We start from the raw sequence: 121,896 nt of genomic DNA, 5'->3' as shown, positions 1-121,896 counted from the left end.
GCGTGCTGGGCGCATGTGCGTGGAGCTGCCTCTCCTCCTCCTTCTGCTCCTCCTCCCACATCCCCTTCCTTTGGGAAGCTGCCCCGGCGCTCGCTCGCTCGCTCGCTTCCTTCCCCACCTTCATTTTCCTACCGCTCCAAGATTTCCTCCTCCCGGGGGAGGGGGGTGTCCCGGCGCGCGCGCGCGCGCGCTCTCGCTCGCTCGTTCGCTCTTTTGCACCGCGGGCGCGAGCCTCGGCCAGGCGAGCGAAGAGACAAGCGAGCGAGCGACCGAGCGGGGCGGACGGGAGATCCAGCGATCCAGCGAGCAGGAGCCGAGGCAGCGGGAGCGGCGGCGGCGGCGGCGGCGGCGGCGGCGGCCAAGATGGAGTCGCGGCTGAACCTGCAGAGAGCGAGCCAGCGCCTCTAAAAGGGCTCCCGGCCCGCCGCCGCCTTAACAGGCCCGGGGCCCCATGGCCTGGCCCCTCGCAGGGCCCCCTTGGGTTCTCCCTCGGCCGGTGCCGCGGGGCTCCCGCGACTAAAGCCGCCCTTCCGCCAAGGGGGTAAAGAAAGCGCCGGGACGGCCGCCGGTGTGCGCCCGCCTTCTCCGTTTCAGCGCCCGCCGGGGCTCCCGGCGCTGCCGGCACGATGCTGCCGTCGCAGGAGGCCTCCAAGCTGTACCATGACAACTACATGCGGAACTCGCGGGCCATCGGCGTCCTCTGGGCCATCTTCACCATCTGCTTCGCCATCATCAACGTGGTGGTCTTCATCCAGCCTTACTGGATCGGCGACAGCGTCAGCACGCCCAAGCCGGGCTATTTCGGCCTCTTCCACTACTGTGTGGGCAACGAAGGCAACAACCGGGAACTCACCTGCCAGGGCTCCTTCGCCGACTTCCGCAGCATCCCCTCCGGCGCCTTCAAGGCCGCCTCCTTCTTCGTGCTGCTCTCCATGGTGCTGATCTTGGGCTGCATCACTTGCTTCGCCCTCTTCTTCTTCTGCAACACGGCCACGGTCTACAAGATCTGTGCTTGGATGCAGCTACTGGCAGGTACGGCAACGGGGGGACCGTTTCCTTCCCTCCACCCCACTCCCTCCCCAACTTGGCAAAAAAAGGGGGGAAAGATCTTTCCACCGAACCTTGTACCCACTCTTCCCCCCAATAACAACAGGAACCGAAATAGGAAAGGAGAAAGCAGAGGCTAAAGAGAATGAGTGGGAGGACGTCCCTGCTTAGAAGGGAGAACTGAAAAAAAAAGGGGGGGGGACACAAGAATTGAGCTGAACAGCCAATGTAACGGGATGTAATGATTTTTTTTTAAGGTGGAAGACCTTCAATGAATAACTATTTGGCTGCATTGGGGGCAGAAAGAAAAGCCCATACATTGTATTTTCAAAGTAGGAGGCTTGATAATAGAATAGATACCATAAACTCTTATGCGGTGTCTCTTAACCATTTGTGAAAAATTTGAGAAGGCCCCTTAAAATAAACATAAACTATGAATGAGATTCTGTAGCCAACTGGTAGACAATTTCATTCTCTTTTAGGTAAGTTGCACTTCATTTACCATGAAGCCATCCAACATGATCAATGGCAAGGGGATGTGGGGAACTGAGGTTCAAAACATCTGGGAGGGAATCAAACTCTTCTGAGCCTATAAAATTCCTGTCCTGTTAAATCAAATGAGTGACAGCTCCAGATAGCCTTGGCCTGTTGGAATAGACTTGTTTAGTTTAGTTTGTGTAATGTTTGTGACAGTTCTAGGAGTCACAGAGATGTGTGTTTTAGGGGTGTGTGGGGTTGTGCAGCATATGAATGGTTTGTGTGTGACTCCCATCAAAGTATTTTTTGACGTTGGTGTATCTGGGATTGGTTTGGTGACAAATGAAACTCTGATATATCCAAATCTTTTTTGCAAATAGGTTGCAGAAACAGTTTTTAGCTCAAATAGTAAATAAATTGTACTTATTTATTCAATTAAAAGTTAACATAAATAAAAAGTATCATCATCATTAGTTTTAACCAGATTAAAAATGAGATTTTTAAAAAGTTAAAAGACCAAAGTCTTTTGGGAGGGAGTCAGGTACAGGAACTGATAGATTGGTCAAGCTTCTTAGCTTCTGTCCATGGTACTGAAAGCCCAAGAGATTGACATGTGCTTAAGCAGAACACTTAAAGACCCAGTACCTTCATTTATACAAGATACTAAACTTGGTTAACTTTAACCTTGGTCAGTTGTCTGTGGCATAGTGTGTTATGCAAGTCCAGTAAATTTCTTTATATTTCAACCTATTGTGCAAACCCAGGTAATAGAAGAATTATATTGCCAAATTAAGTACATTGTGTGAACTCTCCTGAAGAATGTGAATGCTCAGGAAAACTATGGAAGGTAGAAAAATAATAAAAGACAAGGATTCAGTTTTTCAACTTTAAAGGAAGTAAGACAGACAAAAGTTACGGTATAAAGATGCATACAGTATTGGAATAAAGCTGTTGTCTGAAACTGTGGGAGATTTTAGCAAATATATGATGAAAATAAGGACTAACAAGATATATCTCCAATAAAATGAACATGGAAAGTTTACCTTCTCGTTATAAAGGCATTTTTAAATCTATGCAGTGGGCTCAAATCCAACCGCTGGATTTGCTTAAGGAAGAAAGACTTGAATCCCAAATGAGCTAAGCTGCCAAGCTCAGCATAGAGGCATAAAGTGGTGAATTAATGTCCGATCAGCAGAAAGCAGACGATCTAAAAAGAACTAATGGATCAATAAAAAGGCTTTCTGGGGTCTGAATTAAACTTCATTAAGTCTGGGAAAAGGGCCATGATGACTAGGACTTCTCTTCGGACTGGCTATTTTGTAAGTGATGGAAAAATGCAGGTACTAATGCTAGTTTGCAGTTCTTCCAAGCTGATTTTCTCTGATTTGATGTCTTCCAGATGCTAGCTAAGATTCTAGGCATTGAGGTCTACCACATTTGAAGAGCATCAAGTTGAGAAAGACTGCTAGGTGCTAGGAAAAAAACCTAATGACAGATATTATGTAAAGCCAGAGAATTAAATGGGGCCATAGGGGCATCACAGGGATACTGTGGTAGAATGTAGTCTGGATTCCCAGGAGGGAGGGAGGGGCTGCACTCCAAAGGACCAAGAGATAATGAAGTGAAGATAGTTTAGTTAAACGAAAGAAAGTTAAGATGGCTCCCCATAGTAGTTCTCAGAGTATCTCTCCATTGATGCAAGTAGTTGCTTTAATTTGGCAATGTTTCTGTCTATAGGTGAGGAACAATAAAGAAAAATGGAAATAACTCTATTTGTCAGGCTCTTGGGGGACTCGTGGAGCCTGACAAATATAGAAATTATAGTCCTCTAAATGTTACTGACTTGCAATTTCAGAAATTCTTGTTGTTTGTTTGTTGTTAGTTGCAAGGTCATGTCTGACCCATCGCGCTCCCATGGACAACGTTCCTCCAGGCCTTCCTGTCCTCTACCATCCTCTGGAGTCCATTTAAGCTCACACCTACTGCTTCAGTGACTCCATCCAGCCACCTCATTCTGTTGTCCCCATCTTCTTTTGCCCACAGTCTTCCCCAGCATTAGGCTCTTCTCCAGTGAGTCCTTCCTTCTCATTAGGTGACCAAAGTACTTGAGTTTCCTCTTCAGGATCTGGCCTTCTAAAGAGCAATCAGGGCTGATCTCCTCTAGGACTGACTGGTTTGATCGCCTTGCAGTCCAAGGGACTCACAGGAGTCTTCTCCAGCACCATAGTTCAAAGGTCTCAATTTTTTGGCGCTCAGCCTTTCTTATAGTCCAACTTTCACAGAATACATTGCAACTGGGAAAACCATAGCCTTGACTGTACTCACTTTTGTTGGCAGGGTGATATCTCTGTTTTTTAGTATGCTGTCTAGATTTGCCATGTCTGGATGTCAGAATTTCTTAACCCCTGGCTATTGTGGCTGATCATAATTCAGCAAAATTTTGAGTGGAACAGATTCCTTGCTCCTGGCAAAACCACATTTAGATGCTAGTGCTTGAGCTTTTGAGGAATTTGCATAACTATGACTAAACTTGCTGATGTGAACAAGCAATACTTCCCTTCCACGACAGATATAATTTAATAGAAGCGCAAATAATTGTTTACACAAAAGGAGGGAATGTAGCACAGCCTTCCCGAAACTTGATGCTTTCCAGATGTGAGAACTTCAATTTCCAGAATTCTACAATTAGCACGGCTGTTGTTGAGAATCCCAAAAGTTGAAGTCTTTATAGCTGGAGGAAATACCATAAAATAATACAATGGCCCTTTCTATCTATATTCCACTCAGAATTATAAATTGTATTGCTACATGTGGCAGAAATTCCATACTACAAATTTCTTGTTCAATTAAAAAAAATGATCTGAGGATTTTGTAGTCCTAAGAAGATAGCCTGTATTAGTACTTTTTTTACATTGTACTGCTGTTCTCATTATCTGGAAGTTGATATGGCTAGAATTTGAACATGGAAGCTTTCCAGAGTATTAATTCTATTTAGAATTTCACCTAACATGTTAGATGGCATATGATGTCTTTATGATTTTTTGCCAGATTTTTCCAATATTTTTTTTTCTGCAATCCAGCAGCATTCTGTCAATTCCAGAGTAAAACACCACAATGAAAACTATTGATTTTAGTTGCCAAAGACATAGAGGAGCAAAACATTAGAATGTGGCAAAGAAAGAGATTGTAGAACCATTAAAAGCATAATGATGGCACACCAAACAGTATAAAGGCTTTTTTAGCTTATCAACTCTATAGTTAATGAATAGTTATTGAACTAAAGAGGGTTGATAAAATAGTTTGCCAAAGAGATGACATTTTCAAAATATTTACTGAAGGCAGAATTTTCTCTTGGCTAAATAAATGGACAAGATTTTTTTTTAAAAAAAGAAGGAAGATCTTATATTGAACCCATGATTCTAGGAGACAATTCACCCAAATAAATTGCAATATTATCTCCCTTACCAAATAGCTGATTCACAAAAGTTTGTCTTGGTCAGATAAAGTTACTTATTTAAATGGTTTGCAAGTTAGTTAACCATATAATCAGGCAACATGTTGAATGTTCACTAGCTGACATCCGTTTATTCTTGGTATTATAAACATACAGAATGACATCGTCTGACTAGGCTAAGATGCCAATCAAGATGGCAGCACAAAGTAAACGTTTGGGAACAGGGGTGTCAAACACGATTTCATTGAGGGCCGCATCAGAGTTGTGTTTGATCTCAGGGGACCAGAGTGGGCGTGGCCAGAGTGGGCATGGCCAGCTCGACGTCACTCGTGTCGGGGACTCCTGTGGTGGCCTGAGCACTCTGCCAGTGAAAACGGGCTCCTGAACTCCGTTTTTGGTTGTGACGACCCCCTGCAACCCTCTGCCAGCGAAAATGTGTGGCCCTCCCGAACTCTGTTTTCACTGGCAGAAGCACCATGGGTCAGTCCTTCACAGTTTCCAGGGTAGCCCCTCAGGCCAGATCTAAGCACCCTGTGAGCCGGATCCGGCCCCCGGGCCTTGAGTTTGACACCCCTGGTTTAGATTAAGACTGGAACGATACTTTACCCAGGAGGGCAACGGAAGACAAATGATCTCCTTTTTCATTTGCTGCATCCAACATCCATCTTCCCCAAACTTTTCAAATGCCCTCAAAGCTCAAGATAAAAATACAGGAAAGGAAGGAAATAGTTTCTCCATTTAAAGTGGTGCATCTGTTCTGAAAAGGGACATCCAATTTTCTGCCGCCTTGAGTTATCTAAAGGTATTAATTTAGAATTAATTTAGGAGGACAACACAATTTAAATTCTAAATGTTAGAGGACTCTTAGCTGGCCACTGCGGTTCCACCACAAAAGCGCGTAGGACAAAATGGCGCTCGACAAAAGCGCGCCGTGACGTCATCACAGCGCGACGAAAAAGTTCGAAAAATGTAAAAATAAAGCGAAAACCTTACCCTAAGCCCCCCAAACCTAACCCTAAACCTAACCCTAAACCTAACTCTTAACCTAACCCTAAACCTAACCCTAAACCTAACCGTTAAAGTAACGAAAAACCTAACGCTAACCCTTAACCTAACCCTAACGCTAACGCTAACGCTCTAAAGCTAACCCTAACCCTTAACCTAACCCTAACCCTAACCCTAACCCTAACCCTAACCCTAACCCTTACCTTTATGTGAATCGGCTTGCTTTAATTTAATTTTTATTAATTTTTATTTGAATTTTTCGATCTTTTTCGTCGCGCTGTGATGACGTCAAAGGCGCGATTTTGTCGATCGCGCTTTTGCCGTCTGCGCTTTTGACGGGTCACGGGCCACTGCTCCTCCCCCCCCACTTTTTTCTCAAAAAGTGGCCAATCAAAAGAGCGAATTCATCAGTGATGGGTGCTATTGTTTTCTGAGCTAGGTTTGTGCAGTTGTGCAGAATTTAAAACGATATTTTCCATTCGCATAATGTGAGGACAGAATAAAGGGGGTGTTATGTCATCCTTTGGTCCACCCAGATGCCCATGTGAGTAGTGTAAGTAAGTAGCAGAAGCATAAAGAAGAATGCTTCAAGCTAAAGTAGGATACAAGTTCTCCATCTGTGCAATTCCCAAAGACGAGAAAAGAAAGGGCTCTTGAAGCAACTTTAAAAAGAAATAAAGAGAGCACGAGAGAGCAAAAACAAACTAAACACCATAAACAAACAAAAGTTCACACATAGAAACCTACACGCATAGACACACACAGACAAAGAGAAACATACACACAGAGAGAAACATAGACACAGAAGCACACTTTTTTTTAAAATATGGAGAATACAAACTGTTTAGACATCCATATTCAATATTTTTACCCAAAACATTTAAGCAGACATAACTAAAATATTTTTACTTACATTTACAGTTAATCAGTTCAGGAAAAACATAGCTAATATAACCACATAAACAACAATCCAAATTAAAGAACTGTATTCCAAATTGCTCACTGATGTATTCTGAGAATGAGCTAGCCTTAAGGTCATTTCACATTACTGCCTAGAAAAAGGATTCCAGGCATAAATGCAATTTCAAACCTAGACAATGTCTCTGTTTGAAAACACTTTAAATCTTTGAGATCTAATTAGTGGCTCACAAATCATGGAAGGCTCTAATTAGTGCTTCCTAGGAAACTCTACTTTCAGACAATGCTGTCTCCCCCTCCCCAAAAGGAAGTAGAATCTAATTAAGAGGGGGAAAAAGAAACTCCTGGATTCCAAATGTTAAAAAAACAAAACAAGACCAAAAAAATTCAACCATCTGCCTCTTCAAAACACCAGTCAGTCTGAACTGGAGATCCACACTGTCGGTCTGACTTAATTGGTGATCATAACTGCTTCCAGAAGGAAAGCAGTAGGGAAATCCACAGGTAGAGAAGAGTGTCCAGAACTCATTCCAAAAACCCAAATGAGTAAGATGGGGAAACTCATTTTCAGACAGCGCATTTTCCAGAGATCCTCCTGCCCTTCTGCATACGTTCTCTTCCTCTGCAGATGCTTCTTGTCATCTTTAATTGTGAGGCTTTAGAGAGGACAAGCGTAAGAGATGCAATAGATTATGACAGAGGAAGCCCCAAGAGAATGAGAAAGATTACACTACTGGCATATGTACATACAATTCCTCCTACCTTGGCATGGTTGCGCTAAAGCAAAAAGACAATACATTTGCATTTGTCTCTAGATAGTTGAAAAAGTTACTGTTTAAACACCGAAAGTCTAGCTTGCTTGTAAATTGTGTTGTCTGGTCGTTGTTTGGAAGTTGTGCTCTTTGGTGTTGGCTATTTTCATTAATAATGTGGAAATACAGGGATAGGAACATAAATTACTATATACAATTTATTCTTCCTCTGCTAGTTATGAGAAAGGTAGACTCAAAGTCTACCTACTTCTTCTTTTTTAATATATATCAATATTTTATTTTATTTTAACTCTAACATCATCTTCCATTAAGCAGTGTGACATCTGGGAACATATATATTTGTGCAAATATTTTATACAATAACAATTACAATTTACTAAAATTGTATAATTTCATTTTTTATTAAATAATAAAACACATTTATTATTTTATCTATTCTTAACTTAATACTAATATATACCATACCTAATGCTGTAACAATTATCTTCTTAACTTATTTAACTTTGTTAAAACATTTTCTCTATTTTACACTTCTGCTTTTTTCCACTTTTTATATTTATTCTCTAACCAATGATAAAATAATTTCCATATATTATAATAATCAGATTGTTCCTTCTTTTTAATTTCAAGTGTTAACCTATTCATTTCTGCACATTCTAATATTTTCCTACTCACATTCTCATCCATATACTGCCTACTTTGGATCATCTATATTCCAATCCTTCCACACTGGCTGTTTTGCAGCATATTGCAAAGTTGCACTGTTTACATCGAGAGAAGCTCTTTACACTTTTCCATATTGCAAATTTCTGTTTATATAGGTAGTCCTCATCTTGCCACCACAATTGAACCCAACATTTCCATTGCTAATTAGGCGAGACAGTTGTGAAGTGGGTTTTGCCCCATGTTATGACTTTTCTTGCCACAGTTGTTAAGTGAATCACCACAGTGGTGACATTAGTTGTCAGCATTCCAAGTATCTTGCAGAGTTAAATCAGAGTCCAAGGCAAAACTATCCTTAAAGTTCCAATTTAATAAGTCAGACATCTTGGTACATCTGTGGAATCCCAAATCTGAAAAACTTCCTGGGATTACACCCAGTTGAAAGTTCATGATCTTATCCCCACACCCAAAAATCCATCACATGGTCCAATCTTCTTCTTCCATGCTGGCACCTCCACCCAGCTGGTTCCGGTCAGGTGCAGAGGTGCGGAGACAAAAAATGACCTTGGGCTTCTAGAAAAGAATGACAACAACACATTCCACTATTCTACTCCTTTGTATTCCCCCCTCCCAACTACTACACTAATGAAACAGCATAATGAAATAATAGAGAGTGTGGCAGGCCAAAGATCCTAAAAAGGATATAACTGCAAGCCTGACATTTGTAACATGGTTGTTAAGTGAATCTGGCTTCCCCATTGATTTTGCTTGTCTCAAAAGGTGATTTATCTTATCCCGGGACAATGCAACATCATAAATACATGCCAGCTTTCAAGCATCCAAATTTTAATCACATGACCACCGGGGATGCTGCAACGGTCGTAAGTGTGAAGAATGATCCTAAGTCACTTTTTTCAGTGCCGTTGTAACTTTGGTAACTAAACAAATGGTTGTAAGTCGTGGATTACTTCTATAGTTCACAAACTTCTGTTGGAAGAAATGTCCTTCTGGATTCAGCTCCAAGTGGGGAAAAAGACACTGGAACCATGGAGGCTGCTTGGAAAGATGGTTTAATGGTGGATTGGATGGATCACATGGCTTGAGCTCCTGAACAGAAAAGGGGGATCACATGCCTCCAGATGTTGGGTGAAGAAGAGAAGAGAGAGAAGAAGGGGCTTGCCGGGTTTTTTTATACTCTCTGTTCGGCCCCACCTCTCTGTTTCCTGTTCCTGTGTAAGAAATATATTCTGATTGGTTGTCACACTCCTATAGGGCCATGCAGGGACAAGTCTCTAGGCTGTGTTTTGAGTCCAGGTTTGGTTGTGTTCCCAGATGCTCTGTGGTGAGTTTCTGTAGAAAGCTAATTCGACCTTTGTTATGTAAATTAGCCTAGCTCAAGCTTTAATGGTTCATTTACAAAGGTGGAAGGGGGGGGGCAGGAAGCTGCAGGCAGCTACTTTGTCTTTAAAAACATGTTTCTCCCTTTTCATATCCAGGGAAATATAATATTCTGCCTTCTTAATATTTCCCAAGATATTTCAGTTTTCTAGCAGAGGGGTGGGTTTTAACTTCCTACACTTTGATGGTATTTCCCTTTGCTGTTGTATTGCATCTTTCAAACCTAATCTCTACTACCAAGAAATAACTTGGAAACTTGGACCATTTAAGATTAAGTCATAAATGTCTCCTATTTACTGGTTGAAGGGACTAAAAACCGAATCCACCACAATGTAACCGTAGTGCAGCCTTCTCCAGTTCAGTCCTCCCAAATGTGTTGGAAGCCAGCATGGTTAGTGGTTGACTAGGAAGTCTGACTTACTGCATTACATATACAGGACATCTGATTGAAATAGGTTACACAGTATAACATATTATTGCCAGGACACTAGTTAATTGGTATGGTTAAATCTTGCAACTAAGTTCTCCAAAAAGAAACTGGATAGAAACATACTCTGTGTTAGGGTTCCAAATAGCATCCAAAATTAAATCAGAGTCCAAGGCAGGCTTTCCTCAAAGTTCCAATTTATTAAGAGACCCATGTTGGCACATCTGGAAAAACCCGAATCTGAAAGCTTCCCAGTTTTCCCACCTAGTTCAAAGTTCAAGATCTTGCCCCACCCCCACAAGTCCATCACATGGTCCAATCTTCCACTACCATGCTGGCAGTTCCACCCATCCAGTTCCGGTCAGGTGCAGAGATGCAAAGACAAAGGATGACCTTGGCTTTCTAGAAAGAATTTTGTTATGGCTACATAGCATCTCACTCCTACAATCCTCCCTCCCATTTTCTCACAATATAAAATGCATAGTAGAATAATAGAAACTGTGGCAGGCCAAAGGTCCAAAGGAAAAAATGGCTACGGGCCTGACACCCTGTTTCCCTGAAAATAAGACCTCCCCGGATAATAAGCCCAATCGGGCTTTTGAGCGCATGCGCTAAAATAAGCCCTCTCCCAAAAACAAGCCCTCCCAAAAATATTGCAACACAGCAGCAGCCATGAGGTGACCACGCTCGCTGCCTCCTACACCCCAAAAAGAATAAGACCTCTCTGAAAATAAGGCCAAATGCTTATTTGGAGGGTCAAAAGAAAATAAGACCATGTCTTGTTTTCGGGGAACGGTAGTAAAAATAAGAAAATAAGATCCTGTCTTATTTTCGGGGAAGAGTAGTCAAATGAAACCAGAAGTCTTCTTGAAAAGGAAGTTGGGGACTTCTAGTCTTCATCTACACGTGCTTTCCACAAGGAAACGGGGCAGAAACATATTCTAATAACACTGGCTTTATCCGGGTTAGGCAATGTGTTCTATCTAGGAGCATCTTTGAAAATGGGTTGCAAATCTGAACTGGTATACTGTATAGAACAGTTGAATGTGATCAGTGGGAGATAGATGATTAGGTCATGTGACACTAAGTTTTGGAATTTGCTGGCATATTCCTGGGCCTTATTGAAAATATTGATTCTGACTCGTAGTTCTAAATGCTTAAGGATTGGTTGCGACAGTGGTATCTGTAATGGTGTTCTCCTGCTTGAGGAAGGGGGTTGGACTAGAAGACCTCCAGGGCCCCTTCCATCTCTGTTATTCTATCATTTTTTTCATTTTTCTCGCCATGTACAGGTATACATCCAAACTACACTGTGTTGTTTCTCTGTGTCATATAATATATGTGGGTGTATGCATAATTTTGTATTTATTTATGTATTTATTTATTTGTTTTGTCATGTTTATGTAGTGTGCATTGGAGGTGGTGATCCGTTGAGACCTGCGTGCAACGAAATTTCATTTTAATGCATGCCGATTAGTGTACATTCAAAGCAACAACAAAGTTATTCTCTCTGTCTTTTGCTATAAGCTGTGATGATGCCCCAATGACAACATGCATGTAACAATGTCAACGTGCAATTGGCGTGCTTGCATCAAAATGCCTGATGCTGGTAAGTACATGAAGTCACAACATACAGGTTGTGACATTTCCCCCTTTGTCTCTTTTGTGAATCCCTACAGACTGGCCAATCTTTGAATGAAATGTCCCCAGTGCGAGCTAGACACACTGTGCAGCTCTTCTCCTTTCATCCGTAGTGGGTTTATTTTTTGGAAAGAGAAACAAGATGGCTGCCCACAAATCGGGCCTTTGAAATATTGCGTCTGAGGCAGGTGATTGCTGTTTGGTTGTTCAGTTCCTTTTGATATTTCATCAAGTGATGGACATCATTTCACGACTGCTTCTTACAGTTCCTGTTAATTCACGCTGGTGTCATCATTAATAATATCTGGCCCCCTCATTATCAGCTTTTTAAATTTTGTTTAATTACCCCTTGATTTTACAAGCATCAAGTTATTCTCCACTGACTCTTGCCTTCCCATTATGTGTCCAAAATGTTTAAGCCTTAATTTTTTATTACGGCCTTTCTAGTTTGGCTTTGGTTCAAGTAGTACTGAATTATTATTTTTCTTTTTGCAGTCCATGATATCCCCAAAAGTTTCTCCAGCATCACCGTACAACGGCAGCATATTTCTATTTGTTTGTTTTGCCTTCAGCCTTTCTGATTATCCAGTTTTTTTCAGGGCTATGTTGTCACTTGATAGCAATACCACGTAGACTTATACAGCCCTCTCTAAATGGTTTATAGAGTCAGCATAATTGCCCCCAACAATCTGGGTCCTCATTTTACCCACCTTGGAAGGATGGAAGGCTGAGTCAACCTGGTGAGATTCGAACTGCTGAACTGCAGCTAGCAGTCAGCTGAAGTAGCCTGCCATGCTGCACTCTAACCACTGCGCCACCTCGGCTCTGATAATACACACCTTCATAAATCTACTTTATTATCGAGCTGTTGCAGTGACTCGTGCCCTCATCCCTACTCAACTGGATTACTGCAGTGCATAAATATTGTACCAGCCCATGAGTGGATATTTTTTCCTAGTAAAATTGGGAAATAGGAACTTATCCATATTACCTATGACTTATTGCCAGATTGTTAAGAGCACTGGACAGCTATTGCTCTTCAAATGGTCTAATTATGCCGGAATGCTGGAAAAAGGAAGATGGTGGTAATTTAGGGAGAAAAGAAAAAGGCACCGTTGAAGAACTGGGAAACAAAATATGGAGCAAGTTCTCTCTTACAGATCCTTGGGGCCTCCTTTTTACTGCTCCAGATAACTGGGGATCTCATTAGCAGACCCCAAAATAAAAACGGGGATCACTGGTAGGAATAATAAAGTTTTGGTGCATGAATGGTGGCCAGCAAATTTTCTAATCCTAACTCTCCAAAAACCAAGTGAAATCCCTTACCTTTCCTATACAGTAATGAGGAATTTCTTTCAAAATAGGCTCCTCAGAACAATTTTTGGGGTACCCAATGGTGCTCCCGTTCCTTTTGTCTATGCCAGGGTTAGGCAACTGAACGACAACTGGAGAACATGTAGACTTCAATTCCCAGAAATCCTGAGCTCCCAATTCTGGGAGTTGACGTCCATAGGTCATAAAGTTACCATAGTAGGTCCTTTCCGCAAGAATGAGTGGGGTGGGTTATCTTACATGTGGGATGAGAGCAATTGTTCAGGAATGTGAGGATTCTCTAGCTTCCAGCCTTTTGATGCCACTGTTAACTTTTTCCATAGAGTTGAGACTCTAGAAAGAGTGCATAGAAGAGCAACCAAGATGATTAGGGGACTAGAGGATAAAACATATAAAGAACGGTTGCAGGGACTGGATATGTCTAGTTTAATGAAAAGAAAGACTAAGGGAGACATGATAGCAGTGTTCCAATATCTCAGGGGCTGCCACAAAGAAGAGGGAGTCAAGCTATTCTCCAACTCACCTGAGAGTAGGACAAGAAGCAATGGGTGGAAACTAATCAAGGAGAGAAGCAACCTAGAACGAATTTCCTGACAGTTAGAACAATTAATTAGTGGAAGAACTTGTCTCCAGAAGTTGTGAATGCTCCAACACTGGAAGTCTTAAAGATGTTGGATAATGATTTGTCTGAAGTGGTGTAGGGTTTCTTTCCTAAGAAGCGGGTTGGACTAGAACATCTCCAAGGTCCCTTCCAACTCTGCTATTCTATTCTATTCTATTCTATTCTATTCTATTCTATTCTATTCTATTCTATTCTATTCTATTCTATTCTATTCTATTCCTATTCCTATTCCTATTCCTATTCCTACTCCTACTCCTACTCCTACTCCTACTCCTACTCCTACTCCTACTCTACTCTACTCTACTCTACTCTACTCTACTCTACTCTACTCTACTCTACTCTACTCTACTCTACTCTACTCTACTCAATTCATACCTGGCTACAAACTGCACCTACCACATCTTCAACAATCCTGCTGATGTTTTATCATCTCCTGCAGTTTTAGCAAAATGCTTCACACCCCATTTAACTTTACTTTCCAAGAAACCTGATTCTAATTCAGAATCCAGATTTTCATTAGTGATTATCCATTTTGCGGTCTTCTTGCTACGGTTCTTCTGTATCTTAGGGTCATCTCTTATTCATGTCTTCTTTCTCTGCCTGAACTTTGATCCCCCACAGTTTTTTTTCTGACCACATCCAAATTTACCCCCAAAATTAATAATTTATCTTGATTTCCATAGGCCTCTTGCATGTCTTATCCTTCCTATTCAATTGTCATCTTCAATTTCTTTCTGCTGCTTATTTAAGTCTAATTCTTCTTGCTTTTGGCTGGAACTCAAATTTATTTGAGCAAATATTCCTCTATCTTTGTGGCTTTTTACTTTTTGCTTTCTTTCAGGTATTTTCAGCCATTTCACTTTCTTTGGCTTTCAAGGATATTTTTCTTTGCTTTATTTTGGGTGATGTCACGAATTTCAGTCCCAAGTACTTCTGAGACTATCAGATCTAGTCCTTTATCTTCTAATAGGCTTAAGCCCTATTAGAAAGCATTCAAGTTATTCCTAGATTATAATCAAAACATGTTCTGTGACATCCAGTTCATAGGCTTGCCTTTTCGTCAATCTGGTTGAGGATGATGGACATGGGAAACAATCTTGGTGGTTGCCTTGAAACTGTAGATCTCCCTGGTCTCCAAGCTGCCTCTGCATTCAACTACATTTAGTCCTTGACTTACAATCATTCATTTAGTGAATTGTTGAAGTTGCAGTGTCACTGAAAAAACTTCCTTCCTTCCTTCCTTCCTTCCTTCCTTCCTTCCTTCCTTCCTTCCTTCCTTCCTTCCTTCCTTCCTTCCTTCCTTCCTTCCTTCCTTCCTTCCTTCCTTCCTTCCTTCCTTCCTTCCTTCCTTCCTTCCTTCCTTCCTTCCTTCCTTCCTTCCTTCCTTCCTTCCTTCCTTCCTTCCTTCCTTCCTTCCTTCCTTCCTTCCTTCCTGAGCAGAATATCAGAATAATGGAGTTCTTGTGAAGAGACGAACCAGGGGAGACATGATAGCAGAATTTCAATATTTGAGGGGTTGCCACAGAGAGGAAGGGGTCCAGCTATTTTCCAAAGCACCTGAACTCCAGACAAGGAATAATGGATGAAAACTGACCAAGGAGAGATTCAACCTGGAAATAAGGAGGAATTTCCTCACAGTGAGAACAATCAACCAATGGAACAGCTTTGCCTCTGAAAATTGTGGGAGGTTCATCACTGGAAGCTTTCAAGAAGAGACTGGACTGCCATCTGTCAGGAATGGTGTAGGGTCTCCTGCTTGGGCAGGGGGTTGGACTAGATGACCTACAAGTTCCCTTCCAACTCTTCCTTCCTTCTTTCCTTCCTTCCTCATCCCTCTCATCCCTGCCTGGAATCATTTCTAAAGTTATAAAATGGCCTTTTAAGTTGGAGGCAGGCATGGTTTCTCAGAGGTGTCTTGCTCCTGTGTCACCCACTTCCATCTTTAACTTTCCCAAACAGGAAAAAAAATGATTGGAAAATTTCAGCCTCATCCTTTCATTGAGGTCAGTGGGTGGTCCTAAGCATTTTCTAGAAAATCAGGAAGTTGATAGGCACCAATGGCGCCTGCAGGAGGGCAGCAACAAAGGTAGAATCACTGTTAGGAACAGGTGTCTCTCCCCCCACCTCATTTTTGTGTGTTTGGTAAATCTGTGAATTGCTTTATGCGGCCACGGGTTGTTGAATAAACCGTAATTAGAAGGTTCACACAAAGCCATGCTTTCTAAATTATAGTGCCTGGGCTGTCAGCCCTGTAGCCATCTTTTCTTTTGGATCTTTGGCCTGCCACACTTTCTATTATTCTACTATGCGTTTTTCTATTGTGGGAAAATGGGAGGGGGGATTCTACGGAGTCAGATGGTATGTAGCCATAACAAAATTCTTTCTAGAAAGCCAAGGGCATCCTTTGTCTCTGCACCTGACCGGAACTGGATGGGTGGAACTGCCAGCATGGTAGTGGAAGATTGGACCATGTGATGGACTTGTGGGTGTGGGGGGCAAGACCTTGAACTTTCAACTGGGTGGGGAAGCTTTCAGATTCGGGTTTTCCCAGATGTGCCAACATGGCTCTCTTAATAAATTGGAACTTTGAGGAATCCTTTGCCTTGGACTCTGATTTATTTTTGGGTGCTATTTGGAACCCTGGCATGGCCTTCCACAGCACTTCCACATGAAGACTTCAGCATAATTTTCCGTCAGTGTTTCTGATCCCTTTTTCTTGTTTCCTTGTTTGGAGCCAAGCATGCCCTGAATAAATATTCCTGCAGCATTTTTATATGGAAGGCCGGGCGATCTCCTCCCTGCAGCATTGAATGGGAGCAAGAAAGGAGACAAGACGACAGAGTGTGAAGCTTCAGTGCTCTGGTGGAAATGTCCGTCTGATTTAAGCAAGGAGAGGGAGACAAGGGGAAAGGCTGGGTGGGTGTATTTGCTTGTAAGGCCCACTTCTAATGCTGAGATTTGTGTTCGGATGACAGCGCAGGCCACCGATAGTGAGTGTGCTCTGTGTGTAGTGAAGGGAGGGCACTGTCAAAACCACCACTGCTATTTACACTGCTAGACTAGGCAAAACGTCTCATCTTTTTGCCTTTCAATATCTTCTGCCTGTGACATATTCCTTCCTTCCTTTTCCCCTTTCCCCTTCCTCCCTTCTCCCCTTCCTTCCGTCCTTCCTTCCTGCCCTCTCTCCACTCACACCTCCCTTCCCCCTTCTCCTCCTGCCTGCGTTCTTTCCTTCCCTCCTTCCTCCCTTCCTTCCTTTCCTTTCTCTTCCCCTTTCTCCTTGCTTGCTTGCTTCCTTCCCTTCTTCTTTCTCCTTCCTTCCCCCTTTTCTTCTCCCCTTCCTTCCCTCTCTCCCCTCCTTTCTTCCTTCCCCCTTCTTCCTCCTGCCTGCCTTCTTTTCTTCCTTCCTTCCTTCCCTCTCTCCTCTCGCTTCTTCCCTCCACCCTTCCTCCCTTTCCCCTCCTTCTCTTGCCTGCCTTCTTTCCTTCCCTCCCTCCTTCCCTCCCTTTCTTCCTTTCCTTTCTCTTCCTTTCCTTTCTCCTTCCTCCCTTCCTCCCTCCCTCCCTTCCCCCTCCTCCTGCCTTTTCTTTCTTTCTTTCTTTCTTTCTTTCTTTCTTTCTTTCTTCCTTCCCTCCCTCCCTCCCTCCCTCCCTTCCTCCCTTCCTTCCTTCCTTCCTTCTTTCCTGATAAAATAAAAGCAGCTTCCTGGTCCCAAAACAGATGATTGTTCCGTGTTATCAACCGGGATCTCCAGTAGCTTTTCTAACCAGTGGTCCTCCAAAAGGTGGGTGTTGGCAGGAGAGGAGTTTAGTCCCACCGTCCCAGCAGACATCAGAGTGGGGAACTCTCATCTATATTGAAGAAGTGAAACTCTTTGGAGAGGGGTTTCAATAACAACAGCACTTAGACTTATATACTGCTTCACAGTGCTTTACAGTCTTCTCTAAGCAGTTTACAATCTCATAATATTGCCCCCAACAATCTGGCTCCTCATTTTACCTGCGAGTGGCCAAGATGCTCACACCAGTGAGTCCCGAGCGCCTGTGATGCTTGTGTGAATGCAGTTGTGAGCCCCACGATGCCTGTGTAAGTGGGGCTGTTTGCCTGCATGCAGGTTTGTGCACCAGCCAGCCACTCACACACGGCCCGATTGTGAATAGGCTGGGGACCCCTGAAGTAGAGGGTGATGGCCCAGCCTTGCTCTTCTTCCCAGCATGGAGCGATTGGAGGCACCTGCCGCCTCTAAGGATATTTGGAGCGGTAGATGAAAAAAAAAATTAAGTGGTGTCTTCCCTCTTCTCTTCGCTGGAGTTTCTGCCTTGCAGCCTGTAGGGAGGTCAGGCTGCTTCTTCTGCAGGGGAAGCATAAAAGATTTAGAACGGAGGCAAATGCCAACCAGACCTTAAAGAGGGAAGCAGGAAGGCGGAGGAGAGCCCGAAAGAGTGCTGTTTTCGTGGAAATGTCTAACCAGGCTGGCTTGGCTTCTAACAAGAGTCTTCCATGCTGTGAAAGATGCTGAAGTTGTGTATGTGTGTGTGTGTGTGGGGGAACCTTTGTTCAGGTCGGCCAGAGTTAAGAGTGCATAGACACACAATAGAGAGCAGGGCGGCAGAATTTTAGCAAGGGGTTCTCTGCCCGGTTGCTGGGTGGGTGTGGCCTACTTGGCCTCAGGCACCATGACAGGGGAGGGGTGTTTTTGCCCTCTCCGGGCTCCGGAGGCTTTCTTCGAGCCTCTGGGAGGGCGAAAACAGGCTCCACAGGCCCTCTGGAGGCTGAACTTCCGGTAGGCCCATTTTTCACCCTCCCCGAGCCTCCGCACACGCCCTGCTTTTACCTGCATCCAAAAGGGGCCACTTGGGGACTCCTGAGAGGGGCCAGGTGGGGTGGGCGGGGCCAGCCAGGAGTGGGATTTGGGGGTTCTCCAAACTGCACAAAATCTTAGCTAGAGGTTCTCCCAAACCCCTGCGAAACCCCCAGCAGCCCACTCCTGCACCCAAGCCACTAACGATGGATGGGGGAAAGCTCCCCTTGCTTGCTCTTTTCATGTCTTTGTCTCAGCAAAGAGATGCTGGTAGGGGGGGAGTGTTTATTGTGGGAGGGGGGAAGGCAAAATAGATGCACAAACTCTTTGGGGATCCAGGGAATTGCTGGCAGAGCAAAGGAACTGCAGTCAAAGAAAGAGAAGGAAGAAGGAACTAGTATATTTATGCGAGAGATAACCAATGCCCAGATTTGCTGAACTGTGCATTTCTGTCTCAGATTTCAAAGGGATTATTTATGATCTGTTCTCAAAAATTAATGTCCGGGGGAGAGTAAGGTGAGGGCCTGCCCAAGCTGCCTTTGTCATTCAGAAGGGACTATACAGGTAGTCCTTGACTTACGACCACAATGGAGACCAAAATTACGTGGGACATTTGTTAAGTGAGTTCTGCCCCATTTTATGACATTTCTCGCCCCAGTTGTTAAGTGAATCCCTGCAAATGATAGATTAGTAACCCAATTGTTAAGTGAATCTGGCTTTCCCATTGACTTACCTTCTCAGAAGGTCAGAAAAGGTGGATCCCATGACCTTAGGACACAATCACGGTCATAAGTACGAACTAGTTGCCAAGGGTCTGAATTCTGATCCCATGACCATGGGGATGCTGCAAAGGTCGTAACTGTGAAAAACAGTTGTCTCAGTGCTGTTGTAACTTTGAATGGTCACTAAATGAATTGTTGTAAATCAAGGACTACCTGTATAGTGTGACCTTTTTGGCCACAGCTGTTAAGTGAATCACTATAGTTGTTAAATTAGTAACACGGTTGTTAAGTGAATCTGAATTGGACTTCCAGTTATGAGGCTACTGCTGAACTCCCATAAAAGCTTTTCTTATAATTACCTAGACCGTGTATATATGTTTAGTTTTCTTCTGCCATGTTCTCATCATACGCTAATAAATAATAGCAATAATAATATGAATTGACTTTGCTTGTCAGAAGGTCCAAAAATGTGATCATTTGGACACCGCGAAAGTCTTAAAAATACATGCCAATTGACAAGTGTCCGAAGTCTGATAGTGTGACCACAACAGGAATGCTGCAATGGTCATAAGTGTGAAAAATGGTCATGTCACTTTTTTTCAGTAACTTTGAATGGTCACTAAATGAATGGTTGTAACTGTAAGTCGGGGACTACCTGAATCGATGATGATGTTCTTATATCCGCAGAGGGCAGAGACGAGCAACAAAGAGGATTAGGGGACTGGAGGCTGAAACATATGAAGAACGGTTGCAGGAACTGGCTATGTCTAGTTTAATAGAAAGAAGGACCAGGGAAGACATGATAGCAGTCTTCCAATATCTCAGGGGTTGCCACAAAGAAGAGGGAGTCAAACTAGCCTCCAAGGCACTTGAGAGTAGAACAAAAAGCAACGGGTGGAAACTAATCAAGGAGAGAAGCAACTTAGAACTGAGGAGAAATTTCCTGACAGTTAGAACAGTTAATCAGTGGAACAGCTTGCCTCCAGAAGTTGTGAATGCCCCAACACTGGAAGTCTTTAAGAAGATGTTGGATAGCCATTTGTCTGAAATGGTATAGGATTTCCTGCCTAGGCAGTGGGTTGGACTAGAAGACCTCAAAGGTCCCTTCCAACTCTTCTCTTCTCTTCTATTTTATTCTATTCTTTTCTATCTGTTTAGCATTCTCACAGATGATAGCATTGTGTTTCATGGCTTTCTTTTAGACCATTTATTTCTACAAAAGTGTCTATTTTGCAATGTGTCTCATCCTTGGAATAACCAAGCGCGCATAATGCATCCAGGGCATTGTGAGATTTAAAATGGATGTAAAGGCAATAAAAGGCTGATTTCTTAGTGAAGAAGAAGTGGAATATCTCATGTTTGGGAGTGGCGCATAAATTGTATTGATTTAGAGATGAGCAGTGAGTGGGCCACGTTTACAAGTTTTACCCAATTATTCAAGAGTGGTGCAGTCCAAAGGGATTGTAAAGCATTCCGGAAGGATGTTTTTAAACTGGAGAATTATCCATCGAGTGACATCCTGCTCAATTTGAATAAGTTCAAAGTTATACACAAGGAGGCAAAACAATTCACTTGTATACTGATGAGGTCAATTGGAAAAAGATACAACAAAGCTGGAAAAGGTGTTGAAGAGGGCAGTCAGGATGATTAGAGAAGGAGGGAAGAATGCCCTTTTGATACGTTGGAGGCATTTCTTATGTTTTAATGCTCTACGTTTGTTCTTTTAAAATTCACATCAGGCTCAGATCCGGTGAACTGTATTAATTGGTTGGCATGTTGTTATTTCAAGTCTCCCTCAAGCTTGATTCCTGATTATTTCATGCATATGTTCATTATATTTTCTTGGAAACATTGCAGATGTTCTTCTGAGATGTTTTTTTTTTTAACTTATTAGTTTAATCAAGAGCCCTTGCATTTGTTAGTCGTCTCCCATCCAAGTGCCAACCAGGTCTGATCCTGCTTATCTTCCAAGCCCAGATTAGGGTGGGCAATATGCAGCTGCCTGCTGAACCTGTTGGGATGTATAAGAGTTTATATATACGGTAGGTACTATATCTGTGATGGGGAATCTATGCAGTGGTGGGTTCTGGATCCCGTTGCAACCGGTAAGGGGCCCGGCATCCTCCACATAAATGCGTGCAGTGCGCGCATGCGTCCTACCATTTCCCGGTGCGCACATGCATGCTGGGGAACTTCTTCCAGTTTCTGGCACTCCCGTGCATGCACACCGGGGAGCTGTTCTCCAGGTTTCCAGGCAGTTGGTTGTCGAAAAGTTTTGCCAACACTATACCATATGATTATGATGTTATCCATTCAGTCATGTCCGATTCTTTGCAATTCTGTGTGCCAGATCTCGCCACATCTTCTGATTGTGCATTATTTCTTAGAGTTTTTTTTAATGCTCTGGCTGGTGAGCTTTGAGAGACATTCACACAAGAAAATAAGGCACCTATACATTAGAGATTACTACAATGTAAATATGTTCACAAAATAACTTATACTTTGTAAAGAGCTGGTGGTGGAACAATGGTTAGAATGCAGTTTTGCAGACTACGTCTTCTGGCTGCCAACAGTTTGGCAGTTCGATTCTCACTGCCTCAAGGTTGACTCAGCCTTCCATTCTTCCGAGGTGGGTAAAATGAGGAGCCAGTTTGTTGGGGGCAATATGCTGACTCTGTAAACTTCTTAGAGAGGGCTGTAAAAGCACTATGAAGCGGTATATAAGCCTAAGTGCTATTGCGATTGTCAAGGCAGCCTTAAATGTTTGCATTCCTCAGTTATACTCCTTGATCTGGCTATAGGGATAGTGGATCTGAGCTGGTGACAAAAACAAAAACTTTCTCACGATTTAGGCGTTTTCAGTTAAACAGAGTTATTGATTGAGATCCAGGAAGGGTAACTTCTCTGTCATGGCACCTGCCTCTGGAATGAGGTTTCCTCCAAGATCCATGTGGCTCCCACCATGATGGTATTCTGGAAAGCCGTAAATGCATTCTCAATATGTATGTTGTTGTTGGCTGGATTTGTTATCCTGTTTATCTGCTTTTATTTAGCTGTTGTTTTTGGTTTGGTTTTGCTTTCTATCTTCTTTGTTACACTGTGAGCCGCCCAGTATTGTTTGGAAGAGGGTGGTACATAAACCAGTGGAATGGAATGAAAAGGAACATGGGGCTGCCCTTGAAGAGTGTTTGAAGACTTCAGTTAGTCCAGAACGCAGCCGCGCGAGCGATTGTGGGTGCACCCAGGTACACCCACGTCACACCTATCCTCCGTGAGCTGCACTGGCTACCCATTAGTCTCCGAATCTGCTTCAAGGTGCTGGTCACTACCTATAAAGCCCTACATGGCATCGGACCTGGGTACCTGAGAGACCGCCTCCTGCCGATTACCTCCCATAGACCGATCAGATCTCCGGATTCCATCCGCCAGCCAATGTCAGCTGGCGACCCCCCCCCCCCGGGGGAGAGCCTTCTCTGTTGCAGCTCCAGCCCTCTGGAATGATCTCCCTGTCGAGATCCGGACCCTTACGACCCTCCCGGCTTTCCGCAAAGCCACTAAGTCCTGGCTGCTCCAGCAGGCCGGAGGGCCTGTGAAACATCCAACCCCGCGGAAATTGTGAATGTTGTGGTTTTGTTTTTAAAGTGTTGTCTTCGTCTAGTCTTCCCCCTTCCCTTGTCTATTGTGAGCCGCCCGGAGTCCTTCGGGAGACAAATAAATACAAATAAATAAATACAATACAAGAATATTCTGGAATAGAATGAACAGAATAGAATGAAATGGAATTAAACCTTAAACCAGTGTTGGCAAACTTTTTTGGCACGGAGTGCTGAAATGGGAGCACACGCACACGTGTGTGGAAGCGCCCGAAACCAGAAGAGCAGCTTCCTGGCATGTTGGGAAGCTGAGCTTCCCCTTTCCGGCATGCATATGCACTGGTCTTCCAGTTTCTGGGACACATGTGCACGCAAAGACCAGCTGGCTGGCACACCCCAGGAAGCTGCTCTTCTGGTTTTCGGCACTCTCGTCCAGGTGAAGACCGACTGGCTGGCACGCACATGTCCACACCGGAATCCGGAAGAGCAATGGGCGATGGCTGATGTGCCCAGAGAGATGGCTCTGTGTGCCACTTCCTGCACACGTGCCATAGGTTTGCCACAAAGGTGGGTTCTGGCCGTCACTACCGAATTGAATTGAATTGAATTTATTGCGCTTATATGCCGCCCTTTTCCCCAAGGGGACTCAGGGCGGCTCACAATCCAAGTCAGGGAAGGGGTACAGACAAGGGATAAAAAGACAACAGAACAATACACAATTTAAAAGCACACAACAACCATACCATTCGAGAGGGGGGGGCAAAAGCTCTTTAGCCCCAGGCCTGTCGGAACAGCCAGGTTTTAAGGGCTTTGCGGAAGGCCTGGAGGGTGGTGAGTTTGCTCGTGGGTGCGCTGCACCCATGCGCAGTGCAATAAAATTTGAAGCAAAAAACAAGATGGTGCCACCTAAGGCGCTACCCGGAGAACCGGTTTTTGGGGCATGGCAGGCCTGGGTTGCTGCCAGTTACAGTGACCCAGGCCGCCAAACCACTACCGGTTCATCCAAACCGGTCCGACTCCGAACTGGTAGAAACCCACCACTGGTTCACCATCACGGCCCTAAACCCTGAAGCTAAACTGTAAACAAAATTAAATTACATGCTGTGCATGTTCCATTTAGTTTGTTAGCCATTTTGTGGCCAAGCACGGTATGTGAATGAGATCGATTTGCTTTACTCAATAAACTGTGATTAAACCACACACGGTTCACTTTAATTTTTTTTAAAAAAAGGAATCAGAAAGTCAGATTGCGGTTTGGAATAGTCTGGGAAGATGCAAGCAGATTATTCTTTTTTTCTTTTCTTTTCTGGAAGTGCTATATGGTTGGACAATCCCAAGGGCTCACTGAACCAAATATTATGGATGAGGGAGAAATCCCCTGATTGGCTCCTGCTTCTCCTGTCTTTGTTTCCTTCCATAAAATAAACAGGGAGGCTGTCCAGTGTCTCTTGACGGATCGCATTCGGCACGGTTAGTTTGGAAGGAGTCCTCTCTGAAGTGGTTCCAAGTTGTTACTCATTGCTATTGTCCCTGCTACATGGCATTGAGGGATGGGGTGAATGGAAACGTCAAATTCTTGCAGGCTGGGAAAGCTTAAGGTCTCTGTTTAGAATGCACAAAGAGACAAATGTTTAATTGTTTAATTTGTCCTGCCAGGACTTTGTACTTTTGGTGCCTTCTATTATTCCAAAAGGTTTGAGAATGTATTGAGAGAGATATCAGGCTGGTGTGGTGCCATTTATTAGGACTATCTTATCCTCCAAAAATCTAGTGCTGGGAGAAATATCCATCTGGTGCCAGGGTTCCAAATAGCATCCAAAAGTATTATCAGATCCTGCCCCTTACTTAACCACTGGAGTAAATTGAGGACTATCTATAATGGAATGCAAATGAACAGATCCGCCCAGGTCCTTTCTGGTAATTTGAGAGCTGAGAATGGATATAAAAATTAATCTGTCTACTTACATTTCATCATGTAGCTGTGTATACAAGTAGTTCATTCAGTGACCATTCAAAATTACAAGGGCATTGAATACAGTGACTTATGATCATTTTTCACAGTTACGACCTTTCCAGCATCTCCCTGATCAAAATTCAGACACTCGGCAACGAGTTCATACTTATGACCGTGGCTGTGCCCCAAGGTCATGGGATCCCCCTTTTGTGACTTTCTGACAAGCAAAATCATTATGGGAGTCAGATTCAACAACCCAGGTTACCCACTTATCAACTGCAGGGATTCACTTAACAACTGAGGTAAGAAAGGTCGTAAAAATGGCGCAAAATTCACCTAATAAATGCCTCACTTAACAGTATAAATTTGGGACTCAATTGTGGTCATAAATCAAGGACTACCTCGACATACATCTCAAAGACGTATGACGATCACCATTCCAGGTATCATGGGCAACAATGGCTGTGCAAGTGGATATCTGGGAATTGTATTCCTAGCTCACAGTCTAATATAGTGGCTGTCAGGAGCTTAAAACTGTACTTTTCAAGGATCATCACAACTAGTTCCAGGGGTGGGCTGCTACAGGTTTGCCCGGGTTCAGATTAACAGATTAACATAGTTGGAAGGGACCTTATAGGTCATCTAGTCCAGCCCCCTGCTCAAGCAGGAGACCCTACACTGTTTCTGACAAATGGCAGCCCAATCTCTTCTTCAAAGCCTCCAGTGATGAAGCCCCCATATGGAGGAACCCTTAGCTAACGTTATGGCCAGTTCAGGGAACCTCCAAATCCCACCCCTGGCTGGCCCCTCCCTCCCACACCGCCCCTCTCCTCCTAGCCCACCCTGCCCCTCCCAGGAGTCTCCACATGGCCCATTCATCATGTCACGTAAGTGCAGGGCCCATACAGAGCTTGGGGAGGGGGGGAAACAGGCCTTCCAGAAGTTCCGGAAGGCCAGAAACGGGCCAGGTTTTGGCCTCCAGAGCCTGGGGAAGGTGTAAACCCCCCCACCCCCATGGTGCAGGACGTCGACTAGGCCACGGCCACCATGGCCACACCCACCCAGCCACCGGGCAGAGAATCCGCTGCTGAAATTTTGGAACCCCACCCCTGACTAGTTCTATTCTATGAAAGAAACCAATGTCAGTTCAAGGGTCACTTTTTTGGGCACTTTTGTTTTTCAATTGCCACTGTGAGAGGACCTGATGATGATTATGAGCATGGGCGGAATGACAGCTCAGGGAAAGGAGGATTGGACCGCCTAGAGATCTCCTTCTTCCTAGCGGATTCCCGCAGATGCAAGGTCCACTTTTCAGATCATTGAACGCCACTTTGTGCGGTCGGCTATGTCTCTGGGGTGCAGACCTGCAGCTTTCGGGACTTTGTTGATGGTGTCTCACTATCTCTGTTTTGGATGCCCTCGAGGTCGCCAGCCATTGACTTCTAGTAGGTAGGCTGTCTTGACCACAGTGGAAGGTGCTGTTCCCTGGACATGTCCATACTAGCGGAGCCAGCCTTCTCTGTAGTTGATGCCACCACCAAAATGCTGTCGAATGGTGTCATTTGTGATTTGGTCAAGAAGGGAGATGCCCGATATCCAGTGGTGGGTTTCAAATTTTTTTAGAACCTCTTCTGTAGGTGTGGCCTGCTTTGTGGGAGTGGCTTGCTGGCCATGTGACTGGGTGGGCATGGCCAACTTGTAAAATGTGGTGAAACTCACTTAACAACCCTCTTGCTTAGCAACCAAAATGTTGGCTCAGAAACTCTGGCATTTGAAGCACGCAAGTCTTAAAGCTGTCAAATTACAAGACCCTTGAACCCCTAAACCCTTTAGAAAAAAAAAACCCAGCGGTGTTCAAACTTGACATTTTTAAGACTTGTGGACTTCAACTCCCAGAATTCCTCCTCTCGATCTTCATCTTGATGATGTGCGGACGGGCGGGGGGAGGGAGCTAGAACCGGTTCTAAACGGCTCTGTAGATTTGTGGAACCTCTTCTAAGAGATTAGAACTGGCAGGAACCCATCCCTGCCGATATCCAATGGAGCATTCGCATTTCCATGGCATAGAAATAGCTTTCGGTCCCCGTTGTTGCTGCCTGTTCTGACTCAGACTCCTTTAGAAAGCAAGAAGCAGAGTCTTGTTCCCAGCAAAACCCCTTTTATTTACCCGACTGTGAATTCCTTTCATTCACAGTCAGCAAGGCTTGCCAAACAGTCTTTCAGAGGAATATTTATCAACACGAACCTTATCTCGTTTGGTGAGCTGCCGAATAACTAATTTCTAAATGCAGGACAAGGCAAAACTTGGCACAGAGTCTCTTATAGTCACAAACAGAACTTTCCACTCTTGAAACGACCAAATGAACAAATTGTCCCCTGCAAAAGCCCACTCCCCGTTCACTCCTCTTTTGTTTCCTATGGGAGGGGCCAATCACCTCCAAGGTGTGGCTTTACTCCCAAGTCGACCCTGCTTTCTTAGTTGTTCTTGTCTTCTGGCAGCTCTGCTCATACGCTCACTGGGAACAGGCTCCAGCTGTTCCTCTGCCTCACTGCTATCTAGCTCCCTCTCTGCCTCCGACACAGAGCCCTCATCTGAGCTTTTCTCAGCCCCCAGGACTGGCCCATGTTCCTCCCCAACCTCCTCACTGTCCGACTCTGCTGCCAGCTCTGCTGGCCACTGGTGGGCCACGACACTGCCCAACATTCAGAGCCATACAGTAGTTTTGTTGTAAATCTTAGTTTTAAGATGGGTTGGCATTCGTCTGTCACATAACGCACCAGTGAGTTCTTGCCAACGCATCCAGGATGCATTCATCCTTGTTTGCGTCTCGCCATTGATGTGGCCATTGCCTTGGAGTTGGCATCCCAGATACTGAAAAGTGTCCACCTTCTTTCAGTTTTCTCCATTGATTTGAAGCGTTGCAGGGATGGTAACAACTGGACAGCATATAGATGACGGAGGCAAATTCATGTGTGTCTTACCAAACAGACGTGATATTCAGATGTGTTTTCCTTGGAGGCAACATTGCACAATTGCAGAGGCAAAGAGAGGGGGCCTTCGCTGCTCTTCGGCCCCTTTGCAGAATTCCAGCCGGAGGATGCAGTTCATGCAGAGGTTTTCTCCCTTCCTTCTCTCTCTCTCTCTCTCTCTCTCTCTCTCTCTCTCTCTCTCTCTCTCTCTCTCTCTCTCTCTCTCTCTCTCTCCTCTCTCTCTCTCTCTCTCTCTCTCTCTCTCTCTCTCTCACACACACACACACACACACACACACACACACACACACACACACCAATGCAATTAGATCAGGCTGAAGCTGGGCAGGTTCTGCAGGCTCCTGTTATTTTCTGATTTCTAAGAATCCTGGTCTCCCCTCCCTCATTCTTCAAACAAAGAGGATGCTTGCAGCAGAGCAGCCTAATCTGCACCTTTGAACATGAAATGGATCTTCTGAAGCATTGCGCTTAGCTGGGCAAGGAGCTGGCAAACCCCAAAGGGGGTGGGGGTGGGGAAGAGAGCGGTTTCTGCTCCTATATAGATTTTTCCCTGCACCGCCATGCTGAAGGTGGCCATTGTTACTATCCCTTCTGATGCCTTTGTCACCTTCTGATGGAGAGACTGGCTGGTGGGTTTCCTTCTCCTTACGATGGATTCGTTCTTTGGATTTCTAGCAAGCATAAACATTAGCATACAACCCACCCACCCCTTTCCTCCAAGTTTAAAAGCTGCTGTGGTTGGATAGTGATGCAGGTTGGAGTTTTCCCTGGATTTCAAAAAAGTTGTTCCCAAGATCTGAAGGCAAAAGGACCAAGGAGTATTGGAGGCAGCACCCCTCCCTCGTTCATTAAAGCAACTGTGTCTTTATTTTGGAATGTATGGAAAGGGAATTGAATACTTTATTTGGCCAAGTGTCTCCAGTACAAGAACTCTCAGTGTACACGCAAAGCAATAGAATAGTAATAGTAGTAGGACTACTATTACTACTAGTAGTAGGAGTACTACCTAGAATGCTGGCAGCAAACCGTATCAACCATTAGCACCAGTCAATGGTATTTGTAATGCATTTTTGAATGTTCAGTTGGCTGAATTTCACGTTTAATGAATGAAGTATACAATAATAACAACAACAACAAGAAGAAGATATATCAACAAATTGCAGCTTCCTGCAATAACACCAGTGGAGCTGCAAAAAACTGTGCTACTTGGAACATCGTACATCTTAAGAAGGTACTTGGTTGATATCTAGGACGCTGGCAGCAACCCGTATGAACCATTAGCACCAGTCAATGGTATTTGCGATGCATTTTTTAATGTTCAGTTGGCTGAGTTTAATGTTTAATGAATAAAGTATAAATAATAATAATAATATTGATGATGATGATGATGATGATACCAATAAAAGGGGGAGTTAAGAAAATAATAAGAAGGATAAATAATGATACTATAGCTGTCAGCATTCCAAATATCATCCAAAATTAAATCAGAGTCCAAGGCAAAGGATTCCTCAAAGTTTCAATTTATTAAGAGAGACATGTTGGCACACCTGGGAAAACCCGAATCTGAAAACTTCCCTGGTTTTCCCACCCAGTTGAAAGTTCAAGATCTTGCCCCCACACCCACAAGTCCATCACATGGTCCAATCTTCCACTGCCACTTCCAGTTCCGGTCAGGCTCAGAGGTGTAGAGAACAAAAGATGACCTTGGTCTTCTAGAAAGGAATTTTTTATTTTGACAACAACACATTCTACTCCTTACTATTCCCCCTCCCAATTCCCCACTAATGAAAAAGCATAGTAGAAAAGAATATTAGTGTGGCAGGCCAAAGATCCTAAAAGGAACCGGCTGCAGGCCGGTCAATAGCCACACCACATGGGTAAGTGTACATAGACATTAGGCAGCACTGTGAGAATAAAGTGTTCAGCAGTGTGATGGCACAAGGGAAAAATCTGTCCCTGGCATATACCCTACCTATAGCATCGTCCCGAGGGAAGAAACTGAAACACTTTATGTCTAAGATGTGAGGGGTCTGCAGATACCTTCTCAGCACTCCTTCTAATCCAGGGGTGTCAAACTCAAGGCCCGCAGGCTGGATCCGACCCGCAGGGTGCTTAGATCTGGCCCACAGGGCCATCCTGGAAACAGCAAAGGACGAGCCTGCAGTGCCTATGCCAGAAAAAAACGGGCTCCCAATCTCCATTTTCGCCAGCAGAGAGTTGCAGGAGGCCGTCCCAGCAGAATACGGAGGTTGGGAGCCTGTTTTTGCTGGCAGAGCACTCGGAGCCACTACAGGTGTCCCTGACACAAGTGATGTCCAGCTGGCCATGCCCCACTAGCCACGCCCCCTCCTAAGATCAAACACAAGCCTGATGCAGCCCTCAATGAAATCAAGTTTTGACACCCCTGTTAAGACCTGTGCAATATGCAGATCTTCTAATGGAAGACAGGCTGATTGCAATTGTGTTTTTTTTCCCCCTGCAGTCTTAACTATCTGCTGGAGTCCTGTATGGTTGCTGTACCAAACCAGACAGTTATAGCATGTACCAGGAGTGGATTCCAGCAGTCAGTATTGCTAGTTCGCTTATGAATGTGCCACACGCACATGCGCAGTACAATAAAAAAATTCTGCGCATGCGCAGAAGCAAAAACCAAGATGGCAGCACCTATAGCACTGCCTGGAGAACCAGTTCGGGGGCGTGGCAGGCCTGGGTCGCTGCCAGTTCTAGCGACTGAGGCCACCAAACCACTACCGGTTCAGCTGAACCGGTCCGAACCAGTAGGAACCCACCTCTGGCATGTACATAATATTATAGGTACTACATTTACCCTAGTATGTAGTTCAAGTACAGCAAGTGTAAAAGCAGTGAAACATTTATTTTTCTGATCTTATTGTGTTCACAACCAGCCAGCGAGTGGCCCTTTAACTCAGGTAACTCCTTCCCCGGGCGAATCAGAGGCCCCGTAGTGAGAATTATTCTCAGCCTCTGTTAGATAAAGTCACTCAGATTTATTCAGGGTTTGTGACAATCTTGTCTGATTATCTGGGGGGGGGAGTCCCCTGGGGGGGACTGGAGAAAATGGGCAGGGTCTTTAGGGATTTGAATCCTGCCATGTGTGCTCTGCATCTGTGTCACTGGATTGAGAGGGCGATGAATGCCTCTTTGTGAGAGGAGATGGCGCCATCTGCTTTGAAGGAAGCAGGGAATCTCCTTTCCTTTGAGGGGTTTATTGCTGTCTCCAGAGGAATTGAGCAACTTTGATCTGGTCACCACCAACTTTTTCCTTTTTGGGGAAAGATGTTGAGAAGGTGGTAAGCTCACTGCTTTATCTGGAGGAAAAAGACCAGTCTGGTTTCAGGCCCAGATATAGTTCCAAGAGAGCATCATTACACTTGTAGGTGGCCACTATTAGACGTGGGGTGGATGGGAGTTACTCCATTCTTGTCCCACTCCATCTCTCGGCAGCTTTTTATTCCATCAATGGTGTTATCCATCTGGACTGACTTAGGGATTGGAGATGGGGCACTTTTCTTAGTGAGTTCTCCTCCTTCTTCCAGATCTGGTTCAATGATATGGACTGGAGGCTAAAACATATGAAGAACGGTTGCAGGAACTGGGTATGTCTAGTTTAATGAAAAGAAGAATGATAGCAGTGTTCTAATATCTCAGGGGTTGCCACAAAGAAGAGGGAGTCAAACTATTCTCCAAGGCACCTGAGGGTAGGACAAGAAGCAATGGGTGGAAACTAATCAAGGAGAGAAGCAATTTAGAACTAAGGAGAAATTTCCTGACAGTTCAAACAATTAATCAGTGGAACAGCTTGCCTCCAGAAATCGTGAATGCCCCAACACTGGAAGTCTTTGGATAGCCATTTGTGTGAAACAGTATAGGGTTTCCTGCTTGAAAGCCCAGGGGGTTGGATTAGAACAGGGGTGTCAAACTCAAGTTCTGGGGGCTGGATCCAGCCCGCGGGGTGCTTAAATCTGGTCCCTGGAAACAGCAAAGGACCAGCTTGTGCCTCTGCCAGTGAAAATGGAGCCCCATTTTCATGGAAGAAGGTTGCAGGAGCCCGTCACAGCAGAAAACGGAGCTTGTGATGTTGGTTAACCATTTGTCTGAAATGATATAGGTTTTCCTCCCTAAGCAGGGGGTTGGACTAGAAGACCTCCCTGTTATTCTATTCCATTCAGTTCTGTTCCGTTTCGCTCCACTCTGCTCTGCTCTGCTCTGTCAACATCACACCACTGCAGCATGTTCTGCACCAGCTTTCAGTAGGTTTCTAGGTGCAGTTCAAGATTCTGGCTATCCACGATTAAGCAGTGCCAGGAACTTTGTCTCCAATGGTTCCACTTTTCCTTCCAGATCTAGTAGGATGGACAGAGTCTGGTTCCTTGCCTTAAACGTCTAGCATGAGCCAGGAGATGTGCTTCTCCGCTGTGGCATTTGCCCTATCAAAGAGCTTCCCCCTGTAGATTTGGATGGTCCCGAACCTGCTAGCCTCCCAAAAGGTCTCGGAGACCTGACTCTTTTCTTATGCATTGGGGCCAAAATATTAGCAAAGCCAATTTTGTGTTTAGCTCTGTGCATTGGATCTTCAGGCTTGCCAATAAGGGGAGTTGATTAGTTTTAGCTACTGTCTTTAATTGTTCTTTTTTTACTGTTTTATATGCATGCTCTTACTTTTATGACTTGTTAGTTGTGCAGAGTTACTTGATTTAAGAAGGCTGGCCATATAAATTTGCTAAATAAGTAAGTAAATAAATTTATTTTATTAAACTTCTGTGCCTTCCAAGGCGGCTCTAGATTTCTTATATTCAAAAATAAATGCTAGGGAAACAATGGTTTAAGGCAGGCATCGCCAACCTTGGCAACTTAAAGCCTGGTGGACTTCAACTCCCAGAATTCCCCAGCCAGCTGGCTGGGGAATTCTGGGAGTTGAAGTCTGCCAGTCTTAAAGTTGCCAAGGTTGGAGATGCCTGGTTTAAGGAGTTACAGCCGACGGGCGGGCTCTATTTGCATCCTTGCATACTCAGAGTAGATTTTTTTAAAAAAATTGAATGCAAAGATCTCCTGTCTGCCTTGTTTTCAGGAATCAACTTGATTTGAGGACATTTTTGGCCAAACCCTTGACGTTTAGGCGTGAACATTTCAAAGAGCAGATTCTGTTCCTCTCTCTCTCACCCCCCCTCCCTTCCTTGTCTGATAGCTGGTAGTGTGAGTAAAGTGGCAATCCATGGGCAAAGGGATTTCTAGAGCCTAGGTGTTGCTGGGTGCAGCATAAAAAGTTCTACATAACATGATCTACATTTCCCACATGATGCACATTGAGCTTGTCTTTAATAGAGCATGGATCACATGGCCCGTGTGACAATATGGATAGAAGAAACTGGGGGCTTGGGAGGCAGGGAGCAGAGGAGAGAAATAGACCAATTCTGTAGGAGATGACCAGGCTGAACCAGAGGGTGGGGTCAAATGCATCATCAGCTGAGAGTCTCCATGCCTTCATAAGAGATCTAAGTCCAGCTCCCCTTGAAGTCCATTGACTCTTATCTGGCACCAGTTTGCCTTAACTGTTAGTCGTTCAGATTCTTGCGTATAGATTGCATGAAATAAATTCGTAATTCTGTTTTTGAACTCTATCCTGGTTTCTGACTTCTTGAACCTGACAAATTAACTGTGACTCAGAAGATATATGGAAGGTGGTGGACCTAACCTTCCTTTAGCAATTATCACCACATTTCTTACGACTGAGTGGATCTACCACAGCCACAGAGCATACAATGTCCGTGAATTGTCTCAAAAGTGCTATTTCTAAAAGCAACTGGACTGTTTCCTGCTTGGGCAGAGATTTGGACTAGATGTCCTACAAGGTCCCTTCCGGCTCTGTTAATCTGTTTTTCCTTGAGGAAGAAGAAGAAGATGTTTCACTTCTCATCCAAGAAGCTTCATAAGTTGTGCATAGGTGCCTGTTCTGTCCCTCCTTCTCCGCTCGTTCAAAGACGACAGGCAGACAGACTTAAAAGGAAATAACTTTATCAGTCCTCGGCTCAGACTGGCTGCGAGCCCAAAATGAACATAAATAAAGTCTCTGGCAAGAAGATAACAGAATGCAAAACAAAGATCTCTTACGGCAAAACCAGGTGTACAAAAAGAAAGCAAATCACTTCTCCAAGTGTCTCTCACAAACAAACCACGACCGATGATCAATGAACCATGAACGAACAACGAACGTTGACTTCTGCAACCAGGGCGTGGCGCCATCCGTCATTTTATCTCCAGAAGATGATACTAACGAGCCCCAGCTGCATTGTTAATCCTGCATCCCGACTCAACTCACAGCAAACTTCTGCTGAGTCACAACAGGTGCCTATTCTTCTATCCCCCCCCCCCCCCACCATCCAGTCAGAACTGATGAAGCTTCTTGGATAAGAAGCAAATTATTTTCTTTTCCTCGAGGGAAAAATCCATCCAGTTGCCTTTTGAAAAAGCACCTTTGAGACCACTAGGATCTGGATGACCGAGGACCTCCACAGACAGGGAGTTCTTATGGGTTCTTAGACTACCTGCTGATTTTGTACTCCAGGACAGTTTGTCACGATGGAATTTGAGAACCTCATGCTACTACATGTCGGTTTTTTTAAAGGCACCACTTTAAGACCTAAGGAGTCTATTTTGATGTTCTTTCACCCACTTGAGCTTGGCTAACTGAACATAAAATATACTCCAGCTTAGTGAAAGAGGAGGAATATGGAATCCCATAATTGGAGGGAACCACGGAGCAAAATATCCTTTCCTTGCCTCAGTGAAATGCATTCAGTGAAGTGAAGTGTGTGTGTGTTTGTGTGTGTGTGTGTACACCACCTCTCTGGGGAATTGGTTCTTTTTCTGTTAACTTGCTTATGCTGTTAGGAAGATTCCCCCCCCCTCATTTAAATCCCTTATTTATGTCATGAAAGAAACCCTGCATTTTTCTTGTTGCATCATCGCGAGCAAACTGGAAACGCGGTTTATCATCTTTTACTGCACTTTCCTGGGGAATGACTACTTCTAAGGGTTTGCCACCACAGGGGGCCATCAAAGCTTTGCAGATGGGGAGCTTTTGATGCAACCTCCCTTCCACCTCCTCCTTCAGAACAGCCAGCTTAACTCGTGGCCCTAAGCGATAAGAAAGTTGATTTGGTTTTGGCTTGGAGGAGTGCAGTGTCTCAACCTGTTCAGTGTAAATTAGAATTATGTACAAACCTGGCCACTCTCGCTTCTTCTCGCAGTTAAAATCTTGTCTTAAGAGAACGAAGCCTCTATAATTCCCACAAGCGCCTGATTTTTCAGATTCCACCCCCTCCATCACCAGTGTCTGATTAGTGAATGTGGAAAATAACCTCAGTGAAAACCACCTCATCTAAGCAGCGATGAACATTCTCCACAGTCTCAGTTGGCCTGTTTATTTGTACCAAGGAAAGTATACGACGTCAAACGCTAATCTTCATTTGTCAACAGCATATTGAACATATTGAAGAACATTAGAAATAGGATATCTGGAGATTTCTTGTCCCATCCCTCTGGAGGACTCCCCAGGTATCCCTGGAGAGTGAGGTGTTTATAAAAATACAGGTATTTTTATTTGATTCACGATCACAGGTGAGCTCAAACTTTTGTTGCTAAGTGAAACATTTGAGTTTTGCCCAATTTTACAATCTTTCTTGCCACAATTGCTAAGTGACTCATTGTAGTTGTTCAGTTAGTAATACAGTTGTTAAGTGAATCATTGCAGTTGTTAAGTTAGTAATACAGTTGTTAAGTGACTCATTGTAGTTGTTCAGTTAGTAATACAGTTGTTAAGTGAATCATTGCAGTTGTTAAGTTAGTAATACAGTTGTTAAGTGACTCATTGTAGTTGTTCAGTTAGTAATACAGTTGTTAAGTGAATCATTGCAATTGTTAAGTTAGTAATACAGTTGTTAAGTCAGTGTTTTTCAACCACTGTGCCGCGGCACACTAGTGTGCCGTGACATAGTGTAAGGTGTGCCGTGGGAAAAACACTTTATATATAGTCAATATAGGCACAGAGTTAATTTTTTTTAACATTTTCTAATGGTGGTGTGCCTCGTGATTTTTTTCATGAAAAAAGTGTGCCTTTGCACAAAAAAGGTTGAAAAACACTGTGTTAAGTGACTCATTGTAGTTGTTCAGTTAGTAATACAGTTGTTAAGTGAATCATTGCAGTTGTTAAGTTAGTAATACAGTTGTTAAGTGACTCATTGTAGTTGTTCAGTTAGTAATACAGTTGTTAAGTGAAACATTGCAGTTGTTAAGTTAGTAATACAGTTGTTAAGTGGCTTCTCCATTGGCTTTGTTTGTGAAAAGGTTGTAAAAGGTGATGCTGTTACCCCAGGACACTGCAACCGTCATAAATATGAGATAATTGCCCATCATCTGCATTTTGATCACAAGGGATGCTGCAGCTTTTGTAAGTGTGAACGGCCATAAGTCCCTTTTTTCAATGTCGTTGTAACTTTGAACGGTCATTAAATGAACCTTTGTAAGTTGAGGACTACCTGTATAGCAAATTGTTTAAACTCCCCCCCACCCAAAAAAGCATACAAGTATACTTCTTTCCCCTCTCCTCCTTGTTAGCATGGTGTCAACCTGCAAAACGACTTCAACTGAAGCCATACTTTCTGCTTCATTTCTTGGTTGCCATTCAAGGGGAGAGGGGAGCATGGGGTGGGGTGGGGGGCGGAATTTAGGAATGTGGTGTCTTGGCTGGCTAGCCATAACACCGATAACATCTATAACCGTGATGGTGAACCTATGGCACACATGTCAGAGATGGCACGCAGAGCCCTCTCTGTGGGTGGCCACGCTGGTCCCAGCTGCTCTTACAGGTTCTGTACATGTGCGCCATGTGCGCCATCCAGTTGGTCTGCCATTCATGCACACTGGCCAGCTGCTCTCTTCCAGGTTCTGGCACATGCATGCATGCATGCATGCATGCTAGCCAACTGATCTTTGCGCATGCATGTGCTGGAACCCAAAAGAGAGCAAATGTGTGGTGGCATGCCTGCAACGGAACTCGGAAGAGCAGCTGGCCGCTGCACGCATGCACACCGCCCAGATGCTATCTTCTGGGTTCTGGCGCTCCAGCGCGCGCACTCCACTTTTGCCACTCAGTGCCAAAAAGGTTAACCATCACTGATCTATAACATCATAACAACTCCCATAAGAACCAAGGTCATGTCAACAGACACCTATTGAAGTTGAGTGGGAGTCTACATCTGGACCAGTGGTGGGATTCAAAGTTTTTTACTACAGGTTCTGTGGGCGAGGCTTGGTGAGCATGGCAGGGGAAGGATACTGTACAATCCCTATTTCCTCCCGATCAGCTGGGACTCGGGAGGCAGAGAATAGATGGGGGTGGGGCCAGTCAAAGATGGTATTTACCAGTTCTCCACACTACTCAAGATGTCCGCTACCGGTTCTCCAGAACTGGTCAGAACTTGCTGAATACCACCGCTGATCTGGACTGATTGGCCCATGTGACCTAAGAGACAATATGGGGTGGGGAGGTCTTATTTTTTTAACTATCCCTAATTTAGAGCTAGCTTTGCCTTTCTAAATGCCGATATGATGCACTCAGTAAAGGACCTCTTGAACCTGAAGAAAGTATCAAGAGTCCTGAGTTCATTATTCGGAATCTTGTAGAAAAAACAGGACATGCAAGCTAGCTCTTTAGGGAAGGAATAGTTTATTTGTGCAGGTTCATAGCAAAGAATAAATGGCCTGAACATTGAATGAAATTCAGGAACTTCCTTATATAGTTTATCACTTTCAGCTAAAGCTATCTGTTAGTTTTGGAAACACCCCTCAAGATTTGCCCTTGAGTTACAGGAAGTTACAGGAAGTATACATGGGTCAGCTAGCTCGTATTTTGAGGAACTGACAATATATGTCTACCAAACAGATTTACAGTCAAGCCAGCAGATATATTAAAATAGATACTTTGCTTCAGCAGATTTCATGTGCAGACTTCCTTCTAACCCATGTCAACCGCACCATGTTTTAAAAGCAGACTTTGCATTTTCTATATATGAACAGTTAAGGCTTAATATCATGAAACCCTAGTTTGGTTCAGGCTTGAGGCCTACCTTGGTTCAGCCTGCTACCTCAGGAATGTTGACACATGGGAGGTGAGCCATTTGCTTTTGAAACAATAGGATGGGGTGTGTTTGGGGAAGAGAATTGGATTCCTATCCTTCATCGTCCAGATACAGACAGGCCCACCAGCTGATTCAGCAACGCAAGCAAAATGGGAGTCAGGCAGCCTGCAAGTTGCTTCTCATCCCGTTTAGCCTTACAACACTTTGACCGGAACTGGTGCTTGGCTTTTAAACTGATTTGCATAATAAGAAAGCCCTGAATTGACAAGTGTGGCTTATTTGTGTTGAGTCTCTTGCTTTCTTTTTAGTCAACTCTCTGTCATAAGCACAATGCTGAATGTTCTTAGTATGGTTAATTGCCTTGAAGGATCGGCTGGGAAGAACTCAATTCAATTAATCGCTAGACAGAAACACCTTCTTGTTTTCTTAAGAGCAGGTATTTCGGTCTGGTTCCTGTGTTTGATTCTACGTACGATAGGTTCTTGGTGTGGTTTTTCGGGAGTCATTAAGTGAAGCTTTTGCATGCTGTGAAAGGGTGAAAATGCAACTTCTGAGAAGCAGGAAAACCAGAGAACACACAGTACAAATTGCTGCCATTTTCACACACACACAAAAAAACCCCTTTATAATACTCCTGTTGGCATTCCTTCACTTCAGCTTCCTCCCAAACCATTTTGTAACAGAGTAATAGAGTTGAAAGGAGCCTTGGAGGCCTTCTAGTCCAACCCCCACTGCTTAAGCAGGAAACCCTGTAATATCATTTCAGACAAATGGTTGTCTGGTCTCTTCTTAAAGACTTCCAGTGTTGGGGCATTCACAACTTCTGGAGGCAAGCTGTTCCACTGATTAATTGTTCTAACTGTCAGGAAATTTATCCTCAGTTCTAAATTGCCTCTCTCCTTGATTAGTTTCCACCCATTGCTTCTACCCTCAGGTGCTTTGGAGAATAGCTTGACTCCCTCTTCTTTGGGGAAGACCCTCAAATGCTGGAATACTGCTCATCATTTTTTTATTTTTTATTCTGTTCACACTTCTGGACAGTCCCTGTTTAGTCCCTTTTACCTGCTTTCCAAACAACTTTTATTTTCACAGAAAATGTTTATTGCTTGCTTTGACTAGAACAGACATATTTTTAAAAAAATCTCCCTCTCTCTGCCTCTCTCTCTCTTTCACACACACACACACACACACACACACACACACACACACACTCTGTGTGTCTCTTTCTCTCTGTGTATATCTCTGTCTCTCTCTGTCTCTCTCTCTCTCTGTCTGTCTCACTTTCTCTCACACCACACACACCCTCTCTTTCTCTCTTTCTCCTTCTCTCTCTCTCACACACGCACTGCACTTTATCTCTGTTTCTCCCTGTCTCATTCTCTCATTCTCTCATTCTCTCTTTCTCTCTATCACACACACACTCACTTTGTCTCTGCCTTTCTCTCTCTGTGTATGTGTCTCTGTCTCTTTCTCTCACTATATATATGTGTGTTTGTGTACTATTTTTTCTATTTTACTGTAGTCTTTTATCTCATGTCCATCCATTTGTTTTCCTAGGTTGCATCCATTCAGAATGTGGCAGAATTCTTCCCAAGTCACATCCAAGGTTCTTGTATTATCACCATTTACTGGAGTATAACAACCAGCTGACAACTAACTTATACCTTCATATGTACCCATAACTGAGATGACACTAATTCATACCTTATGACATACATTTAAGCTCTCATCATTCATAATTATACCTATCCCTTGAACAACATTTAGGGCGTTCGATATAACCATCTATTTTGCTCAAGCACCCAGCCAAGGCAGACTCATCTTGCATGGAAATATATTTATTACATTATTAAACATATAAGCCGCCCATCTTATGGTCCTTAGAATGACTCTTCCTAGTTTTGAAACTTGAAAGTCTATAGAGATTCTCAGCCATCCAGGTCATGGTTGTCCCAAAGATGCTTTTTCAGGAGGCAAAAGTCCTGTTGTCACTTGAAAAAGCACTTTTGGCAGAAGTGGTATTCAGCAGGTTCTGACCAGTTCTGGAGAACCGGTAACAGAACTTTTGAGTAGTTCGGAGAACCGGTAAATACCACCTCTGGCTGGCCTCGCCCCCATCTATTCTCTGCCTCCCAAGTCCCAGCTGATTGGGAGGAAATGGAGATTTTGCAGTATCCTTCCCCTGGAGTGGGGAGGGAATGGAGATTTTACAGTATCCTTGCCCTGCCACCCCCACCAAGCCATGCCAACCAAGCCACGCCCACAGAACCGGTAGTAAAAACATTTGAATCCCACCACTGACCTTTGGGACTAGTTTTGAAACACATGCACTTGTTTCTAAGCCTTTTTAGTACAGAATCAATAGTAGTTAAGAGTGCTAGAAGTAGAACAGAGAAGGCTACCTGATCTCTGCTCCTTAAATGGCGTGGAGGCCGTGTATATCAAAGTCTATTTGCTCTCATTGACTTGCTTCGGCTTAGTTCTTTCTTGAAGACAATAATCGTCGAAGTGATGGCCCCCTGTGTTTTCCAGAAAAGGAGGATTCTTTGAAACCAACTTGATTATCTTTTCATCACAAGATAAAAAGGCTTTTTATTTGTCTGGATGTGCTATTATACTTCACAGGCTCTATTTGAAGTGATTTTAATGAAAGAGTAAAAATGTCCTTGAGTTGGGTTTGATTCCATGTGTAGAGCCTTCTGTTTTCTTGGAAACAGCACAATAGTGGTTTATACCTAGTTCCCTTGGTTCTGTTTACTTTTTTTTTAAGTCATTGCCTTTATTTCTTTGGTTCTTATGGGAGCTATATAGAACAAGCCAGGATGCCAAAGTTAATGCAAATATTTAGAAAGGGGAGGACAATGAAAATAATCCAAATTTTATCCTTATTGGCTATGGAATGTTGATACAGAGGACATAATGGAACAGAATCGTTGGAATCTTGTACATTTAGTCCTCAACTTTTCACAATTGAGCCCAAATGTTCTGTTGCTAAGCAAGACCTTTGTTAAGTGAATTTTATCCCTTTTTAACCACTTTACTTGTTATAGTTGTTAAGTGAATCCGTGGCACGACAAAACCGCGCTCGACTAAAGCGCGCCCGATTAAACCGCGTCGCTGACGTCATCAACAGGGCGACAACAGCGAGTGCGGAGAAAGAAGGGCGCTTTAAATAGCGCTTTTAAAGCAAGCCGATTCAAGTTAAGGTAAGGGTTAGGTTTAGGGTTAGGGTTAGGTTAAGGGTTAGGTTTAGGGTTAGGTTTAGGATTAGGTTTAGGGGGGTTAGGTTTAGGTTTAGGGGTTAATTTTAGGTTTAGCATTTACAGCGTGCTTTTTTCTCCGCGCTGTTGTCGCGCTGGGATGACGTCAGCTATGCGGTTTCGTCGAGCGCCCTTTAGTCGAACGCGGTTTTGTGGTGGAACCAAGTGAATCTGGCTTCCCCATTGACTTTGCTTGCCAGAAGGTTTCAAATGGGGATCACACGACCCTGGGACAATGCAGCTGTCATAAAATATGAGTCAAGTTGCCAAGCGTCTACACTTTTAATCACGTGATCAGCTTTCGTAAAGCGGTCATAAGTCACTTTGTCAGTGCCATTTTAACTTTAAACAGTCACTAAAGGAACTGTTGTAAGTTGAGTAACTACCTGTTCAGGAGTTCCTTTTTCACCATTTTGTTTGTAGCTTTCATCTCTCTTTGACTATTACAATTTTAATCATACATTTTTATAATTGGAGCTCTGAGAAACAGTGCGTATATTGCCTGTACATGTCTTAGAAGTCCTTTCCTAAAAAGTACACATTTTGGATACAGGTTTAAGAGGGAAAAGATTCTTTATGCCAAGCATGGAAAATGCACTTTGTAACTTTTGAAACCCACAGGAAGGATGGCTGTTATTAAGACCAATCAGAATGTCATACAACAAGAAGCAAACTTTTATGCAAGATGTTGGTGTACTTTTTTGTGGGGGGTGGGGGTGGGGGTGGAAGTTGATCCTAGAGTGGTTGAATAATCCGGAAGTTCTGTCGTTTTCATCCTCACTCACTCTTGCCAAGACTGGAGCTTGGATTACTTTGGATTAACTCAGAGGGAATTATTGTTGTGTCATCTCCCATAGCTCCAGCCAACAGCACCCAATTTTGGGCTGATGCATCAAAGAACCTATAGGAAAAGAAGAGCTCATTAGCGGCTCAGCAGATCTTGGATTATCATCAGAATTTCCTTCCGAGAAAAAGCACCAAGTTGGATTTAATCACTTGGCTAAGATTTTCTTTTGCTGCTTTCTCTCTGAAAAGAGAACGGAAGAGAGTAAGACTGAGATCAGTAACAGTGAGATGACAGAAAGCTCTAAAGAATTTTTTTTTAAAAAAAGCAACAGTAAAACGACTTGACAAGTTGTGGGTGCTCCAACATTTAAAGTTTTTAAGAAGAGATTGAACATTTATTTGAAATGGTTTAGGGTTATACTATAACACTATATATAAAAAGTTGTTGAGACTCTCAAATAGGGGTGTCAAACTCGATTTCACTGAGGGCCGCATCAGGGTTGTGTTTGACCTCAGGGGCAGAGGGATGAGGGGGCGTGGCCAGCTTGACGTCACTCATGTCGTGGGCGCCTGTGGTGGCCCAAGTGCTCTGTCAGAGAAAACAGGCTCCTGAGCTCTGTTTTCAGCCGCGACGGCCTCCTGCAACTCTCTGCCAGCAAAAATGGCGGTCCTCCTGAGCTCCGTTTTCGCTGGCTGAGGCACTGTGGTCTGGTCCTTTGCTGTTTCCAGGGTGGCCCCATGGGCCAGATCTAACACACTGTGGACCAGATGTGGCTCGTGGGCCTTGAGTTTGACACACCAGCTCTAGAAAGAGTGCAGAGTAGAGCAACAAAGAGGATTCGGAGACCGGAGACTAAAACATATGAAGAATGGTTGCAGGAACTTGGTATGTCTAGTTTAATGAAAAGAAGGACTAGGGGCAGTGGTGGATTTTTAAAAAAAATGGAACCTCTTCTGCAGGTGTGACCTGCTTTCCGGGTCCACTGGTGGAACCTCTTCTAACCGGTTTGGTAGATTTTACGAATAGGTGCGAACTGGTAGGAACCCACCTCTGACTAGGGGAGACATGATAGCAGTATTCCAATATCTCGGGGGTTGCCCCAAAGAAGAGGGAGTCAAACTATTCTCCAAGGCACCTGAGGGTAGAACAAGAAGCAATGGATGGAAACTAATCAAGGAGAGAAGCAACCTAGAACTGAGGAGAAATTTCCTGATAGTTAGAACAATTGATCACTGGAACAATTTGCCTCCAGAAGTTGTGAATGCTCCAACACTGGAAGTTTTTAAGAAGAGATTGGATATCCATTTGTCTGGAGTGGCCTGAGCAGTGGATTGGACTAGAACAGGGGTGTCAAACTCGAGGCCTGGTGCCCTGGATCCGCCCCATAGGGTGCTTAAATCTGGCCCATGGGGCCACTCTGAAAACACTGAAGGACTGGCTCGTGATGCCTCTGTCAGTGAAAATTGAGCTCCATTTTTGCTGGGAGAGGTTTGCTGGAGCCCATCGCAGCTGAAAATGGAGCTTGGGAGCCCATTTTCATTGGCAGAGTGCTTGGGCCACCAGAGGCGCCCCCATCATAAGTGACATTATGCTGGCCATGGTCCCCCTGAGGTCAAGCACAACTCTGATGCAGCCCTCAATGAAATTGAGTTTGACTCCCTTGGACTAGAAGATCTCCAAGATCCCTTCCAACTCTGTTAGTCTGTTATTCTCTATTAGAGATGTGTTCTGACCCTCCTTGTTCCACACCAAAGCACACTCCGAGCCAGAGATAAATTACAGCATTTAATTAACAGACAAACAGGTCCTTGGCAGCAACTCAGCACAGACAAGCTTGGGCAGCAATAAACACAGATAAGGCTTGGCAGCAAATCAGCCTGCCAAGCTCATACAAAGTTCTCTGATATTCGATTCTGTGTTGACTTCTGCAAAGAGGGTGTCTGCACAAGTAGCCTTTTAATAGTCTGGAGAGGAGCCTAATGACCATCAGCTGAGTGCAATTACCTCCTGTAATTGCGTAATTGTTCCTGATGCCTAGTAGCTCTTTGATGGCGTGCATCCAGGAACAACTCACTACTGGTCTCCGGCTCACTCTCCCTTGTCTCCTCCCCACTGGTCCAAGGCTCAGGTGCCTCCTGGTGGCCAACCAGCCGCTCTGCGCCCTGCTCAGATCGGAACCCTGTCCAGGGTCCTCCACATCCTCCAGAACCAACTCAGAGGGCCCCTTGCTGTCGGAGTCTGGTGGCAGCTCCAACGGCTCCTGCTGGGCCACAACAGAGATATATGCAGAATCTCAGAAGATCAGCAGGCAAATCTTGACTCCCTCCAAGCTCCCCCACTAAGAGGATTCATACTACTCCTATCATCCTGATGTTTCATCAACCTGGTTGTTAGAATTGGTTGAGTTCCTTTAGTTGGTTAGTTAGTTATTGGCTCTTGGCTTTGGGGGGTTTGCTTCTGGTTAGCTGTCTTTGTCAGCCCTGGAGGCCATCTTTTTCTTTGAATTTTCAGGGCTGCCACCCTTAGTGCTGTAGGAAACTGGGAGTGGGGATTTCAGGGAGTTGCGAGGGATATCTAGCCATAATAACATTCATTTCTCTGAGAGCCAAGGACATTTGGCCTGCACTTGGAGTGGCGTGACTGGGAGGCATCTCTAGTTGGGACGGTGCATTAATTGGACCATGTGATGGACATGTGGGTTCAGGGGAAGGGACTTGTGCTTTCTTTTGGGTGGGGAAAACCTGGAAACTTTCAGATCCGGGATTTCCCAGATGTGCCAATATGACATCACTTGTAAAATGGAACTTTGAAAAACTTCTAGCCTTGGAGTCTTCTTGCGTTGGGGGTGCTACTTGGAACCCCAACAGTCTTTTTTCCTCTCTTGATGTATTTTGTTGTTGTTTTTTAATTTTTATCTGTAAGGTGCCCAGAATTGCTGCAGAATTGGGTGGCTTGAAATCCACATAAAAATATTTTTTTTAAAAAAATGTTCCAAAGGGAATACGGTCTCCTGAAATCCACATGTTTGCAGGCTGTGAAATTTTGCAAGGAATTGGAAAGAAAAGAGAATTTCATGGAAAGAAAAGCGGGGGTGGAAGGGGGGTGTTCCAGAGAAAGAAAAGAGAATTTTTTTCCCCAACAGGTTTGAAAAAAAGTTAGGAGTTGAGCTGCCCCTGAAGAGCTATCAACAGGAGACTTCCAGCGACCTCTCTTCCAAAGGCTTGTTTTGCAATCAGACTATTCAGAGCGGCTCACTTCAAGGTCTGAAATGTTGCACTTTTTTTTCCCCATTAGCAGCGCCACTGCAATTTTTGCTCCTTGTTTTTCTACGTCTCTCTTAAAATGTTCTGTCTTTGCTCTTATGCAAGCAAGGACTAGGTTCACTGTTCTGACCCCCTTCTCCGTCCAGTAACGAATGCCGAGACAAGCTTAAATGAGAATGTCCTTTAATAACAAGTTCAGGCTCTCGGTAGCTGAAAGCCAAGTAAACAAACAGATAAGGGCCTTGGCAGCAAGGCTGACAAACTTCAGCAGCAATTCAGACAAACTCTGGCAGCAATCCAGCCTGCCAAGTTTGTTTCTCTTTAGTCAAAGCGTTGACTTCTGCAAGAAGGGCGTGGCACAAGCAGTCTCTTTTATAGTCTGGAGAGGAGCCTAATGACCATCAGCTGAGTGTAATTACCTCCTGTAATTACGTAGTTGTTCTTGACACCAAGTAGCCCTTCGACGGCGTGCATCCCGGAACAACTCACAGTTGGTTTCTGGATCACTCTCCCTTGTCTCCTCCCCACTGATTCAAGGCTCAGGCACCATCTGGTGGCCAACCAGTCTCTCTGCGCCCTGCTCGGAGTCGGAACCCTGTCCAGGGTCCTCCACATCCTCCAGGGCCAACTCATAGGGCCCCTCGCTGTCAGAGTCTGGGGGCAGCTCCTGTGGCTCCTGCTGGGCCACAACAGTTCACCATGCACCTTCCCTGGGCATTGCAGGAGGAAATGGTAAATAAAATGCAATTATATGCTGCCAAATGATCTCTTTTTTCCAGGGAAGGAGCAGGGTAAAAAAAAAAGGAAAAAAAGGGGGAGGGGAAGAAACATTTTGGAAGCAATTTCAGCTTTGCTTCTTGGGAAAACAGTGAGCAGGATTAACAAATTCAGTGGAGGCTTGGCCTGGCCTTCCTTTATGTTTTCATTTATAAGCAGCTGGCTAACGTCTCCACTGCTGGGGCCATCCATGAATTGGTTTGAGAGCAATGATCTCTTGCCGGGAGAGAGGATGCACCATGTTGCAGTGGTCCTGCAGCCTTCATGCCGTTGCCATGGAGAGAAGGATTAAAAGGCTGCTTGCCTGAGAAGTGTCTCTCTTTCACTGACCCAAACCTTCTTTCCGGTCCATTGGAAGCACCGAAGGAAGAACTGGCTAGTCACCACCATCGTTAGGCCAAGCCAATGTTACGGAAGAGTTGTCTGCTCCTGGATTTCCAAGATCTCTTTCCCCACCAGCATCAACAGTTGCTAGTTAGGGTGGCTTTCTAAAAAGAGATGAGGAGGAGGAAAATGTTTTGCAGGAGCACAGCCAACCGTGCTGATCTGCAGTAATAAAAATAAGGCAACCCAGTCTAGATCAGAATTGCTCTTGGCAGGGAAGGAAGGAAGAGGTAAGGAGAGGAGGGTGGAAGGGAGAGAAAGAAAAGGAGGGTAGGAAGGGGAAGAGTAGGAGTAGGAGTAGGGCAGAGGTAAGGGAAGAAGGAAGAGGAAGGAGAGGAAGATGGAAGGGAGAATGAAAGAAGGAGAGAGGTTAGGAAGGGGAAGAGGAAGAGTAGGAGTAGGGCAGAGGTAAGGGAAGAAGGAAGAGGAAGGAGAGGAAGATGGAAGGGAGAATGAAAGAAGGAGAGAGGTTAGGAAGGGGAAGAGGAAGAGTAGGAGTAGGGCAGAGGTAAGGGAAGAAGGAAGAGGAAGGAGAGGAAGATGGAAGGGAGAATGAAAGAAGGAGAGGGGTTAGGAAGGGGAAGAGGAAGAGGAAGAGTAGGAGTAGGGCAGAGGTAAGGGAAGAAGGAAGAGGTAAGGAGAGGAAGATGGAAGGGAGAATGAAAGAAGGAGAGGGGTTAGGAAGGGGAAGAGGAAGAGTAGGAGTAGGGCAGAGGTAAGGGAAGAAGGAAGAGGTAAGGAGAGGAGGTGGAAGGGAGAGAAAGAGAAGGAGGGAGGATAGGAAGGGGAAGAGGAAGAGTAGGAGTAGGGCAGAGGTAAGGGAAGAAGGAAAAGGAAGGAGAGGAAGATGGAAGGGAAAATGAAAGAAGGAGAGAGGTTAGGAAGGGGAAGAGGAAGAGTAGGAGTAGGGCAGAGGTAAGGGAAGAAGGAAGAGGAAGGAGAGGAGGAAGGAAGAAACTAGAGAAGGGAGGGAGGGAGAAAAGAAAGGGAAAATAAGCTGGTGTTAAAACAGGCAGATGGGATGGTAAATAAAGCAACCCAAATTGTATATTATAATCTTTTAAATGGAATAATAAATGTATAAGAATGACCAATGTAAAGAAGAAGAATGTAATTGTATGTAGGAGAATAAAAAATAAATAAAAACTTTTTCAGAATTGCTCTTGGCAAAATGGCCAATGGGCTGTCTGACACCGGCCATTTTAAGGTCTGTGGACTCCCAGAATTCCCCAGCTGTCCTGTTGAGGAGCTCAGACAAGAATCAGAAGGCTCAGCTGAAGCACCGGTAGTCCTCGAGCTACAACCACAACTGAACCCAAAACTTCTGTGGCTAAGCAAGACAGTGGCTAAGAGAATATTGCCCTGTTTTCTTGCCACAGTTGTTTAGTGAATCACGGCAGTTGTCAAGTTAGTTACACAGTTGTTGTGAAGGGAGTCTAGATTCAGCTTGTCAGATGGTCGCAAAAGGGGATCGCACGGTCGTAACTGTGAAAAATGGTCATTAGTAATTGCTTTCAGTGCCATTGTAACTTCAAACGGTCCCTATAAGAGCGGCTGTAAATCAAGGACTAGTTGTACTTTTCTTTCCCCAATACATTCTGAGAAGTATGTTTTAAAATTTAATCAATAAAAAGAAAATCTTGGAAGGCTGACCTACATTGTACTTAGAACAGTGTTTCTCAACCTTGGCGACTTTAAGTCCTGTGGACTTCAACTCCCAGAATCCCCCAGCCAGCTATGCTGGCTGGGGGATTCTGGGAGTTGAAGTCCGCAGGACTTAAAGTCGCCAAGGTTGAGAAACACTGACTTAGAATGTTTTTTGCTCTCAGATCCCTCCATTGATGATAGACTTATTTTCATTGGTTTAAAACATTTATCTAGCCGCCTGTCAAGGGCAAGGAACCTAGGGGTAGATCAAAACGGTGTGTATCCTAGCAATGTTCCACATTGGTTGTGTTATCCGAGGTGGCTGGAAGTTGTGATCTGGCAACCTCTGGAGAGCTTCCCATCTGTTGTTAGTGGCTGATTCTAACAACAGCAATTGGCCATCATTATGGAATGCAAAGTATCAGAGTTGAAAGGGTCCTTGGAGGTCTTCTAGTTCAACCCACTGCTCAGGCAATATCTGTTCTGACCTCTAGGCTTCCCCAGCAGCACGAAGCAAGCTCCTCCTCCCAATAAACCCCTTTTATTTAAGTTACAGTGAATTCCTCTCCAGCAAAGTCCCGGCCCACAGTCTTTCAAGATAGTTCACAATTACCGACCTTTATCAGGCTTGGAGAGTGGCCAGGCCGACATCCTTCAGATGCTGCAATATTTGGCAAGAATGCAGGAATGAACTAATTGTCTCCTGCAAACTCCCCTCCCCTTTCGCTCCTCTTTTATTCCCTATGGGAGGGGCCATTCACTGTCTACTTAGATGGGTCTGGGTACTTGAGAGACCGCCTACTGCCAATTACCTCCACTAGACCGATCAGATCGCATAGATTAGGCCTCCTCCGAATTCCATCAATGAGCCAATGTCATCTGGCAACTACCCGGAGGAGAGCCTTCTCGGTGGCTGCTCCGACCCTCTGGAACGAACTCCCCGTGGAGATTCGTACCCTCACCACCCTCCAGACCTTCCGCACTGCCCTTAAAATCTGGCTGTCCCAGCAGGCCTGGGGCTAAAGACCCTAACCCCACCCGAATGGTATGATTGTTGTGTTCTCTTTTAACAATGTATTGTTTTATGTTCATAACTTGTTTTGTCCCTAACTTGTGAGCCGCCCTGAGTCCCCTCAGGGAAAAGGGCGGCATACAAATAAATAAACTATAAGTCAACCCTTGTTCCTTAGCTGTTCCCTTCGTCTAGCTCCAGGTGTTCGTCTGCCTCACTGATGTATGCCTCTGAAGGCAGCTGATAACTGGTCCCTTCTCTGGCCTCCTCTCTGCCTCCGACACAGCCATCATTAGAGCCTTCCTCAGACTCCAAGATTAGACCATGTTCCTCCCCAACCTCCTCCCTGACCTCGGGCGGGCCACAACAATATAATACTGGACAAATGGCTGTCCAATCTCTTCTTAAAAACCTCGCGTTGGGCCGCCCACAATTTCTGGAGGCAAGTCTGATTACGGTAATTGTTCTCGCTGTCAGGAAATTTCTCTTTAGTTCTAGGTTGGATTTCCTCTTGATTAGTTTCAGTTCGTTACTTTTGTGGTCCTGTTTTCAGATGCTTTGGGGAATAGGTTGCCCCTCTTTTTTCTGTGACAGCCCTTCAAACATTGGAAGACTGCTATCCAGACGATGACCATTCTAATTACTGTGTTTCCCTGAAAATAAGACGGGGTCTTATTTTCTTTTGTCCCCTGAAATAAGCTCTTGGCCTTATTTTCGGGGAGGTCTTATTATTTTTGAGGTGCAGGAGGGCGGCGAGTGTGGTCACCTCATGGCTGCTGCTGTGTTGCAATATTTTCAGGGAGGGCTTATTTTTGGGGGAGGGTTTATTTTAGCACATGCACTCAAAAGCTCGATTAGGCTTATTATCCAGGGAGGTCTTATTTTTTGGGAAACAGGGTAGGAATTTTACTGTGTTAGTTTTTTTTAAAAAAAAGGTTTTGGCTGCAGGACAATAGTGTGTGTGTGAGTGTGAGTGTGTGTGTATGTGAGAGAGAGAGAGACAGAGAGACAGAAAGAGAGAGAGAGAGACAGACAGAGAGAAAGAGAGAGAGAGAGAGAGAGAAAGAAAGAGAGAGAGACCGACAGAGAGAAAGAGAGAGAGAGAGAGAGAGAAAGAAAGAGAGAGAGACCGACAGAGAGAAAGAGAGAGAGAGAGAGAGAGAGACAGACAGACAGACAGACAGAGAGAAAGAGAAAGAGAGAGAGAGAGAGAGAGAGAGAGAGAAAGAGAGAGAGAGATATGGAAGCACGTTTCTTCACACTATGCCTTCCCTTTTCCCTTCTTCCTATCATTAATCATTCCAAATACTTGCAAAGAGGGAGCTCCGACCTGCATCAGAACACCATCTCGACAGATTAGAAAAAAATTCAATACACATAGCCTGACTCCCCCCACACCCTTTTCATTTTTTGCAGCTTGAGGGAAGATTGAAAGGCATGAAGTGGGGGCTGGGGGGAGGTTTGGAGGCATGGGCCAAAGGCAGAAGGAGCTAAGGGGGACCAGGCAGCCCAGGAGAGAAAGAAGGGATGAAAATCCCCTTCCCCGTTTGCCCTTTTGCCGATGTTTTCTTCTCAGGGAACCAACATCAATAAAAACCCTTTGATGAGAAAAGGGTGTTTTGCCTCAAGCCAGCTGCTCAGAGGAGGGAAGGCTCCTGCAGAGAGCTGCAACCTTTACTTCCTATTTCCTTTTTTTTTTTTGCAGAAGGAGAGCGAGAGAGAGCAGGTCCTTGAAGCTTTTAGTCTCAGATTGATTGGTTTGTTTGTTTAACCGCCCATCTTAAATACATAACTTTGGGTAGCCAACAACCAATTTAAAAAAAAACAATACAAAAAAGAGCCTTCCTAATGAAACAAAAGAAAAGTGATCCAGTACAAAGAATGCTTAACAATTCATAGAGCGTATGAACATCATTATTAGGCTACTTTAAGACCTATCCTTGATGCTATAACCTGGGGAAGGAGCCAACTCTTAATGGCCTACTCAAAAGCCAAAAGGATAAGGGCTCTTTGTACCTCAGATGGGGGAGGTTGTTGCTCAGAGAAGGAGCCACAACAGAAAAAGTAGCTCTCCTCAGTCCCATTAGATGACTCAGTCAAATAAACAGAGTTGGAATGGACTTTGTAGGTCATCTAGTCCAATCCCCTGCTCAAGCGGGAGACCCTACACCATTCCTGTCAGATGTCAGTCCAGTCTCTTCTTGAAAGCTTCCAGTGATGAATCCCCCACAACTTCTCAAAGCAAAGCTGTTCCATTGGTTGATTGTTCTTCTCACTGTCAGAAAGTTCTTTCTTATTTCTAGGTTAAATCTCTCATTGGTCAGTTTCCATCCATTATTTCTAGTCTGGCCTTCAAGTGCTTTGGAAAATAGCTTGATCCCCTCCTCTGTGTGGCAACCCCTGAGATATTGGAAGACTGCTATCATGTCTTCCCTGGTCCTTCTCTTCACTAGACTAGTCATGCCCAGTTCCTGTAACCGTTCTTCATATGTTTTAGTCTCCAGTCCCCTAATCATCTTGGTTGCTCTCCTCTGCACTTTTTCTAGAGTCTCAACATCTTTTTTATAATGTGGTGACCAAAACTGGATGCAGTACTCTAGGTGTGGTCTTACTAAGGCTTTATAGAGTGGTATTAGTACCTCACCTGATCTTGATTGTATCCCTCTGTTTATGCAATTTAGGATTGCATTGGCTTTTTTGGCTGCTGCTGCACACTGCTGACTCATATTTAGCTGGTTGACAAAGTTCAATAGAGAGCAATCCCACCCTGCTGGAAGTGATGGAATGGGCAGAAACCCTGGAAGACAGCTGATCCACCTGGGCCCTTCCTGACCCGTCAAAACCGCGGTCCACTAAAGCGCGCCCGATTAAAGCGCATACGTGACATCAGCAGCAGCGCGACAAATACGACCGCGGAGAAAAAAGGGCGCTTTAAAAAGCGCTTTTAAAGCAAGCCGATTCATGTAAAGGAAAGGGTTAGGTTTAGGGTTAGGGTTAGGTTAAGGGTTAGCGTTAGGTTTAGCGTTAGGTTAAGGGTTAGGTTTAGGGTTAGGGTTAGGGTTAGGTTAAGGGTTAGGTTTAGGGTTAGGTTTAGGGTTAGGTTTGGGGGGGTTAGGGTAAGGTTTTCGCGTTAATTTTAAGTTTACCCCTCACAGCGTGCTGTTTTCGTTGCGCTGTGATGACGTCACGTACGCGCTTTCGTCAAGCACGCTTTAGTCTACCGCGGTTTTGTGGTGGAACCGGGCCCTTAGCATCTTCAAACCTGCATCTTCATTGTACTCAGAAACCTGTTGAGGGTCACGAATGAAGGCAAATATACGTGTTCTAGGATAATGTTACAGGATCCAATCTGGGTCGGTCACTAGGATTAGAGTTTTAGTCTTCTGAGTTTTTGGACTCATGCTGGAGCCCATCTTCCGGGAGAGAAGTTCCCTGAAGATGGGCTCCAGCACGAGTCCAAAAGTGTGGAAGACTAAAACTCTGGTCCTGGTGACTGACCCAGATTGGATCTTGCGCCTATTGAGAGTTGCTGCAACTTGTGATGCAGTGATGCCACTTAGGTGTAATGAGCTGTACCCATTGTCAGGTTTCCAAATAGCATTCAAAACTAAATCAGACTCCGAGGCAAAGGATTTCTCAAAATTCCAATTTCTTAAGAGAGCCATGTTGGCACATCTGGGAAAACACGAATCTGAAAGCTTCCCGGTTTTTCCCACCCAGTTGAAAGTTCATGATCTTTCCCCCACCCACACAAGTCCATCACATGGTCCAATCTTCCACTGCCACGCTGGCAGTTCCACCCATCCAGTTCCGGTCAAGTGCAGAGACAAAGGATGACTTTGGCTTTCCAGAAAGAATTTTGTTATGGCTACGTATCATCTAACTCCATACAATTGAGCCGAGGTGGCACAGTGGTTAAATGCAGCACTGCAGGCTACTTCAGCTGACTGCAGTTCTGCAGTTCAGCTGTTCAAATCTCACCGGCTCAAAGGTTGACTCAGCCTTCCATCCTTCCGAGGTGGGTAAAATGAGGACCCGGATGTTGTTGGGGGCAATATGCTGACTCTGTAAACCGCTTAGAGAGGGCTGAAAGCCCTATGAAGCGGTATATAAGTCTAACTACTAACTGCTATTGCGAATCCCCCCTCCCATTTCCCCACAATAGAAAAGGCATAGAAGAATGATAGAAAGTGTGGCAGGCCAAAGATCCAAACGAAAAGATGGCTGCAGGCCTGACACCCATATTTACTCATTCTGCCGCATTTTGGGTCAATTGAAGATTTTAGGTAGTCTTCAGGAGCAGCCCTATATAGAGAAGTATAACTCCAATTGGTCTTGCTTGCTTTTTATGCCTTTATCTCTTTAGGAAAGACTTTTAACAGAAGAACAAGACTATGCCATTTTATTTCATTATCTTCTTAAAACGCTCCCTTTTCCTAAAATAAAAAGAGGGTTGATAACGAGTGGGGTTTTTTTTTAAAAAAAATAAGCAACAGCAACTAATCTGTGGCACCTAATTTTTTTTCTAGGCACTGTGCAAAAGCAGAGTAGAAGTCAATCCCTTGCTTGCTTGGCACAGGATGGGGTCTCAGAATGGAGGAACGAGAAAGGACAAGAATAACTTGTAATTTTCCCTGCTGGATGTTTTAAATAGCTTTAGCTTTGATTAAAAATAATAACCTGGTAATAATGCACATAAGAACCCAACCACAGATCTCTCTCCCTGGATATTGATTAATGGCCATTGTGCCGGCTTCTATGGTTGATGGTGAATTTTTAATCATCTGTGTGCTTCTTGAAGCTGGAGAGGAAGATGTGGGAAGTGTGTGTGTGGGGGGGGGGGTGTCAGAGAAATTTGAAGTGTACCCCCCCTTCTCTTTTTGCAGAGTTTAGATGCCTTTCTCTGTTTTGGAGAGCTAACCTTTCCACATTTTAAAATTATTATTATTATTATTTTATTTTGTATCACTTCTTTATTATTTGTGGAGACTCTAGAAAGAGTGCAGAGAAGAGCAACCAAGATGATCGGAGGACTGGAGGTTAAAACATATGAAGAACGGTTGCAGGAACAGTTGGGTGTGTCTAGTTTAATTAAAAGAAGGACTAGGGGAGACATGATAGCAGTCTTCCAATATCTCAGGGGTTGCCACAGAGAAGAGGGAGTCAAACTATTCTCCAAGGCACCTGAGGGCAGAACAAGAAGCAATGGGTGGAAACTAATCAAGGAGAGAAGCAACTTAGAACTGAGGAGAAATTTCCTGAGAGTTAGAATAATTACTCAATGGAACTACTTGCTTCCAGAAGTTATGAATGCTCCAACACTGGAAGTCTTTAAGATGTTGGGCAACCATTTGTCTGAAGTGGTGTAGGGTTTCCTGCCTAGGCAGGGAGTTGGACTAGAAGACCTCCAAGGTCCCTTCCAACTCTGCTATTGTATTCTATTTTTACAAATAACTCAAGGCAGGGAACCTACCCAATACACTCTCCTTGTCCTATTTTCCATTCAACAACACTGTGAGGTGTATTGGACTGATAGAGAGTGATTGACCCAAAGTCACTCAGCTGGCTTTCATGGCTAAAGGTGGGACTTGAACTCACAGTCTCTTGGTGAGTAGACTGGTACCTAAACCACTTGACTAAACTGGCTCTCTCATGTCGTAACATTATTTTTTCTCTGTTTTGCATGCTCACTCTCACCTCTTGCTTCAGGGAACTGTGAATGTGCTTTTCAGGCCAGCTTGCTGTCAATAAACTCTCAAGGAATATCACTATTTTCTTTGCACACACAGACACTAACACACCAGCTATTGAGAACCAAGCTTGAGAAGGAACACAAAAAAGCATAAAAATGATGCACATAGGAGGAACAAAGGAGGCATTGAGAGATACTACAGTACTCCAAGTGGAATCATCAAGAAATCAAACTAAAGATGTTAAAAGGAGTTGACAAAGCAAAGTATTACAGCACAAATATAACAGTTCAAAAATCTTTACCCAGAGGTCTTTTGTGACACAGGATGAACCTTTGTTAGATAATTGTAATATCTAATTGTAAAATCTAAAACCTAAAATAATTTGCAACCAACAAAAAGCAAATATCAAATTATAAATATAATTTTTTTTGTTATTATACATCTATTTAGAAACAGGGTAGTCTAAATTAGAAGTATACAGATTCCATATATGTTGTCATGTGAATGGTAAAAAGGGGAAAATAGAAAACAAGGCCTAGGAATTTATATCACAGGTAAAGACAGTCAGAAAACGTGACCAGGTTGCTCAAAAGTCATTTTACCTGTCTATCTTTGGAAAAAAACAGAACACACAACTCCAGAAAACCAAAAACAGAATAAGCACATGTCAAACTCAGCTGTTGCTTAGCAGCACTTGTGGATGATCCATTACTGTAAATCGAATGTGAATTGGTATAATCTCCTGGCTGAGGTTAGTAAAACTATGATGAGGAGTTTAAGCAAATTAACCCCAACTTCAAGTCATCACTGCCTCTTTATCCGCCCTGCCTGCCTTTAAGATGTAGCACTTTCATTAAAGGGCAGCTAAAAATCAAATGATTTTCCCTCTATGGTTCATGGGCTCTTTAAGTTTAGAGAACAGGAGCACCAGAGGGCAAGATAAGAAGCAATAGATGCGAATTTATCAAGGAGAGATCCAACTTCGAGCTACAGAGAAATTTCCTGATAATGAGAGCAATTAATCAGTGGAACGACTTGCCTCCAGGCATTGTAGGTGCTCCAACAATGGACATTTTTAAAGAATAGATTGGACAGCCATTCCTCTGAAATGGTATAGGCTCTTGGTATAGGGCCATGATAGCGAACCTATGGCACATATGCCAGAGGTGGCACGCAGAGCCCTCTATGCTGACACTCACGCCGTTGCCCCAAGTCAGATCTCCATGGAGTTTCTTTCGTGAGCTTCTGTTTCCCTGCAAATGACAAAACAGAAGCTTACGAAAGAGAAAGATCTTACTTCTTGCAGCGCTGCTGGTGTTGGGATGCCCCGCCTCCCACCAGCCAGCTGGTCTTGGGGTCTCTGCTGTGCATGTGTGCATGCCCGTGAATGTGTGCACGTTTGCACATGCATGTACATTTGCACATGCATGTACATTTGCACATGTGTGTACATTTGCACATGTGTGCACATTCACACAAGCGAGTGCACACCTTTCAGTTTGGGCATGCGTGTGCGCGTAGTTTGGGCACTCAGTGTCCAAAAGGTTCGCCATCACTGGTATAGGGTCTCTTGCTTGAGCAGGGAATTGGACCTCAAAAGTCCCTTCCCATCCTTCTTCTGTTAGATAAGCTTCTAAAGGGACCTCTTGGTCAGCTAGCCAGCCAGTTTTGGTTGTCTAAGGGCAGATGCTGAAGAGCAGCAGTTCCTATAGGGAGAACTGAGTCTAGGCCTGTAATTTTGTGGACTGAGCTGTCCAAGGTCCTGAACATTGTTCATTCTAGTCCAGTGGGTCTCAACCTTCCTAATGCCGCAACCCTTTAATACAGTTCCTCATGTTGTGGTGCCCCACAACCATAAAATTATTTTATGTTTTCTGGATTTTTTTGAAAATATGTGTTTTTCTATGGTCTTAGGCGACCCCTGTGAATGGGGTCCGGACCCACAGGTTGAGAACCACTGTTCTAGAGGCAAACCCATCTCTTCCGCTTTGTGCATATAGCATTTTGAAGGCCTGAGCGAGGCAGAATATGAGGTCATCTTTTAAGTGTCTTATACTCAGCATTTTACCTTATCCTATTGTGTGTAGCATTTATAGGTCTAAGTTCTTTTAGAAATTCCAAATCTTAGGCCCATGTTCCTCCCCAACCTCCTCATTGTCCAGTGGAGCTGGCAGTAGATTTGGACGATGAGGAGGTTGGGGAGGAACATGGGCCAGTCCTGGAGTCTGGAGAAGGCCCTGATGAGGGCTTTGTGTTGGAGGCAGAGAGGGGACCAGGGCTGTATGCCAGTTATCAGCTGCCTTCAGAGTCAGACATCAGTGATGCAGACAAAGAGTTGGAACCTGTTCCCAGTGTGCGCATGCGCTGAGTTCCCAGACGAAGGGAACAGCTAAAGAACAGGGGTCGACTTGGGAGTAAGGCCAGATGATGAATGACCCCTCCCAGAGGAAATAAAAGAGGAGCGAAAGGGGAGTGGAGTTTGCAGGGGACAATTATTTCACTTAATTGGTTCGTGACTCTCCGAGACTCCTTGCCAAATTTTGCAGATATGGGCCTGTCAGTTCTCCAAGCCAGATAAGGTTTGAGACTGTAAATCCTCCCTCAAAAGACTTTGCTGGATGTGAATGAACAGAATTCACAGTCAATTAATAAAAGGCATTTTTGTTGGGACAAGGAGTTTGCTTCATGCTCTTGGGAAGCCTCGGTCAGAACAGAGATGAATATTCCCACTGGTACCCCTCAAAGTGAAAATTTCAAGGATCTTTATGGCAGTTCCCTTTCCCCATAGTGCACCATTGATGGGTTTCATTGTGGCATTTCTCTTCTAATGGCATTACAAATCTCTCCCTCCCACCCTCCTTCTCTCTCTTACACACACACATACACACACACACCCTATCCATAGGAAAACCATTACTTGGATTTTCAATTCCCAAGTCAGCATCCAAGAGCTGCAGAGTTCCCAGGGCCATGAAAACAGGAGCTCACGGCCAAGGATCTGCAGAGAGACTCCTGGTAGCTCCACCACTAAATCCACAAGAGCAGTGGAGCCTTGGAGGCCCCGGCAGAAAGAAATATTGACCATACTGACCAGGAGCTGTCAAACTCATTTGTTGGTGACCTGATCTTAGCAGCTTCCGTTTTGTTCCTGACCAAGCAGTTCGTGCTGAGACTGAGATGTCAAAGTCGAAGGAAGGGGAGGGACTCTGTTGTGTTTCCTTTCTACACTAGAACAGGAATGTCAAAGTGGCGGCCTGTGGGCGGGTGCATCACATGTAGGCCACGCCCACCCCAGCTCTGGCGAAGGCAAAAATAGTGTGATTCATCATGTGACATGACATGAGGAGTTTGAAACCTATGCACTAGAACAAACTAGCCTGAGCAAGGAGCTTCAATCAATTGCTCTCCAAACAAATTACCAATCCTCTCTCCACCCTTCCATGGGGCAGGACAGGAGGCCAGTCTTATGGCCAGGCTTCACTAGGAGGGCTGTGGTATGCAAGGGCCCATAAGTAATTGCCAGTTATGTGGGGGAATGGGTAGTGGCACCTCAGCTTCAATGAAGTAAAACAGTGTTTCTCAGCCTTGGTAACTTTAAGATGTACAATTGGCTGGTGGTACTTTTGTCAATGCCAATTAACTACTATGATTGCTTTTCAATGAATTTAAATTTCATTAATTTAAAGGCAAACTTTGAAACGGGAGCGAAGCTTGAGGTAACTCAGTGGCCTACAGATGAGGCACCCTGCAACTCTCCAGACTTCATGCCACTTGGTTAGGCTGGCTGAGAGTGATATCTTTTATGGTCTAGCACAGTGATGGAGAACCTACTTTGGCTCGCGTGCCAAAAGCAGGGGAGTGCAGGGGGGTCGTGCGTGGGTGTGCCATACCCATAATGCTATGCGTATGACTCCAGTGTGCATGTGCTCACGAGCAGCACTCCCCCCCCATTTTTGGAGTGCTTTTTTCGCCCTCCCCAGGTTCCAGAGGCTTTATAGGAGTTTGTGGAGGGTGAAAACAGCACCCCACTGAGCCCCCGGAGGCTTCAGGAGAAGCCTCCAGAGTGTGAAAAACCAGCCCTATGGGCAAACCGGAAGTTCAGGAACAGACTTCCAGTTTGCTCATAGGGGCGGTTTTAGGCCTCCAGAGTCTTCAGCAGGCTTCCCTGAAGGCTCCGGAGGGCAAAAAAGAACCCTACAAGCAAACCAGAAGTCATTTCCGGTTTATCCGTAGAGCCGTTTTTCATCCTCCAGAGCCTTCAGGGAAGCCTCCTGAATGCTCCGGAGGACTAAAACCGGCTCTATGAGCAAACCGGAAGTATGTTCCCAAACTTCAAGGAAACCTCTGGAAGGTGAAAAATGGCCTCAAAAGAAGGCCAAAGTCAGCTGGCCAGCGCGCGCATGCCACTCGTGCCATAGGTTCTCCTTCACGAGTCTAGCATCTTGAAAGCAACAGGTCGAGGGACTCTAGCTTGGGATGAAGGGGAAATGAATATTGTTGTCAGTTGTCCAGTTGGCAAATCCAGAAAAAGACACTCCTGGGACATTATTTTATCAAGAATATAAACTTTACTGAATAAACAATACACACATTGGGACAGAAGATGCAAAACCAGTTCTGGATTTCCCACACAAGCATACATCTAGTTCATTTCCTCTTTCAACAGAGTCCACCCACAGTCCATTACATCCACCAATCACTTCTGTCCATTTTGTTTTGGGAACCAGCCGATCACGCTGTGGCATCTGCTCTGGGTGTCCTTGAGGGGGGAGAGCAATGTCTCATGGGAACCAATGATGCTTGGAGCCATTCCCCCCATCTTTGCATTCTAATCCACCTCCACCCCCCCCATTTTTGTCACTCTGTGAGCAAAAGCGGAATAGAGGTGAAAGTTCAAGTCAGTCTTGACAATTGTGCAATATACACCACCACCACTAAGGCAACATGAATTGAATGTATGTCACATTTGCTTGGAAAATGCATTGAATATTCACAATGGAATCCTTGGGGAATAAAAATCTCTCTCAACAAAAGAGAAATCCGTGTTTCCCCGAAAACAAGACGGGATCTTATTTTCTTTTGACCCCTCCCCAAAATAAGCACTTGGCCTTATTTTCAGGGAGATCTTATTATTTTTGAGGTGCAGGAGACCCCTTAACCTCGGCCCGTGGATCAGCTGCTCCAGAGAAGGCCGAAAGTTCTGTCTCTGGCACACTCTTGCCAACCCTACTGTCGCTGGGCCTGCCCCTCTTTCTGCGGCCGCCACTAAGAGAAGGGGAGTGGTAGCTAGGGTTTGCGGGAGTGGCCTCCGCGAGGCTGTTCCGCGTAGAGGGCAGCTGCATGTGGGGTACGTGGGGCATGTTCCCTTGTCCCCCCAGGAAATGGTGGGGACCGGCTGCACATGCATTTAAATATTTTAGAGGGGGCTTCTTTTTGGGAGAGGGCTTATTTTAGCGCATGCGCTCAAAAGCCCAATTGGGCTTATTATTCTGGGAGGCCTTATTTTCGGGGAAACAGGGTAGTTGGGGCTCAGGTTGAGCTATGGAGTCTTGTAGTTTGTGTCTGTTTTCTGTTGGTGCTCTCTGAGCTTGTTGGTTTGCTTGCAGACGTTTTATTACCTGACTAGGTAATGCCTTCAGGGCTGGAGGGAGAAAGGGGTAGAACTATTTTAAGCACCAACGTTGTTTTTTTTATGTAAGGGTGCCATGCAAGACTCCCTTCCATCTGCAGTCAGCTGATGTGAGCACTGCCTGGTTAACCATCCGCCTTCCTTCCTCTTGTCTTTGTCCAGCTCTCTGCCTGGTGCTGGGCTGCATGATATTCCCAGATGGCTGGGACTCAGAGACCGTCAGGGACATGTGCGGGGAGAAGACAGGGAAGTATTCCCTGGGCGACTGCTCTGTGCGCTGGGCTTATATCTTAGCCATCATTGGCATCTTGAATGCCCTTATCCTCTCCTTCCTGGCCTTCGTCCTCGGCAACCGGCAGAACGACCTGCTTCTCGAGGAGCTCAAAACAGAAAACAAAGGTGAGTGCTCTCTGCTTTGCATACACAAACACACAGAGACATCGCCTCCCACCCACCCCCTCCGGTCCATTCTTCATGCGGCTGAAGCCCTGAAGCAGCAATCGTCCAATATTGGAGTAATTATGATAGGTTAGGGACGCAGTGGCTCAGTGGCTAAGACGCTTGTCCATCAGAAGGTCGGTTCGAATCCCTAGTTGCCTCATAATGGAGTGAGCTCCCGTTACTTGTCCCAGCTTCTGCCAACCTAGCAGTTCGAAAGCACGTAAAAAATGCAAGTAGAAAAATAGGAACCACCTTTGGTGGGAAGAAAACAGCTGTGTGCCTTTGGCGTTTAGTCATGTCAGCCACATGACCATGGAAACATCTTCGGACAGCGCTGGCTCTTCAGCTTTGAAACGGAGACGAGCACCGTCCCCTAGAGTCAGGAACGACTAGCATGCATGTGCAAGGGGAACTTTTACCTTTATCTATGATAGGTTGCCTTCCTATTTAATGCAGAAATGCAGAAATGCCTGTGGAAAGACTTAGGAATTTGCCTCAAATTACAGGCATTGAACTCAATGCTGGGGAACAATGTTAGAATTCTGTACAGGTAGTCCTCAAGTTGCAACAGTTCATTTAGTGGCCGTCCAAAATTACAACATCGGTGAAAAAAGGGACTGATGACCGTTTTTCACACTTACAACCATTGTACCATCCCCGTGATACCGTGATTTACATTCGGATGCTCAACTCACATTTATGACAGCTGCAGTATCCAGGAGTCATACAATCCCCTTTTGCGACTTTCTGACAAGCAAAATCCACGAGGAAGCCAGATTCACCTATGTTCTTAATTTAACAACTGCAGTGATTCGCTTAACAAATGTGGCAAGAAAAGTCGTAAAATGGGGCAAAACTCACTTAACCGATTTCTGACTTAACATAAATATTGGGCTCAATTGTGGTTGTAAGTTGAGGACTACCTGCTTATTCAGAGTTTGGGAAAAACATAAGGCTTCAGCAGGCATTAATAGGAGATGGCACTGATTCAGGACCACTTCCCATTGGTCCCTTAATTCCTGAAGTTGGGGTGGCACTTTTGCCCACCCAATTTTCAGTTTGCAAAAAAGGAGAAAACTAATGGGAAGTTATAGCACTTCCCTTTATTATTGCATACATCCTCCACCTTTCTGTTTGTTTCAAAGCTCTAAGAGAGGGGTCGGCAACCTTACACACTCAAAAAGCCACAAAGGTCCTAACCGGAAGCCCCCAGTTCAATTCTGGAGCCAACCGGAAGTCCAGTTTCCCCACCATAGAGTCTCCTCCTAGCACAGCGTCCTTTTTCTTCTGCTGACCAGAAGTTTGGTTCCTCCACTATAGAGTCTCCTCCTAGCACCGCGTTCTTTTCCCTCTACCTGTCCTAACTTAAAGCCCTATCAATTGTGGAGCCAACCACGACAGGGAGCCACAGCAGAGGGATAAAAGAGCCACATGCGGCTCTAGAGCCGCGGATTGCTGACCCCTGCTCTAAGACAACAACAAATATACAGTTTTTAAAAAAACAGAATGAATATAATTGAAATACACATTCAAGTAAAATCAACTACTAAAAGTTGAGCTATTGTTATTGTTGTTAGTGTATGGCATTGTTATAGTAGCCAGGAGACCACCAAACTATTGCATGGTAGTGGTGGCTCAATGGCTAAGCCACTGAGCTTGTCAATCAGAAAGGTCGGCGGTTCGGCAGTTCGGCAGCTCGAATCTCTAGTGTTGCGTAATGGAGTGAGCTCCCATTACTTGTCCCAGCTTCTACCAACCTAGCAGTTCGAAAGCACATAAAAATGCAAGTAGAAAAACAGGAACCACCTTTGGTGGGAAGGTAACAGCATTCCGTGCACCTTCAGTGTTTAGTCATGCCGGCCACATAACCACTCAGATGTCTTCGGACAGCGCTGGCTCTTTGGCTTTGAAACAGAGATGAGCATCACCCCCTAGAGTTGGGAACAACTAGCACATATGTGTGAAGGGAATCTTTACCTTAGTTTGGCTTGCCAAGGTACCAGCCCTGCTAGAGGACATGCTTGCGTGCTTTCCTACGTTGTGCCACAGGAGGGCAATCTGCCTTCATACCAGAGAGAAAGATGAGCAGCTTTTCCTGCAGTGTCACCCAAGACCCCGCCCCCCCTCCCAAAGCTGCCTCGCAAGTGGATGTTGCCACCAGGAAGGTTCAAAGTGGTTAGGAATCTGACTGCCCACACAGAGTATCAACTCGTCTCCCTGCCAAAGTGATGCCTATCTTTCTACTTGCACAGAACATGCTTTCAAACTCCTAGGTGGACAGAAGCTGAGGTGGGTAACAGGAGTTCACCCTGTTACGCTACTCAGTGCTTGAGCTCGAACTGCCAGAGCCAAGACCATCTCCAGCATCATTAAGTCACTGAGCCACAGCACCACTAAGTAAGCTATTAATTTCATGGCAAAGCTGACCTGCTAAATGCTGGGAGCCAAACAATTCTTCTATGGCTTGGAAGTCAGATAAGAGAGGGCCCTTCTGGCAGGGTCAACCTTCTGCCAACATTAGCTTCTTTGGAAGAGTCCCCCTTGCTGTACTGAATCACTGTGCATCTTCATATGAGGAGCAGCTGTTCAGCAGACAATCAAGTTCCCAGCCATCTAGGGTAGAGATAGCGAACCTTTTTAGCACCAAGTGCCAAAAAGGGAGTGCTCGCACGCTTATCAGGACACGCCCCGGAAGAGAAGCTGCCAAGTGGGCATGCGCACGCTGGGAAATGAACTTCCAGCTTCCGGTGTGCGCATGTACCCCGGCCAGCTTGTCTTCTGGTTAGTGGCACGCATGCCCGTGTGTTGATCAGCTGGCCGGCGCGGATGCGCACAACGGAAACCGGAAGACCAGCTCTTCCGGTTTTCAACACTGCTGCACACGCAAAAACCAGCTGATCGACATGCACGCAGGCATGCCAGAAACCTGGAAGAGGAATGGGCGAAACCACACGTGGCAGCCAACATGGCTCTGGGCGCCACTTGGGGCATACGTGCCATAGGTTCACTATTACGGATCTAGGGCTTTAATCCAATATTTTAAGTATCACAACTGTATCCAGTTCATTGCACAAACTTTGTCTGCCCCTCCTCCCAAATGAATTATCATCATCTTCTTCTTCTTCTTCTTCTTCTTCTTCTTCTTCTTCTTCTTCTTCTTCTTCTTCTTCTTCTTCTTCTTCTTCTTCTCCTCCTCCTCCTCCTCCTCCTCCTTCTCCTTCTCCTCCTTATCATTATCATTATCATTATTACTATTACTATTATTATCCTCCATTTCATGTATTCAAAATCATGTTTATACATATATATCTTATCTAATACATGCTTGGCGAAATAAATAAATAAAATAAAATAAATAAAATCTTGATAATCAAGTTGTATTGGCAAACCCAGCAACTTCTGCCCCACCATCCCTGCTATCACAAAAAGGATTTTATCTTATAGGATATCTAAAAGGATTTTAAAATATTATATTATAGGATATCTAAAACAATATTTTTATCTAAAAGGATTTTATCTTATATCCTATTTTATCTTATCCTATAAGATAAAATCACATCTCCTGTGCATCTTTCCTTTTTTTCCTTTTTTTAGTATAAGTTTTATTAAACGTTAAATTAGTGGCCTCTAGTTTTTGGGCAGCACCAAATCTAACCAATATATTTTGGAGAGAAGAAAATTAATACGGAAATAAATAAAATGAAGAAAGAGAAAGCAAAGTACAGGAACAAACGATAAAAAATAGTAAGGAGAAGCTTCGGATTTCCTTTGAATTAGGATAGTTTCTAAATTATCTCTATCACTATGTTTACAAAAAGATCAAAAGCATTAAATCTTTCATTTTGTTCTAGCCTTAAAAGGGAAAGTAGCATTGGTATTACTCACAGAGAAATTATCTGGAATCTAGAATCTATAAAGAGATCTTGAATCTTTGCTGGAAATATGGACAACATGAAGGGCAGTGGTGAAATTCAATTTTTTTCTACTACTGGTTCTGTGGGCATGGCTTGGTGGGCGTAGCAGGGGAAGGATACTACAAAATCTTCATTCCCTGCCCACTCCTGGGGGAAAGATATTACAAAATCCCCATTCCCACCCCACTCTGGGACGGTTCCACCACAAAACCGCGGTAGACTAAAGCGCGCTCGACGAAAGCATGTACGTGACGTCATCACAGCGTGACGAAAACAGCACGCTGTGAGCGGTAAACTTAAAATTAACGCGTAAATCTAAACCTAACCCCCCCAAACCTAACCCTAAACCTAACCCTAAGCCTAACCCTTAACCTAACCTTAAACCTAACCCTATACCTAACCCTTAACCTAACGCTAAACCTAACGCTAACCCTTAACCTAACCCTAAACCTAACCCTAACGCTTAACGTAACCCTAAACCTAACCCTAACCCTTAACCTAACCCTAACCCTAAACCTAACCCTTACCTTTATGTGAATTGGCTTGCTTTAAAAGCGCTTTTTAAAGCACCCTTTTTTCTCCGTGGTCGTATTTGTCGCGCTGCTGATGACGTCAGGTACGCGCTTTAATCGGGCGCGCTTTAGTGGACCGCGGTTTTGACAGGTCACGCTCTGGGACAAGCCAGCGGTGGTATTGGCTGGTTCTTCGAACTACTCAAAATTTCTGCTACCGGTTCTCCAGAACCTGTCAGAACCTGCTGAATTTCACCTCTGATGAAGGGACATTTTACAGAGGAAATGAGAAAAAGCCAAATCAATTATTTTAAAGACTAATGTACAACTTTTGGGACAAAAGGATAGCTAGGAAAGAACTTAGTTTATATATATATGATGTCAGAATTTGTTGCAGAAAAATCAAATCCAGAAAACACATACAGATATCAGCCAGATTCATTAACTTCTTTATACACATAATGACTGATGAATAAATGTACAATACCAATAGAAGATTCTTTCAAAGTGGTAGAAGTGGTAGAAGTTATAAGCAGAACACAAGCAGGTGAAAACAGTTTCATTTCAGAGTTCAGAGCAGACAGAGTGGTTTTTGTTTCGATTCTCAGCACAGACTCAGATCTGTTTAAGATCCCATTGGCTGACTTAGTTGCTATGCCTATTTATTGGCTGACCTTGTTACCATGTCTCTCCCAGTCATGAATATTGTCACATATGACAATCGCAGCAAGATTACTACATGCTCAAACGAGGAAAAGTTTGACACCACCCACAATAGAGGAATAGTTGGTGAAGTAGATGGAGCTGGTCAGTGACGTGCGGTGAAGTTTATGCCTGGTGAGGCTCAGCTGGGCATTCTTTTGCGAAGCAGCTCAGCAGGGCAGTGGTCGGCCTCGGCGGGGTGGGTGGGATTTGCATCGCGGGAGCAGCCAAGCCCCCGGGTCTGCAGCAAAGGCGCTTGGCAGCTTCCGTGAGGCAAACTGCCCCACCGCCCCCGATGCCGCCGCCCACCCGCTGCCCCGGCCGCTGCTTCTCCAAGTTCCACCGCTGGAAGTCCCGGATCGCCTCTGGGGGAAGGCTGGGTGAGAAGCGGAGCAAAGCTTCTCCGCGGCCTCCTGGCGCTACGCAGAGGCTCTCGCAGGAGCGCGTGCCAGCCCTGGCTGCGAGACAAGGCAGCGCTTAAAGCAGCTGCTGCCACCACCACCGCCCCTCCTTCGCCCGGAACGCCCCGCCTAGTTCTCTCGCCTCCTGCTTTGGTTAACACTAAGCAGACACCAAGCCACTGTGACCTGGAATCTGGTAGCAACTATCTTGGCTTTAATTATTTTTTAAAAAATATTTAAATTTCTTTCTTTTTCCTGAGGAGACTGGTGAGGCTCCGCCTGCCTTGCCTCTAGTGACTGCATGTCCCTGGAGCTGGTAGAGATGGGTAAATTGACTTCTTTGCTTGGGAGGGGGAAAAAAAACCCAATATTGTATCTACATTTATTGGATGGAAACCCTTTCCAGACTTCTTTCATGGAAAGGGGAAAAACGCACTTATGATTTTGATGATTTGAAAAGAATGGATAATAGAAACATCTTTTCTTTTCTTGTGCTGCTCAAAGTTGTATCTCACTTGGAGGAGCAGATAAAAGTGTCAGGTAATGAATAGACAAGTCCAGATTCAGAAGCTCATTAAGCATTTGAAGCTGCCTGTGTGACATGAGGTCAGTCCTATTTCCACCCCCACCCCCTCCTAGTTGAGAGGAAATGTAGATTCCCCCCCCCCCTGCCTTTCTTCCCCTGATCTTGCCAAGTTTCAGATGAAAGCCAGGGAACCAAAGGTGCCTAATTGGAAATTTAATTAATCAGAATAAATCTCCTGGACTCTGGGTTCGCTCCATCTGTTTATATTAAGGAAAGGCAGACTTGCCAGCAAGAACCAAATGCTGAAACAGCAAGAAATAACGATGGGAAGAAATAATTAAAAAAAAACCAAGCAAATCAATCCCCTTTCCATTTATATGTGGAAAGACATCCAGAGAAAATTCTCTATGCAGTTTATCTGGGCCATTACAGGTCAAAGGTCTGTCTATATACCAATATTCATTGTTAAAAATGTAAAGGTTCCCCTCAAACATATGTGCTAGTCGTTCCTGACTCTAGGGGGTGGTGCTCATCTCTGTTTCTAAGCCTAAGAGCCAGCGCTGTCTGAAGACGTCTCCGTGGCCGGCATGACTAAACAGCGAAGGCTCAAGGAACCCTATTACCTTCCCACCAAAGGTGGTTCCTATTTTTTTCTACTTGCATTTTTACATGCTTTCGAACTGCTAGTTGGCAGAAGCTAGGACAAGTAATGGGAGCTCACTCAGTTACGCTCCGCTAGGGATTTGAACCGCCAAACTGCCGACCTTTCTGACCGACAAGTTCAGCATCTTAGCCACTGAGCCACCGAGTCCCTCTATTCATTGTTAGGCAACTGCTAACCAAATGTACTAATCATAATATTCCACTGCATAAGCTCATAATTGTGATATGATTGGGACAACAAGCCAATTCCCGCTTGACACTTCCTGACAGCTGTTATTTAAAGACAACTTCTTTAAATACAGGTAAGTCCTCAACTTGCAACAGTTCATTTAGTGACCGTGCAAAGTTACAATGCCACTGGAAAAAAGTGACTGTGGACTGTTTTTCACACATACAACCATTTCCATATCCCCGTGGTCACGTGATCAAAATTCAGTTGCTTGGCAACTGACTCATATTTATGACGATTTGTAGCATCCTGGGGAGGTCACATGATCCCCCTTTTGTGACCTTCTGATCAGCAAGGTCAATGGGAAAACCAGATTCACTTAACAACCGTGTTCCTACTATAACAACAGCAGTGATTCACTTAACAAACGGGGTGAGAAAAGTCGTAAAATGGGGGCAAACCTCAGTTAACACATTTCTCACTTAACAAGCATAGATTTTGGGCTCCATTGTGGGCGTACGTTGAGGACTACCCGTATAAGGATCTGTTGGGTCACTTTTTTTCAATGCCTTCGTGACTTCCAACGGTTGTTAAAAGAATGGTTGTAAGTCGAAGGCTGCCTGCATGGTTAAAGGAATAATAAGCCGCCAGGGGTCTGATCATCCATGGATTTGTGAGCCACTTCCCTGATTACCCAATACGTTTAAGGAGAAGCTTCCTGACAGTGAGGACAATTAACCAGTGGAACTTGCCTCCAGAAATCGTGGGTGCTCCATCACTGGAGGTTTTTAAGAAGAGTCTAGACCAGGCCTGTCAAACTGGCAGCCCAAGGGCAGGATGCGTCTCTCACACACAGACACACCCACCTCAGCTCCACAAAGGTAAAAAAATTCACAATATGTTATGATACATCACGTGACATGATCAGGTTTGACACTCCTGGTCTAGACAGTCACTTAACTGAAATAGTATAGGACTATTCTAGTCTAGTCTATTCTAGTCTAGTCTAGTCTGTTCCTCTATTCTAATTCTAATTCTATTCTATTCTCTATTTTATTCTATTTCTCTATTCTAATTCTATTCTATTCTCTATTCTGTTCTATTTTATTCTGTTCTCTATTCTGTTCTATTCTATTCTATTTCTCTATTCTAATTCTAATTCTATTCTATATTCTCTATTCTGTTCTATTTTATTCTGTTCTCTATTCTGTTCTATTCTATTCTATTTCTCTATTCTAATTCTAATTCTATTCTATTCTCTATTCTGTTCTATTTTATTCTGTTCTCTATTCTGTTCTATTCTATTTCTCTATTCTAATTCTAATTCTATTCTATTCTCTATTTTATTCTATTTCTCTATTCTAATTCTAATTCTATTCTATTCTCTATTCTGTTCTATTTTATTCTGTTCTCTATTCTGTTCTATTCTATTTCTCTATTCTAATTCTATTCTATTCTCTATTCTGTTCTATTTTATTCTGTTCTCTATTCTGTTCTATTCTATTCTCTATTCTAATTCTATTCTATTCTAATTCTATTCTATTCTAATTCTATTCTAATTCTATTCTAATTCTTATTCTATTCTATTCTCTATTCTCTATTCTCTATTCTCTATTCTCTATTCTCTATTCTCTATTCTCTATTCTCTATTCTCTATTCTCTATTCTCTATTCTCTATTCTCTATTCTCTATTCTCTATTCTCTATTCTCTATTCTAATTCTATTCTATTCTCGTTTAGACTACTCTAGTCTGTTCTTCTATTCTAATTCTATTCTATTCTATTCTCTATTCTATTCTATTTTATTCTGTTCTCTATTCTGTTCTATTCTATTCTATTTCTCTATTCTAATTCTATTCTATTCTCTATTCTGTTCTATTTTATTCTGTTCTCTATTCTGTTCTATTCTATTCTCTATTCTAATTCTATTCTATTCTAATTCTATTCTATTCTAATTCTATTCTAATTCTAATTCTATTCTATTCTATTCTCTATTCTCTATTCTCTATTCTCTATTCTCTATTCTCTATTCTCTATTCTCTATTCTCTATTCTCTATTCTCTATTCTCTATTCTCTATTCTCTATTCTCTATTCTCTATTCTCTATTCTCTATTCTCTATTCTAATTCTATTCTATTCTATTCTTGTTTAGTCTAGTCTAGTCTGTTCCTCTATTCTAATTCTATTCTATTCTCTATTCTATTTCTCTATTCCAATTCTATTCTTTCTCTATTCTGTTCTATTCTATTCTCTATTCTGTTCTATTCTATTCTCTATTCTAATTATATTCTATTCTAATTCTTATTCTATTCTATTCTCTATTCTAATTCTATTCTATTCTAGTTTAGTTTAGTCTAGTCTGTTCCTCTATTCTAATTCTATTCTCTACTCTGTTCTATTCTATTCTCTATTCTAATTCTAATTCTATTCTCTATTCTAATTCTATTCTATTCTAATTATTCTATTCTTTTCTCTATTCTCTATTCTAATTCTAATTCTAATTCTAATTCTAATTCTAATTCTAATTCTAATTCTAATTCTAATTCTAATTCTAATTCTAATTAATTCTATTCTATTCTGGTGATTTTATATACTATATCACCCCACCCACTTTTAATTCTACCTCCAAATACTGCCACCTTTTCAAGTTGGAGCTATTTGTGCTCCCTCTGTTCAAAGCTTATGGATGGAGACTCAGGTGGTTGGTGCCCGAGAGCCCATAAGGCGCTTGAAAGTCCCCATCCAAAGGATAGGTCCTAGCCATGCTGCTGGTCTTTTTTTAGAAACTTCCACAAATGCTTCTTTCCCCCTCACCCCCCCCTCAACTAAAATAGCCTGATGTCGACTGGCAGGTTTTCAACCATTGCCTTCTGCAGTTAGTTGGCAGCCGTGATTATTCCTATGCTTTGCAAAACTTCCCTACTGCAGATTAAATTCCTTCTAAATTCACACCTAAAACAGCCCACTGAAGAGCTGGCAATTCTGTCTGGTCCATCTGTATTGAATTTCAGGCAGCGACGGTGGAGAGGGAGAGCTTGATGGGCTCCTTAACAAAAAGAAAGCATCAGTTTTGGAAGAACAAAATGGCAAAAGGAATAATGAAAGAATGGCGGGTTGCTGCTGGAAACCCTGCCTCGTTTTTAAGGACTAAAAGACAATTTCAGCGTCTCTACAGAAATTCTAGATGAAAAACAGTCCTTGTCTAATAGTGCATTAAGAGAACGCTAAACTAAATGAGACACGGTGGTCTTCAAAGACATTTGTGAGGAAGCGCATCCCCTTAAAACCACTGTCCTTGCTTCTGAATAATTAGCAATAGCAGTAGCACTTAGACTCACATAGACTTAGAATAACTTTATTGTCACTTTAAATGTACACTAATCGGCATACATTAAAATGAAATTCCGTTGCATACAGCTCTCAAAAGGTCTCCACCTCCAATATACACTACATAGGTAAAAGGTAAAGGTTTCCCTCGTACATATATATTAGTCGTTCTGACTTTAGGGGTGGTGCTCATCTCCATTTCAAAGCCGAAGAGTCAGCGCTGTCCGGAGATGTCTCCGTGGTCATGTGGCCGGCATGACTAAAAGCCAAAGGCGCACAGAATACTGTTACCTTCCCACCAAAGGTGGTTCCTATTTTTCTACTTGCATTTTTACATGCTTTTGAATTGCTAGGTTGGCAGAAGCTGGGACAAGTAACGGGAGCTCACTCAGTTATGCGGCGCTAGTGATTCGAGCTGCCGACCTTTCTGATTGACAAGCTCAGCAGCTTAGCCACTGAGCCACTGCGTCCCTATACACTACATAAACATGACTACATAAATAAATGACTAAATAAATAAATACAAAACTATGTCTATACCAGTGGTGGGTTCCAACAGTCACTGTTGCCATTGTGCGGGCTATATGCGCACCTCCGCTTGATGCGCAGTACAATGAAAATTGCTCTGCACATGCACAGAAGCAAAAAACAAAATGGCGGCGCCATAGGCGGGAGAACAGGTTCGGGAGCATGGCAGGCCTGAATCGCTGCTGATTCCAGCAACCCAGGCCACCAAGCTACTACCGGTTTGGCCAAACCAGTCCGAACCGGTAGGAACTCACCACTGGTCTATACCCATGTACCCACATATAGTATATGACACAGAGATACAATACAGTCTAGTCCAGATATACCGTATTTTTCAGAATATAAGACGCACCAGAGTATTAGACACACCAAAGTTTTGAAGAGGCAATTTTTTTTAAAAAAAGTAGGTAGATGGAGGGAGAGAAATATAGTAGGTAGGTAGGGAGAAAGAGAGTAGTTAGGTAGGTAGATAAAGGGATAGAGAGAGAGAGAAATACAGTAGGTAGGTAGGGAGAGAAAGAGGGTAGGTAGGTAGGTAGGTAGGTAGGTAGAGGGATAGAGAGAGAGAAGGATAGAGAGAGAAAAAATACAGTAGATAGGTAGGGAGAGAGAGAGTAGGTAGGTAGGTAGGTAGGTAGACAGGTAGATAGAGGGAGAGAGAGATACGGTAGGTAGGTGGGAGAGAGAGAGATTGTAGGTAAGTAGGGATATAGAGAAAGAAATAGAAAGAAATAGATAGAGGAATACAGTAGATAGGTAGGGAGAGAGAGGGAGTAGGTAGGTAGGAAGAGAGAGAGAGAGAGAGAAATACAGTAGGTAGGGAGAGAGAGAGGGAGAAAGAGAGAGAGAGAGAGAGAGAGAGAGAGAGAGAGAGAGTATGTAGGTAGGTAGATGTTTCCAGGTGTATTTATCCATGTGCTGGAGAAGGAAATTGCTGACAATCTGCAGCATCTAAGACTTTGTTTTTATTGGCACAGCACTTGATCAATTTAATTCTCATCAATCAGTTAAAAACCTTTCCAAAAGGGGGGGGGGAAGTGTTTGCATTCTGCAAACTCCCCAAAAATGGCCTGTTTTTCGCAATAATGGGCCCTTTTTAAAAAAAAAAAAAGGTATGAATAGCCTTGGGAGGGGGCTTGCAGAGTACTCGGGGTGGGGGCAAAGATGAGCAAAAAAGGCTCATTTTTCATGAAAATGGGCCCATTTTGTGTCAAAGAAATTGCATGTATAGCCTTATGGGGCTTATGGAGTGCTGCTGGGGGCTGGGGGGTACAAAATGGCTCATTTTTTTGCTCATTTCTGCCCTCTCCAGTCCTCAGGAGCTCTCTGAAAGCCTCCATAAGGCTATGCATGGCTATTTCGGTGAAGGGGCGGGGCTTCAGGAGGCAAAAAATGCTGTATTCGGTGTATAAGATCCACCCAGATTTTCAGCCTCTTTTTTTGAGGAAAAAAGGTGTGTCTTATACTCCAAAAATACAGTACATACAGCTTCATAGTGCTTTAAGCCCTCTCAAAGTAGTTTACAGAATCAGCTTATTGCCTGCCCCAACAATCTGGATCATCATTTTATCCACCTTGGAAGGATGGAAGGCTGAGAAAACCTTGAGCTGGTCAGGATCGAACTCCTGGCAGTCAGCCGTGAATTAGCCTGCAATAATGTATGTATGTATGTACCAGTAGTGGGTTTTGGCTCCCGTTGCAACCGGTATACTGCAACGGGAGCTGGGCGTGCACCATGGGCACGCGCACTGTGCACGCATGCACACTCACTGCCTGCGATGCTCCAGCTGCTCGACGGAGCGTCACACAAGTGCCGTAAGCTGCGCATGCGTGTGCAAATGGCCCATTTCCTTCAAATACAGGTAAGGAACGAGGGTGGGTGGGCGGGGCCATCAAAACACAGTTCTGGTACAGTGGCTTCTGCTTCCGGCAGGCACCAGTACCCATGTACCAGGACGTACTGCCTGCAACCCACCGCTGGTATGTACTGTATGTATGCATTTTGTCATGTTTATATTGGAGGTGGTGACCCTGAGAGCTGTATGCAATAACATTTCATTTTAATGCCTGCAGATTAGTGTACTTTTAAAGTGACAATAAAGTAATTATTGTATTCTATTCTACTGCATTCTAACCACTGTGCCACCAGGGCTCTTTACTGTTTAGGATTCATTGGCACAACATCATTAGCCCCAAACAATCCAAGATGCCACCCTTTTGGCTACCTTTTCAGGTTACACACAACATTCAATGCACACTTCTAGCCTATTTAGAATCCACATGCCGTCACCCGAATAGGCCCAAGACAGTGGTAGGAAAATTGGGCGACCCGCACCACAATCCTAACTTATTTTCTTTTTTTAATATCTTCAACAGATTTTGTTGGCACTGCGGTAAGTTCTCTGTGTTGGTGTGGCCTGGTGTTCACAGCCTGTGTTCATAGGGGCCTATTTGAGTCTTGTCTTGTCCTTGTTCACCAGTGTGTAATTGTGTTAGGAGAATGTTGTGTTGTAGTTGATCAAATCCTTTTGGGGAGGAAGAGGAAATGTACACTCCCACATTTATGTTATCAAGGGCTCTTGTCTACCTCATTCTTCTTTCTGGAGAAACGTTTTGACATACATACATACATACATACATACATACATACATACATACACACACACATACATGAACATTCATCTCTATTTAACCAATTCTGGGGCTGATATTCCCCAACCTCAATGCTTCTTCCTGAAATACCATATTTTTCAGAGTATAAGATGCACCAAGGTTTTGAAGAGGCAAATTTAAAAAAAAAAGTTTCTGCACTCTGCAAACCTCCCAAAAACGGCCCGTTTTTTTGTCAAAAAAAAGGGGGGCATTAGGAAGCTTATAGAGTGCTCCTGGGCATTTTTTCGCTCATTTCTGCCCTCCCCAGCCCCCAGGAGCTCTCTGAAAGCCTCCTACAAGCAATGCACGGCCATTTTGGTGAAGGGCTGGGTTTCAGGAGGCCAAAAATGCTGTATTCAGTGTATAAGACGCACCTAGATTTTCAGCCTCTTTTTTGAGGGAAAAAGGTGCATCTTATACTCTGAAAAATATGGTAGTTCTCAAAATTATGGCCAGTTTAATGTCTTCAGAATATGGGGGAGGTCATGTTTTGGTCATTGTTTCTTTCCTTGGGCATGTTTACAGAAAAATCTCCTACACCACAGATAGTCCTCAGCTTACAACAGTTCATTTAGTGACTGTTCAAAGTTACAACAGTACTAAACAAAGGGACTTATGACCATTTTTCACAGTTACGACCTTTCCAGCATCCCCCTGATCATGTGATCAGAATTCAGATGCTAAGCAACTGGTTCATGTTTACGACCATTACTGTGTCCCAAGATCATGAATATCCCCTTGTGACAAGCAAAGCCAATGGGGAAGACAGATTCACTTAACAACCGGGTTACTAACTCATCAACTGCAATGATTCACTTAGCAACTGAGGCAAGAAAGGTCGTAAAATGGGGGCAAAACTCACTTAAGAATGTCTCGCAGAACACTTAACATAATCTTCGGGCTCAGTTGTGGTCGTAAGTCGAGGACCACCGTACCTGCACTGGCAACCTGACAATAACAATCCTGAATATTTCATTTATGTCGTCCTCAAGAGCCTTGAGTCTGTGTTCTTCTGTCCTCTTTGGCTAAGAATCTCCGACTCAAAGAACATCTTAGTCACTTCGGTGTCAGATCTGCTCTGCTCCTGGGAGGCCAGGGGAAAACCAGCCAAGGAACAAACAGACTCACCTAGAGTGCTAAGGGATATTTGCTAGCCAAACCACTCCAATATCCTGTTATTATGCTTGGGGGGAAATGAAGAAAGTACAGACATTTTTTTAGATTTCTTAAGGAGGACTTAGGGCTCTTTAATAGCTTTCTGGCCTTATGGTGTACCCATGGAATAAAAACCCATGTTTTCAATATTTAAAGCACCTCCAGCTAACCCAGCCCACAACAGCAATAGCAATAGACTTACATATTGCTTCATAATGCTTTTACAGCCCTTTCTAAGCAGTTTATAGAGTCAGCATAATTGCCCCCAACAATCTGGGTCCTCATTTTACCCACCTCGGAAGGATGGGAGGCTGAGTCAACCTTGAGCCTGGTGAGATTCGATCTGCCAAATTGCAGGCAGCCGGCAGTCAGCAGAAGTAGCCTGCAGTCCTGCACTCTAACCACTGCGCCACCGTGGGTCTTACAATATTCACAGATTCTGTGACGTGTTGCAAAGACCATCCTGTATGTTATATGTATAATTCTAAGTAATTAAGCAGAGCACAAGCAGTCTTTTCCCGATTTTCTGCACAATGCAGCACAGGAAGTCCTCGATTTCCAACAGTTCATTTAGTGACCGTCCAAAGTTACATTACTAAAAAAGCGACTTACGACCACTTCTTATACTTATGCCCCTCGCAGCATCCCCCATGGTCGTGGGATCAAAATTCAGATGCTTGGCGGTTGACTCATATTTATGACAATTGCAGAGTCTCGGGGTCATGTGATTCATCTAACAACCATTTTATTAACAACAACTGGAATGATTCACCTAACAATGGTGGCAAGAAAGGTCGTAAAATGGGGCAAAATTCACAACAAACTTCTTGCTTAGCAACAGGTGTGTGGGGGGTCAGTTGTAGTTGTAGGTCGAGGACTACCTGTATTCTTCTTTCATCTGAGTGGGAGCTGCTCAGAGATTATAATAAAGGACTCCAGATCAGGAGACCTTCCTGATCTGAATGGGTGGGAATGTGACATCAGCCTGCAGTTAAGAATTTAGGAAGGGACCCGTTTTCAAGGCCTGAGAGGCAGTTTCCCCTTTTCCTTGAGATTGGAGCTCCAGTCTCCAAGGCCATGCATAGCCAATGAATCTGATTGCAGGCACAGAATAGGATCATTAATTTCAGCTTCATCCAAGAGAAAAGAAGGAACTCACGCATACAATCAGCTTCTCGAAGTCTTACCAATTCCTTTGGCAGCAGTGGCCGTAGGAGGAGTTTGTATTTTCTTCGGTGTAATGAAGCAATAAATTTTGGGTGTGTGGCTGTGTGTATGAGAGAGAGAGACAGAGAGACAGACAGAGAGAGAGACAGAGACAGAGACAGAGACAGAGAGGAAGAGAGAGAAACAGAGAGAGAAACACACACAAAGAGAAAGAGATGGAGAGGAGGGGGAGGGAGGGAGGGAGAGGGAGAGCTATCCATCCCAATGTCCAATCAGAGAATGTCCATATATGTTGCATGTATGTGCATGATTCAGGAGTGAGGCTTATGGGTTGATTCTGTATTTCTGTTTTCCCCTCATGTTGCAACCATGCATGTACATGTACAGTGAGAAGCATAGAGTGGCTGCATACTCTTTGTTCTGAGTCACTTGACCAGAAACGAAGAGAGCTTACAATGGAGACATCGGGAACAGCCATAAGCCACAGCCCAATTGCCTCTCGCATACGGATACATACACTAAGTTGTTTTTCCCCTCTGGATTATTTTTCCCCAGCATCCAACCCATTTTTAAACTCGTCTTGCTTCTTTTCTCCCATCCCATGTTTGTTTTGAGAGGGTTAGTCTGCTGGTGGGCAGAGAAACCACACAATTTACTTTCCAACATTCAGCTGGGTCACAAAGAGTAACAACCCGAGGCCCCCAAATCAATAAAAACTTGACAGGCCCAATGAAAAGAAAACCTCAAAGCAAGAGAGGACTACAGCTCCAGCTTCCTCTCCCCTTTGTATAATGGCCAGAAGGAAAACCTCACAAATGCGGCATATTTTTTTTTAACTTACACATTGTATGGAAACCAGCAATTCCTGAGTCAATTAGGGTTAGGTGGTTGTAGAGCAGGGGTGTCAAATCGATTTCTTTGAGGGCCGCATTAGGGTTGTGTTTGACTTTGGGGGGGGTGCGTGGGGGCGTGGCCAGCTTGACATCACTCGTGTCGAGGCACCTGTGGTGGTCAAGTCCGAAGACAGGACTTCCCTCAGACCCTCCCTCATTCTCATAATTTTCCTTCCTTCCTTCCTTCCTTCCTTCCTTCCTTCCTTCCTTCCTTCCTTCCTTCCTTCCTTCCTTCCTTCCTTCTTTTTTCCTTCCATCTTCATTCTCCTTTCCTCTTCATTCCCCTCTTTTCTTCTTTTTCCTTCCTTGCTCTCTTCCCACCGTCCCTTCTTTTTCTTTCTCTCTCTTCTTTCCCTTTCTCCTTTCCTGTCCCTTCCTCCATGCTCAAATGCAAAAGGGGAAACATTGCTCCTTTTGTTTTGTTTTCAGTTTCTTTTCTTTGCCCTCTGCCAGCGGCCCTCCCGGGTTCCATTTTCGCTGGCAGAGGCACCGCGGGCCGGTCCTTCGCTGTTTCTAGGGTCAGATCTAAGCACTCTGCAGGCCAGATTTCCCCCACGGGCCTTGACTTTGACACCCTTGTTGTAGAGTTTTTGTGGTCCCTGCATTTCCTCACCTCTGTGCAGTTTATATACACGGAACCCTGTGCAACCGTGCCATTTTGCAGAAAGCATCGATTTATTATTATTATTATTTTTACTGACGCATGTTTTCATCTTCACAGAGGATATAATGTAGAAGAGGCAAGAAGCCCCTTTCACTGGTACCTGGACTGGACTCTCATCCTTCCCTCCTCATCTCCCTCATGGCCTTTCTTTTTGCGGCTGCCAACCAGGGGGGGAACCCCTGCCCTACTCCACGGTCTCCGAATCCGCCGACCTCACCTGCGTGCCGTTTCCAGAGACATGGTCATCCCTCATGAACTGCCAGCTTTGACTCGTATTCCCTTCTGCTGATTGGCTTCCCCAACTTGCCTTTCCTGCTTCTGAGGGGAGGGAAACGCGCCCATTCCAACTGTCATGCTCAAAAAGGAATGACGCCGCCGGGATTTTTAATACTTCCTTTTCAAGATTTCCTCCTTTCTGGGAGAAGCATCCAGCAGGGTCCTCCTTCTCGTGATGCCAGAGCTGGTGCCAAGACGCTGCCGCTGTTGTTGCTGCTACTGCTGCTGTCGTCACAAACTACCAGGGCATCTTCTCTGCCGCATTGGTTCCCGTTTTTAACTCTCTGGCCCCTTTGCTCATCCCTGCGGCCACTCAGTACCATGCCGTGCTCAAGGCTGGCCCGTTTGATACTTTTAGGTGTAAATGAAATTGTCTCTGAACAGGGTAAGGTGAGCCCAGATCCCCTTCTCCCCGGGGGATTCCAGCCGCCAGAACTTTTGAGTTTTCCAATCATTCTGCCCAGGTGATGCAGCCGCACCTTGATGTCTACAAGACGGGGGGGAGGGGGGAGGAACAGGGAGAGGTCCGATCCGCTGATATTTCTCTGCTCACTGCTATGGGGCCCTCTCCGGTCTCAGCCTGCAAGACGAGTCCTTGAACACTGAATGTAATTCATGGCTAGAATCTCCCCTCCATTTCCCCGTGCCGGGCATAAGAAAGGAGCCAAAGATTGGGCTGAGGTGAGGGATGTCACCTGTTGGCTAGGATGGCAGCTCAGGTGTGAGGCTCGTGCCAAATGCTGCTTCTCTCAAACCTGTGGTGCTTCATCCCTCTTGAGTAAAAGCAACGTGGGGGTCTGGGCAACCATGAGGGAAAGGAGGAAATGGGCCATGCTGTGATGCCAGCTATACCTGTGGGATGGGATGAGCATTCAGAGAGACAAAAGTGAGCTAAGAAACTGACTCCCCTGCCCCCAAAAATCCAGCCGCCACCACCCTTTCACAGTCTCAACAGTATCATTGAAGAACTAAGACAGAAGTGTGCTGTCCTAAATGTTTCAACAGTTGTGCCTCTCTCCAGGCAGCAGGGTAGCACCTAATCCCTCACAGTTTGGGCTGAATTCTGAGAGGCTTCCTCAGAAGTAGCCATTTTGTCCCAGATTAGTGGACCTAATTCGTTCCCATACGAATTAGGCCTCAAGCCATTTATCAGAGAGATTTCCAGGCTAGGAATACGATTCAGCTTGGAGTCATAGAGACACATGCAATTTTTGCCTATCAAGCCCCTTTCCTCACACTTCCTGTCAGCATATCGCCTATTGATACTCTAAAGATACTATGACCATGAAACAAGCAATAGTAATCTTGAAAACGGTTCCAAGAACAGCTTTTTGTTTCACAGCCATGACAACTAAGGGCCTAAAGTGTGCCAAAAGGCAGATACTTAGAATTATGGGGCTGGAAAGGACCTCTGAGATCTTCTAGTCCAACCCCCTGCACAAGGCAGGAGACCTTATACCATCCTAGTCAAATGGTTGTCCAGAAGAGAAGAGAGAGGGAGAAGAAAAGAAGTGTGGATCACAAAACAACAACAAAAGCAGATGGGAATGCAGAAATGAGCTAAGAATTTCTGGTGTCTGGGGCACAAAACCCCAGTAACATCCCCCATGGCTGTCAAGTGTCAGGCACATAGCTGAGCATTCGGTCTCCCTTCTGATGTTTTGGAGGGATGCCCAGTACTGTTACTGGCCAAACTGACCCTGAGCAAATGGTATAATGGTCCCAGTGAGAAGCTTGCTTAAAACTGGGTTGTACTAGAATCAAGTGCCAAAGGAACCCGTGAGATGAGGGAGAAAAAGTGTGCGGAAAAGGGGTGTGTGTATCATTACAGATTTTTGAAGACACAAAAAGAAGCCACAGCATATCTCCGGTCACAACCCCTCCCACTATTAATAGCCAGATTAGGTGGGTATTTGAATCAAGATGGTGGCACCTGAAGGGGCTTGGTCTTGATGACTTCGCTCCCAAGCTGCTCCTTTTTTCCTCTCAGAAAGAAAAGTACCCTTTCAGGAGGTAAATAAGTTCAGGAAAGTGGTTTTCATCAGGGAAAAGACACTGGATAAAAAGTTATCCCCCCGCCTTTCTGCCCAGCATTATATTTGTGACCGGATTCACACAAAACATTGCTTTTAAGAACAGCCATTAAGAGCATGTCTAGCTTTACCCTGCAGGTAAAATGGTAAAGTGTGATAAAACCCATAACCAATGGAGGAGATCTACAGCCACGATTTTAGCATGGTCATATTATTGTTTCTGCCAAAGCTATAACACGGTGAGGTTGCCAAGAAGCTGCCCTGTTAATGCGAGTGCCGCTACACGAGAACCAAACTTCAAGTATTGTGATGTTAACTTGAATTGTTCCAAGGGATTTTGTAAGTTCCAAGAGAATTTGAGGTCCTGAAAAGAGGAGGGGGGGAGGAAAGCATTTTTATGGAGTTGACCTTCCTCTCCAAATCCCCGGCCAAATTCTGAGTCGAGAGGAAAGACAAGCAAGAAAAGCCAAAACGTGGGAAGCCGATTCAAAAGTCATTCATTCAAAGTTCACTGGTCAAAGGCCGGGAAATGCAATGAAGTCCATCTTAAGAGTCGAAGCCCATAGCAACATTCAAGATGGATTAATTGGTGGACTTCCACACATACACACACACACACACAAACACACACACACTTGTGCCAGCTTACCATATCTCTAAGTGTAACGTAGTACACATTGCCATTCGACCCAGCCGTTGCCACAAGAACATCAAAATCCATGACCTCAAATTATTTAGCTGCACTGGCCTCAGTTCTCCTTGACACAAGAGAATCGTTGCCAAGAGGAAAAAAGAAAAAAAAACCCAACCATTTAAACAAACCAGATTAAAGGCTTTTCTCCCTTGTGGGCCCAGACACGCATATTCTGTTCTATTCACAGATTTCAGCTCCCACTTTTTTATTATTTATTCTAGAAAAAAATATATATAAATAAATACCTTAGTAAAGGGTTTTAGCGGTTGGGAACAAGGAAGCAGCTTTAGTCCACAAGCTGCAAGGCTATTTAGCATTGTACGAACCATCAGAAAAAAAGATTATCCTGCATTGGAGAGGGGGGAGGGCAGGAGGATGTCGGGTGGAAGGAGAAGAGGCAAAGACATGAATACATGTTCCACCACCTGTGCCGGAGAAATGGCATTGCTGTTCATGGAAATGGGTAGATGGGTGGAGAAAGGAAATACAGTAGCTGTAATATATATCTGTATTTTACTACCAAAAAAAAAAAAGAGTTTGATACAGTGTTTCACAAAACTTTAACCGGAAAAACATAAAATTCAAGTTGGATTGAATCGGACCAGAACCTGATCAGACCAACATCATTTGTGCCTTGTCCTCTTGAGAGTGGAAAACTTTTTGGTACCTTTTGCACACTGAGCAGCTGGATTTACAAGGAGAATTTGGAACGGGTGTGTGTGTTTTGTGCATACGTGTGTGCACACACGGATGCAAAGGCACGTGGAGGCACATCTTAGAAACCGCGAAAGGACGAGCGTGAATAGCGAACGCTGGTCAAACCTGCAACGTTGACTGGAGTGATTAGTACTCCAATCTTGATAGAGGAATGGTCTGAAAATAACAGAAATAAATTTAACATAGACATCTGCAGAGTCCCTAAGAAACAACTCAATATAGAATGGGAGACACCACCTTTAAAAATGATACTTGTGGGGGAGGGGGACACTTGGAAATACCATTTGGATGTGATGATATGAGCCAACAGTGTGATGTGGTTGCCTAAAGCAATGTCAGATTACTGTACTTTTGGACTATAAAACACACCAGAGTATAAGACGCACCAAGATTTTGAACAGGTAAATTTAAAAAAAACATTTTGGCCCTCCCCGGCCACCTGAGCACTCTGCAGGTCTCCCAAACGCTCTGAACACCCCATTTTTTGTGAAAAATGTTTTTTTAAGGGAGGGCAAAATCAAAGAAAAAGCAGGCCTGTTTTTCGCAAAAAACAGGTCGCGCAGAGAGTTTCGAAGGATTTGGGGACTTGGAAGAGCAAAAGCACCCCCATTTTGTGGAAAAACAGGCCTGTTTTCACTTGTTTTTGCCCTCTCCAGTCCCAAGGAGCAATCTACAGGCCTTCCAAACCCTCTGCATGACTCGTTTTTTTGTGAAAACGGGCCCATTTTCGAGAAAAGCAACCTGTTTTTCACTTGTTTTTGCCCTCCCCAGCTCCCAGGAGCACTTTGCAGGTGTCCCAAACACTCTGTGCGTCCATTTTTGCGAAAAATGGAATTCCAATGACACTGCGTAACTTACAACTGGTCCTTACTCTTATGATCCATTGTTAACGCCCCTGAGGTCATTTGATGGTGATCTTGGCACATGGCAACCAGCTCGTACTTCCAACAACTGCTGTGTCCTGCAGTCATGTCATCCCCGTTTGAGACCTTCTCAGCTGGCTTTCCACAGGCAAAATCAGTGGAGAAGCCTACAGAGAGATTGCAAGACACAATCACGCGACGTCTCACTTAATAACCGTGGCAAAAAAGGTTGCAGAATCTGGTGCACTCAAGTGATGTCTCACCGAACAACCGCCTCACTTAAAACGACACATTTCCTGATACTAGATGTGGTTGCAAGTCGAGGACTATCTGTATCCTGTTTCAGTCAGATCTCATCTTGTTCTATGTAGTTTAGTAGTTTATGAAAGATTCTTAAGACATTGGAACAGGCTCAGAGAAGAGAAATAATGAGAGGATTAGAAGTGAAGTCATAGAAAAGGAGCAAATTGAGGGAGCTGGGTTGTTTAGCTTTGAGCAAAGATGGCTGAGGGAAATATGAGAGCAGTGTCCTCTTCAAATATCTGTAGAGTGCAGGACACAAGGTGAGTTAAGTTGAAGGGAGTTTCCAACTGAACATTCGAAAAAATTCAGAAGTAAAAACAAAGCAACTTAATTCCTCAGAGAGGCAGTAGACTCCCTTTTATTACTGTCTTCCAGGCACAGGCTGAATAATTAAGTTCATGCTTTAATTTGGATTTCATCCCGAGAACAGACTGGACTTGCTAGCCCCTTTCAACTCCAGAACTGCATGGAACGAACATATCTGTGATCACAGGTTGAAATGCTATTTCAAAAGATTTTGGCAAGAAAATTCCCTACACAGCTACTACACGAGGAGGACTCAAATCGGTTTATTCTGCTGTAGATAAGTGTGTGTGTGTGTGTGTGTGTGTGTGTGTGTGTGTGTGTGTGTGTACATACATACATACATACATACATACCAGTGGTGGATTTCAAAAATTGTTCGAACCTACTCTGTGGGTGTGGCCTCCTTTGTGGGAGTGGCTTGCTGCCCATGTGACCGGATGGGAGTGGCTTGCCGCCCATGTGACCGGATATGAAGATGCCGACGACACTTGTCAGAACCACCTTAAATCACCTCACACACAGCACTGGCATGCATAAGAATATGATGTAAACTTTGTTTTTTAAAAGGCATCTTTGGTTTGCGTTAAAATAACTTCAACACACGCAATGTTCCGATTGCACCACAAACGCAGGAGTCATCCTTACCTTTCACAGAGGCACTGAGTTTTATAAATATGAGCATGATAGTGCAGAATAATCATATCCAAGGACCAGTGGTGGGTTTCAAAATTTTTTGGAACCTCTTCTGTAGGTGTGGCCTGCTTTCCGGGTCCACTGGTGGAACCTCTTCTAACCGGTCCAGTAGATTTGACGAACCGGTTCTACCGAATAGGTGCGAACTGGTAGGAACCCACCTTTGATACATACATACATACATACATACATACATACACACACACACACACACACACACACACACACACACACACACACACACACACACACACACAGTATATACCTTTAGCACCCAGTACACAACTTTAAACTTTGCCGTTGTTAAACTTGTAGCTGCGCAGTAAACAGGAAAGCAGATGCCCCCGGCCTACTGGGCTGCTTCACTTCCACATGATTCTGCCTGGAGAATTCATTCATGCAGTAACGATTAGATGCTGTGAATTACGATTAAGGCAGGGATTCCAAGAAGAGGCAGCCATATGTCCCAGTTCTTCACAAGGTTTATTAGCCTGATGAAATCACCACGATGAATGAGAAGTGAAAGGCGAGACCTGCAATACATACATTACGTATTACATCTGGCCCGTATTCTGACCTGGGCTTCCCAAGATCATGAAGCGGACTCCTCATCCTGATAAAACCTCTTTTATTTAGGTTAAAAAGGGAATTGCTCTCCAGCAAAGACCCGGCAAACAGTCTTTCATGAAATTTCACAACCACAGAGCTTAATCAGGCTTGGAGAGTTGCCAGGCCCATATCTTCCAAACGCCACACTGTAGCAGCAATTACTTGGCAAGAAGTCAGGAACAGATCTTCACTCTAATGAATTGAACTAATTGTCTCCTGCAAATGCCCCTCCCCTTTTACTCCCCATTGGAGGGGCCATTCACTGTCTACCTGTGGCTTTACTCCCAAGTCAGCCCTTGTTCCTTAGCTGTTCCCTTCTCCTGGCAGCTCTGCCCATGCGCATATCGGGAACAGGCTCCAGCTGTTCTTCTGCCCCATTGGTATCCGACTCTGAAGGCAGCTGATAACTGTCAGATGGCCCCGGCCCCATCTCTGCCTCCGACACAGAGCCCTCCTCAGAGCCTTCCCCAGACTCCAGGACTGGCCGGTGTTCCTCCCCAACCTCCTTACTGTCTGAGTCTGCCGCCAGCTCCGCTGGCAGGTCACAGCATCCTGTGAATGGAACCCAAGTCTTGAGGAGAACAATTTGTTAAAGGTAAGTTGGTACTATGGAAGGGAATTCTTGCCTCAATAACTTGGTTTTTTTTTTAAATGTCAAGAATACTGAGATGGGAGGGATCTGACAAATACTCTAGTTCCAACCCCAAATTTTTATTCAAGTCTCTTGCCTCTCCACAAACTCCTTGCAGCTCAGGCAACCATAAAGCAAGAGAACTCAATGATTTCAAGAACTGTTAGCTAGATGAGAAAACAGAAAGCAAAGAATTATAGAGCCGAGGTGGCACAGTGGTTAGAGTGCAGTACTGCAGGCCACTTCAGCTGACTGCTATCTGCAGTTCGGCGGTTCAAATCTCACCGGCTCAAGGTTGACTCAGCTTTCCATCCTTCCGAGGTGGGTGAAATGAGGACCCAGACTGTGGGGGCGATATGCTGACTCTGTAAACCGCTTAGAGAAGGCTGAAAGCCCTATGAAGCGGTATATAAGTCTAACTGTTATTGCTATAAGAATTAGCAGATCTCAAAACCGAGATATATAAGAAGGGACCCCAGAAGGATGTAAATTGGAACCTGTGCCTTTTGACATTAGAGTACTATACAATCTGGAGTACGATACGTGACATTTGCTGACATCTTACTTGGAGTGGTTAAAAAAAAACACTGAAAAACTTTGAAAGCTTGTTAAAAATGGAAATATGGGTATTAACAGAGCAAATGTGGCTCAGGGTACACACGTGAAAAGTGCAAACAAATCTACAGTAACTTCCTCTGCATATCGGTGAGGTTGAATTAGCAGTGGTGAATCAGGAAGGCATCTCAATGGATGGCAGAATCAGATTGCCCTTGTCTAGGCACTGTTGGGCTTGGACAGCACTTTGATGGAGAGCTGCAAAAAATGCCAAGAATACCAAGGTTGAAAAAAACACCCCAAAGACAAGCAAAAATAAATCCTCTACAGCTGCCAAGAAATATTTATGGATAGCAATAGCAATAGCAGTAGACTTATATACCGCTTCATAGGGCTTTCAGCCCTCTCTAAGCGGTTTACAGAGAGTCAGCATATTGCCCCCAACAATCTGGGTCCTCATTTTACCCACCTCGGAAGGATGGAAGGCTGAGTCAACCCTGAGCCGGTGAGATTTGAACCGCTGAACTGCTGATCTAGCAGTAGCCTGCAGTGCTGCATTTAACCACTGCGCCACCTCGGCTCATGACATGCCTGCATGACATCGATAGCAGCCAAGTTCAAACTGAAGAAAATCCCTATTTAACCAGAAAGTTCTTACATCAAGTTGGACAGTCCAATGAAAATATGAAGAGTTCAGCATTTTCAGCTCTTCAAAAAGATACAGCAAATTCCTTGCCATGCAACCTATAGAATCAGAATCGTCACTTTTTAAATGCTCTTTTGTACGTTGTTTACGATTCCAACTGATCCGCCTCAAAAACGTACGGCTGCCCATACAACCAGTGTTTACAACCAGTGGTGGGATTCAGCCGGTTCACACCACTTCGGGAGAACCGTTTGTTAACTTTCTGGGCAGTTAAGTGAACTGGTTGTTGGAAGAAATCATTAGGGCAGAGAATCGGTTGTTAAATTATTTGAATCTCACCACTGTTTGCAACTCAGTATTACCGATGAAGTTGTTGATTGTACTTATAGCCTGTCTAAAGGCCTCCCATGCCTGGACTGCTAATATTAAATTTGAGATTTGGAAATGCAAAGCCCGCAAATCCATATCCCAAGGAACAAGATGGGACCATTAACGGTGCCACAGGTGCAGAGAAGAGGGGTGGGAGCAGAATAAACAGGAGGTGTGATTCATTGCATTCAGTAAGCCACAGTACCCTTATAAGAGGGTTTCCCTTGTTATTATACACAGGTAGGCATGGAAATAATTACTGCAACTTTCTGAAAGCAGTTAATTGGATCACAATCGGCCTGAAGAATATGGAAGTTGCAGACATGATGCAATTTGATGCAAACCAGCAAATCTTCTCAATATGTTTGAGAATTTTAGTGTGCAAAGGCCACAGCCAGCATCATTCTCTGTGCTACACAAGGTGACGTGGCAACTGGGCCAATTTAGATTGGGAGAAACCAGGCTGAATTGCAGTAACTGTGAGAGAGATCTTGGAGTCTTGGTGGACAAACAATTAAATATGAGCCAATAGTGTGCGGCAACAGCCAAAAAAGCCAATGCAATCCTAAACTGCATTAATAGAGGGATACAATCAAGATCAAGTGAGATACTAATACTGCTCTATAAAGCCTTAGTAAGACCACACCTAGAATACGGCATCCAGTTTTGGTCACCACGCTGTAAAAAAAGATGTGGAGACTCTAGAAAGAGTGCAGAGAAGAGCAACAAAGATGATTAGGGACCTGGAGGTTAAAACATATGAAGAATGGTTGTAGGAACTGGGCATGGCTAATCTACTGAAAAGAAGGACTAGGGGAGACATGACAGCAGTGTTCCAATATTTGAGGGACTGCCACAGAAAGGAGGTGGTCAGGCTATTTTCAAGGCCAGACAAGGAATAATGGATGGGAACTGATCAAGGAGAGATTCAACCTAGAAATAAGGAGAAAATTTCTGACAGTGAGAACAATCAACCAATGGAACAGCTTTGCCTTCAGAGGTTGTGGGAGCTTCATCCCTTGAAAGCTTTCAAGAAGAGACTGGACTTCCATCTGTCAGAAATGGTATAGGATCTCCTGCTTGGGTGGGTGCGGGGGGTTGGACTAGATGACCTACAAGGTCCCTTCCAACTCTGTTCATCTATTAAACCTTTGCAGAAGGAAGTGGTAGACTGAGAGACACCAAAATCTAGACCATCAGTTCAACATTCGACCAGCAGTTCTGAATGTTCTCCATGCTAAACACTGCATAAGGATGCATACGCACAAACCTAGATGTGTAATGTTAGGTAATACAACAGACTAGTTTCATCAGGAAAAAAAAGCTTTGAAAAAAATATGAAACCACTCTCTCTCACTCATCCCTCAGAGATAAGGATTTCCTGTCTGTAATCTGTAAAGGGATGCATTCAAAACCGAGCTGTTGCTGGTTATGTCCTGTCTCTTCTTCCTAAAATGCAGGGGAACCATAAGCCACTTCCCTATATGTCCCAGCATGGATTTCTCTCTGGACTACCTGATAGATTAACCAGCCTCTGCTTCCATCAACACCCCCCCCCCTGGGATTACTCATTACCTCCCATTCTTCCCCTCTCCTGCCACTGTTCACCATGGTGACTGGGTGATACACCTTGAGCGGGTGCCTGCCACTGGCTTTCTCCCGCTGTCTCTATAGCAACCCTGCCAGCGTAACTATGGAGATAGTTGATCATGATGCGGCTGGTGCCAAGGGCACATACTTAGTGGCAAGCGCAGGGCAGCAGGTGCATTGAATATTCTCAACGCTCCGCTCTCCTGCAGAGGCACAGAGGAGGGAAACAACAAAGCGGTTGAACGCTGGGATCAAGGAAGAAAGTCCATTGACAAGCCTGTTAGGGGGGGAGGACAGGGATCACTGCAGGCAAGGGGGAAGCCTGGCAGGTGAACCAACCCAAACTTCACTGGAGTTGAGTCAGGGAGATGATAAGAAAATCCCTCCTTCCCACTGCGGTAGCTTCTGTTTACTATGCCATCCTCCGGAGTATTCCTTGCCTCACTCCAGTTCTCTCCACCTGCCACCCCCCACCTCAATGACACCCAGCACTTGATAACTTCTAAGGAAGATTAGTGATCCCTGGGCTGTTTTATTTTTCTTTTTTCTTTAAAAAGAAAAAGGAGAGAGAGAGAGAGAGAGAGAGAGAGAGAGAGAGAGAGAGAGAGAGAGAGAGAGAGAGAGAGAGAGAGAGAGAGAGAGAGAGAGAGAGAGAGAGAGAGAGACAGCTTCTTTAGGATCCTTCTTTAAAAACCCTTTGTCAGGGTTCCAAGCAGGGGTGAAATTCAGCAGGTTCTGGAGAACCGGCAGTGGAAATTTTGAGTATTTGGAGAACTGGCAAATACCACCTCTGGCTGGCCCCAGAATGGGGATTTTGCAGTATCCTTCCCCTGCTATGCTCACCAAGCCACGCCCACAGAACCGGTAGTAAAAAAAATTGAATTTCACCACTGGTTCCAAGTAAGACCCCCCAACGCAAGAAGACTCCGAGGCTCGAGTTTCCTCAAAGATCCATTTTATTAGAGATCTCATATTGGCACCTGTGGGAAAACCCGAATTTGAAAGCTTCCAGGTTCCCCCACCCCAAATGAAAGTCCAAGCCCCTGCCCAACACCCACATGTCTGTCACATGGCCCAATCAGGCACCATCTCAACTGGAGATGCCTCCCAGTCACGCCCCTCAAGGGGCACAGCAGAATGTCCTTGACTCTTGGAGAAAGGAATGTTATTATGACTATATGTCTCCCATACTCCATATAATTCCCCCCCTCCCGTTTTCCCACAGCATTAAATGTGGCAGGCCTGAAGGCCCAATGGAAAAGATGGTTTCCAGGCCCTATACCCTTTTTTGTATTCTTTCCGACTTTCCAACTTCAGGGCTTTTACACACATGCAGATTCTTTCCCGCTGTGTTTTGACTGGAGTTGTCAGCGCTGTGTTTACTTAATGAGTGATTTGATGGTGGAGATTTCCTCAAATGGAGAAAGGAGAACAGATTCACACACACCCCGACACCGTATTACAGGGGTCCCCAAACTTGGCAACTTTAAGACTTGTGAACTTCAATTCTTAGAATTCTCCAGCCAGCTATGCTGGCTGCAGAATTCTGGGAGTTGGAAGTCCACAAGTCTTAAAGTTGCCAAGTTTGGGGACCTCTGCCGCATTACATGTGGAATAACTAGATTTAGCTCAGGTTATATGTCAAGTTGATATATCAGGAGACATACACACATCCCAACTGTGATACTTTTAGATGTAAGTTATATAAAGTTATGTTGCAATTTCCCCCATGGAGTCCAACATCTAGGTGTTCTGATGCTTCCAAAAAGAAGCATCAGTGCTGAACCTCTGTTTTGGTTGGTTATGTTGCCATGTTTGATGCAATGCATCACCTCCTACCGACAAAACGGGACCATACTCAGCGCTGGTTCTCTAGCCCGGTAACATGCAGCCTATGTAACGTTTTAAGAGTATATATCAATCCCGGGAATTTAGTGAATAGTAATAGTACTTAGATGTATATGACACTTCATAGTGCTTTACAGCTCTCTCTGGGTGGTTTATAATGTCAGCATATTGCCCCCAACTATTTACTGATCTTGGGAACCTGTTCTGACTTGGCTTCGCAAAAGCATGAAGCCGACTCCTCGTCCCGATAAAACCCCTTTTATTTAGGTTAAAGGGAATTCCTCTCCAGCAAAGTCCTGGCCAACAGTCTTCCAAGATATTTCACAACTACAGAGCTTTATCAGGCTTGGAGAGTTGCCAGGCCCATATCTGCCAAATGTCACTCTGTAGCAGCAATTACTTGGCAAGAAGTCAGGAACAGATCTTCACCCTAATGGATTGAACCAATTGTCCCCTGCAAACTCCCCTCCCCTTTTACTCATCTTTTATTCCCCATTGGAGGGGCCATTCACTGTCTACCTGTAGCTTTACTCCGAAGTCGGCCCTTGTTCCTTAGCTGTTCCCTTCTCCTGGCAGCTCTGCGCATGCGCACACTGGGAACAGGCTCCAGCTGTTCTTCTGTCCCACTGATGTCCAACTCTGAAGGCAGCTGATAACTGTCAGACAGCCCTGGCCTCATCTCTGCCTCCAATGCAGAGCCCTCGTCAGAGCCTTCCCCAGACACCAGGACTGGCCCATGTTCCTCCCCAACCTCCTTACTATCCGAATCTGCCAGCAGCTCCGCTGGCAGGCTACAAACACAACCTTAAGCCCCATCAGGATCAAACTGCAGGCTGTGAGCAGTTAACCTGCAATACTACATACTCACCACTGCATCATCAGGGTTTTACTAGGAAATATACATAAGTCTGGTTAAAAAGTCGTGCTCCCTCCTAACCATACTGATGGGCTCCAAATCCAATGGCGATGTCCGTTTTGCTCTGCGAATTCATGGAGAGCTAACCCTAACCCTAAGTGGAATTTTCCCCAATGGCATTCCCCATGTATTTTACTAGGAAATATACAAAAGTCTGGTTAAAAAGTCGTGCTACCTCCTAACCATACTGATTGGCTCCAAATCCAATAGCGATGTCCGTTTTGCTCTGTGAATTCATGGAGTGCTAACCCTAACCCTAAGTAGAATTTTCCCCAATGGCATTCCCCATGTATTTTACTAGGAAATATACAAAAGTCTGGTTAAAAAGTCGTGCTCCCTCCTAACCATACTGATGGGCTCCAAATCCAATGGCGATGTCCGTTTTGCTCTGCGAATTCATGGAGAGCTAACCCTAACCCTAAGTGGAATTTTCCCCATTGGCATTCCCCATGTATTTTACTAGGAAATATATATAAGTCTGGTTAAAAAGTCGTGCTACCTCCTAACCATACTGATTGGTTCCAAATCTAATAGCAATGTCCGTTTTGCTCTGCGAATTCATGGAGAGCTAACCTTAACCCTATGTGGAATTTTCCCCATTGGCATTCCCCATGTATTTTACTAGGAAATATACATAAGTCTGGTTAAAAAGTCGTGCTCCCTCCTAACCATACTGATGGGCTGCAAATCCAATGGCGATGTCCGTTTTGCTCTGCGAATTCATGGAGAGCTAACCTAACCCTAAGTGGAATTTTCCCCAAAGGCATTCCCCATGTATTTTACTAGGAAATATACATAAGTCTGGTTAAAAAGTCGTGCTCCCTCCTAACCATACTGATGGGCTCCAAATCTAATAGCGATGTCCGTTTTGCTCTGCGAATACATGGAGAGCTAACCCTAACCCTAAGTGGAATTTTCCCCAAAGGCATTCCCCATGTATTTTACTAGGAAATATACATAAGTCTGGTTAAAAAGTCGTGCTCCCTCCTAACCATACTGATGGGCTCCAAATCCAATGGCGATGTCCATTTTGCTCTGCGAATTCATGGAGAGCTAACCCTAACCCTAAGTGGAATTTTCCCGACTGGCATTCCCCATGTATTTTACTAGGAAATATACAAAACTCTGGTTAAAAAGTCGTGCTCCCTCCTAACCATACTGATGGGCTCCAAATCCAATGGCGATGTCCGTTTTGCTCTGCGAATTCATGGAGAGCTAACCCTAACCCTAAGTGGAATTTTCCCCAATGGCATTCCCCATGTATTTTACTAGGAAATATACATAAGTCTGGTTAAAAAGTCGTGATCCCTCCTACCCATACTGATGGGGTCCAAATACAATGGCGATGTCCGTTTTGCTCTGCGAATTCATGGGGAGCTAACCCTAACCCTAAGTGGAATTTTCCCCATTGGCATTCCCCATGTATTTTACTAGGAAATATATATAAGTCTGGTTAAAAAGTCGTGCTCCCTCCTAACCATACTGATGGGATGCAAATCCAATGGCGACGTCAGTTTTGCTCTGCGAATTCATAGAGAGCTAACCCTAACCCTAAGTGGAATTTTCCCCAAAGGCATTTCCCCGTGTATTTTGCCAGGAAATGTATGTAAGGCCAGCTAAAAAGTCGTGCTCCCTCCTAACCATACTGATGGGCTCCAAATCCAATGGGGATATCCATTTTGCTCTGCGAATTCATGGAGAGCTAACCCTAACCCTAAGTGGAATTTTCCCCAATGGCATTGCCCATGTATTTTACTAGGAAATACACATACGTCTGGTTAAAAAGTCGTGCTCCCTCCTAACCATACTGATGGGCTCCAAATCCAATGGCGATGTACATTTTGCTCTGCGAATTCATGGAGAGCTAACCCTAACCCTAAGTGGAATTTTCCACAAAGGCATTTCCCATGTATTTTACTAGGAAATAAACGTAAGTCTGGTTAAAAAGTTGTGCTCCTTCCTAACCATACTGATGGGCTCCAAATCCAATGGCGATGTCCATTTTGCTCTGCGAATTCATGGAGAGCTAACCCTAACCCTAAGTGGAATTTTCCCGACTGGCATTCCCCATGTATTTTACTAGGAAATATACATAAGTCTGGTTAAAAAGTCGTGCTCCCTCCTAACCATACTGATGGGCTGCAAATCCAATGGCGATGTCCGTTTTGCTCTGCGAATTCATGGAGAGCTAACCTAACCCTAAGTGGAATTTTCCCCAAAGGCATTCCCCATGTATTTTACTAGGAAATATACATAAGTCTGGTTAAAAAGTCGTGCTCCCTCCTAACCATACTGATGGGCTCCAAATCTAATAGCGATGTCCGTTTTGCTCTGCGAATTCATGGAGAGCTAACCCTAACCCTAAGTGGAATTTTCCCGACTGGCATTCCCCATGTATTTTACTAGGAAATATACAAAACTCTGGTTAAAAAGTCGTGCTCCCTCCTAACCATACTGATGGGCTCCAAATCCAATGGCGATGTCCGTTTTGCTCTGCGAATTCATAGAGAGCTAACCCTAACCCTAAGTGGAATTTTCCCCAATGGCATTCCCAATGTATTTTACTAGGAAATATACATACGTCTGGTTAAAAAGTCGTGCTCCCTCCTAACCATACTGATGGGCTGCAAATCCAATGGCGATGTCTGTTTTGCTCTGCGAATTCATAGAGAGCTAACCCTAACCCTAAGTGGAATTTTCCCCAAAGGCATTTCCCCCTGTATTTTGCCAGGAAATGTATGTAAGGACGGCTAAAAAGCCGTGCTCCCTCCTAACCATACTGATGGGCTCCAAATCCAATGGCGATGTCCATTTTGCTCTGCGAATTCATGGAGAGCTAACCCTAACCCTAAGTGGAATTTTCCCCATTGGCATTCCCCATGTATTTTACTAGGAAATATATATAAGTCTGGTTAAAAAGTCGTGCTCCCTCCTAACCATACTGATGGGCTCCAAATCCAATGGCGATGTCCATTTTGCTCTGCGAATTCATGGAGAGCTAACCCTAACCCTAAGTGGAATTTTCCCCAAAGGCATTTCCCCGTGTATTTTACTAGGAAATAAACATGTCTGGTTAAAAAGTCGTGCTCCCTCCTAACCATACTGATGGGCTCCAAATCCAATGGCGATGTCCATTTTGCTCTGCGAATTCATGGAGAGCTAACCCTAACCCTAAGTGGAATTTTCCCCAATGGCATTCCCCATGTATTTTACTAGGAAATATACATACGTCTGGTTAAAAAGTCGTGCTCCCTCCTAACCATACTGATGGGCTCCAAATCCAATGGTGATGTCTGTTTTGCTTTGCGAATTCATGGAGAGCTAACCCTAACCCTAAGTGGAATTTTCCCCAAAGGCATTTCCCATGTATTTTACTAGGAAATAAACATAAGTCTGGTTAAAAAGTCGTGCTCCCTCCTAACCATACTGATGGGCTCCAAATCCAATGGCGATGTCCATTTTGCTCTGCGAATTCATGGAGAGCTAACCCTAACCCTAAGTGGAATTTTCCCCAAAGGCATTCCCCATGTATTTTACTAGGAAATATACATACGTCTGGTTAAAAAGTCGTGCTCCCTCCTAACCATACTGATGGGCTCCAAATCCAATGGCGATGTACATTTTGCTCTGCGAATTCATGGAGAGCTAACCCTAACCCTAAGTGGAATTTTCCACAAAGGCATTTCCCATGTATTTTACTAGGAAATAAACGTAAGTCTGGTTAAAAAGTTGTGCTCCTTCCTAACCATACTGATGGGCTCCAAATCCAATGGCGATGTCCATTTTGCTCTGCGAATTCATGGAGAGCTAACCCTAACCCTAAGTGGAATTTTCCCGACTGGCATTCCCCATGTATTTTACTAGGAAATATACATAAGTCTGGTTAAAAAGTCGTGCTCCCTCCTAACCATACTGATGGGCTCCAAATCCAATGGCGATGTCCATTTTGCTCTGCGAATTCATGGAGAGCTAACCCTAACCCTAAGTGGAATTTTCCCCAATGGCATTCCCCATGTATTTTACTAGGAAATATACATAAGTCTGGTTAAAAAGTCGTGCTCCCTCCTAACCATACTGATGGGCTGCAAATCCAATGGCGATGTCCGTTTTGCTCTGCGAATTCATGGAGAGCTAACCTAACCCTAAGTGGAATTTTCCCCAAAGGCATTCCCCATGTATTTTACTAGGAAATATACATAAGTCTGTTAAAAAGTCGTACTCCCTCCTAACCATACTGATGGGCTCCAAATCCAATGGCGATGTCCATTTTGCTCTGCGAATTCATGGGGAGCTAACCGTAACCCTAAGTGGAATTTTCCCGACTGGCATTCACCATGTATTTTACTAGGAAATATACATAAGTCTGGTTAAAAAGTCGTGCTCCCTCCTAACCATACTGATGGGCTCCAAATCCAATGGCGATGTCCATTTTGCTCTGCGAATTCATGGAGAGCTAACCCTAACCCTACGTGGAATTTTCCCCATTGGCATTCCCCATGTATTTTACTAGGAAATATATATAAGTCTGGTTAAAAAGTCGTGCTCCCTCCTAACCATACTGATGGGCTCCAAATCCAATGGCGATGTCCATTTTGCTCTGCGAATTCATGGAGAGCTAACCCTAACCCTACGTGGAATTTTCCCCATTGGCATTCCCCATGTATTTTACTAGGAAATATATATAAGTCTGGTTAAAAAGTCGTACTCCTTCCTAACCATACTGATGGGCTCCAAATGCAATGGCGATGTCCATTTTGCTCTGCGAATTCATGGAGAGCTAACCCTAACCCTAAGTGGAATTTTCCCGACTGGCATTCCCCATGTATTTTACTAGGAAATATACAAAAGTCTGGTTAAAAAGTCGTGCTCCCTCCTAACCATACTGATGGGCTCCAAATCCAATGGCGATGTCCGTTTTGCTCTGCGAATTCATGGAGAGCTAACCCTAACCCTAAGTGGAATTTTCCCCAATGGCATTCCCCATGTATTTTACTAGGAAATATACATAAGTCTGGTTAAAAAGGCGTGATCCCTCCTACCCATACTGATGGGGTCCAAATACAATGGCGATGTCCGTTTTGCTCTGCGAATTCATGGGGAGATAACCCTAACCCTAAGTGGAATTTTCCCCATTGGCATTCCCCATGTATTTTACTAGGAAATATATATAAGTCTGGTTAAAAAGTCGTGCTCCCTCCTAACCATACTGATGGGCTATAAATCCAATGGCGACGTCTGTTTTGCTCTGCGAATTCATAGAGAGCTAACCCTAACCCTAAGTGGAATTTTCCCCAAAGGCATTTCCCCGTGTATTTTGCCAGGAAATGTATGTAAGGCCAGCTAAAAAGTCGTGCTCCCTCCTAACCATACTGATGGGCTCCAAATCCAATAGCGATGTCCGTTTTGCTCTGCGAATTCATGGAGAGCTAACCCTAACCCTAAGTGGAATTTTCCCCAATGGCATTCCCCATGTATTTTACTAGGAAATATACATAAGTCTGGTTAAAAAGTCGTACTCCCTCCTAACCATACTGATGGGCTCCAAATCCAATGGCGATGTCCATTTTGCTCTGCGAATTCATGGGGAGCTAACCGTAACCCTAAGTGGAATTTTCCCGACTGGCATTCACCATGTATTTTACTAGGAAATATACATAAGTCTGGTTAAAAAGTCGTGCTCCCTCCTAACCATACTGATGGGCTCCAAATCCAATGGCGATGTCCATTTTGCTCTGCGAATTCATGGAGAGCTAACCCTAACCCTAAGTGGAATTTTCCCGACTGGCATTCACCATGTATTTTACTAGGAAATATACATAAGTCTGGTTAAAAAGTCGTGCTCCCTCCTAACCATACTGATGGGCTCCAAATCCAATGGCGATGTCCATTTTGCTCTGCGAATTCATGGAGAGCTAACCCTAACCCTACGTGGAATTTTCCCCATTGGCATTCCCCATGTATTTTACTAGGAAATATATATAAGTCTGGTTAAAAAGTCGTGCTCCCTCCTAACCATACTGATGGGCTCCAAATCCAATGGCGATGTCCATTTTGCTCTGCGAATTCATGGAGAGCTAACCCTAACCCTAAGTGGAATTTTCCCCAAAGGCATTCCCCATGTATTTTACTAGGAAATATACATAAGTCTGGTTAAAAAGTCGTGATCCCTCCTACCCATACTGATGGGGTCCAAATACAATGGCGATGTCCGTTTTGCTCTGCGAATTCATGGGGAGCTAACCCTAACCCTAAGTGGAATTTTCCCCAAAGGCATTTCCCATGTATTTTACTAGGAAATAAACGTAAGTCTGGTTAAAAAGTTGTGCTCCTTTCTAACCATACTGATGGGCTCCAAATCCAATGGCGATGTCCATTTTGCTCTGCGAATTCATGGAGAGCTAACCCTAACCCTAAGTGGAATTTTCCCCAAAGGCATTTCCCATGTATTTTACTAGGAAATAAACATAAGTCTGGTTAAAAAGTCGTGCTCCCTCCTAACCATACTGATGGGCTCCAAATCCAATGGCGATGTCCATTTTGCTCTGCGAATTCATGGAGAGCTAACCTAACCCTAAGTGGAATTTTCCCCAAAGGCATTCCCCATGTATTTTACTAGGAAATATACATAAGTCTGGTTAAAAAGTCGTGCTCCCTCCTAACCATACTGATGGGCTCCAAATCTAATAGCGATGTCCGTTTTGCTCTGCGAATTCATGGAGAGCTAACCCTAACCCTAAGTGGAATTTTCCCCAATGGCATTCCCCATGTATTTTACTAGGAAATATACATAAGTCTGGTTAAAAAGTCGTGCTCCCTCCTAACCATACTGATGGGCTCCAAATCCAATGGCGATGTCCATTTTGCTCTGCGAATTCATGGAGAGCTAACCCTAACCCTAAGTGGAATTTTCCCAATTGGCATTTCCCATGTATTTTACAAGGAAATAAACATAAGTCTGGTTAAAAAGTCGTGCTCCCTCCTAACCATACTGATGGGCTCCAAATCCAATGGCGATGTCCATTTTGCTCTGCGAATTCATGGAGAGCTAACCCTAACCCTAAGTGGAATTTTCCCAATTGGCATTCCCCATGTATTTTACTAGGAAATATACATAAGTCTGGTTAAAAAGTCGTGCTCCCTCCTAACCATACTGATGGGCTCCAAATCCAATGGTGATGTCTGTTTTGCTCTGCGAATTCATGGAGAGCTAACCCTAACCCTAAGTGGAATTTTCCCCAAAGGCATTTCCCATGTATTTTACTAGGAAATAAACATAAGTCTGGTTAAAAACTCGTGCTCCCTCCTAACCATACTGATGGGCTCCAAATCCAATGGCGAAGTCCATTTTGCTCTGCGAATTCATGGAGAGCTAACCCTAAACCTAAGTGGAATTTTCCCAAATGGCATTCCCCATGTATTTTACGAGGAAATATACATAAGTCTGGTTAAAAAGTCGTGCTCCCTCCTAACCATACTGATGGGCTGCAAATCCAATGGTGATGTCTGTTTTGCTCTGCGAATTCATAGAGAGCTAACCCTAACCCTAAGTGGAATTTTCCCCAAAGGCATTTTTCCCCGTGTATTTTACTAGGAAATAAACATAAGTCTGGTTAAAAAGTCGTGCTCCCTCCTAACCATACTGATGGGCTCCAAATCCAATGGCGATGTCCATTTTGCTCTGCGAATTCATGGAGAGCTAACCTAACCCTAAGTGGAATTTTCCCCAAAGGCATTCCCCATGTATTTTACTAGGAAATATACATAAGTCTGGTTAAAAAGTCGTGCTCCCTCCTAACCATACTGATGGGCTCCAAATCTAATAGCGATGTCCGTTTTGCTCTGCGAATTCATGGAGAGCTAACCCTAACCCTAAGTGGAATTTTCCCCAATGGCATTCCCCATGTATTTTACTAGGAAATATACATAAGTCTGGTTAAAAAGTCGTACTCCCTCCTAACCATACTGATGGGCTCCAAATCCAATGGCGATGTCCATTTTGCTCTGCGAATTCATGGAGAGCTAACCCTAACCCTAAGTGGAATTTTCCCCAAAGGCATTTCCCATGTATTTTACAAGGAAATAAACATAAGTCTGGTTAAAAAGTCGTGCTCCCTCCTAACCATACTGATGGGCTCCAAATCCAATGGCGATGTCCATTTTGCTCTGCGAATTCATGGAGAGCTAACCCTAACCCTAAGTGGAATTTTCCCAATTGGCATTCCCCATGTATTTTACTAGGAAATATACATAAGTCTGGTTAAAAAGTCGTGCTCCCTCCTAACCATACTGATGGGCTCCAAATCCAATGGCGATGTCCATTTTTCTCTGCGAATTCATGGAGAGCTAATCCTAACCCTAAGTGGAATTTTCCCCAATGGCATTCCCCATGTATTTTACTAGGAAATATACATACGTCTGGTTAAAAAGTCGTGCTCCCTCCTAACCATACTGATGGGCTCCAAATCCAATGGCGATGTCCATTTTTCTCTGCGAATTCATGGAGAGCTAACCCTAACCCTAAGTGGAATTTTCCCCAAAGGCATTTCCCATGTATTTTACTAGGAAATAAACATAAGTCTGGTTAAAAAGTCGTGCTCCCTCCTAACCATACTGATGGGCTCCAAATCCAATGGCGATGTCCATTTTGCTCTGCGAATTCATGGAGAGCTAACCCTAACCCTAAGTGGAATTTTCCCCATTGGCATTCCCCATGTATTCTACTAGGAAATATACATAAGTCTGGTTAAAAAGTCGTACTCCCTCCTAACCATACTGATGGGCTCCAAATCCAATTGCGATGTCCATTTTGCTCTGCGAATTCATGGAGAGCTAACCCTAACCCTAAGTGGAATTTTCCCCAAAGGCATTTCCCATGTATTTTACAAGGAAATAAACATAAGTCTGGTTAAAAAGTCGTGCTCCCTCCTAACCATACTGATGGGCTCCAAATCCAATGGCGATGTCCATTTTGCTCTGCGAATTCATGGAGAGCTAACCCTAACCCTAAGTGGAATTTTCCCCATTGGCATTCCCCATGTATTTTACTAGGAAATATACATAAGTCTGGTTAAAAAGTCGTGCTCCCTCCTAACCATACTGATGGGCTCCAAATCCAATGGTGATGTCTGTTTTGCTCTGCGAATTCATGGAGAGGTAACCCTAACCCTAAGTGGAATTTTCCCCAAAGGCATTTCCCATGTATTTTAGTAGGAAATAAACATAAGTCTGGTTAAAAACTCGTGCTCCCTCCTAACCATACTGATGGGCTCCAAATCCAATGGCGATGTCCATTTTTCTCTGCGAATTCATGGAGAGCTAACCCTAACCCTAAGTGGAATTTTCCCCAATGGCATTCCCCATGTATTTTACTAGGAAATATACATACGTCTGGTTAAAAAGTCGTGCTCCCTCCTAACCATACTGATGGGCTCCAAATCCAATGGCGATGTCCATTTTGCTCTGCGAATTCATGGAGAGCTAACCCTAACCCTAAGTGGAATTTTCCCCAAAGGCATTTCCCATGTATTTTACTAGGAAATAAACATAAGTCTGGTTAAAAAGTCGTGCTCCCTCCTAACCATACTGATGGGCTCCAAATCCAATGGCGATGTCCATTTTGCTCTGCGAATTCATGGAGAGCTAACCCTAACCCTAAGTGGAATTTTCCCCATTGGCATTCCCCATGTATTTTACTAGGAAATATACATAAGTCTGGTTAAAAAGTCGTGCTCCCTCCTAACCATACTGATGGGCTCCAAATCCAATGGTGATGTCTGTTTTGCTCTGCGAATTCATGGAGAGCTAACCCTAACCCTAAGTGGAATTTTCCCCAAAGGCATTTCCCATGTATTTTACTAGGAAATAAACATAAGTCTGGTTAAAAACTCGTGCTCCCTCCTAACCATACTGATGGGCTCCAAATCCAATGGCGATGTCCATTTTTCTCTGCGAATTCATGGAGAGCTAACCCTAACCCTAAGTGGAATTTTCCCCAATGGCATTCCCCATGTATTTTACTAGGAAATATACATACGTCTGGTTAAAAAGTCGTGCTCCCTCCTAACCATACTGATGGGCTCCAAATCCAATGGCGATGTCCATTTTGCTCTGCAAATTCATGGAGAGCTAACCCTAACCCTAAGTGGAATTTTCCCCAAAGGCATTTCCCATGTATTTTACTAGGAAATAAACATAAGTCTGGTTAAAAAGTCGTGCTCCCTCCTAACCATACTGATGGGCTCCAAATCCAATGGCGAAGTCCATTTTGCTCTGCGAATTCATGGAGAGCTAACCCTAACCCTAAGTGGAATTTTCCCCAATGGCATTCCCCATGTATTTTACTAGGAAATATACATACGTCTGGTTAAAAAGTCGTGCTCCCTCCTAACCATACTGATGGGCTCCAAATCCAATGGTGATGTCTGTTTTGCTCTGCGAATTCATGGAGAGCTAACCCTAACCCTAAGTGGAATTTTCCCCAATGGCATTCCCCATGTATTTTACTAGGAAATATACACACGTCTGGTTAAAAAGTCGTGCTCCCTCCTAACCATACTGATGGGCTCCAAATCCAATGGCGATGTCCATTTTGCTCTGCAAATTCATGGAGAGCTAACCCTAACCCTAAGTGGAATTTTCCCCAATGGCATTCCCCATGTATTTTACTAGGAAATAAACATAAGTCTGGTTAAAAAGTCGTGCTCCCTCCTAACCATACTGATGGGCTCCAAATCCAATGGCGAAGTCCATTTTGCTCTGCGAATTCATGGAGAGCTAACCCTAACCCTAAGTGGAATTTTCCCCAATTGGCATTCCCCATGTATTTTACTAGGAAATATACACACGTCTGGTTAAAAAGTCGTGCTCCCTCCTAACCATACTGATGGGCTCCAAATCCAATGGCGATGTCCATTTTGCTCTGCGAATTCATGGAGAGCTAACCTAACCCTAAGTGGAATTTTCCCCAAAGGCATTTCCCATGTATTTTACAAGGAAATAAACATAAGTCTGGTTAAAAAGTCGTGCTCCCTCCTAACCATACTGATGGGCTCCAAATCCAATGGCGATGTCCATTTTGCTCTGCGAATTCATGGAGAGCTAACCCTAACCCTAAGTGGAATTTTCCCAATTGGCATTCCCCATGTATTTTACTAGGAAATATACATAAGTCTGGTTAAAAAGTCGTGCTCCCTCCTAACCATACTGATGGGCTCCAAATCCAATGGCGATGTCCATTTTGCTCTGCGAATTCATGGAGAGCTAACCCTAACCCTAAGTGGAATTTTCCCCATTGGCATTCCCCATGTATTTTACGAGGAAATATACATAAGTCTGGTTAAAAAGTCGTGCTCCCTCCTAACCATACTGATGGGCTGCAAATCCAATGGTGATGTCTGTTTTGCTCTGCGAATTCATAGAGAGCTAACCCTAACCCTAAGTGGAATTTTCCCCAAAGGCATTTCCCCGTGTATTTTACTAGGAAATAAACATAAGTCTGGTTAAAAAGTCGTGCTCCCTCCTAACCATACTGATGGGCTCCAAATCCAATGGCGATGTCCATTTTGCTCTGCGAATTCATGGAGAGCTAACCCTAACCCTAAGTGGAATTTTCCCCAATGGCATTCCCCATGTATTTTACTAGGAAATATACATACGTCTGGTTAAAAAGTCGTGCTCCCTCCTAACCATACTGATGGGCTCCAAATCCAATGGCGATGTCCATTTTGCTCTGCAAATTCATGGAGAGCTAACCCTAACCCTAAGTGGAATTTTCCCCAAATGGCATTTCCCATGTATTTTACAAGGAAATAAACATAAGTCTGGTTAAAAAGTCGTGCTCCCTCCTAACCATACTGATGGGCTCCAAATCCAATGGCGATGTCCATTTTGCTCTGCGAATTCATGGAGAGCTAACCCTAACCCTAAGTGGAATTTTCCCCATTGGCATTCCCCATGTATTTTACTAGGAAATATACATAAGTCTGGTTAAAAAGTCGTGCTCCCTCCTAACCATACTGATGGGCTCCAAATCCAATGGCGAAGTCCATTTTGCTCTGCGAATTCATGGAGAGCTAACCCTAAACCTAAGTGGAATTTTCCCAAATGGCATTCCCCATGTATTTTACGAGGAAATATACATAAGTCTGGTTAAAAAGTCGTGCTCCCTCCTAACCATACTGATGGGCTGCAAATCCAATGGTGATGTCTGTTTTGCTCTGCGAATTCATAGAGAGCTAACCCTAACCCTAAGTGGAATTTTCCCCAAAGGCATTTTTCCCCGTGTATTTTACTAGGAAATAAACATAAGTCTGGTTAAAAAGTCGTGCTCCCTCCTAACCATACTGATGGGCTCCAAATCCAATGGCGATGTCCATTTTGCTCTGCGAATTCATGGAGAGCTAACCTAACCCTAAGTGGAATTTTCCCCAAAGGCATTCCCCATGTATTTTACTAGGAAATATACATAAGTCTGGTTAAAAAGTCGTGCTCCCTCCTAACCATACTGATGGGCTCCAAATCTAATAGCGATGTCCGTTTTGCTCTGCGAATTCATGGAGAGCTAACCCTAACCCTAAGTGGAATTTTCCCCAATGGCATTCCCCATGTATTTTACTAGGAAATATACATAAGTCTGGTTAAAAAGTCGTGCTCCCTCCTAACCATACTGATGGGCTCCAAATCCAATGGCGATGTCCATTTTGCTCTGCGAATTCATGGAGAGCTAACCCTAACCCTAAGTGGAATTTTCCCAATTGGCATTTCCCATGTATTTTACAAGGAAATAAACATAAGTCTGGTTAAAAAGTCGTGCTCCCTCCTAACCATACTGATGGGCTCCAAATCCAATGGCGATGTCCATTTTGCTCTGCGAATTCATGGAGAGCTAACCCTAACCCTAAGTGGAATTTTCCCAATTGGCATTCCCCATGTATTTTACTAGGAAATATACATAAGTCTGGTTAAAAAGTCGTGCTCCCTCCTAACCATACTGATGGGCTCCAAATCCAATGGTGATGTCTGTTTTGCTCTGCGAATTCATGGAGAGCTAACCCTAACCCTAAGTGGAATTTTCCCCAAAGGCATTTCCCATGTATTTTACTAGGAAATAAACATAAGTCTGGTTAAAAACTCGTGCTCCCTCCTAACCATACTGATGGGCTAATCCAATGGCGAAGTCCATTTTGCTCTGCGAATTCATGGAGAGCTAACCCTAACCCTAAGTGGAATTTTCCCCATTGGCATTCCCCATGTATTTTACGAGGAAATATACATAAGTCTGGTTAAAAAGTCGTGCTCCCTCCTAACCATACTGATGGGCTGCAAATCCAATGGTGATGTCTGTTTTGCTCTGCGAATTCATAGAGAGCTAACCCTAACCCTAAGTGGAATTTTCCCCAAAGGCATTTCCCCGTGTATTTTACTAGGAAATAAACATAAGTCTGGTTAAAAAGTCGTGCTCCCCTCCTAACCATACTGATGGGCTCCAAATCCAATGGCGATGTCCATTTTGCTCTGCGAATTCATGGAGAGCTAACCCTAACCCTAAGTGGAATTTTCCCCAATGGCATTCCCCATGTATTTTACTAGGAAATATACATACGTCTGGTTAAAAAGTCGTGCTCCCTCCTAACCATACTGATGGGCTCCAAATCCAATGGCGATGTCCATTTTGCTCTGCAAATTCATGGAGAGCTAACCCTAACCCTAAGTGGAATTTTCCCCAAAGGCATTTCCATGTATTTTACAAGGAAATAAACATAAGTCTGGTTAAAAAGTCGTGCTCCCTCCTAACCATACTGATGGGCTCCAAATCCAATGGCGATGTCCATTTTGCTCTGCGAATTCATGGAGAGCTAACCCTAACCCTAAGTGGAATTTTCCCCATGGCATCCCCATGTATTTTACTAGGAAATATACATAAGTCTGGTTAAAAAGTCGTGCTCCCTCCTAACCATACTGATGGGCTCCAAATCCAATGGCGAAGTCCATTTTGCTCTGCGAATTCATGGAGAGCTAACCCTAAACCTAAGTGGAATTTTCCCAAATGGCATTCCCCATGTATTTTACGAGGAAATATACATAAGTCTGGTTAAAAAGTCGTGCTCCCTCCTAACCATACTGATGGGGCTGCAAATCCAATGGTGATGTCTGTTTTGCTCTGCGAATTCATAGAGAGCTAACCCTAACCCTAAGTGGAATTTTCCCCAAAGGCATTTTTCCCCGTGTATTTTACTAGGAAATAAACATAAGTCTGGTTAAAAAGTCGTGCTCCCTCCTAACCATACTGATGGGCTCCAAATCCAATGGCGATGTCCATTTTGCTCTGCGAATTCATGGAGAGCTAACCTAACCCTAAGTGGAATTTTCCCCAAAGGCATTCCCCATGTATTTTACTAGGAAATATACATAAGTCTGGTTAAAAAGTCGTGCTCCCTCCTAACCATACTGATGGGCTCCAAATCTAATAGCGATGTCCGTTTTGCTCTGCGAATTCATGGAGAGCTAACCCTAACCCTAAGTGGAATTTTCCCCAATGGCATTCCCCATGTATTTTACTAGGAAATATACATAAGTCTGGTTAAAAAGTCTACCCTCCTAACCATACTGATGGGCTCCAAATCCAATGGCGATGTCCATTTTGCTCTGCGAATTCATGGAGAGCTAACCCTAACCCTAAGTGGAATTTTCCCCAAAGGCATTTCCCATGTATTTTACAAGGAAATAAACATAAGTCTGGTTAAAAAAGTCGTGCTCCCTCCTAACCATACTGATGGGCTCCAAATCCAATGGCGATGTCCATTTTGCTCTGCGAATTCATGGAGAGCTAACCCTAACCCTAAGTGGAATTTTCCCAATTGGCATTCCCCATGTATTTTACTAGGAAATATACATAAGTCTGGTTAAAAAGTCGTGCTCCCTCCTAACCATACTGATGGGCTCCAAATCCAATGGTGATGTCTGTTTTGCTCTGCGAATTCATGGAGAGCTAACCCTAACCCTAAGTGGAATTTTCCCCAAAGGCATTTCCCATGTATTTTACTAGGAAATAAACATAAGTCTGGTTAAAAACTCGTGCTCCCTCCTAACCATACTGATGGGCTCCAAATCCAATGGCGAAGTTCCATTTTGCTCTGCGAATTCATGGAGAGCTAACCTAAACCTAAGTGGAATTTTCCCAAATGGCATTCCCCATGTATTTTACGAGGAAATATACATAAGTCTGGTTAAAAAGTCGTGCTCCCTCCTAACCATACTGATGGGCTCCAAATCCAATGGCGATGTCCATTTTGCTCTGCGGAATTCATGGAGAGCTAACCCTAACCCTAAGTGGAATTTTCCCAAAGGCATTTCCCATGTATTTTACAAGGAAATAAACATAAGTCTGGTTAAAAAGTCGTGCTCCCTCCTAACCATACTGATGGGCTCCAAATCCAATGGCGATGTCCATTTTGCTCTGCGAATTCATGGAGAGCTAACCTAACCTAAGTGGGAATTTTCCCAATTGGCATTCCCCATGTATTTTACTAGGAAATATACATAAGTCTGGTTAAAAAGTCGTGCTCCCTCCTAACCATACTGATGGGCTCCAAATCCAATGGCGATGTCCATTTTGCTCTGCGAATTCATGGAGAGCTAACCCTAACCCTAAGTGGAATTTTCCCCATTGGCATTCCCCATGTATTTTACGAGGAAATATACATAAGTCTGGTTAAAAAAGTCGTGCTCCCTCCTAACCATACTGATGGGCTGCAAATCCAATGGTGATGTCTGTTTGCTCTGCGAATTCATAGAGAGCTAACCCTAACCCTAAGTGGAATTTTTCCCCAAAGGCATTTCCCCGTGTATTTTACTAGGAAATAAACATAAGTCTGGTTAAAAAGTCGTGCTCCCTCCTAACCATACTGATGGGCTCCAAATCCAATGGCGATGTCCATTTTGCTCTGCGAATTCATGGAGAGCTAACCCTAACCCTAAGTGGAATTTTCCCCAATGGCATTCCCCATGTATTTTACTAGGAAATATACATACGTCTGGTTAAAAAGTCGTGCTCCCTCCTAACCATACTGATGGGCTCCAAATCCAATGGCGATGTCCATTTTGCTCTGCAAATTCATGGAGAGCTAACCCTAACCCTAAGTGGAATTTTCCCCAAAGGCATTTCCCATGTATTTTACCAAGGAAATAAACATAAGTCTGGTTAAAAAGTCGTGCTCCCTCCTAACCATACTGATGGGCTCCAAATCCAATGGCGATGTCCATTTTGCTCTGCGAATTCATGGAGAGCTAACCCTAACCCTAAGTGGAATTTTCCCATTGGCATTCCCCATGTATTTTACTAGGAAATAATACATAAGTCTGGTTAAAAAGTCGTGCTCCTCTAAACCATACTGATGGGCTCCAAATCCAATGGCGAAGTCCATTTTGCTCTGCGAATTCATGGAGAGCTAACCCTAAACCTAAGTGGGAATTTTCCCAAATGGCATTCCCCATGTATTTTACGAGGAAATATACATAAGTCTGGTTAAAAAGTCGTGCTCCCTCCTAACCATACTGATGGGCTGCAAATCCAATGGTGATGTCTGTTTTGCTCTGCGAATTCATAGAGAGCTAACCCTAACCCTAAGTGGAATTTTTCCCCGTGTATTTTACTAGGAAATAAACATAAGTCTGGTTAAAAAGTCGTGCTCCCTCCTAACCATACTGATGGGCTCCAAATCCAATGGCGATGTCCATTTTGCTCTGCGAATTCATGGAGAGCTAACCTAACCCTAAGTGGAATTTCCCCAAAGGCATTCCCCATGTATTTTACTAGGAAATATACATAAGTCTGGTTAAAAAGTCGTGCTCCCTCCTAACCATACTGATGGGCTCCAAATCTAATAGCGATGTCCGTTTTGCTCTGCGAATTCATGGAGAGCTAACCCTAACCCTAAGTGGAATTTTCCCCAATGGCATTCCCCATGTATTTTACTAGGAAATATACATAAGTCTGGTTAAAAAGTCGTGCTCCCTCCTAACCATACTGATGGGCTCCAAATCCAATGGCGATGTCCATTTTGCTCTGCGAATTCATGGAGAGCTAACCCTAACCCTAAGTGGAATTTTCCCAATTGGCATTTCCCATGTATTTTACAAGGAATAAACATAAGTCTGGGTAAAAAGTCGTGCTCCCTCCTAACCATACTGATGGGCTCCAAATCCAATGGCGATGTCCATTTTGCTCTGCGAATTCATGGAGAGCTAAACCCTAACCCTAAGTGGAATTTTCCCAATTGGCATTCCCCATGTATTTTACTAGGAAATATACATAAGTCTGGTTAAAAAGTCGTGCTCCCTCTAACCATACTGATGGGCTCCAAATCCAATGGTGATGTCTGTTTTGCTCTGCGAATTCATGGAGAGCTAACCCTAACCCTAAGTGGAATTTTCCCCAAAGGCATTTCCCATGTATTTTACTAGGAAATAAACATAAGTCTGGTTAAAAACTCGTGCTCCCTCCTAACCATACTGATGGGCTCCAAATCCAATGGCGAAGTCCATTTTGCTCTGCGAATTCATGGAGAGCTAACCCTAACCCTAAGTGGAATTTTCCCCAAAGGCATTTCCCATGTATTTTACTAGGAAATAAACATAAGTCTGGTTAAAAAGTCGTGCTCCCTCCTAACCATACTGATGGGCTCCAAATCCAATGGCGATGTCCATTTTGCTCTGCGAATTCATGGAGAGCTAACCCTAACCCTAAGTGGAATTTTCCCCATTGGCATTCCCCATGTATTCTACTAGGAAATATACATAAGTCTGGTTAAAAAGTCGTACTCCCTCCTAACCATACTGATGGGCTCCAAATCCAATTGCGATGTCCATTTTGCTCTGCGAATTCATGGAGAGCTAACCCTAACCCTAAGTGGAATTTTCCCCAAAGGCATTTCCCATGTATTTTACAAGGAAATAAACATAAGTCTGGTTAAAAAGTCGTGCTCCCTCCTAACCAGACTGATGGGCTCCAAATCCAATGGCGATGTCCATTTTGATCTGCGAATTCATGGAGAGCTAACCCTAACCCTAAGTGGAATTTTCCCCATTGGCATTCCCCATGTATTTTACTAGGAAATATACATAAGTCTGGTTAAAAAGTCGTGCTCCCTCCTAACCATACTGATGGGCTCCAAATCCTATGGTGATGTCTGTTTTGCTCTGCGAATTCATGGAGAGGTAACCCTAACCCTAAGTGGAATTTTCCCCAAAGGCATTTCCCATGTATTTTAGTAGGAAATAAACATAAGTCTGGTTAAAAACTCGTGCTCCCTCCTAACCATACTGATGGGCTCCAAATCCAATGGCGATGTCCATTTTTCTCTGCGAATTCATGGAGAGCTAACCCTAACCCTAAGTGGAATTTTCCCCAATGGCATTCCCCATGTATTTTACTAGGAAATATACATACGTCTGGTTAAAAAGTCGTGCTCCCTCCTAACCATACTGATGGGCTCCAAATCCAATGGCGATGTCCATTTTGCTCTGCGAATTCATGGAGAGCTAACCCTAACCCTAAGTGGAATTTTCCCCAAAGGCATTTCCCATGTATTTTACTAGGAAATAAACATAAGTCTGGTTAAAAAGTCGTGCTCCCTCCTAACCATACTGATGGTGTCCAAATCCAATGGCGATGTCCATTTTGCTCTGCGAATTCATGGAGAGCTAACCCTAACCCTAAGTGGAATTTTCCCCATTGGCATTCCCCATGTATTTTACTAGGAAATATACATAAGTCTGGTTAAAAAGTCGTGCTCCCTCCTAACCATACTGATGGGCTCCAAATCCAATGGTGATGTCTGTTTTGCTCTGCGAATTCATGGAGAGCTAACCCTAACCCTAAGTGGAATTTTCCCCAAAGGCATTTCCCATGTATTTTACTAGGAAATAAACATAAGTCTGGTTAAAAAGTCGTGCTCCCTCCTAACCATACTGATGGGCTCCAAATCCAATGGCGATGTCCATTTTTCTCTGCGAATTCATGGAGAGCTAACCCTAACCCTTAGTGGAATTTTCCCCAATGGCATTCCCCATGTATTTTACTAGGAAATATACATACGTCTGGTTAAAAAGTCGTGCTCCCTCCTAACCATACTGATGGGCTGCAAATCCAATGGTGATGTCTGTTTTGCTCTGCGAATTCATAGAGAGCTAACCCTAACCCTAAGTGGAATTTTCCCCAAAGGCATTTTTCCCCGTGTATTTTACTAGGAAATAAACATAAGTCTGGTTAAAAAGTCGTGCTCCCTCCTAACCATACTGATGGGCTCCAAATCCAATGGCGATGTCCATTTTGCTCTGCGAATTCATGGAGAGCTAACCTAACCCTAAGTGGAATTTTCCCCAAAGGCATTCCCCATGTATTTTACTAGGAAATATACATAAGTCTGGTTAAAAAGTCGTGCTCCCTCCTAACCATACTGATGGGCTCCAAATCTAATAGCGATGTCCGTTTTGCTCTGCGAATTCATGGAGAGCTAACCCTAACCCTAAGTGGAATTTTCCCCAATGGCATTCCCCATGTATTTTACTAGGAAATATACATAAGTCTGGTTAAAAAGTCGTACTCCCTCCTAACCATACTGATGGGCTCCAAATCCAATGGCGATGTCCATTTTGCTCTGCGAATTCATGGAGAGCTAACCCTAACCCTAAGTGGAATTTTCCCCAAAGGCATTTCCCATGTATTTTACAAGGAAATAAACATAAGTCTGGTTAAAAAGTCGTGCTCCCTCCTAACCATACTGATGGGCTCCAAATCCAATGGCGATGTCCATTTTGCTCTGCGAATTCATGGAGAGCTAACCCTAACCCTAAGTGGAATTTTCCCAATTGGCATTCCCCATGTATTTTACTAGGAAATATACATAAGTCTGGTTAAAAAGTCGTGCTCCCTCCTAACCATACTGATGGGCTCCAAATCCAATGGTGATGTCTGTTTTGCTCTGCGAATTCATGGAGAGCTAACCCTAACCCTAAGTGGAATTTTCCCCAAAGGCATTTCCCATGTATTTTACTAGGAAATAAACATAAGTCTGGTTAAAAACTCGTGCTCCCTCCTAACCATACTGATGGGCTCCAAATCCAATGGCGATGTCCATTTTTCTCTGCGAATTCATGGAGAGCTAATCCTAACCCTAAGTGGAATTTTCCCCAATGGCATTCCCCATGTATTTTACTAGGAAATATACATACGTCTGGTTAAAAAGTCGTGCTCCCTCCTAACCATACTGATGGGCTCCAAATCCAATGGCGATGTCCATTTTTCTCTGCGAATTCATGGAGAGCTAACCCTAACCCTAAGTGGAATTTTCCCCAAAGGCATTTCCCATGTATTTTACTAGGAAATAAACATAAGTCTGGTTAAAAAGTCGTGCTCCCTCCTAACCATACTGATGGGCTCCAAATCCAATGGCGATGTCCATTTTGCTCTGCGAATTCATGGAGAGCTAACCCTAACCCTAAGTGGAATTTTCCCCATTGGCATTCCCCATGTATTCTACTAGGAAATATACATAAGTCTGGTTAAAAAGTCGTACTCCCTCCTAACCATACTGATGGGCTCCAAATCCAATTGCGATGTCCATTTTGCTCTGCGAATTCATGGAGAGCTAACCCTAACCCTAAGTGGAATTTTCCCCAAAGGCATTTCCCATGTATTTTACAAGGAAATAAACATAAGTCTGGTTAAAAAGTCGTGCTCCCTCCTAACCATACTGATGGGCTCCAAATCCAATGGCGATGTCCATTTTGCTCTGCGAATTCATGGAGAGCTAACCCTAACCCTAAGTGGAATTTTCCCCATTGGCATTCCCCATGTATTTTACTAGGAAATATACATAAGTCTGGTTAAAAAGTCGTGCTCCCTCCTAACCATACTGATGGGCTCCAAATCCAATGGTGATGTCTGTTTTGCTCTGCGAATTCATGGAGAGGTAACCCTAACCCTAAGTGGAATTTTCCCCAAAGGCATTTCCCATGTATTTTAGTAGGAAATAAACATAAGTCTGGTTAAAAACTCGTGCTCCCTCCTAACCATACTGATGGGCTCCAAATCCAATGGCGATGTCCATTTTTCTCTGCGAATTCATGGAGAGCTAACCCTAACCCTAAGTGGAATTTTCCCCAATGGCATTCCCCATGTATTTTACTAGGAAATATACATACGTCTGGTTAAAAAGTCGTGCTCCCTCCTAACCATACTGATGGGCTCCAAATCCAATGGCGATGTCCATTTTGCTCTGCGAATTCATGGAGAGCTAACCCTAACCCTAAGTGGAATTTTCCCCAAAGGCATTTCCCATGTATTTTACTAGGAAATAAACATAAGTCTGGTTAAAAAGTCGTGCTCCCTCCTAACCATACTGATGGGCTCCAAATCCAATGGCGATGTCCATTTTGCTCTGCGAATTCATGGAGAGCTAACCCTAACCCTAAGTGGAATTTTCCCCATTGGCATTCCCCATGTATTTTACTAGGAAATATACATAAGTCTGGTTAAAAAGTCGTGCTCCCTCCTAACCATACTGATGGGCTCCAAATCCAATGGTGATGTCTGTTTTGCTCTGCGAATTCATGGAGAGCTAACCCTAACCCTAAGTGGAATTTTCCCCAAAGGCATTTCCCATGTATTTTACTAGGAAATAAACATAAGTCTGGTTAAAAACTCGTGCTCCCTCCTAACCATACTGATGGGCTCCAAATCCAATGGCGATGTCCATTTTTCTCTGCGAATTCATGGAGAGCTAACCCTAACCCTAAGTGGAATTTTCCCCAATGGCATTCCCCATGTATTTTACTAGGAAATATACATACGTCTGGTTAAAAAGTCGTGCTCCCTCCTAACCATACTGATGGGCTCCAAATCCAATGGCGATGTCCATTTTGCTCTGCAAATTCATGGAGAGCTAACCCTAACCCTAAGTGGAATTTTCCCCAAAGGCATTTCCCATGTATTTTACTAGGAAATAAACATAAGTCTGGTTAAAAAGTCGTGCTCCCTCCTAACCATACTGATGGGCTCCAAATCCAATGGCGAAGTCCATTTTGCTCTGCGAATTCATGGAGAGCTAACCCTAAACCTAAGTGGAATTTTCCCCAATGGCATTCCCCATGTATTTTACTAGGAAATATACATACGTCTGGTTAAAAAGTCGTGCTCCCTCCTAACCATACTGATGGGCTCCAAATCCAATGGTGATGTCTGTTTTGCTCTGCGAATTCATGGAGAGCTAACCCTAACCCTAAGTGGAATTTTCCCCAATGGCATTCCCCATGTATTTTACTAGGAAATATACACACGTCTGGTTAAAAAGTCGTGCTCCCTCCTAACCATACTGATGGGCTCCAAATCCAATGGCGATGTCCATTTTGCTCTGCGAATTCATGGAGAGCTAACCTAACCCTAAGTGGAATTTTCCCCAAAGGCATTTCCCATGTATTTTACAAGGAAATAAACATAAGTCTGGTTAAAAAGTCGTGCTCCCTCCTAACCATACTGATGGGCTCCAAATCCAATGGCGATGTCCATTTTGCTCTGCGAATTCATGGAGAGCTAACCCTAACCCTAAGTGGAATTTTCCCAATTGGCATTCCCCATGTATTTTACTAGGAAATATACATAAGTCTGGTTAAAAAGTCGTGCTCCCTCCTAACCATACTGATGGGCTCCAAATCCAATGGCGATGTCCATTTTGCTCTGCGAATTCATGGAGAGCTAACCCTAACCCTAAGTGGAATTTTCCCCATTGGCATTCCCCATGTATTTTACGAGGAAATATACATAAGTCTGGTTAAAAAGTCGTGCTCCCTCCTAACCATACTGATGGGCTGCAAATCCAATGGTGATGTCTGTTTTGCTCTGCGAATTCATAGAGAGCTAACCCTAACCCTAAGTGGAATTTTCCCCAAAGGCATTTCCCCGTGTATTTTACTAGGAAATAAACATAAGTCTGGTTAAAAAGTCGTGCTCCCTCCTAACCATACTGATGGGCTCCAAATCCAATGGCGATGTCCATTTTGCTCTGCGAATTCATGGAGAGCTAACCCTAACCCTAAGTGGAATTTTCCCCAATGGCATTCCCCATGTATTTTACTAGGAAATATACATACGTCTGGTTAAAAAGTCGTGCTCCCTCCTAACCATACTGATGGGCTCCAAATCCAATGGCGATGTCCATTTTGCTCTGCAAATTCATGGAGAGCTAACCCTAACCCTAAGTGGAATTTTCCCCAAAGGCATTTCCCATGTATTTTACAAGGAAATAAACATAAGTCTGGTTAAAAAGTCGTGCTCCCTCCTAACCATACTGATGGGCTCCAAATCCAATGGCGATGTCCATTTTGCTCTGCGAATTCATGGAGAGCTAACCCTAACCCTAAGTGGAATTTTCCCCATTGGCATTCCCCATGTATTTTACTAGGAAATATACATAAGTCTGGTTAAAAAGTCGTGCTCCCTCCTAACCATACTGATGGGCTCCAAATCCAATGGCGAAGTCCATTTTGCTCTGCGAATTCATGGAGAGCTAACCCTAAACCTAAGTGGAATTTTCCCAAATGGCATTCCCCATGTATTTTACGAGGAAATATACATAAGTCTGGTTAAAAAGTCGTGCTCCCTCCTAACCATACTGATGGGCTCCAAATCCAATGGTGATGTCTGTTTTGCTCTGCGAATTCATAGAGAGCTAACCCTAACCCTAAGTGGAATTTTCCCCAAAGGCATTTTTCCCCGTGTATTTTACAAGGAAATAAACATAAGTGGTTAAAAAGTCGTGCTCCCTCCTAACCATACTGATGGGCTCCAAATCCAATGGCGATGTCCATTTTGCTCTGCGAATTCATGGAGAGCTAACCCTAACCCTAAGTGGAATTTTCCCCATTGGCATTCCCCATGTATTTTACTAGGAAATATACATAAGTCTGGTTAAAAAGTCGTGCTCCCTCCTAACCATACTGATGGGCTCCAAATCCAATGGTGATGTCTGTTTTGCTCTGCGAATTCATGGAGAGGTAACCCTAACCCTAAGTGGAATTTTCCCCAAAGGCATTTCCCATGTATTTTAGTAGGAAATAAACATAAGTCTGGTTAAAAACTCGTGCTCCCTCCTAACCATACTGATGGGCTCCAAATCCAATGGCGATGTCCATTTTTCTCTGCGAATTCATGGAGAGCTAACCCTAACCCTAAGTGGAATTTTCCCCAATGGCATTCCCCATGTATTTTACTAGGAAATATACATACGTCTGGTTAAAAAGTCGTGCTCCCTCCTAACCATACTGATGGGCTCCAAATCCAATGGCGATGTCCATTTTGCTCTGCGAATTCATGGAGAGCTAACCCTAACCCTAAGTGGAATTTTCCCCAAAGGCATTTCCCATGTATTTTACTAGGAAATAAACATAAGTCTGGTTAAAAAGTCGTGCTCCCTCCTAACCATACTGATGGGCTCCAAATCCAATGGCGATGTCCATTTTGCTCTGCGAATTCATGGAGAGCTAACCCTAACCCTAAGTGGAATTTTCTCCATTGGCATTCCCCATGTATTTTACTAGGAAATATACATAAGTCTGGTTAAAAAGTCGTGCTCCCTCCTAACCATACTGATGGGCTCCAAATCCAATGGTGATGTCTGTTTTGCTCTGCGAATTCATGGAGAGCTAACCCTAACCCTAAGTGGAATTTTCCCCAAAGGCATTTCCCATGTATTTTACTAGGAAATAAACATAAGTCTGGTTAAAAACTCGTGCTCCCTCCTAACCATACTGATGGGCTCCAAATCCAATGGCGATGTCCATTTTTCTCTGCGAATTCATGGAGAGCTAACCCTAACCCTAAGTGGAATTTTCCCCAATGGCATTCCCCATGTATTTTACTAGGAAATATACATACGTCTGGTTAAAAAGTCGTGCTCCCTCCTAACCATACTGATGGGCTCCAAATCCAATGGCGATGTCCATTTTGCTCTGCAAATTCATGGAGAGCTAACCCTAACCCTAAGTGGAATTTTCCCCAAAGGCATTTCCCATGTATTTTACTAGGAAATAAACATAAGTCTGGTTAAAAAGTCGTGCTCCCTCCTAACCATACTGATGGGCTCCAAATCCAATGGCGAAGTCCATTTTGCTCTGCGAATTCATGGAGAGCTAACCCTAACCCTAAGTGGAATTTTCCCCAATGGCATTCCCCATGTATTTTACTAGGAAATATACATACGTCTGGTTAAAAAGTCGTGCTCCCTCCTAACCATACTGATGGGCTCCAAATCCAATGGTGATGTCTGTTTTGCTCTGCGAATTCATGGAGAGCTAACCCTAACCCTAAGTGGAATTTTCCCCAATGGCATTCCCCATGTATTTTACTAGGAAATATACACACGTCTGGTTAAAAAGTCGTGCTCCCTCCTAACCATACTGATGGGCTCCAAATCCAATGGCGATGTCCATTTTGCTCTGCGAATTCATGGAGAGCTAACCTAACCCTAAGTGGAATTTTCCCCAAAGGCATTTCCCATGTATTTTACTAGGAAATATACATAAGTCTGGTTAAAAAGTCGTGCTCCCTCCTAACCATACTGATGGGCTCCAAATCCAATGGCGAAGTCCATTTTGCTCTGCGAATTCATGGAGAGCTAACCCTAAACCTAAGTGGAATTTTCCCAAATGGCATTCCCCATGTATTTTACGAGGAAATATACATAAGTCTGGTTAAAAAGTCGTGCTCCCTCCTAACCATACTGATGGGCTCCAAATCCAATGGTGATGTCTGTTTTGCTCTGCGAATTCATAGAGAGCTAACCCTAACCCTAAGTGGAATTTTCCCCAAAGGCATTTTTCCCCGTGTATTTTACAAGGAAATAAACATAAGTGGTTAAAAAGTCGTGCTCCCTCCTAACCATACTGATGGGCTCCAAATCCAATGGCGATGTCCATTTTGCTCTGCGAATTCATGGAGAGCTAACCCTAACCCTAAGTGGAATTTTCCCCATTGGCATTCCCCATGTATTTTACTAGGAAATATACATAAGTCTGGTTAAAAAGTCGTGCTCCCTCCTAACCATACTGATGGGCTCCAAATCCAATGGTGATGTCTGTTTTGCTCTGCGAATTCATGGAGAGGTAACCCTAACCCTAAGTGGAATTTTCCCCAAAGGCATTTCCCATGTATTTTAGTAGGAAATAAACATAAGTCTGGTTAAAAACTCGTGCTCCCTCCTAACCATACTGATGGGCTCCAAATCCAATGGCGATGTCCATTTTTCTCTGCGAATTCATGGAGAGCTAACCCTAACCCTAAGTGGAATTTTCCCCAATGGCATTCCCCATGTATTTTACTAGGAAATATACATACGTCTGGTTAAAAAGTCGTGCTCCCTCCTAACCATACTGATGGGCTCCAAATCCAATGGCGATGTCCATTTTGCTCTGCGAATTCATGGAGAGCTAACCCTAACCCTAAGTGGAATTTTCCCCAAAGGCATTTCCCATGTATTTTACTAGGAAATAAACATAAGTCTGGTTAAAAAGTCGTGCTCCCTCCTAACCATACTGATGGGCTCCAAATCCAATGGCGATGTCCATTTTGCTCTGCGAATTCATGGAGAGCTAACCCTAACCCTAAGTGGAATTTTCTCCATTGGCATTCCCCATGTATTTTACTAGGAAATATACATAAGTCTGGTTAAAAAGTCGTGCTCCCTCCTAACCATACTGATGGGCTCCAAATCCAATGGTGATGTCTGTTTTGCTCTGCGAATTCATGGAGAGCTAACCCTAACCCTAAGTGGAATTTTCCCCAAAGGCATTTCCCATGTATTTTACTAGGAAATAAACATAAGTCTGGTTAAAAACTCGTGCTCCCTCCTAACCATACTGATGGGCTCCAAATCCAATGGCGATGTCCATTTTTCTCTGCGAATTCATGGAGAGCTAACCCTAACCCTAAGTGGAATTTTCCCCAATGGCATTCCCCATGTATTTTACTAGGAAATATACATACGTCTGGTTAAAAAGTCGTGCTCCCTCCTAACCATACTGATGGGCTCCAAATCCAATGGCGATGTCCATTTTGCTCTGCAAATTCATGGAGAGCTAACCCTAACCCTAAGTGGAATTTTCCCCAAAGGCATTTCCCATGTATTTTACTAGGAAATAAACATAAGTCTGGTTAAAAAGTCGTGCTCCCTCCTAACCATACTGATGGGCTCCAAATCCAATGGCGAAGTCCATTTTGCTCTGCGAATTCATGGAGAGCTAACCCTAACCCTAAGTGGAATTTTCCCCAATGGCATTCCCCATGTATTTTACTAGGAAATATACATACGTCTGGTTAAAAAGTCGTGCTCCCTCCTAACCATACTGATGGGCTCCAAATCCAATGGTGATGTCTGTTTTGCTCTGCGAATTCATGGAGAGCTAACCCTAACCCTAAGTGGAATTTTCCCCAATGGCATTCCCCATGTATTTTACTAGGAAATATACACACGTCTGGTTAAAAAGTCGTGCTCCCTCCTAACCATACTGATGGGCTCCAAATCCAATGGCGATGTCCATTTTGCTCTGCGAATTCATGGAGAGCTAACCTAACCCTAAGTGGAATTTTCCCCAAAGGCATTTCCCATGTATTTTACAAGGAAATAAACATAAGTCTGGTTAAAAAGTCGTGCTCCCTCCTAACCATACTGATGGGCTCCAAATCTAATAGCGATGTCCGTTTTGCTCTGCGAATTCATGGAGAGCTAACCTAACCCTAAGTGGAATTTTCCCCAAAGGCATTTCCCATGTATTTTACTAGGAAATATACATAAGTCTGGTTAAAAAGTCGTGCTCCCTCCTAACCATACTGATGGGCTCCAAATCCAATGGCGATGTCCATTTTGCTCTGCGAATTCATGGAGAGCTAACCCTAACCCTAAGTGGAATTTTCCCGACTGGCATTCACCATGTATTTTACTAGGAAATATACATAAGTCTGGTTAAAAAGTCGTGCTCCCTCCTAACCATACTGATGGGCTCCAAATCCAATGGCGATGTCCATTTTGCTCTGCGAATTCATGGAGAGCTAACCCTAACCCTAAGTGGAATTTTCCCCAAAGGCATTCCCCATGTATTTTACTAGGAAATATACATAAGTCTGGTTAAAAAGTCGTGATCCCTCCTACCCATACTGATGGGGTCCAAATACAATGGCGATGTCCGTTTTGCTCTGCGAATTCATGGGGAGCTAACCCTAACCCTAAGTGGAATTTTCCCCAATGGCATTCCCCATGTATTTTACTAGGAAATATACATACGTCTGGTTAAAAAGTCGTGCTCCCTCCTAACCATACTGATGGGCTCCAAATCCAATGGCGATGTCCATTTTGCTCTGCGAATTCATGGAGAGCTAACCCTAACCCTAAGTGGAATTTTCCCCAAAGGCATTTCCCATGTATTTTACTAGGAAATAAACATAAGTCTGGTTAAAAAGTCGTGCTCCCTCCTAACCATACTGATGGGCTCCAAATCCAATGGCGATGTCCATTTTGCTCTGCGAATTCATGGAGAGCTAACCCTAACCCTAAGTGGAATTTTCTCCATTGGCATTCCCCATGTATTTTACTAGGAAATATACATAAGTCTGGTTAAAAAGTCGTGCTCCCTCCTAACCATACTGATGGGCTCCAAATCCAATGGTGATGTCTGTTTTGCTCTGCGAATTCATGGAGAGCTAACCCTAACCCTAAGTGGAATTTTCCCCAAAGGCATTTCCCATGTATTTTACTAGGAAATAAACATAAGTCTGGTTAAAAACTCGTGCTCCCTCCTAACCATACTGATGGGCTCCAAATCCAATGGCGATGTCCATTTTTCTCTGCGAATTCATGGAGAGCTAACCCTAACCCTAAGTGGAATTTTCCCCAATGGCATTCCCCATGTATTTTACTAGGAAATATACATACGTCTGGTTAAAAAGTCGTGCTCCCTCCTAACCATACTGATGGGCTCCAAATCCAATGGCGATGTCCATTTTGCTCTGCAAATTCATGGAGAGCTAACCCTAACCCTAAGTGGAATTTTCCCCAAAGGCATTTCCCATGTATTTTACTAGGAAATAAACATAAGTCTGGTTAAAAAGTCGTGCTCCCTCCTAACCATACTGATGGGCTCCAAATCCAATGGCGAAGTCCATTTTGCTCTGCGAATTCATGGAGAGCTAACCCTAACCCTAAGTGGAATTTTCCCCAATGGCATTCCCCATGTATTTTACTAGGAAATATACATACGTCTGGTTAAAAAGTCGTGCTCCCTCCTAACCATACTGATGGGCTCCAAATCCAATGGCGATGTCCATTTTGCTCTGCAAATTCATGGAGAGCTAACCCTAACCCTAAGTGGAATTTTCCCCAAAGGCATTTCCCATGTATTTTACTAGGAAATAAACATAAGTCTGGTTAAAAAGTCGTGCTCCCTCCTAACCATACTGATGGGCTCCAAATCCAATGGCGAAGTCCATTTTGCTCTGCGAATTCATGGAGAGCTAACCCTAACCCTAAGTGGAATTTTCCCCAATGGCATTCCCCATGTATTTTACTAGGAAATATACATACGTCTGGTTAAAAAGTCGTGCTCCCTCCTAACCATACTGATGGGCTCCAAATCCAATGGTGATGTCTGTTTTGCTCTGCGAATTCATGGAGAGCTAACCCTAACCCTAAGTGGAATTTTCCCCAATGGCATTCCCCATGTATTTTACTAGGAAATATACACACGTCTGGTTAAAAAGTCGTGCTCCCTCCTAACCATACTGATGGGCTCCAAATCCAATGGCGATGTCCATTTTGCTCTGCGAATTCATGGAGAGCTAACCTAACCCTAAGTGGAATTTTCCCCAAAGGCATTTCCCATGTATTTTACAAGGAAATAAACATAAGTCTGGTTAAAAAGTCGTGCTCCCTCCTAACCATACTGATGGGCTCCAAATCTAATAGCGATGTCCGTTTTGCTCTGCGAATTCATGGAGAGCTAACCTAACCCTAAGTGGAATTTTCCCCAAAGGCATTTCCCATGTATTTTACTAGGAAATATACATAAGTCTGGTTAAAAAGTCGTGCTCCCTCCTAACCATACTGATGGGCTCCAAATCCAATGGCGATGTCCATTTTGCTCTGCGAATTCATGGAGAGCTAACCCTAACCCTAAGTGGAATTTTCCCGACTGGCATTCACCATGTATTTTACTAGGAAATATACATAAGTCTGGTTAAAAAGTCGTGCTCCCTCCTAACCATACTGATGGGCTCCAAATCCAATGGCGATGTCCATTTTGCTCTGCGAATTCATGGAGAGCTAACCCTAACCCTAAGTGGAATTTTCCCCAAAGGCATTCCCCATGTATTTTACTAGGAAATATACATAAGTCTGGTTAAAAAGTCGTGATTCCTCCTACCCATACTGATGGGGTCCAAATACAATGGCGATGTCCGTTTTGCTCTGCGAATTCATGGGGAGCTAACCCTAACCCTAAGTGGAATTTTCCCCAAAGGCATTTCCCATGTATTTTACTAGGAAATAAACGTAAGTCTGGTTAAAAAGTTGTGCTCCTTTCTAACCATACTGATGGGCTCCAAATCCAATGGCGATGTCCATTTTGCTCTGCGAATTCATGGAGAGCTAACCCTAACCCTAAGTGGA

At 44.0% G+C, this 121,896-nt stretch overlaps 1 protein-coding gene across 2 annotated transcripts; it reads left to right on the top strand.

Annotated features, from left to right (window-relative positions):
- Positions 1-355: 355 nt before the first annotated feature.
- On the top strand, positions 356-81,645 carry LHFPL4 (LHFPL tetraspan subfamily member 4). 2 transcript variants are annotated; one of them, XM_087708674.1, is made up of 4 exons: positions 356-1,032; positions 60,590-60,826; positions 73,986-74,002; positions 78,198-81,645. In XM_087708674.1, exons 1-4 carry the CDS (start codon positions 627-629, stop codon positions 78,204-78,206), a joined length of 669 nt encoding a protein of 222 aa, XP_087564800.1. In that variant the 5' UTR covers positions 356-626; the 3' UTR covers positions 78,207-81,645. The 2 variants fall into 2 exon arrangements, with proteins under 2 accessions (XP_087564800.1, XP_087564801.1); XM_087708675.1 differs by lacking the exon at positions 73,986-74,002.
- Positions 81,646-121,896: the final 40,251 nt, after the last annotated feature.

The sequence above is a fragment of the Thamnophis sirtalis genome, unplaced genomic scaffold (assembly GCF_051295495.1).
Source record: "Thamnophis sirtalis isolate CommonGarterSnake01/CBP01778 unplaced genomic scaffold, rThaSir2_p1.2 scaffold_3, whole genome shotgun sequence".
In the NCBI taxonomy this organism is placed as follows: domain Eukaryota; kingdom Metazoa; phylum Chordata; class Lepidosauria; order Squamata; family Natricidae; genus Thamnophis; species Thamnophis sirtalis.
The sequence above is the reverse complement of the archived record's forward strand: the minus strand, read 5'-3'. Positions and strand labels throughout refer to the sequence as shown.

Excerpts from the sequence above, each read along its gene's own strand:
- LHFPL4 (XM_087708674.1), top strand. The coding sequence starts at position 627 with ATGCTGCCGTCGCAGGAGGCCTCCAAGCTGTACCATGACAACTACATG. Across the intron at positions 1,033-60,589 it reads TTGGATGCAGCTACTGGCAG|CTCTCTGCCTGGTGCTGGGC; the intron begins GTACGGCAACGG and ends GTCTTTGTCCAG.